Source organism: Netta rufina, assembly GCF_964035555.1.
Source record: "Netta rufina genome assembly, chromosome: 3".
Classification (NCBI taxonomy): domain Eukaryota; kingdom Metazoa; phylum Chordata; class Aves; order Anseriformes; family Anatidae; genus Netta; species Netta rufina.
Window position 1 is genome coordinate 39,103,508 of NC_140125.1, and position 123,902 is coordinate 39,227,409.

The following is a 123,902-nucleotide window of genomic DNA, read 5'->3' on the forward strand; positions in this document are numbered from 1 at the left end:
ACTAGACTTCATAATTTCAGCTTTGTGAAGGAGGGGCCCTCTTCCATACTACCTGTTCTATACCAGCCCTACAGAACACCTGCATGACCAGAAAAATAAATAAAAAAAAAATTATTTATTTATTTATTTATTTATTTTCTTAGAGAGTAGGTCTGCTGGCTTTCTGCAGCTCAGATTTCTGTAGGCAGGGGATCCCCTGGTGCTTTGCCTTTAGGTGTGATCCAGTGCATTTCACACCCTTACTATTGATGTGCTTACTGATTGAAGCTGCAATGTGCATGGCACCATTTCACACTTATCTTTGATTTTATTTAATTATTTCCAGTCATAGCTTCTAGATGATATAAATTGACTCATGGCTCATGTCGTCTTGCCATTGTATGTAATTTTGAATCATCAAAACACATTCGTGGAGCATTTGGAAACATAGAACAGCTTGGAGCAGCATGGAACAGTCCTTTTCTTTTTTTTTTTTTTTTTTTTCCCCCCCCCCCCTTCTGTTTGAAATCTACTTCCTATGAGTCAAATCCCAGCTTCTCTGGAATCTCCACGCACTACATGTTATTTTTTCACTTGAAGTTGTAAATCCCCCATCCAGATTTCCCAACCCCTGTGCAATTAAAAATACATATAATCAGCCGTAGGAGAAACTGTAGAGAAGGGGGCAGAAGAGTGACTTGGTGCTATGACTACAGCTTGCTTTGCTGTAGTCTCTCATCACAAGTCTATTACCGTATTTGACCAGAGAAAGTATTCCAGAAGATCTGGGCTCTATGTTTCAGTAAGGACAGAAAGAAACAGTATTTTGTGCCAGATTTATAACAACAATGGCAGATTTTTATATGTAGTGACTTTTGTTAGTAGAAAATAAGGGTGGAAATAGAGTTATCAGAATGTAATGTCACAAGCTGGAAACAGGGAAGATCCAGGCAAATGAGATGTGGGAAAAGAGTATTTGCATTGCAAAAGGACTCACAGTTCTATGCTACTCTGTGCATTACTGAAAAAAAGCCACAACAGATGCAGCAATATCAAATCTGTACCCCGTAGAAGAGGAAGCCACCTTCTATAGTTTGTAACAATGCTTGTAGGTAGCTAAAATTTCATTTGTCTGTATTTCAACATCCTCTTTTATTTTCTGATAACTGCTTTAAAATGGCTTCCTTCAGGAGAGAATTAGGAGACTAAGTAGACACTACCATTACTCTTTTTACATAGCCTCGTGTTATTCCTCACGTATGTGAGGAAACAGATGGCCTTCTCAAGAGTTTTATCAGTGACACTTTCCTACTGAAGTAGTCCTGTGCTCCAGTCTACATGCTGTGGTGGTCCCCGCTGCTTGTGTCCTGACTCAGGTTTGGATCAAGCTGGGTGACTGTTCTACCAGGGCAATAACATCAGGAGAGGAAAGATGGGCATGGTATTAAATTCTGCCCAAAGAGGCATACTGCTTTGTCCACTACAGCTACTTATCTATATATAGGATAGAGTTTGAATATCGAGCACCTCTTCTGGAACTGTTGTAGATACATTGGTAGCAGGGCTGATACATCCTAGACATGCAGAGTCCTTGTCAACAGCTTGATGGAAGTTTTGAAGCTGGCTAGAACAGAAGACGCATGGAGGTTGAAGATTGTGTGCCTCAGCTGCAGAGGACTGAACTAGAGCCTTTCATTTCTAAATACACATTCTTCTTCTGAGGATTCACAGGAAGCTTGTGCAGAGCATTTTTTTGCTAAGCCAGCCAATCTGTGCTGTATTTTCTTGAAAGCACTTTTGTAGCCTTTTTCATGTCTTTGACCATCTCTCCTCTCCTGTACAGGTCTCTATCAAGTGCCTTACCTAATAGAGACTTCTGGAGTTTGCATGCGGGTTGCCAGCAAGCATAATAGAAATCCAGGATTCAAGTGACTGAAAGAAATAGGATTTTATTTTTGTTGTAGGATTGGAGTATGCCCAAGTGACGTAGCAGGCCCTGGCACTCCTTTTCACTTGCCATATTCTCCTTTATCTTCTCTCCTCCCCTACTATACCTCAATCTGTCAATCCTGCTCTTCTCACCAAGCAACTTTTGCAAAAGACAGTCAGAACACTGAGCAGTGTTTTCTGAAAATACAGCTTCTGTACCTCCACTGTTCCCACTTAGGTCATTCCAGCAGTGGTGTCAGTCATTGTCCTTGAGAAAAGATAGTCCTTGGAGGCTGGAGAAGGGACGGATGCAGCTGTGCTTCTGTCCTCTGCCATCTAAACAAAAGGTGTTTGAAGATTTGCTTGTGGCTCCCTGAGATGACCGCAGCACCCTGGAGATAGATGGGAGGCTAAAAACCAGCACACCTTTCATACTCTTGCATGCCTGAATGCAGTGCAGGAAGTTTGAATCGCTCTGATCCTGTTACTCTCGCTAATAGCGGCTCCCTGGTGATGCAGAAAAATCAATACAACAGCAAAGGACTGACAGTGTATTTGGCCTCCTGTGGGAGGGAAGATATTTTGTTACAAGGTGCACAATACGGTCGGTTAGGCAATGGATATAAGACAAGAGGCCTGGGATAGGTGATCTTATAGGTGTGTGGGATACCTGGTGAGCCTGAATGTGGCCATCTGCATAGTTATGAGTCAAGTTCACCTGGTTCACTGCATGTGAATCAGGATTGAGACATGACTACTAAAAGCAACAGATGTATCATAAGATACTAAAACCAAAGCACAAAAAGTATTTGAACATTGCTATGGTTCTGTTGACACAAGAAAATACTTTTTGTGCTCTACTGAATCCATGCTGTTCCACAATTAGAGGCAGAATTGAAAGCTGTAGATTTCAGAGATCCTTATCTTATGTCCTAGGTCCTGTTGAGCTGCTATTTTGTTGCCATTGCCTGGTAAAATATTTATCTTCTGGAGCCTGTGGGGTTTTGTTTTCTTTTGTTCTTTTTATATAATTTCATTCCTTGTCTAAAGTACTGAACATCCATGAGATGGGCTATATGTCTGGAAATAATTAGAAAAACACTGAATAGATAAGGAGAAGGAAGTCCTGACAGACAGGGCACAGTGAAATACCTTACCTAGAAAGAGGTTACAGGAGTTCCTTTGTGATCTGGTATCTGAGTGTGGTTCTCACATCCCCATTGCTTTTGTGTCTAAAGCAATAACAGATCACAGAGGTATTCACTTGAGTCCTGTAAATATACATTAAAGAATAATAATAATAAAGACACCATAAAACAACTTGAAGTATTTTTCTTCTTCCATCCTGACAGCTGCATTCAAGAGTAAAATTTAACAAAGTGCTCTTCAACTTTGTTGCTTTTAAATGTTCACAGTGAATGTGAAAGAACATTTGTACACATCATACTAGGGAATATTACATAAAACATCTTAGTCTCCAAATACTTAAGTATTGGTCACTGTTCAGTATGACCATTTTCACTTTATTCCCAGAGAAAATAAAGCAAAAAAAAGCCTGTGTAATTTCTTCTCTGAGCTACAGTGGGACTTCATGTCAGTGTAAGGGATAAATTTAACTTCAGTCTCACAAGCAGAAGTCTACATTACTACATTTTATATTTAAACCTACATAGTTCAGAATTTAAAATAATTAAAAAAATCTTGTGTGCTTCTCTGACCACATATGAATAATTCTTTTCTCGATTTTTATTTTATCTGATTTTGCTTACTCCTCCACCCCCATGCTTATGGTGAAGCAGGTATGATTACTAACAAAATCTCAACAATGTTTTGGCACCATTTATGCTTATAAAGAAATGTCACATACTCAGCCTTCTAGGATCAGTTAAACCAAGGAAAAATACTGACACTAATTCAAGTGGCTTATAGAGGTGAAATACCTGGTAATATATGAGAATCCTCAGAGGGCAAAGAAGTGAATGACAGCACTCACACACGTGCTCTCCCCATATCCCCAGCAAACCATGGTTATAATTCATGAACTCAAGCCTGAAAATCTTGAACAGAACCAAAAAAAAACAAGAGGTGAATGCTTCAACTTTGCAAGAACATCTAAATGAACAGTAAAGAGGAGGATAATGCATACTTGATAGGAGAGAGTGTAGTTTTAAATCTGGGCCAGTAGGTCTCACCTCTGTGTTAGAGCTCATTTTCCCCATTTTCCACAAGATGTGTGGGAGAGAGTTGATGGGGAGTGGGGAGGTAAAGGAAAAGCTCCAGCAGTGCCTTTAAATCCTGTTGTCCCTCAGTGACAAGGCTACGTAGATGACCCAATGAATAAAAACCAACAGCTCAGGGAGACAAGGTACCTGTGATTTTAGTACAAGACAGGTGTGCCTTTGGCTATGAACAGTGACTGACATCTGAGAGTAGGCTGTGTGATTACTTTTAAAAAAGAAAATCTCAAGCTCAGTAAAGATGTGAAGAACTTGGATGGAAACCTGCTTACTGGGCAGCAAGCCATGTGAAAGAGAATAATTTCCAGCTTGCTTGTTTGCCTGTGAATGTTAAACTGCATAACATGAGGTTACTGCCCGTCCAGCAGTTCCTTAGCAGTATTAGGAGTTTACTTCACCCTGCCCCTTTTGGGGCTCTTTCTCAGTTATAAACTTGCTTTCATCTGAGTAGATGATCTACGCTGTGTCAGGTGTTGCATGGGGAACAGTTCACACTCATATTCCAGAGAGAAGAAACCCCAATCCTGATTTTAGGAGAAATACCAGTCCTAGCATGCTGTCAAAAGCCATGGGGCTATCAAAGTCAATCCTGTGTGGGGCATGCAAAATTTGAGGTATCAGGGATGCCAAGTCTATGTTTTGTCTGGCGTGCGAAGGGTGAGGGTGTGAAACCTAATAGACAAAATTAACAATGCATTAGCTAGTCCATAGATTTCTTTCATCTTCTTTCAGTGAGCCTGCGTGTGTCTAATGAGGCCTTTCTATGTTACACCAAGATCAAGGGCAGCCCCATCCTCAGGGCAGTTTGGTGGTGGCTCTGAGAAGCCCTGTGCAATCATATACTTGACCTTGCCAACAGAGTGAACAAGGAGAAAGATGGGCTCTCACAAGCTGAAGATTTATCTTCATGAATACTCTGCCCAAAGTGCACACGAGGTCGTATCTTGAGAAGACAGCTCTAACCACTTAGAGAAGAAAGGTATTTTTCTTGTCTCTGATTTCTCTGAGATTTGCTGTCCATTGCATGGATTAAAAAGAAGAAAAAAAAAAAAAGCAGCAGCATACCAGAAATAGCGACTCTTGCCAGCATCTCAGGCAGTTGAGTATTATAAGTGATAATTATGCTTCTGGCAACAGGTTAAGCCAGATGTTCAGGAGCAGCAGCTGTTGGCAAAGTTAGCTGTTTCATGGTGTGATGGAGCGATTCTTGGCATCTTTTGGGGGAAAGAGGGCATGAAAATGGGGGAAAGTTACGTAGACTAGAAGGTGCAACAATATACTATGATGATGGAAATGTGTATCAGTAGTGGAGAATGGAGAAACGTGAAAATGGTGGCAGCTCTGAAGAGGATAGAAAAATACCTCCTGGGCATTTTTAGTCAGTGATTTATGCTTATCAAAAAGAGCCATTAGGAGTGGCAGCTGGATCTATTTCAAATAGTCTAGCTCTGGATTGTGGGAATATGGCCTGGAGGCTTTTCTTCCATCTTAGGTACTCAAAATTCAGGCACTTGGGATTTCTTTACTAGCAAATTTTGTGAGGAAAGGAAATAAAAGGTTACAGTGGAAGGTCACAGATACTTTACCACTGGTGCGGTGGAGGGGAAATGTATGATTATCTTGGGTCTAAGATTTCTTGAGCCCTCATGTACTTGTGTAATTCTTCTGACTCTCCTTCATAAGCAGCACGGGAGGCAAGTCAGCAATGGTGGGAGCAGTTGCAATGAAAGCTACTCACGATCACAGTGAAGATTTTATGAGCTTCCCATAGATGATCGGATCGTGCAGGGAAAACTTTTGAAGCAGCTTTAATCTTGAGGGCTCTCTGTTGGATTCAGAAGCCAGTTTTTAACATTTGTCTCTATGGACAAGACAATGCAATGAGTTTTTGGGTTTATTTGCATTTTGTGCCATGCTTGAAAATGTTCCGAATGAGATAGTTTTGCATCTATAAGTATGTCTAGACTGTCCATATTGCCTCGACTCTATATTTGCATAAATAATTAAGTCTCCAGACCAGAGTTATTTTGAGTCTTGTCATCCCTGAGAAGGGCAAACAATTTTCTCTCTCCATTAAATGCATTTTCTGCAGAGTCTGTAAGGAAACTGAGTAGTGTTTTTTTCCAACTACAAAAGTTTAAGTGGATGAGGTTTACATACTGTGTGGTGTGGCTGTAACTAAAAGTGATATAATTCAGCTTTATTTATAATTCAGTCTGAGATTTAGGTTATGTTTACATAACTGAATTGTCGGCATTTACATATGTGAAACACTTGGTACCAGGCATCTGCCTTCAGAAGCCCAGTGTGGATCACAAGGGTGTGTAATCGCGACCAGTTTCTCACCAGGGAAGCTTTAAATTCCAGCACCCAGGGCCTCTCATTTTAAGATCTGCTTTGCACTAAGTCATAACGTTTTCACGTAAAGTACCTTCAAACGAGATCTGAGGTCTCAGTCTTTGGTATTCATGCACATGTTTGCACATGAATGAGCTTACATAAACAGGCATTTGTGTGCTTCATTACTTCACTTTTCTTAGGTAAATGCTTACGAGAAAATATGCACACATCTAAGAAAAGCCCATTAAAAACTTTTTTTCACTGGTGAGCTGTTTCAGGAATCCTAGAGGGACGATAGAGTTCATTTGCACATGCTTTCTTGTCCTTCAGAAGGATATTGCGAAGGGGAAGATATGTAGGAAAAGTACAGTTATTTTACCCATTGCTTAGTAAAGAAACAAAGTTCAGTTTTTCAACTTAGTATTGCATACATATTTATTTATTTTAAATGAAGAAACATATGGCACAATACTTGTGCGGGTTGGGATGTTCTGTTCAGATTACTCATCCAAAAGGCTTAGTACGTTATGTTTTTTTATAAGCATAAACACTGTCTAACCATTGCAGAGACTGTGTCTGTGATCAGATCTACTGCTGCCGATGTTTCCTTTACGATCTAATGAGAACACCTCAAGAATGAATGTTTCTTAAACTGAGGAAATACTGTAAATATTGCAGAGCAAAATACACACAAATTAATGCTGCATGTTTCCCTGGAATAAGTGGGAAGGGTAAATAGGTAAGAACACGTAACGTAACACACCAAGACTAATTTGGGCAATATTTTGGCGGTCCTTTTTTATTGTTTTGTTAAACTATATCATTCTGTTTCATAACACCTTTAACTTAAATTCTACTCTACAAAAAAAACATCCTTGGGATGTGAAAATCCTCCTTTAGTTCTGAAATATTGATTGAAATGTGCGTGGTGGAAAACTTATATTCCACCACCACCACCAATTGCCCCAAATTATATCTATAAACTGTATACGTCTGTATATTTCGCATTTCACAAATATCCTGCTTTTAAGTCCATTCTTTTAAAACTGAAGTGATTGAGGAGGGAAACGGTAGTTTGCGAGTTTTGGTGTCTGCTTTTTCTGAGATTTTTAAGTGCATGCCCTTTATGATACACCGTCGTATTTCTTGACCGTTGCTCTGCAGAAAATTTTGAAAAGTCTGTGGAATTAATTTTAAAATGTTTATTTAACAGCAGCTGTACCTCAAAATCCTAGAGTAACACAGTACTCTTACTTTTTGTTTTCCTAAGGCTATTAAAAACCAGAACACTTACATGGAAGTAAATGTAAAATGGACAATTTTAAGGTTCTGGTCCTGTGTTTAGATCACTGAAATTCCTCCTGCTCTTTCACCCGTTCCTGTTGAATTTGGAAAGTCCCCACGCTGAAATCAGTGTGTACTATCTGGGGACAGAGAAGAGAGGAGCCAGTGAAATAGGAAGGGTTAAGCGTGAAAACTAACCATAACAGCAATGTTGCCTTTCTTGTTGGTGGGCTGTCTACTATCATTTGTTCTGTAAATGGTTTTGCTTGTCCAAGCAGTGTATGATTGTTAGTTTTGAAATGGAATTGAGGCACATTACTTAGTTGTGTTTGTCTTTGCTCACTTTGTGTAGCTGAATTTCCTTCAGAACGGTGGGGGTTTCTTGAGAGTATTTAAAACCTACAAGGATAGCAGCTGGGCTGGGAGATGGTAAAGGAACATCTGCAAGAGCCAGAGCTCTAGCTGGAATTCAGAGTTTTAGCTTCACGGGGGCAGCTCTGTTGGCTTGCTATGAGCAGGCTCCACTAACTGCCCTGGATCTCGTTGTGTCTCATTTGTGTTGTTTAAATTAATATGTCTTAAGTGATGCTCATGGAAATCCTGCCACTACTTAGTATTAGAATTTGGAAAAGAAGCTATCGGTGATTGCTTAGCTACAGTAGCATAAATGACAAGGACAAAGTGTGTCTCCATCAAATAGGGAGAGCACTACGCTCTTGGGAATGCAGGGAAAAGGATAGTTATGGTACTGTGATGCTTTTGACTCTAGTTAGGATGTGCTCCAGTCAGCAGGTGTGTTGATTATTTTGTGTGAAATGCTGCTTTGGTTGGTACAAGGAAGATGGGATGGACAGAAAGAGATGACCACAAAATTGCTAGAGGATTAGTTCACCCGTTGAGCAGATGCAGTGTGTTGTTAAGCCAAACAAGTCCACAGCAGTCGTGTGAAAGCGTTACTGGTGAGTGGTAAGTGCTTAGAGGTAGAGGCTGATTTAAACACCTTCTCCACATTGTCATCCTGTGAGTAAAATTTGTCTTTCTTGCTTCGCATTGTTTATGTTAATGGAAATTTCTGTAGAGCCACAAATGGCTTCAAGGTTCCCATCATCAAAGGTACCTCGAAAACCAGCACAGAGAGAAAATTCCTGCCCCAGAGAGCTTCAAATCTCCAATGAGACCAACGAGGCAGGGAAGAGTGGGGATACTGCCCCCATTCTCCATGTTGATGGCTCCTTCCACACCTTCGGTTCCTGCCCTCATGGCTGTAGAGCCTCCTTCCTTCCCATGTTCAGTGGCTGCAGACCTGCTGTTAGTCTGCAACACACAACCCTCAGTTATGAATTGTAGCATCAGGACCTTTCAGGGCCTTTCTGAGGAACCTCAGAAGGTCTGCAGACCTCCAGCCCTAAAACAAGGGAAAAGCTGCCATTTGTGGTTGGTTGGTATGGTCTCCATTTCTTAGTCCTCCTGGTGAAATGGAGGCTGCTGACTCTCAACCCGATGCCCTTTGGGGTGGGAGCTTGGTTCGGAGATGCTGCACCCAGCAGGCTCTCCCAGCCATGGAGGGGAAAAAACAAGTCCCCGAGGCTTCCTTGCATGTGGGCTTTCCAAGAAAAGGTGTAGTGTATTGGGGAGGCTGTTGTTCATTTCTCTGCTATCTCCATGCTGCCTTTTGGCCCCCTGCTGTGCCCTCCCCGCCGTGCCAGCGTGTGCCGGTCCCAGGAGTGCCCAGCTGGGCCGTGCAGCTGGGGTGGCGAGGGCAGCCCCCACACCAGCTGTGCCCTCACACTGGAGGGCCTCTGGAGGCTGTGTCCACATCTGCCAGAGAAGCGACGTGTCTGCCCATTTGCCAGTCACGTGTGGCTTGCTGCTCCTACAGCTGTGCGAAAGATGTGGGACTCCATCCCATAACCCCGCTAGCCCCCCCAGTGGAAGATGAACCAGTATGGGAGATGTTTGTGAGGTGGCAAATGCTCTCGCCTCCTCCCCAGCACGGGGGCCATAGCTGGCAGCACAGAGGAGGCATTCTTCAGGTTGGGTCATGCACTTCTGGAGGGGCCAAAAACAAATGGCACCTGAAACGAGAGAAATCAGGAGGTGTAGTGGTAAGGAAAAGGCTGTGCTTCCTCGCTTTGAGGAACACAGACATCCTTGTCCATTACTCCTCCCAAATCTCTGAAAAGTAGTATTTCATCTTGCACCTTTGAACTCGCTTGAGTGGGCATTGCACTGTCACCTGCTCTTCACCCATGTGCTGCAGTTTGTGAGCTTCCTGTGGCAGTCCTCCCAGCAATCTGCCCTACCTCTTTTTCGGCAGGAGATAGTTTCACTTCGGGGGTTATTTGTTAAATGAGATACAGTCTTGAATTAACATCTTACATAAGCATTACTGAAAGAAAATGGATCCCACCTATTGTGCAGCAGGTATAATGGGGCTTCTTACACAGCACGGCTTGGGAATAACCCAATTCCTTAATTAACTCTCTCTTTCTATGCCAAAACCAAGCTGCTCAGGCAGTTTTATTCTTTTCCCATGTCTGGGAGGCAGTGCAGTGTTTGAAGACTTCAGTCAAGCTGCTTGTTGATTTTAATAACACCTGTGTCTTGAGGCTGATTGTGGGGGATTGCTGTCTGTCATTATTCAGTCACTTTGTTTAAGCTTACTAATCAGTTTGTTGGCTTCAGCATCTTTTGTCAAAAACATCTCTGTTTTGGAAGAAATCTGATACGTCTTTGCTTTATTTCTTTAACAGATTAGTTTGCTTTTCCTCAGCTCCTACGTGAAGGGAATCTGCCACTCTGGAACCAAGCTCCTGTTTAAAATAACTAGTGTATGCCTATGAAGTATTCATTAAAGGATCAGGCTTTTTGTTTGTTCTTTAGTTACTCCTGATTATTAGAGGATCACTGAGATAGTTAAAACTTACTTCCACGCACAACTCTTCAGATCCCCCAGTTCTCATGTCCATGGTCAGGCCACCTCCAGCTGGTTCAGCAGGTGCTGCTGCATGGTGGCGTGTCTTCACTTCAGGAGTGGGAAGAGCAGAATGGGAACAGCCTTTCTGTCTTCTCACCAGTGATGCTCATCCTTTTCCGTAGGAAAGTGATGAAGCTTAACCACCAGGCAGAGCTGATGCACAGGTAGGCTTGGCTCCTGCTGTGCCACAATAAATCTGCACCCTATCTCCATGGGCTGGTTGGAGACAGGAGGTTTAGTGTCTTGGTACGTCTAAGCCTCTAAAGCTCTTCTGACTTTCAGCTCAATACCCTATAGGTGCTGTGTAAAGGTCTAAACTTCTGTCATAGTCTAAAATGTACTGTAGCAGAAGCATACTTCTTATGCTTGGCTTATGGCTTTAGGAGGAAATATGTTGCCTGAATTTTCTCTGTAGATTCATTATGCTTTGAATGGGAGCCATCCTTCTCCTGGATTTTAGCCATGGCACTACTTGTTGAGAGATCATCACGCTACAGGCTAAAAATATAACCTCACTCCCCTCCCATCTCCATACCCTTGTAGGAGTGTATCTAGCATCTTTCAGGCAACTCCAAACCATGTTTGAATCTTATATATTCACTCTGAGCAGCTCTGGTGACACCCATAGCAATCTTGACGCTAGGGGTGGAGTGCTCTGTAGCCCCCTGCCTCTACAGTGTACTTGTCACTTGTTCAACAGATGTTCTGGGCTGCTATTTTAGGTGTTTAGAGGATCAGAAGCAAACTTTTCTCTGGTTGCTATTATACACTGACCACTATTTAGCTTTCCAAAGCAGAGTTGGGGTAGAGATTTGTAAGTGATATATTTAAAAATGCTTGCAAAAACGAGCAAATTCAAGCCGAGAATGTTTTGCAGTCATGATTTCAAGTTTATCGGAGTTGTGTGGCAGTTGACAGCGCTGTCTTTTGTGGCACAGTCTCATAGTGGTGTGTACTCCTTTGTAAGTCTCTTTGTAGTCCTATTGACTCGTGACAAAAAGATCCGAGGAGCATTGGCATATTGGTATTACAGCTTGCAACAGCTCTGTAATGAATCCCAGAGTGGGAATTTTCATCTCCTCTTCTAACTTCTGCCTCTTATAGTGGATTATCTACATATATGTGGCTCATGTTTTAGATGGGTTAATGAACCAGGAAGGTCCCAGGTCATGTCCAGGTCCTAGAAATATCATATATGGGCACGGGGGGAACTGAGTCCTTCATGTGGGAGTTGGGTCAGCGTGGCACAAGCTCCCCACTGCCTGCAGACAGGCATTTGCTCACTGGACCATTTTATGGCACTGATACGGGACATAAGGAACATATTTTTAGCCCTATCAAAGCAGTTAATAAGATTTTATTTTTTCACTTAAACGTGTTCACAGAATGGAAGGCACCGTGACTCTCTTACATAAGTATGCAAACCCATCTCCTGTGAGTTACAGGGGATGTTGCAGTAAAATGGCTTTCTTTAGAGTTTGGAAGAAAAATTCTGTAATGCCATTTTTTGCTATTGCTTGCAAATGGGATTTGAATAAGCAGGGAAAGACCATTATAAATGTGGTTTCAGAGGCTGTTCATCTTGAAACAAAGAGATTTCTTCACATTCAACCTCATTACTCTGATTAGTGGGTTGTAAAGTGAAGCATGAAAATGAAACATGACATAGACATGAATTGTTTGTACTAAAATCTATACAAACTGCTTCTTGGAAATGAAAGTATGACAGCCATCTTCTCTGAACTGTTTAAAAAGTTAAGTTTTTAAAAAAAAAGAGTAGCTCATTTTTAGGGCCTGTAAATTACATTGCTGTAGCTGTTGGGGGAGACAGCAAGAAGCTAAAAGAAAAAAAAAACGAATCAGTAGAATGCTTTTTGTTTCTTTAGCAGCATTGAAAAATGTGAAGAAGTGACAAAGTTTCAGAAGAAAGAAATGTTGAGCACGAATGTGTTTTGATTGGTTGAAAATGGATGAAAGTCTACTTGTTTTCACTTTTAAAATGGAGAGAATAGTCTGCATTATTCTCAAAAAGGCCTCTTTGTATCCTGCTTACATCCGACTTCAAATGCACTCTGTTCCGTTTGCTTGGCTGTTATAAAAATACCTGTTTGGATCTTCGTGGAGATCCTGGAAGAGGGCAAGTTTAATCTGTCGACGTTATTGGGGTTACGGGCACCGTATGGTGCAGGTGCAACAGAGCTGTAGCTGTAGAGCTGCGACGTACTGTCTGTTAGAATTAGTTTTTGAATACTGAGTTTTCTTAATAGAGCTCGGACCTGCAAGACTGTGTCTTTTCTGGTGTGGACGGGTTTAATGCTACAGACATCTCAAACTACCAACCGGCTTTGTGTGCCGCATGTGACCATGGACTGTCCAATTTCTTTGTGTTTTGTAGCTCACTTTAAAAAGAGCAAATAATTTCAATGCAAATTCTGGTGCTGCTGCAATACTGTTTCTAGAGATGACTCACAGTGGTACAAATAAGATCCCAGAACTCCTTTTGCAATCACATTGCCTTCATTTCCAATAAGTGCATCTGGAAAAGGATTTCTAAATGATACTAGGTGTCATGAGAAAGCAAATTGATGATACAATAGGCAGGAGGAAAATTCAGCATCTTGGTATTTAGGAAATGAGGGGAAAGGCTGTGGGTTGCAGTAATGAGTGTAAGTGTGTGTCTGCTGTGAAATTAGCTGATGTGAGAAAATAAGAAGTCTGGCTTCAAAGCAAGGGCTGCTGAGCAGGAGTGTACTTGGGGGACCCTGTGATACTCACTGCTTTTGGTCCTACCAAGCTGCTGCCATTGTGGTTTGGTTCTGTGGGAGGATGCGATCTGTAGTACCCTGGTAGGATGCGATCTGTAGCACCCTGGGTGGGCTGTGCAGTGAGGCTTGGGGTCTAGTGTGAAAGTGGAAAGTATGAGTTTTGGAGAGCTTTCTGGGAAATTTTCCTATTAAGCAGCTTTTCCCATGCTTTAGTGTCGCTCTGTGGTGCAGGTCCACAGAGTAACTCCATGACCCGTGGAAGCAGCACATCACCAGGCTCATTCACCTCCTTCTTCCATACAGATGAGGGTTGTGCGTTATCTGTGCTAAACCTTAGTAAATGGGTTTTGGGAGTGAAAAGAAATGAGCAGCTCATTCAGCCCCTGTACTTCAGGCCCGTGCCATGAGGAAGAGCCGTGCTGGCTGGCATGGCCACCCTGCAGCAAGTCCAAATGCCCGCCTCGGGTCGGGAATGCCCCACGGACAGCGTGGCTTTCTGCCACAGCCTGCAAGAGAGCTGCCTTGCAGGGGCTTGCAAATGGTCACCCCTCAGCAATCGGTCTGTGGCGTAGGCTGTGCAAACATGTGGGATTTGTTCCCTTCCTTGGCATGAGTCAGCACAGCACTTCGCCTATAGGACTCAAAATACGCTTTGAGGGATTTCTGTGGAAGGGAGGCACAGGAAAAGGGATGGGGAGGAAGGAGGATCCCTTCTGCCTCTGTTTTCTTGGAAGTAGCCTTGGGAATGGCTCAGCAGCAAAAGGCAGGAGCACTTGCTGCACTCTGAGATGGCTTGTTTGGGATCTGCTCCATGTGTACCCACCAGGGAAAGTGTTCTCCTGGTAGGTTTTGTAGAGGACCTGCTCTGAGCAGGTTTCAGGACACACGTTTCAGGTATGCACAGGACGGCAGCCTGCTGTTGAAATCAGTTCTGGTTCTTGAGCACGGAGCACAGACGCTTCTCACTCTGTTTATTTCCAGCACACGTTAGTGGAATTTATGCTCTGAGCAGGACAGAAGAAATCCTGGATTAACAAATTCTTATTTAGCAGTGTGTGTGTTTCTAATACAAAACCTCAGTACAAATAAACTCTGACCAGCAGGGCCTACGATCCAAAAAGGAGAATGACAACACTGTTGACCTGACTGTTCCCTGTCTTTCAATGAACTTAAGGGAGTTCCAGGTATTCATTGGTTCTTGGTTCCTCTGCTGGTTACCCAGACGAGTATTTTAGTGACTCTGTTTTTCTAAAGATGCTTTCTTCATGGTTTCGCAGGGGGGAGGGAGAGCTTGTAAGGGCTGAGGTTGGAGAACTCACTCTAAAAATGAAAGTACAAGTTAAAGTGTTTATTCAGTATATTAAGATATAATTGATGGTTGCAAAAGCCACGTTTTTGCCCACTTGTCAGAATATCTGGGTGGCTTTGTACAGACTGAGGTACTGGTCACCATGGATCTGGGGAAGGCAGTGTGATGCTAGATAAGAGCAAAACCAGTGCAGAGTTGTTCAAGGTGTTGGCTATCATTAAACAGAATCTTTTCTGCAGAAGAGAGGTTTTGGTCATAGAGGGGGAGGTTGAGCAAAAATTGAATTATTCAGTGTTGGCCCCTCCTTTATCTTGGAGGTGTCTGCAGTGATCAGATTGACCCTGAAGACTATGATACCAAAATCTTACTGAAGTAGAAGGAAATTGAAGTTGTGAACAACAAGCTGTGATAAAAGGTGTAAACAGGCTAATTAACAGGAGCAGTTATGTAGCTGAGCAAAGTACAGGAAAGCTCGTCTTGATGTTTGCTGTTGCAGTTACAATAATAGAGAGCAACCTGTTTTCCCAGCAAACTTCTGTTGCTTTGCTTTCTGTTAACTCCAAGGTGTTTTTGGGGTTGCAGATAGCATCAGCGCTGCCTGTGCTAGCGGTAAGGTGAGACACCAGTCGTACTTGCGTGCTCTTCCAGGAAAAAGGCCAGTAGATGTCATGCGACGTATCCAAAAGTGAATGGTGCCAACATCCATTTGTCAGCAGTCGTGGAGCTGCTGTGTGGAGGAGGGGTGAATTTAAAAAAAAAAAAAAGGGAGAAAAAAAAAAGCATACATGGATCACAAGGCTCATTGTATGATGCAACCTTTGTGGTTTGCAACTTAGAAGTCCGTGTAAATTCTGCTTCAAAATAAAGCCAGGGAGCCATGGGTTTCAGTCTGGGTTTTGGCAACTGCAAATGGGATTTGTGCTTTCTCCTTCTACCTCAGATTTGGCTTTTGTGAAAATCCTGGGGAAAAAGAGTACAAGACTTAAGCTACTGTTTTTTTGTTGTTTGTTTTTTTTTAACTGGATATTCCTAAATAAAATCCAGTTGCATAAACAGTTCTAACTGGGAAATGCATTTGTGTTGTTAGAAAAAGCTTTATTCTGACAAGCTCTACTGAACTGGCATTGCGATCATGCTCTCTGGCTGATGTATGAGTGGGCTTTAGTTTGCATGTGGGAGTTGTAATCTTCCATTTTTCTGAGTTATGGGTTTATACTGAGCCAGAGAGATCCTTGTTGGGTCACCTTCCTCCAGGACACCCTGGAGTTCTCCGAGTTCCGCATGGCCCAAATCAGGGATGAGCATGTAATCAGGGCTGGAAGCGTGAGGGGGTACAGCTGGACTCAGAAATCACACCCCAGGTATGGTTGTTGGTGTCCATCACGCACGTAACAGGATCTTAGAGTGCTCTAACTCGTGTGCACGCTCCTCTCTTTATCTGAGGCTTAATTTTTGTCCTGAATGCAAACTACTTGTCTGGGGAGCAGGTTTGGGGAACCACAAATCCAGGTTCTCCTCCTGCTAATTACAGCTCTATAGTGCTAAGATAGGAGCAAAAGAAGTAAAACCATACTGCACCTCTTACAGCTAAGAAATTCTTCTGGCTTTATAGACAGAGTTCAGGCACCTGGGGAAAATACTCAATTCTGCTCATTTTCAAAACTGTAAAAGAAACTCTATGTACTTCTGATATTTGTTAGGATTTTGCTCTAAGCAAAGTGTCAAGGGGGTGATGAAAGAGTCTGTCTGTAAGCCAGAAGAACCTTTATCATCTGTACTACCACTCTCGCTTGCCCGAGTAGCGAATGAGAACAGCCATCTAATAGCTGAAGAAAATGTTTGGCATGAACGGGCAGCTCTCAGGGACACGCACACCTCCTGTGACCCACAGCATTAAATCTGCTTTCATCTCAGGGCAAGAACTGAGGTCTGTCGTGCCCAACGGCTGGAGTGGGAATGGGGTTTGGATGTTTCCAACATGAGCTCTGATAGAGAACTACCGAAGCTGATGGTTTTCTGAGGACTTTGGGAATCTAGCTGGACAGCTCTGTCTATAATTCCAAGACCTAAACACAGACCTTTTGACTGAAGCGTTTGTGGGGCTTCTTATCTTTCTTTTTCCTTTTCCTTTTTTGATTAATGAAGCTACATGGAGTTGGATTTTTAAGATGCAACCCAACTCTGAGTGGCCATTCCAGCCCCTGTTGCTGAGATGCTGAGATAGAGCACTTTCTACAGCAAACAGCAGAGAAGTGAAGCAGCTTTGGTTGCACCCAGCTGCCTGTTACTGCCCTGTGCCAAGGGCACAAAGGTAGAGATTGCAATCCAGGCTCACGCCTCTGCTTCTGTTCCTTAATGAGACATCTTAACCATGTGTCACCGCATCGTTAATTGAGAGGTATGGTTGAAGAGAATTACGGAAGACCTTGAGTCTAGGAATGTAGGGCTTCAAGAAAAATGTTCCATGTGAGACCTGTGGCAAATCACACACTGCCAAAACTGTGGGCTGGCTTTCAGACAGAAGTAGGTGATGCTTCCAAACTGAGCAGATGAAGTCATTTTATTTATTTGAATCCATTTTTAGTCTGAACACCTCAAAAATGGGGTTCATACCAATCGCCAGAGCTTCCAATGCTGCTTTTGTTGCTTCAGTTGACCAGGGCAAAGCAACAACACTGAGCGGAGGCTGGGGAGTGGGACCCCCTGCCTGGCTTCCTCCAGTGAGAGTGGTGGCATGGGGCTAATGCACAGCCCCAGGTAACCAGGAGGTGGCTGGTGTGCTGCTGGGGCAGCAGAGCTGTGGGAGGGTGACAGGTTTGGTTGTCCTAAGAAAACATTGTGGAGAATTGTCTTTTTTTTGTCTTTTTTTTTTTCTCTTTGATATTTTTTCCTTGTCTCTTGGGAAGCCTACTATAAGAAAGTTGCAGGGAAAAAAAATAAATTAATGCTGTTTATTTAAATGTAGGTGAATATTCCTACTTCTCCCTATAACTTTAAAAAAAAAAAACTGGCATGTATGTTAATAGTTCTGTAAAGCTCTTCAGGAAGAATAACCATCACCACGTAGACCAAGAGCAGGTGCAAGTTAGACTGCCTGTTGTTATCCTGTGCTCTCACCACTGTGGCAAACAAATGTGATGAATAACCTGCTGTCCACAGATCTCAGTATTGCTTAGGAATTGGCTTGAAAGGATAGGTGGACTTTGCTCCAAGTTATCTATCTGGGCTTTTTTGCATTTTGTTAGTAAATCACAAAATACACTGGGATGTTGAGGCCTGAGTATTTTGTTGTAACCATTTGCTTAGAAAAGAGTATGACTCTCACCTGCTTGAAATCTGTGTTGCAGGCATTGGCTCGATCATTTTAAAAAGATGATAGACTAGAAAATCAGCCTGAGCTTGAGACCAACCCAAATCATGAGTTTCACAGAACTGCCTGATTTTCAGCAGAAAATGGTGAGCGTTGAACAACAGAATTGCTCAGTTCTGGCTATGCTGTTAGAAATGTAAGCTTGGATGCCAAGAAATGGTGCATTTACACAGTGACAGCTGATGTACGTTTGATTTTAAGCACTTCTATTGGCATACAGGAGAAAATAAAGGTTTAAAAAAGCTGTATTAAACCTCTGTTCAGCAGAACAAAGCTCAGCTATTGATGCAATGTATTAAGTTTTGGGTGGGAGGTTGGGTCTTTTGGGTATATAAATTGCAGTGTCAGAGCTTTGCTAGCTAGATGCTAGCCATCCAGCTGTGTCCTAAACATAAGGGGAAAAAACACTGAAGCTCACTAACCTGAGATGTGTAGGTGTGCTAGATAAAAGGAGGGTGTTCAGACACCCTGAGAAAGTAGTGTCTGGCAGCACTAGCTGAGGACAGTGTTAGCTGTTAGTGATTGCAACCTTTAAAAGAGAACTTTATGTTCACTTGATGTGAACAGGTAGTTCCTGTTCTCTATTTCAGTGATTTATTTATTTTTTTTCCCCCACCCCTTAGTTGGTGAAGGCTGTGACATGCTGAGCTGGTCTCTGTCAAAGTGCCCTGAAGACTAGTGGGATGCTGTAAAAGGGAGGCAACATACACACCCCCATTACCTCATCACTGCCACCCTGGCATCCCATCTGGAAAACAAGGTGATGATAGCCCACTTACATTATTCCAAAGAGTCACTGTTGTTTGAAAAACTCAGCAGTACTTACCAGAGGGGTTAAGCACCAACAGCTTCCATACAGTCCATCAGCATTTAAGTGCATGTTTGAAAGTGACAGTTTTAATGTGTTTGTTCTACAGCATGATGGTTACTGTGCTGGCAGAAATGGTAATTTCTGCAAGGAAAAGGATCAGAGTGTTCAGCAGCAGCATTGCAACACTGGACTGGGTGAAGCAGCTTGGCCTGGGGACAGCCATATTCATGGATGCGCCAGGACTGCCAGAATACGATGGCCACAAAAACTGCAGTGGGATACTGCAGCAGTTCAGCCCCTGAAATCCAAGACCATGTCTCTAGGCAAGTACTTGTTTTGACAAATTATTGTTATTGCTGTTTTTCACAGTAGCATTATGACAGGCATCTTCAGCTCCTAGGTAGACATACACTTTTGAAATTGAAGCAGAAGTACAAGTAATAAGAAAGGTTCTAGAAGTGTGGTCTACAGGGTGTTAATACTCTGTATGAGGAAAACTGGGCAAACTCTAAAAAAAAAAAAAAAAAAAAAGCTGGACAGTACAGGCCCTTGTCAGCTTACTTCTCAGGTCTCAGATATAGGCAACCTTAGATTGTTCTTTTGTTCTGTAAAGATCAATGCAAACCTTTATTTTCTATAAATAATTTAATAAATACTTTTGTTTTACAATGATACAACAAATGACAAATTCATAGCAAATGAGTCACAAAGAATTTAGGATCAGTATACTTTAATAAGGTATCAGTGTCAAAATACATTTCCTTATCAAGTTAAAGTTCCCATACAGTTATAATATTGTCAATAAGAATTCAGCAATATAGATTATGAAATAATTATGATAAAAAGTATGATTAATATTAAGACATGGAATATTTTTCAGAGTGTTTTAGTAAACTGTTAGGGTATAACATTTTTAATGCTGAAACTACACAAATAAGAAACAGAAAAGAGCAGTATTCAAGTGTCTTTAATCCTTGAAGCCTTTAAGTCCTTGCCACTGAAGGTTTGTCAAATCTGGCTTGTCAATTTTCATTACTTTTTGATGCTTAAAATATGTTGGTTTTTTTTTTTCCCACATAGAAATAAGATCACTTTAGGAGTAGCTTATTTTTGGTAATAAACTCTTGAAAGATCTAGCTGCAATAGGGGCTATATCTTTTTTTTTTTTTTTTAATGTTATGTACCAATAATAACAACAACAAAAGATATGCTTTTCTAAGAGTGCACAGTGTGTATGATTAAGACTCACTTAACACAGCGATCTCCGAAGTGCTCAATGAACCCAAGGCTCCCTCTCTGCAAGCTTCAGTGCATGATAGAAAGCAAATTTATAAAACACATTATTTTTAGACTTCCAGTTCCACTGAAGCCTATCTTTGTTCTAAGTTTCTGGGCCAGATTTTTTACCTGTTGTATATTGCCACTGTTCCATTTTTTTCAGCAAAACTACAATGATCTATACCAGTGGAGGAAACAAGATGGACGTATTCCAATACATTACCCTGGTTTGTATGCATTTCAGAGTCAGAACTGCTCACCTGCCTTTTATTAGCTTAATATTTTTGCTGTTTAAGTACACTCTAATTTCAACCTTAGCCTTTGAAAGCATTCAAAGCCTTACTTTTTAAAATATGTGCATGACAATAAATGATAGTTGAAGTTCTGAAAATGTCTGGCTGAATTTAATGACATTTCAGATCTTGACTAATATAAGGTAAATTAAAATGAGAGAGACCTGTCTGCCAGTAATTCATCTCACTACACAATCCTTAATTATTTTTGTCTACTTATAACTGAGTTAGCCTAATATACTGGGAAATACTACTTTTAGTTTTAATGATTCAATATTGAAATTATATTGCTAGCTAGCATATAACATGAAAAAGGCTAGCATTATTCAGAGATGTTAGTACTGGCCATTGGTGAGATTCCTGAAGTGTCAGCAACATCCTAAGAAATACTACTAGTTCTAGCAGAAACAGCTCTTATAGTTGTTGTGTCCTAGATACAGCAAAAGTACCAAGAGATGATTAACAACTGACCCAGAGAGTTATTATAATAATAAAAAAATCTGTTTTGTGTAAAAATAGAGAGAACAACAAAGCACAAAACAAGAAATCCCAACACAAACAACAATCCTCCACTGGGGTAAATCTGTAGGACTCCCTTGTCTGTAGAGCTAAGCCAGGTTAAGTCAGCTGAGAATGTGGCTTGCTTCGGAGGAAAAAAGCTTACAACGTGCAACCTTCACAGATACCCACAAACATTGTAGTTCACCATTCACATTTCTTTCAACAAAGTGTATAAAAATGAAGGGAAGGGGAGGGAGTCAGAAGGCTGGGAATTTTTTCTTTAGTATGCTTTCCCAAAAGTTATTAAAGTTACAATACAATAAATGCTGGAAAACAGAAAGACTCAAAGGATATCAATTTGGCAGATCAACAAAAAACTGTGGTTGGAGATCAAATTTGTTTCATTCGTCTTTGGCAATAAAAATAAATCTTTGCAGTACTGCAGCCAAAGTATCACAAGATGAGGCATTTATACCACAGCTTTTTACTAGCATGAAAACTGAAGAAAATCTGAGAGTATAAATTACAGGTAATGAGATAAGGGGAGGGTAATCAAACTCTCTAAACAACACATTAATTGCAATAGAGAAAATACAGTAGATGTATTTCTTTAACATGAATAATAAAGTGAGTAACTTCAAAAGGCCACTATTTGGTAATGTGGACAGGTTCAATATCTAAGTAAAATCCTGTAAAAGTGTATTGGTATTAGAAATTGTCTACTTGCAAAAATATATTTAAAAACTGAAGCTGTTTTGAACAGTATAGGCCAAGGAATATTGCAGGATCGCTCAGGTTGCCTGGTCCAGGGCTCTGAGCAGTTCACTGCCCTGCAGAAGCGTGGAACTGCCCAAAACAGGGACGTTAACCTCACAGTCATATCTTGTCAACTCAGGCAACAAATATGGTTCAAAGGAGGGTCCCAGCAGACGACTTGTCACACCTGAAAGAGAGTAAAGTGAGTCATGGCACTGAGACCAGAGACAGAGAATGAGAGAGCGAGAATTTCTTTCCTCTCCTCCCTCTTCTGTTTATATTAGTTACAATTTAATTTTCTACTTATGTCAGTGTGCCTCAGAACACCACCAGTTACAGTTTTTAGAGCAAACCTATGCCTCTCAGCCATAACAGCTTACAAGCATGAAGTTTTCCACCTCTATCCCCAATTTAGATTGCTCTGAGGAAAATGATACTGGTGCAAGTGAGGAAAGCTATAGTAAACAACAGTTTCTAAATTGACACCTGCACTCCCTCTACATAAACCTCCCTTCATTACTGATTGTCGTTTGTAGAAGGCATATGTTAGACTGTAACCTAATTCAAGCATCAATGCTGCACTGCAGTTGTTTAGTATAGTTTAATCAATTCCATCACAAGGCAACAATACGTAAGAGGATGGCTAGACCACCAAGGCACAAAGGCGTTAAGTTCAATTGAAATGAAGAGCAAAACTATTTTTCCCTCATATATCACAAATGTAAACGTTAACGTTTCATACTAAACAGCACTTAACTTTGCATTTTGTGAAACAAAATTGTGGTTCTCAGTTTATCATCCTCTGTTGTTGTTAAAGTTTTTACTTCATGTAATCAGCTATTTCCAATTGCTGTATTTGAAGTCTCTTACCTGATACTTTATGAGTTGGCTGGGCAGGATAGTCCTGATAATGGGAACTGTAAAACTGAGGGGGAAACGCTCCTGCTTTCAAATTCTCACCAGGACTGCCACAGGTGGGTTGCTGTTGCTGCTGTTGCTGCTGTTGCTGCTGTTGCTGTTGCAGTTGATTCATTGGTTGGCTCAGGCCTCTCGAGTTACAGACAAACTCATCTAATTTACATAGAAGGAAAAAGAGAAGTTAAATTAAGCTATTGTAATAGTTATAGTAGCTAATACTAATTCAAAGCAAAGCAATCATCAGCGTGATGATCACACAGTGTAGACATCCCTACATATTGTAGCAAAGCATGTCCAAAACCAGTGCTATCTCTGGGAGTAGTATTGTACTCAAGACAGTCAAATAAATACGCACAATATTGCAGAGAGGAAGTATCAGTTCTATCTCTGAGGTGTCTGCACATTACATCAGCATTAGCTAAACCCACCTCCATTAAATTGATCCCTATTGCCTCCAAAGCAAGGGCATGAACATACAGGAAACAATCTACTTGGTAGCTATCAACTGTACCATAAATCATTTAGCTCTTACTGATACAAACTGATCTCTAATTTTAGCTTACTGATTTTTTGACAGTGCTTATTAACATTTCCTCTTGAAAGAGTTTTTATTTCTATTCAAATTTTCTTAACATTTTGTTTCAGCACTTAACATTGCAAAATCAATTTCTTTTCTCTTACCAGTAAGAACACTTGTGCTGAGAGACTTCTTTTCTGAAACCAAGGAACAATTTTCCCCTTTGAGAAATTTCATTCTCTTCCACATTAAGTGAGATGGGTTAGTGACAGATGGATCTCCCTACAATTTGGAGAAAAACAAAACATGATCACACTGATGATCTTGGTATGTTCATAGTTTTGAAGGGGATGCATTTTCTCATAATTACCCCACTCAGTTGTTGCAATGCTTGTTCTTCATAATCCAGTTGTCGCTTCAGTTTCAAACTATTAGACAGAGCAATTCTTGCTGGGTTTATATCTATGCCTCGTTGCCCAAAAGCATCCAGTGGCCTGTTGAGAAAGGATCTTTGGGTGAGCAGGGAGGCAAATCTAAACAACCTAGTTCCATTTAAGCTGCCTTTGATGCATGACGCTGGACATCACGTGTTTTTGTTTCCTTTTGTCAGTCATCCTACAAGCTTTGGAAACATTTGACTTTTGGGATCAAAGACTAATGAAAGATTAGCATAAACAGCCTCTAGAAATCTCCAGACAGGCATAAAAATACTGTGGAAAAGAGTCATGAGATTTTTTTAAGTTTAGGATTTTGAGAGCCATGCCTATCCCCTTGCTTTGCATAGTAACACACAAGTTGCTGTTTGGAGACAAACCTTCTGTTTCCAAGTGTATGTTCAGATGCTGACATTTCTGCCCGCAACAAGAAAAACCCTGAAAGCAAACTTCAGGTAAACTGCACAACTCCGTATTTTAAAAGGACTGTGCCTATTTTATGCACTTCTTGACTGTTTCTCATGGCAAGCTTTGAAAACCCACACTCTGCTTGCTACCCAAGAGCTACAGACAAAATGATAGGAAACTGCCAGGACCGTCACTTCTGAGCTACACCTCATCCCATACTGTTTGTGTGTACCAGAAAGTAACAGAGATGAGGAAGAGCTGGAGAGAGAAAAAAAAAAAAAAAAACACAAAAAGTTATTTTAAATTTTAGTTGTAGTACCTATACATGCCAGCAATAAGTGTACTGTCATCCCTGTCTCTCCTTTGTCTTCTGTTGTGCAAAAAACATGTGCAAAATCAGAAAGTAAGCATGTGTCCCAACTTACCAGTAAGCCTTTTCAGAACTTTTCTAAACTGCATAAAGTAAAGCAGGCTTGGCAAAATCACTTTGCGTAATTTTTACTTGACAACTATGAAACACAGTCACGCGTCTTTACAAGCAACAGAAAGATAGCCCACTTGGGCTTCTACGACTGACTGCCACTGGGAGAGGACCACAACAATTTCCCCGGAATTGCAATCTGATGCCTTTCAAAACAAGTTATTTCAGCTGAACTGAGGAAAAGAATTTTTCAAGATTATGACCTCCCTCCCCCAGATATTTCCTGAGTAAGACAATTATAATACAGAAGCTCTTACCTTTTTTTATATATGGGCATGCCGGGAGAATGTATTGGGGGCCCTGAGGGTGAACTTGATAAGGTTCCTGAGTATTTATCCATGAGTCTCCATTTAGCTGGAACATATTCTAATGGGGGATCAGGTGGCCATTGGGTGTTTGGTCTTCCTCCCATCGAAGACAGGGGAGTGCTGGCTTGGTCGTGGTATGGCGGCAGCGATGACCTACTCATATTGTTGAAGAACACAGATGACAGTGACCCATGACCAGGGTTAATGTTTTTATTTGATAGCTGTGGGCAATATTTCTCTGGGAGGAACTGATTCTGTGAAGCAGAAGCAAGGGGTTGGAAGATAGTACTCATGCTACTTAGACTCTGCTGGGTATTTTGTGCACTTTCAGAGAGAGGACGTTCTTCTTGGCATATCGGGCTGAGCTGGAAATCTTCTCCATCCATAGGAATGTAAGGAGCCAAGGTTTCAAGGTCCAGTTCATTGAAGTCAGTCTGCAAAAAAATGAAATAAGTAAGTTCATAAAGAACCTAAAAGTTAATAACAGTTGTGCTGATGTGATGTGAAACGCTACTAGGGAGACTGTAAAGCTAGAAAGTCACTGTATGCTGAATTTATGTAAATGAAACTCACCTGCTCCTATTTATAGAAATGTCTTGTTTCTTTCAATGGCATAAATGTTGTACTCGTTTTGAACTGAACAGAGTTAATTTTCTTCTTAGTAGCTCACACAGTGTTATGTTTTTGGACTTGTGAGCAAAACAGTGTTGATACACCATTGTTTTAGCTACTGCTGAGTAGTGCATACAGAATGAAGGCCTTCTCCGTTTTTCACCCTGCACACCCCCAAGGAGGAGGCTTGGGGTGCACAACAAGTTGTGAGGGGACACAGGCAGGACATCTGCCTCCAACTGACCACAGGGATATTCCATACCACACGACACTGTGCTCAGAAATAAAAGTTGGGGGAAAGAAGGAGGGGTAGGGAGACATTCAGAGTTATGATGTTTGTCTTCCTAAGAAACCACTACACATGATAGAGCCCCGCTTTCCTGGAAATGGCTGAATAGTTGCCTGCCAATCGGAAGTAGTGAATAAATTCCTTATTTTTGCTTTGCTTGCACATGCAGCTTTTGCTTTTGTTTATTAAGCTGTCTTTATCTCAACCCATGAATTTTCACATTTTTACCCTTCCAATTAATTCTCTCCCCCATCCCACTGTGGGGGAGAGAGCAAGTGGCGGTGAGCATCTTTGCTGCCTCTTAGGGTTAACTCAAACATTTCTCATTTTGAGGTTTTGCAGGAATTAGTCTATTTATGTTTTGTTCTAGAAAGGATGTTTACTTGCTGTTCATCAGGCCAGATTAAAAAAATATGCTGCTGCTTGTATTTCTTATCCAGTCTACAGAAACTTCCAAATTCTGAAGCTCTCTGCTGCTTCTTTCTTAGCAGTGCCACCACAGTGATACCCTAAGGCACTTACTCCATACAGTTAGGGACAGTAATATACACCTCAGCTTTTGAAAGTGTATGCCCGTGTTAATGTTGTGCATCAAAGTTTTGGTGTACGTGTGGAAATGCAATTTGCATGTTATGTCACTGTTACCTGCACATACAGCATGCATCTCTACTACCTGCTAGCATAGGACTGATTTTCATGGATTTGGAAGAGATATTAGTTCCTTACCTGGGAGTTGCACTGATTTTTTGATTCTGTGTCCATGGCAAAGAGTTTTTCAATCACCTCAATCTTCAGATCTTCATCCACAGAACTGTAATAATCTCCTGGGCTGCTTGGCTGCACAGAAATGAGAATTTGCTATAAGCAGCAAGACAACCACAGTGCTGCCTTAGCATCATGCAGCTTATACTGTGCTAGTCAGATAAACAGATCTTTGCTATGAAGAGAAAATAGCAAGATTGCATATGTACTGTCATCAAAACCTATCACATCCTCTTCTCCAACATGAGATTACTTGTCACTACAAAATTTGAGAGACATAACCAATTAGCAGAGGCACCCAATACAGGAACCTAGCTGTCTTTGGAAACTCAGACCAGTAACATGGTAGGTACACTAATAAATGATTTTGTCAAGAAAGGAAATGTTTTGCACCACCTCAATGATTTCATTTAAACTGGACATTATCTAGTAAAGATCTGGCTAAGAGAGGCTCCTGCTCTTGAGGGCAATGCCCTGAAAGTACATTCATTATTTCAGTGATGAACTGCATGGAGCTACTCTGTTGGGTAAATTTTCTCTGGAGCTTGTGTTGGATAAGGTTTCTGGATGAAGACTGTAGCTTCTAGTGAACAAACAGAAAGAGGATTGGTCTAAGGGAGATTGTGCTAGTGGCCAGACCGTTTTACATTGGCATTTCATTTAAGGCTAATTCCATGAATGGTGGTTGCAAGTTCATCTACCAGTTGGTTTATAGACTATCATAATTACTGACTGAGCTGGGACAAAATGAGGATTAAAATACAAAGGCATGATATAGTTCCCATTTGATATTTTTGCTATTGATCCTTAAGGTATACACAGTACAGCAGGGATATAGTTATGCTGGGTCTGATTACAAGCATTGAGACAGGACTGCTAGTATGAAAACATCACCTGCATATATTGATGGACCTACACAGAAAACACCGCTTTCACATTTTTTTTTAAAGCTTTTCTTACCGTGGAACAGCTACTGTTGCTGCTTGCACTTGGAGTACTGCTGCCGGGTGCAATCTGAGGCATGGTAAAGGATGGTATCGTCAGTGTTTCACCTTGAGCAGCATGGCTTTTCACTTCCACTGGCCAGGGTTTATTTGGTGTCAAAACAGTGCTGGTAAAGGCAGGGGCTTCCTCAAACTTCTGTGTCCCTGGAAAGAGTTGTAACAATATTAATGGATGCCTTTAGCTCGCGTACCCTGTTATGATATAACTACAGCTATTCATTAAAAGTGAACCCTGCTCCTAGTTGCCATAACAATAAGTTGGCAAAGATTTACTGTATCTTGTTTAGTCAGCAAGAAAAACCTGATTCTGCTCTCATTCACAGAAATTTTCTACTGATATGAGCACACAGGCTCTTATGACTGTTACTCCTAATTTCTACACAGCAAACAGAACTTGTCTATTAAGTTCTTAAATGTAGGCTCATACATGGTTCTTTGTTACACAAAAATTATTTGCACAAATACTAACCAAAATCCAGGGAAATAATGGCATCTCCAGGTGTTGGTGCCAGCTGCGCAAGTTCCTCTGGTTCTTCCTTTAGCTTAGTAAACAAGAAATCACTCTTCTCTGTCCCGGGGATCCCGTTCTCGAAGGCAGTGCTCATCGTGAGCAGGTGAGGCTTGAAGAGCGATTCCGTTTGGTCCATAGAGAACACTATATCATTCTTCTCAATTTCACTAGAAAAAAAAAAAAAAGATTTAAGGCATTTTGCTCTGTAAAGGAAAAAGATGTGGTAACACAGGTATTACAGACTCTCTAAAGATCAGCTGTAAGAGCATTTTGGTGGCTCTCGGTGGAATGCCAGGCTCTTGACAGGCGAGGCACGGTTCCAGCGTTGCTGAGCACCACAATCTCAGATGACGCAGAGAATGTGGTCAGGACTTCTGTGGGAATACTCGGGGCTTTGTTGCTCTGTTTTTTCAAGGGATGTAGTCCAGGCTATAATGACCCAGACTCAAATAAGTATTTCCTATTTTGGCCTCATCTAGGGCCAAAAATACTTGGGTTTTGCCAGACAAAGACTATTCTGTGGTCCTGATTTTTGAGGAGGAAAATGGCTTTTCCTAGCAACACAAGTTACAATTACTACTGAATTTTATCTCTCTTGTCACTGTACTAGAAAAATAAAACATATTTAGTCATTGTGTTGCAAAACAAAATCTTTACTGCAGGCTTTATTCTCTGGTCTACTAGCAGAGCAGTTGCTCTGTAGAAGAGACTATAGTGTATTTCAACAGCTTGTATGGGAACAGTGATGCCATATTCTTCATGAATGTCTAACATCAGTAAACAAGCTTGAACAAACATGACTAAACTGATTTAAGCATAGAACCAATGGATAAATAGACCCTTCAAAAACACCTCTGATTAATGCACTTCTTCCAGCAGATGGATTTAAGTGTGTTGTTTTTGTTGTTGTTCTGCACAACTTACCTCAGCACATAGTTGACACAGATGATGCACTGAGGCTGTAGGTTGCGCGTGTTGTAAATGACAGTCCCTTGAGTCTCCAGCCATACGTATCCACCATGCTTGGCAAGCATACGGTACTGGCCAGTCACCACTTGACCTTTTGTGCACACTGAGAAATGAGAGCAGAGAAATAAAAATAATGTTGCAGCACAAATTAGAATGCACTATATGTAACAGTAATTTAAATAAACCTGTTTCTGAGTTTTCATTACACAAAACCACACAAAAACATTTGTAAGTAAGGATGCTTAATTTCTGGCAAATTCAGCCATTTTTGATATAAAAGGGGCTGTTAAGCTGATGTTCCCACTCAAGGTGCATGGCATTTGAGTTCTTTGGATGGACTGAGTATTCAAATCAGGGTGTGGGACTTTTTGATTTCAATATAAGATCCTAGTTGCTCCCCAAATAAACCCCACTGCATATTTCTTTAAAGTCCCTTTTCTAGTACAATTGCTCTCAATTTAGGTTCCCAAATGGATCTGTACAAAAGGAAATTTATTTAGGAAGCTATTCAATAGTCTCCTTATTTAGGTGATGGATATTCCCAAGAATCAGATGATTTAAAAGCAATCTCCACAGAAAGTTACTGTCATGATTTCATTTCATACCAATCTCTTTTCCATGCCTTAGAGTAAGGAGCTGGAGATAACAACACAATGAAAGCGAAGATATCACCAGAACAACAGTGGTCTTAAGTGACTGAAGAAGTAATATCACTTAAAAAGGCATCGTTAAGAAAGGTAAATGGGTTTAAAGTTTCATGTAGATGTCTGAAAGGTTGAGGATCCCCCAGGTATTTTGTAATACTTGGGGAGAATGAGATTTCAGTATGGAGCTCTGGACTTCTGAGACGTGTAGTTTTATGATGTGCTGCCAGGTGCAAACCCCTTCCTAAAAGCAAGGGATATTATCATGCAATTTATAGTCATCAGTTGGGGAAAATATTGCTGATTGAAAGTGGTAAAATTAGGGCTGAGTGTTGGAGTATGCAGGCAGTACAAACAAGAGGTTGTATTTGTAAGCAGACATAGTCGCGCTGAGTGGCAAAATGGGAACTGGCACAACAAAACCTTTGAACACTTTGGCAATCTTTCCTTTTAAACAGCTTTTATGCATTAAGACAGTACGCCATCAAACTAATGCCCTAAAAATAAAGCAAATTGGCTCAGGAAGGCTGGAACTTGATTCTGCAGTCTTTATACAGAAAAATTCCTTGTGAATGTGGCCATTAACAGAAACTATTTATTGTCAGTCTCTCCTACATTGCCACTACACAAATGTACAATGCAGGCCTTGGAAACACAACTGGTTTGCAGATAATTGTTACTGTGTTTATCTTTCTATCTCTGAAGTTTGTTTGTTTGTTTTCTTCCTAGGAGTATCTAATCATCCTTTATTTAATTTATTTAGACAAAGCAGAACATTACCTTTATTGATTAAATACTTCTGGTGGAACAAAATCAAAAGCCTTTCATTTCAAAGTGTTTTAGTGACTGAACTGTTCTGCTCTGCTTGTGAAACATAATTACACTGCTTCCTAATCATCAGCTCATCAATAAGAGTCACAGTGTAGGCGCCTGCTACATTACAAAGAAGCTTTTTACTGCTTTAATCTTTTTTATTAATATTATTCAAAGCATGTCATGTTCTGATATAATAAAGTACAGCAGAATCCCTCCTTGGGGTAATCTCATAAATTACTAATACACTTGTAACTGCTGACTTTGTTATCAATGCTGCATTAAAGGTTCTGGCTTTGGAGTGGATTTCTCTTTCTTTCTTTCTTTCTCTTTTTCTCTCTCTCTCTCTCTCTCTCTCTCTCTTTCATATACATTTATATACTTACATACATACATTCCTGTGTCTTTACAGAATTAGTATCATCTCAATGAAACATGCTCACATTAGATACCTTATATTGGGGAAGAGAAGGGGGGAGGCAGAGATGAATTTAATTTAATATAAAGTTTGCTTTTTTAATTGCTGAGAAATGTTTAAGAAATATGATTCACTTGGAAGGCTTATTGAACTTCTGCTTGTACTACCAAGTGACATGCCCCAGATGGTGACAACAGCTCCCCAACAAGGTCAACAGCAAAATTCCCATTGGCTTTAACAGCAACACGACCCAACCCTACTAGAAGTGTTTATTGACTATTAATCCCTGAATGGAAAATATAGCTCTACAGTCAATCACTTGTGTAGATTTATGTAACAAAACAGAGATTTTCACCTTGCTTGCATAATATGTGAAAAACTGGGTATGCTAACTGCTGCCAAATGCTTTCTAATCTTTCTTTTGATGATGACTAATTAAGACTTTCATATTCTATATGCAACTATATTTCCAACTCAGAACACAGACTACTGTGCCTTGCTTGAATGCAAGGTTAGTATTGAAAAAGTTTGGCACTGAAAACAAAAATCACAGTATAGTAAAACTGCACAGAGCTTGATTTTCCACTAAATTGGAAGGAAGGGAAAGAGTTCTATCTCACAGACTCATTTGAGGTTTTTCTCCCTCTCTCTTCCATCTTCAGACTCCTATCTCCTACGTATCTTTACAATACTAAGCGGTTGGCACTATCAGAATTGATGCCTATATTGTTGTATGAATATATACTCTATATAAAATAATTCTAATAAAGTGCTAGTTTAATAAATACAGGAGTATTGAACACAAATACCATATTTGGTTCTGCACTCTGACTTGTGTCTCTATGTAAGCCAGGAGGTGCACACTTCCATGTGTAAATGAACATGGCCAGGAAGAACCAGTAAGCTGTGTGCCTGCTTGGTTGCCCTGTGCACTAGACAACATCTCAGCAATAATGGCACACATTAAGAAACCTAGGGGTTTCGAACTCAGAGAGGTTATGTGCTTGCTGAAGGCACAGCTTGCTAAGAACCCTGACTGTCCCAAAAGATAGAGGAAGCATTTCTCTTAGAAGGACTAAAAGCATTTAAAAGCATTTATTGGTTAATCACAGCATGGAGTGTGGTCCAGTGCTTCCAACAGTAGAGATCATCCATGTTGATCCTGTACAGTATCATATACACTGTGGAAGAGTTCAATCCTAAGTATTTACTATCTGTGTAGTGCACTGTGCTTTGAGCACTTTTGCTAGTTAACTCACCACTCTACACCTTCCTTTGGCTTCATTCAACATCTCAGTCAGTCCATGCCCAACAGCAACTATCCGCGGGATTTGTGCCTTTTCTATCGGCACAAAGGGAATCTAGGTGTAATCTTGTGCCCTCCATGAGATGAATCCAATTGCTACAGGGAGGAGAAGCCTCCATCAATGCCTGGTTAAGATGTTTAGTAGAAGCTCTCCAGAAATCCTTACATGGACTAGTCTTGATTCAATGGTCCTATCTAATTAATTAAATAGGGATAAACCAACATGAGCTCTCTCTCCTGCTACCAAAAAGATTGCCAATTCTCATTTCATTCCTTCTCTGGCATTATCCCATTCTTAGAAATGAAACTCAGCAATTCAAAACCAACTGTACAGCATAGCCACCGATTTTTCACAGGATGACTCTTGATAGCTCAGCATAGGCTATGCACATCTTATCTATGAATATCACTAATTCCTTTTCACTGTTAAAACCATGAACACACTTTCAAAGAAACAATTTTAAAAGATATATTCCCAGACATCCCTCTGTAAGGATGGTATTGTGCTTCTTTTTTTTTTTTTTTTTTTTAAAAGCAGTTCTGGAAACAGAATGATTCATAACAACACTGTTCTACAGCACACAACTTTAATCACTGCCAAACATTCTTTCAAATAACATTCAACTCAAAGCTATCCTGAATCCTTGCCATTGCAGCTAACACATATTCCCTTTTCCCCCTAAGGTCAGACAGCTATTCTTTACTGCTACTTTTCTCTGAGATGTACAGAAATACTTTCTCTGTAAGTATATTTGGTGGGTAATTCCCCACAGACATGATCTAAGTCATGGACTTTCCTGAGCCACAGAGACCTTGATCATAGTTAACTACATGTGGTTTCTGTTGTTGTTGGTTTTCTTTTCTTTTTTTTTTTTTTTAAACTCATGTGCTTCAGTCTAGCAGCTTTGCCTTGTTTTTATAAAAATAGCAGCAGCAGTTTTAGTGACTTTTTGCTGAGTACTCTCCCATGCACTACTAGTTCAGTGGCTGTAACAGCCAGAGGTGGGAAGCATTGTGTGTACAGTGGGCACCATGCTGTCTCCAGTATAAGTGCCACTTTTAAGGACAGAGACTGAAGACTTGAATTGAATAATTTTAAGACACTTTATGTGCAAGAGAGAAAGTGTAATTGTGTGGCTGGCTTGCTGAATAGAGGGAACAGACCTTGGCTCTGATCCCTGCTCCCAAAATGATTCAGGTATTTTATATTAAGAACAGCTAAGAGTGGCACTTTACAAAGGCATAAGAATAACAAGAAGAAACTGTTCCTAGAAGTATATGTTATCTGTACAATGACTATCCCTTTTAGAAAATCTTCTTGCACACCTGTTTTGGGTGGGGAAGGTAGTTTTTATTTGGTAGCAGATGAAAGACATTAAAAAATATGCTGCATTAAGCTCTTCCTATTGCCCTTTACAACTGCCCTTATTGCTGAGCCCAATGGTAGACTAATACCAGTAAACGCACTCATGCACTTCATTATCACTAGAATGGTAAAACCAAGCTAGTATTGCCTAACCCATCTTTTCAAATTTTCAGCTGATCTATGCATTATCCCTTAGAAAAAGATCCTCTTTTAGCTATAATCCAAATTTATTTTTAAGTATGGCAAAAATCAGTCCCTGTGGAAAGAGCAAGAGCAGTTTTCAGGGAGACAAACATAGTAACATGTAAGCTTTCTTGCAGAGTGTAAATTCTTTTCTCAGAGAATACACACACAAATACCCATCCTCACAATTTATTGAGGTATCTATGTGCAAACTGTGCCCAAAAAAATAAGAACATGACTTACAGTTCTGATGACTCTTGGTCATATTCTCCGAGTCCAAGGCATGGTAGAACTCGTACGCTGAACGGCCCAGCAGCTCCTCTGGGTGGTATCCAATCAGTTCTGTTATTCTAGGGTAAGAAAAAACAAACATTTAAAACTCCTATCACCTGACAGCACTTCACAGGTCTCAGTTCTAGTTCTTAAACTGAAAGAATTAAAACCACAATGTGAGAAATCCTGAACTTCCAAAGTCATTAGGATATGTAGAGAATTTCTAAGCATGTTCTTAAACATTTCCATGTTCAAAATAGGTTGTCTTTTGCTCCTACTGTAAAAAAAAAAATATTCCTACAGTAGTGATGTGTTGCAAATTTTCCCAGGCCTATTGCACAGCATCTCTTACAGAAGCTCACAATAGGGAAACCATTACTAGCAAAGTTCTCAAGCTGTCCACTACATACAGAAACTCCCACTATATCATCCAAAAATAAACGTGTGCAAGGTAGTAGTAGTTGGCACCATCAGTTTTGAAAGTTTATGTAAGTTTTTAAAATATACACGTGTTAACTCACTACTTTGGGTATTACATTTAATAAAATAATAAAGCAAGGTGAGAAATTAAGGGCTTTAAAAAAAAATCAAATCAGCTCTTCTACTTAGTGTTTCTCAATTGTATGAGAACTTTACCATGTGGATTAGGTTACTTGGGTGACTAATCCACAAACTAAGTAGGATTTTACACAAAGAAAGCTATGGTCTGAAAAACTAGACTTTTTTCAGAGCTTTTCTGAGTACTCAGGCAAGGCAGGATTTGTCACAAGTTTCTGAATAAATGAAAATAGGTCATCAAACTGTGCAGATGATTTTGTCTAATGAGGGGGTGGAGGAAAAGGGTTGTTTTCTCCTAAATTAAATTTGAATAAAATCCATCACATGCAACTTTACAGAAAATACAGTTAGTAAAAATTAACGTTCTATATGCATTCAAAAGCAAAGATACCATCATCTGGAATAATAAGGAAAAGCGTTACTGTTTTTCAAGTCAGTAGCAACTCTTAGATGCCTTTTCCTAGCTTTGGAAGTGCAATAACAGCCCAGAATGTTGCCCAGCAGTATCTCAAAGCAACTACAAACGGATTGCTACGCTGCCATAAGCCTTAAAAAGCCAGGAAGTTTGGAGAGGGATGGTCACGTCTTAGAGCACATCACTGCTGTGAATGGTAAGAGCTGAGCTTTATGCTTTACAACTAAACTCCCTTGGTAGGGTTTATCTGCCTCTACAGCTCTTTGATTAGTGGTGTTACCGCACTGCTACTTCTAAGATGCACACCCCCGGTTTGGGTTTGGGGTTTTGTGTACTTGTTGGAAGGACAGTCGTGGCCCAGCCCTCCAGACAAAAGCATGCCTTCACAAGACACACATGTAAATACTGCAAAACAAACAGAACAAGAGCATGGCAGGGATCTGGATCCCCCTCGAGCAAGGAAGACGAATAAGATGTAGCTGCGTTGTGTAGGGTTTGAAAGCCAAGGTGTTGAGTCAGCTTTTCCCTCGCCTCCACAGATGCGTGTAGCTCATACCCCCAGGACACCTTGGTTTGTCACGCTGATAACTGCTCTCTGTCCTGATCTCCACGGAATGAACCTGAGTTTGCAATGGCTCTGCTAAGCAAAGACTGTAGTTGATTTTACTGAATTCCCCCAGAAGATTTAGTCTTCTGTTTATGTTTACAGCTTTATTTACGCTTACAGCTAGACCAACAAAGGGGAAATTCTTGAATCAGATTTCAAAGAGTTGCTTTTTTTGGACTGTCTTCACTGACAAGTTTCTGATCTTTTAAATTGCAACACAGTCAAATCTATAACTTTTCTCCGAAACCACAATGCTTTTTCTTTTCAATAAAAGCAGAAGTTCTCATAACAAGTGAGTCACAAGAGCTGAACGTCAGGAGAAAACACTGAATACAGAAGGAGCCCTAATAAAACAAAGGCTCCCGAAGTACATTTGCTGCTTGCCTTTGTGCAGTTGGTGTCATACATTGGTGTAAGTGGCCAGAGGCTTTTGCCAGGACCAGTGTAAACATGCAACCTTCAAAAACAGCAAATCTGGCTTTTGGTTCGCATCATATCATAAAGCCATCAAGATTAGCTTGGAGCTCAGCACAAGGGGAAGGCTTTTAAAGTGCAGGATTTAATCTTAATCCTGTCACTTGGAGCTCAAAGACAAGTGGGGATTGCATGTGGAGAATGAAAAGGAAATAAAAGAATTGGGAAAGAAAAAAAAAAAAAAAAAAAAAAGGAAGCATCATGCACCGAGGAGCACCAATGCAAATCCCAAACCACACCACAACCATAATGGGTGTCAACAATGGAACTGAGATAGCGAGCAGAAACCATGCCTTACAGCAAGCTGAGGGACTCTTAACTCTCTTCATATATGGATTGCAATCTGTGTGCCAAAATTGTCTATTCCAATCCTGTAATTCTCCTCTCAAATTATTCATTACTGATCAGGTCATAACAAGTATCCTTACTATAAAATTACCCTTCGTGTCATTCCATGGCACAGAAAGACTCATAGTGTAATCCTGCTGTGATTATGTCAAATTTAATTACATTGAATTTGGTCTCGGATTAAAGTTAGCAAGTGGTATGCAGGTTTTTACCTCAACCAAGTAAAATGTATACAAAAAGAAAAAATTAAGATACCTACAAACCCCAAGATACTGACCAAACTCTAAACCCAGGCCAGGTAACAGTGAAATACCAGTCAAGAGTAATAGTTTTAGAATAGTTACTTAAAAAAAATAAAAGGCTTATCAGCCCCTCTGCCCTAGCTAATTGATCTGTTAATGTGCTACCACTACTCAGCTTCATTACATTTCTCTTTAAACACTCTTAGGAAGAAAATACTTATTTTTCTCTTATTTTTTCCCGTCTCTGTCACCTCTGTCCTCTTCCTTTCCAGGACATTTGTGGAAGACTGGCTGCAGCTAACAGCCTGAACAGGCTGAAGCACAGCAGGTGGTTTAGCAGCCACTCCGCTGATGTTGCCTGAGCATGGCTTTGGCTCTGGCCATTTTAGAGCATCCTCCGAGCTCTGCAAGCAGTCCACAAGAGCCTCTCTGAGAGATAAAATACCAAATGAACACACAGAGCAGTAAGTGGAAAGGAAAAAGCGTCGTACGGAGGAGCTATGAGAAGTACCAAGCTAAAAAAGTCACAGAAATTTATATGCCCCATGGGACCAACGGGTCATTTACAAAACCTGAGTCCAAAGCACAAGACTTCTACTTTTGCTTAGGCACCAGACAGAAAATTGCTCTTTGTGCAAGCTGTGGAATGACAAAATAGGAAAACAAACTGCATGGTGGGTTTGGATGGCTCTCCTGTCATGCTAGGCTTTGTGTTTTCTCTGCATGTGTAAAAGCTGCACTGTTGCTAATTAGGAGGAGAATACTAATTTCTGTTGGAGAAGACGAGCGGGTTGAGAGGCCATTTATTCTCCTGCTAACCCACCCTTCCCTGAAAGCATAAAGACCTTTGGGGGAACCTTCATTTTGCCAAACTGGCACTTCAGTTTTCTGAGCTAACCCTGTCACCATGATGCAGCAGGGTCAAAATCTCAGAGCACACATGGAAGGGATGGGCAGTAGCCCTCCAGTGCAGGTCTGTCTCAGCTACTGCTATTTAAATGCTTTTTGAGCACTATTTCAGTTTCTTTTAATGCATCCATTTCTTGGATGTGGAGTAAAGGGAAACTTTTGTGCTTAAGGTACACACAACAGAGGAACAGAATATCTGAATCCTACACCTAGGTGAATGCAACTTTGGCCTTCTTTAGCTCTGAGACACGGCAAAACATAAATAAAGCTTACTTCTTCAAAGGCGTCTCCTAAGAGATGAGCTATTTCAGGTGTTTTTATTATTTTTTTTTTAATTGGGCTTTGCTGCTTTTCTGTCTCTTTACAGGAGCACAAAGGTTTTTATTGTATACTATTACTTGAGTTAAAATAGTATGATGAGAGCTAACAGCACTGAGAAGTCAGGCTCTTTGTGAAAGCCTACTGTAATGTTTACTGCTCATAAAAAATAGCTGGGTGTGTATTTGTCAGCCCTTGTGTGGACTCTGTGTGTGAGGGTGTGTATCCCTTAACAAAGCCTTTCTGTATTCAAACTGTTACCAAGTTATTGAAGTTAAATTGGTCTTGCCGGGAACAAACAAACAAACAAAGTTATACTAAAAAAAAAAACATAATAAAAAAGCCCAAACAGCCATTGCCTCTGGGGTAAAGCTGGACAAGCACTGCGGTACAGCACTGGAGACATGTTCATGACTTCTTCCACTCTAACCCAAGCTCAAAAAATGCACAAGCCTGGGACCCCCTGGCTGCTCCTCAGAGGCAGAGCTGCTCTGCTGGGGGGCATCTGCCCTGCTGGGCAAAAAGTCTAGATGGGTGCATCAGGAACTGCAACAGGACTCTGTCTCCTACTCACTTGGTCTATCTGAACCTAAATATATTTATTAACAAAATAATAATTTTAACTAATTTAATAATTCATTTTAACAGATTGCTCCTGTTCTATGTGATATTTATGAAAACAAACAAACAAATCCAGTAACAACAAAAAGCCACCACCAGAGTCAGTTTTGCCAAATGCAAATCTTTGGTTTCAGCTATCACCACTCCCCTCTCCCTGCAGCATCTGCCCCCTGAGCAGGGCTGGAGGAGGGACAGGAAGTCCTTTCAAATGCTTATTTGCTTTCTCACCTAATTTGAAAATACTCTCCAAATATAGGTCGAATGGCAAACTGACTGAAAACCTCTTGTAAGGTCCTGTGCTTGCATATTTCTATTTTACGCAGACAGACCTGGAAATAATACAATTCAGTGTCCTCTCAGCCTGGCTCCCACATGTGCTCATATTAGAAGAAACCAGATTGGGACCAACACGACTGAACTGCACCGTCCTGCGCAGTCCTATTGTGAATCACCATCCATCCTCCATCGCTCCATTTTCTCCTTCAGCTCTCTCATTACACAGTTCCAATCAAGAAAAAGCAAAAGAGTGTAACTAATTGGGTTTCTTGTAACCAGGAGCATGCAATTCCCCAAAGCAAGCGTGCCTTCCAAGTAATGGACACCATATGCTTTCCAGCGTGTCGGTGCCAGGGAACTGGTTGCCGGCTGCCTCCAGAGTCACGGCCTGCACTGCCAGCCCTCTCCCACTGCACAGGGCAGCTTTGCTTCCTTGGCCTTCTCTCCTTTCCTCTCGGGCAGGTCCCCCACAGCCATCAGGGGCAGAGTGCTCCTGCTCCCCTCCACAACACCCCAAAGAGGCAGCGGGGATGAAGGTGGAAAGGCAACGCCACCCTCAATGCCACGTTAACTGCTCTGCTTTCCAAGCCCCAGTCCCCTCCAAGATACAGCGCATGGGTTTTCCTTTGTACCTCAGGGCACCTGATGTAGTTTTGGGGTTTTCTGCCAAATGCAGATAGTTTTCACTTTTGTTTTGTGGATTTTTTCTACACAGAAACATGCTGCAGTTTATTTACATCTACCCATCACCCCAGTGCCACCAAAGTAACAGAACTCCTCTCACGCAAAGACTTTGCCTTTTTCTGACACCCTCACCAGAGACTGTCCCCGACACAGAGCCTCGTGCAGCCGAACGAAGGCCTCACTTGGATTGTTAGATTGTGCCACTGATCAGCATTTCCGCGTTACAGCTAAAATAATCTTTCCTGTAAACCACTTAGCCAAGATAAGTGGAGCAAGGGAATGTTTTTAAGTCGATCTCCAGGAATGGCTGAAGCAGGCATTTAACAAGACAAGAATTTGAATTATGGACCAACTTTTTAATATTTATGTCTTAAAAAAGCTGTCTTTACAGGCTTATCGCCTCGCTAAAGTTGTTTCAGGAATACAAATGCCACCCACCTAGCCACAGGCAAGTCACAGACCACGTATGTAGGTGTATATATGTGTTATATGGGAGGGCAAAATATATGGGTTGGTCTCCTATATTTCAAATGAGCAAAGGCCAGCCTTATCCAACTTCATGTCTCATCTGTCACTGTGCCCTCCTGAGGAGAAGCCAAAATAATCAAGGCACTTTATATTAGCCATCCAGTTTTCGTTACAAACTGTTGAAAGGTAGTCAGCGTGTTGCTCTGCCACATATAAAAACTATGAGGTTTCCTAAGGAGATGACAGATGTGACCCTAATTTTCTGCCCAGACAAATTTCAGCTTCATGCAGCTATCTTTTGTAGGCACACTGACAGTGGATGCTTCCCTGAGGAAGGTCCAGCACAGACACCATTTATTACAATACTTCCCCAGAAATCCTGGAGTTTCCTGAGTGGTGGAAGCAGCCCTGTGAGCAGATCTGCTCACACCAGACGAACTGCAAAACTCAGACTGCGACAGAAGCCTGCTTGAGGAGGCATGCTGCCCTCAAGGATATCACCCCTGAGCTCAGAAGACACAGCCTCTTACAGAGAAATGATCTGTCAGCCCTGCCGTGTCGCTGCAGGAAGGCTGGAGCACACTGAGAGAGGTTTAGGCATCTGACTGGCACATGCTGCTTTTCCTCCCCCGCTCCTCAGCCTGGATTTACATTCCTGGCATAAACTGCTCCTTCAATACCATTTGTCTAGCAGCACTGAATTTGATAAGAACAGCTGAGTGTTTTGCATTTTTATGTGGCTACTGATGTGTCGCCTGTTGGAGAGGAACCAACATTCCTCTGGGAGGGAAGAGAGAGCCAGGAGGATCAGCTGGGAAGGACCTGAAAGGTGCGTGAAGTTTATTTGCTTCTCTGGCCTTTTTACAACTATATCATACTCTCAGTAAAACATGAATGAAACATTCAAGGAAAACTACATAGTAGAAGACATGCTGTTTTGCTGCCTGGTTTTAAAGAGAAATCTCTCAAATTCCTTGTGGGTTGAATCATCCAGAGGAGGCTGTTGCATTTCTCTGCCATATGAAAAGTATTCCCTGTAAATCCACTCCCGCTATTTAAGACGAGGCATATGACTTTATTCTTTTTAAAACAATCACATGTATCTTTAACGGAAAAGTATCAGTCCCTCAAGTTCACACTTATAACTGCTTATGCATCACATCTATTAGAGACATACAAATGCTGCAGCACAGCAAAGTTCTGTCAGTCTCCTCCAACCTACCACTGAGCAAGTTTATGGCCCCAGTAATTCTGAGGTAAGTTGCTTTTCATAGTGAGTCACTACTGTCTTGTTGGAGTTTTCCCCAGTAGCAACATCCTATTGATACCTCTATTTTCTCACCCTGAAAGTATTAAAAAAAAAAAAAAAAAAAGTGTCTTCTATTTCAGTTACATCACAGCACATTTCTAATTACAACAGACTTGGCTGCTAAATTCTCAGAGAGGTCAGAAGAAGGTCAGTCACATGTTTCACACTCTTAATCTTGCTTTCATCCACAGCTGCTAATCCAGCTAGTTTATATGGCTGCTTCACTATACTATTTAAAATAATAATCTTGCTTGGAACAGGTTTAAAAAAACCTTCAAAAGATCAAGAAAATAACCAAGATCTCAATCCTTCAAGTTTTTACATAAAATTCAAGCATATGTATAATCCCACTAACAGCCTTATGCATCTCAGTGGTTGCAGACATCTCCAGCTTTCAGGAGAGCAGTGTCATTAGACAAAGCCATCAGAAAACTTCAAATTAACTTTGGGGATTAAAGAATCAGAAAATACATTGAGTCAGAAGGAACTTGCATGGATCATAGAGTCCAACTCCTGGCTGCACACAGAACCACCCCAAAATCAGACCAGATGTCTGAGAGCGTTGTCCAAACACATCTTGAGCTCCAGCAGGCTCAGTACTGTGACCACTGCCCTGGGGAGCCTGTCCCAGTGCCCGAGCACCCTCTGGGTGCAGACCCTTTCCAAAACCCCCAGCCTGACCCTCCCCTGTCCCAGCTCCATGCCGTCCCCTCGGGTCCTGTCGCTGTCCCCAGAGAGCAGAGCTCAGCGCCTGCCCCTCCGCTCCCCTCGTGAGGGAGCTGCAGGCCGCCATGAGGCCTCCCCTCAGCCTGCTCTGCTCAGGGCTGAGCAAACCGAAGGGCCTCAGCTGCTCCTCTTACGTCTTCCCCTTCCCTTCACCATCTTTGTAGCCCTTCTTCGGATGCTTCTGTAACAATTTTACGTCCTTCTTACGTTGTGGTGCCCAAACCCGCACACAGTACTTGAGGTAATGATCTCATAAACACAAAAACCAACCAACCAAAAAAAAAAAAAAAAAAAACCCAAAATAACCCAAAGAAGTGCAGGTGGGACTTTTTGGGAAAGCAAGGAACAGGAGAAATCTTCATGGGAAGGGACTTGGGGTTCACTCAGAGGCAGGGCAGGTAGTTACCACAACATGTGAGCAGGGAGAAGAGATGGATGGTATGAAATGCCATGGAGATCCCAGGCAAACACAAGCAGGCAGAGGTTAAGAGAATCTGCATTTTTTCACTCAAGAGTGAGGGGAATGGAAGACAGTGCCCCTGAACTAAGATCTTCCTCTCCATTTCATGACAGATAAACAGTAAAGAGTAATTGCTCCTCATTGAGCAGAGGAGACTGCAACCGTATTTCAGAGCTGCAGATGCTCTGTGTGCCTTAGCAATTCTTAGTTAATGTAGAGCATAAAGTACTTTCCAGCTAACTGATAATTGTGTCCTGGGCCAAACCAACCATTAGACAGTCCTTGACCAAGGTCCATAAGGCATGTCCTTAGAGGCCTTCTCTAAAAACATAACAGAAATCCCCCATATTCTTCAGTTTAAAACCCAAGAAGCTATCGTTTACAGATCTAAATTGTCTCATCGTCTGCCAGTGAGCTTGAATTCCTCATTCAGCAAAGGGAGGAAATACAGCAGAAGTATCATTTTGTCTATACTGAGATTTGAGAGGGATTAAGTGAACCACTGAATAGCTGTCTTGGTCACAGATTGTACTTTCTTTTAGTCCTTGCTTACCAGGTCCACAGAGTAGGGCAGTTTAGAGGGACTGACTGCTTGTTTTGTTAAAGAACGTAGAAACTTCCATGAAAAGGAGAAATCAGGGGACTTTACCTGTCATCGCAGTAGGTAAATTTCATGTCCATGCTATGGCGACTCATGAAGGTCTTGCTGTCCAGGGGTATGTCAATGTTTGAAGGATGCTGAATAGGCTCACACATTATTATAAGGCAGGTGAGAAGAGGCTCTTTATACCCACACAAAGTGTGAGGAGGGCAAGTGTTATACACTTTAACTTGTCCAGTGCAGTGCAAAACCTGAAATAATGATTTATGAATGGAAAATGAACTTAGAATGTATGTTCTCCACAAGTCAAAATATCTTTTAAAGTAAAAAACAAGAACAAAAACAACAAAACAACAACAAAACCACCAAAAAACACTTCTTATGGCTAAAACAGGGTACCTTCCAGGTGGCAGATTTGAGGTTAACAGTTCTGCCTCTGTTGGTAACGGTGCATTTCATCCTCATGAAGAAGTCACGCTCAGTTGACATCTCCTTGTTTTTCTTTCCAAAGCCTGGACCTATAAAAGGAAAATGGCAAATGAGTTTTCTCAGTTTCCCTTCCTGATTTCTCCTATTTTTAATCACAAAGGATTCAAGAGAAGAAACAGACTAATTTTCAGGTAATTTAGCTGCAAATACCATCAAAGATGCATGGACTATCAAGACCAGTTTGTAGATCTTAAAATTTAAGTGGAACTTAAATGGGACTTTAAACTTATGTTTTAGCTTGTAGCACATAAATCTTTTCAGAGTGTTACATGTGAAGCCATTATCCCAGCTTTAACTTGGTGAAAGGAAAACACTAAACAAACAGTTCTGAGGGCTATTATATTTAAGCAATATTTGGCAAAACAAAACAAATCTGCAAAGCATTGAATAACAGTTAATGATTACTCTAGGAACTAAAAGTCCCTTTACCATGACTAACAGATCTTTACTATCAGCCGATTACTTCATTTGGTTACTTAAAAGGCAAAGAGTGACCCTTTTGTATTTTCACAATTACCATTTTTCAGACTCAGATTCTCTCGAATTTCTTCATGGTCACATGGGTGAGTGAAGTCAAAAATGCTGTGTCCAGTTAAATCCACCTGTTCAGAAACAAAAACTATACTTAGCTAAATAAAAGCAACTTATAATGTATTCAAAATAATACAAAGTGAATCAAATGGATCAGGAGACAATTTCTTGGGAATCATCTTTTCTTGATGAAAATTGCAGTTGCTCATTTATCTGCTTTTAAATACTACCTGTTTACAAGAAAATAGTCACTAGAATTAAGTGCATTGACAACAGCTTTGGGCTCATTTCCAGTGTCCAAAGATGCTATAGGTTTGATAGAAAGGGAGAGGGGAAAAAACAAACAACAGAAACAGTACTGGCTGGTGTTCAGGGTACCCGTCTGACAAATGCGACATTTTATTTCCATCTTTTTTGCAGTGACATACACCTGTTTTTCTGCCTTCAGGCATATGTCTAGTTTCTAGGAATTGTATTACAAACACAGGTAAGTGTTAGGGAACAAGTTACCTGGGTGAGACCCATGTATTTGTTGACATTCTCTGACAAAAAGATCATGTCTCCATCCTGTGTCACCACGGCAATAAATCCCTCCAAAGCTTTCAGGTACAAGTTGTCCATCTGCTGGTCTGCATCTAGTTCATTCTCATTGTCAGCACATACTGAGAAAAAAAAAGAAGAAAACATCATCTAAAAATCTTCAGCACCTTAGCCAGCCTTTTCAGCACAATCTCATCCAGTAACAAGGCAACAAAATATTTTTCTGTTTGAATTTCCTTTCCATAAATCCCTTCTGATGGAGTCTTTTTTTTTTTTTTTTTTTTTGAGAAGAAAGCCGTCTGCACAGCATTTAAAAAGGGTGTCCTTGCTAGTGGAAAGGCAGGAGATATTTTTCTAAACCTTTTGGCAAATGCAATAGATCCTCTATTGACCTTAATTGCTTTTCTGCAGGACGTGTTCTCAGCGCGTAACACTGGCAACACCCAGACATGAAGCGCAGGTTCTGGGTGCACATTGTTTTGGCCACATGCTGCCTTTATATCTTTTAACAGGTGCCAAGTACAGGGCAAATCTTACAGAAGGTCAGTAAATTTGTGCGTTCCTAACAAACGGTCTTACAAAAGACATTTCTATCAGGACAGTTTTTCCAAGGAGTTCAAATTTTCCTATGAAGCATGCCTGTAGACCTCCCCACTCAGAATGGAGATAGCTGTTAACACTACCTTTAGCAGAAAAGGTAGAAAAACTCTCCCTTGAAGTCCTTTCAGGAGCACCTTTCATCTAATGAACCTCAAAAGACCTGTGAAAAAGAGGTCCATCCCATCAATACCTGCTTTTTTACCTGTAGGAGTCAGAACTCCCTATGTACCAGTCCACCAACTCTGAAATGCTCTGTTACCCATCTACCTTCCTCCTGACCCACAAAAAAAAAAAAAAAAAAAAAAAAGTTTCAGAACCCACAAGCATCCCACATATTTGCCTACGTAGCGTTCACAAACCCAGTGCATCTTACCATTTCCATGGAAGATACGTGGCTGTTGTGCTAGCAGCTAGTTGGTTTGTTTGGTTTTGGTTACTCATTTTCCTGTTGCCTTTTTTTTTTTTTTTCCTGTAGAGATGGTTGATGGCACTGCTATGCCCTCAATGTGTGTGCTCCGTCTCCTGAGATGGGATGCAATACGGAGGCACGGCCACGGGCGGGAAGAGTGGGGAGACACTGTTCTTCCTAACACCTCCTCTGCTTTAGCAGGTTTAAGCCAACTCTGCCAAACTCTCAGCCACGTTCAGCCCCATGAACAAGATGCCTGCAGGAGACTATTACATGGCTTGTAGTACATGAAGTACATGACTTGTATTGAAACATTTCTGCGTAGGAGCAGACACATTCATTTCTTGACATGTTTAGTGTGAAACTTCTTTTTTTTTTTTTTTTGTTTTAGAAAACTGTTTACAGATATCACAGCCTGGCCTGTGTCCGCCTAACATGCTATGGTGAGCTTATCTTTACAGTTTTACCAGTTAGGCCGCACATTTGTGATCAGTCATTACAAATTTACATAAGGGTAAGGCTGTGAATTTGGACAAAACCCAAACCAAACCCTTCTTGCCTCAGAATACAGGATAACAAACTGTTAATACACTGCCAAAGACACAAGGCAAAGTCCCATCTAGAAACACAGAATGGTTTAGGTTGGAAGGGACCCTAAAAAGCCCATCTAATTCCACCCCGTGCCATGGGCAGGGACACCTCCCACCAGCCCAGGTTTCCCAAAGCCCCATCCAGCCTGGCCTTGAACACCTCCAGGAATGGGGCATCCACAGCTTCTCTGGGTTGCCTGTGCCAGGGCCTCACCACCCTCTGAGTGAAGTTTCTTCCGAATATCTAATCTAAACCTCCTCGCTTTTATGTTAAAGCCATTCCCCCCTTGTCCTATCACTATAGCCTGACAAAGAGTCCCTCCCCAGCTGTCCTGTAGGCTTCTTAGGTCCTAGAAAACTGCTATAAGGTCTCCCTGGAGCCTTCACTTCTGCAGGCAGCAAGACTGACCTGTGCCGAGGGGGCAGTGTCTCTGCTCCCTGGGTACACGGGAGTGCTCCAGGCTGGGCCCATCGCAGGGTTTTACCGGCCAGAGGCTCCAGCCCTCATTGCATCAGCCTGACCTGCAAGAGCAGGGAGACTCAAACCAGTTTCTTGGAGAAGTTGCTTTTGTTTGTTGGTTTAATGCTCCATTTTCAGCACACAGACACTTTTCTCCAGCGCACTTGAGAAAAGCATTTCCTTTTTCTTCTTTTCCACTCTGAAACAGCACATTCATCATTTTCCTTCAATTTTCTAGTGAAAATGTTCATTTTGGAAATAGTCTAGAAGCAAAAATCAGGTATTGCTTTGTAAAGCACGTTATTAGAAGTGTTTGTTTTTGTTTTTTAAATATAGAAGAAGTTGAGGCAAAACACTATGGCCTTTACTTTGAGGTATTACAGAATTACTGTTAAAGGATGAGTCTGATCTACGTACCTCCTGCAACTGCATCCACTAATGCCTAAGGCTAGACCAGGAGCAAATGTTGAGGGGTTGCAATGCAGAGCACACCCAGCCTCTCTTTGGAACAGAAGAGTGGTAACAAAAGTGACACCAGCTGCTGCTTCTGCAGCCTCCTGCTGCACCTCAGCACACCTCTCTGGCCCATCATCCACCGTGTAAGCACGGGAATGAACTGACCAGCCCCAGAGCCACTGGGAGCACTCAGTTTATCATCCTTCGCTTCTCAATGCAATTGTTTGGTGTCAGGGAAGAGAAGATGCTGGGGATCACCAGCACAGGCTGGGGATGCACCATTTCGTGTGCCTGCACTGCAATTTTAACTACATAAGCAGGGGCCAATTCCTCCTCGGCACAAAGCAACTGACTTCAGGAAATTACATCAGGGTTAGCGTTTAAAATACAGAAACTGCACAATAATATATTTGAATAGTACACACTTTGACCATAATGACATTTAGGAGGAAAAAAAAAAAAAAAAGGTAAGTGACCATCTGCTCCCAAGCTTGTTTCTGCTGTGTAAAGAATGTCAAGGGTCTTTTTTTATTTTTTCTTTTTTTTTTTAAACTTTTCCGGAAGCAAACAAATGGTTTATTCAGCAGGGATCATGGCTATAGCCCAAGACAATCAGCCAAGTGTGGGTTCGGAGAAAAAACTGACTTTTCAGCTCTAACCCCAGACCCTCCTTTCCAATTTTTTTCTAGCTCATTAAGTTTGCATTAACAAAACATCACCATTCAAAGGCAGGAAGGCTATTCAAAGCATTTGTATTCTTAAATGCCTCCAACAGTGAAAGACAAACACTTTACTTGTATTATCAGATGATTAAGTTTGCTTTTCCATGTATATAAATTATATTACTTGTACAAACACACAGAGAGGACATAGGATCACTCACATCAGGGCTGCAGGTTCAAACCCGTAACATCCTAGTCCAGCAAAGCACTTAAAGACATAGTCAGCTTTAAAGCACGTGCTCACAGGGATTTGCTGGATCAGAGTTTAACTTTATTATTAAAACTACCTTCGTCCAGCTGGAGGCATCTGCGATGTGGACTGGGAGGAGGGAGGGGAGAGGGTCTGTGCTGCTGTGCCCCCCTCACGTAACCTGAAAGCCCCCCTAGTGCGTTTTACCCCACTGCATCCCTCCTATCCCTCCCTGCTTAGCAGCCAGCTGCAGCAGGCAAGGGGAGCTGGCAGACAGCTCCTGGCAGCACTGGAAATGCTCACCAAGATGGATCACCTGAATCCGGGAAACTAGGGGCACTACCAGGCTCATAAAGATGGGTGACAAGTACATCCAGGGACCGTGGAGGGGAAAACGCAGCCAGGTGTGCTGCCGTGCTGCTCCTGACACCATCTCCTTGCCAGCCCCACCAGAGGAAGCCCAGGGACCTGGGCTAAACCCCTGAACTCTGCTAGCTGAGCTGGCTGAAGACCCCTAGTCTGCAGCAAAGAAATGTGCTGGGGGGCATCACTGTGGTGCCCCAGTAGGCCCTGTATCAGGTAGCTTAGCAGAATAATTATATTAATAAAAATCCCTCGTATAAAATCCCCACAGTTTAGTTACAGCATTACGGCTTGTTCCCTTTCTCCTGTGCAAATCGCAATTAATACACGAGGGTGTATATTCACACTAGGAGACTGATACATCGGAAGCAATTCAGTTACTGCCACTAGCAAGAATCTCATATTATTTTTTTTTTAATGAATCTATCTTGTAGCAGAAAAACAGATAAAGCCATTGCTATTGCAAGCTGCTCCCAGAAATCCCTGATGTCTTTCACTTTGCTTTAAATTTTCTTAATTAATTTACCTCAAGGCTGGACTGGAGCATTAGCACAAAAAAAATCCAGCTTCAGATGGAAAGCATTTGAGAAAGCCGGGACCAAATGCAAGTAGGTTAGCACGAGGAGGAGGAGGAGGCAGAACTTCAGCCTCTGGTTTCCATCAGGCCTGAGGTCACTACCTGGGTAGCAGCATCCCCTGCAGACTTGCCAGCCTTTGCCAGGATTTGAAGGAAGGTAACTGTGGATTCAATTTATTGTGATTTTTAGGCAGAAATTTAAACATCACTGCTGTTTAAACTAGCTGCTAAATAAATTTTGAAATAAGAATGCGCTTCTTGTTTTGTTTGTTTGTTTGTTTGTTTTTTCCTGTGACCTTTTCCATTTCCCCTCTAATACAGAAGCATCTCAATTCAGGCACCATAACAATATATAGAAAGGAGAGTGGACTGCAAATATTCCAGTTTAACTCTAAAAATTAATAGCACATTCAGCAGAATGAGGTATTGCAATATAATTGTTCATATTATGGTTCCATTTATGGACCCCAGCCAAGACTGTTCTCATGCAGCACTAGGAAGCCTGTAAAGGAGGGAGAATCCCTATCTGGTTGAGATGGGAAGATCTTGAAATAAGTCAGAGAGCCACAGAGAAGTGAAGCAGAAACTGTCAGAGCTACAGCAGAGCCAGGAACAGAGCCACGGTGTCCCGAGCCCCCAATCTGATGCATCACCCACTGTTCACATTGCCCCAAGGCAGTATTCCTTACTCTGTATCAAATTTTGATAAAGTATTTTTTCACTCTGCTTCTCACTCTGTGTCATTATTGAAATGTAGTTTTAATCAGCTCTATTTTGAAAAAAAAAATCTAAACAACCAGACTAGAAGAAACTTTGAACTGCAATGGCAAATGCCTATTGCAGTGTTTATGATAACCTTTTATGCTAAAAATATCTCGTGTAAACAAGCTTTGATTAATTCCCACTGTCAGGATGTGCACTGTTCCCAAGTTTAAGAACACTTTTTCCGTAGATGCTTGCTCATTTCCTTCAGTCCAACCTCTTGGAACAAGTCTGAGGGCTCAAAACCCAGGCTCTCCTTGCAAGAAATAACTGCTCAGGTATAAACAGACTCCTAGCAAACAGCCTCTGCTCCTTTGGTCTGACGCAAAGGTGCCTTTCTTGTCAGATCAGAGGTACAAAGTGTAAAAAAGGCTTTTACGAGGAGTCATGTCATCACCTTCACACAATTTTCAAGGCTTTGTCTCTTACCCTGGATTCTACAAGTACCAAAAAATTGGTTGCATATTGTGCATTACAGACACAAGGCTATAGCTGCAACTACAACAGGGTGGTGAAAACTGCCTAGTGCTGCTCAGCGGAAGTTAGGGAAGATCTAAAAGCAGCTCTATCCTGCATCAGAAAGAGCAGCCTTGAGACAGACTCAGCTTTTCCCAGTTTCTTGTCTCACATCAAAAGAAAGCAACTATTTTTTTTTTTTTTTTTTTTTCTGTCATGACAGGACACCACATCCTGTTCAAAGGGATATTTTCAATATGCCCAATAAAAGCTTTCAGTTTAGATACATCAAGACAAACCTGCTCTTAAACTCGAAGCTTCCTGAAGGGCTCTTATCTCAAAGTGCACAAGCAACCTCGATAAAGAAAACACTTCTGTTATTGTTGCTTGCAACTTTATGGCAGAGTTTGTATCTAGCCAAATCACTGAGATACTGCTCTGAGGAAGGTGCTGGAGTCATGCAGCGATGGGTGTTGAGCGGTGGGACGCAGCATCCCATCAGATTGGGCCTTCTGAGCTCACCTTCCCAGAAACGGGATGGCACTTCAGGCGGCTGAAGCACTCGGTACCCAGCCCTGCTCACTCCTAGCAGCAGGGTTGGCACAGAGCGACTTTTCCAATGTAATAAAAGCAAACAAGTAGACAAGCTATTTTTAAAGCACTGTTTTATGCCACAATGGTCTGAGATTAGATGCAGCTTGTCCAGACGTTCAAAAACAATGCCCACACCAGTTCTCCCTGCAGTTTGCGCTCTCCCTTAAAAGCGTAGAAAAAAGCTATTTTTTCCCTTCTGCTCCCCGCTGGCTTTCCGGCTCTGTTGTCTGCCTCCCTTGAAACAACTTCACACTGGCTTCCTTGTGGCCTCCCTTCTCCCAAACAACTTCCCGTCTGCTTCCCTGTTCCCTCCCCATTTCTCCTGCCGTCTGCCTGCACGGGAGCGACTCCCATCCAGTTTCCTTTGCTGGACTCTCCATGCCGAAAAGACACCCGGGTGACCGTGCAATTAGCATGGAATTGAAGAAAGCTGATAAAGTCGTGCTCGCCTGATTAGCCTAACTGAAAGGCCTGCAGCCCTGGCACACAGACCCTCGCTGATGCCAAGGAGTTCTGGTTCCAGTAATGCCTTTATCGAGAGCGTGGTCCGAACACTTTGAAATTATTGGCACCCCATACAGGCGTCCTAAAGTGGATTCTCTTCCTAATATTCAGACAATATTGTTCTTTAGCAAAAGACATATATATTCCTTTTGCCACTTATTAATACTCAAAAAAAAATAAAATTAGCTACACTAGAGAACTAGAGACAAATACCGGTATCGGTCTTTCTGACTACACTGAAGGACAACATAAGCTGATATCCACAAGCTCTGACACTGGTAAGCATCCACCAGACTATTTTCAGAAGCAACTTCCTGGGATCAAAATCTTTACTTTTAATGAACAAACATCTATTCTAAATTTATCCCAAAGATGTTAACGTAGCAATGGCAAAATGTATTATGCCAACAGAATTAGAAGGCATCTTGAAAAATATTTAAGAGGTCATAATTAAATGATATTTCTACTAACATTCCAATTATACCGTGTACTGTTGTGTGCACAACATGGAAACAGTATTATAAAGCCATTGTTTCAGTTTGCTTCCTGTGATACTAATCTCAATCAGGCCGTCAGACGAACAGCCTGCATTTCTAAATGTTAAAGGCTTCCTCTCCAACATTCCCACACAGAATTGCCTACTGTGAAAATCAAAGGGAAACGTGTTACTAAGTAAAGAAGCAACTTTTATAAAGCAAAGCCTGGTATTTTTTACCCTTTTGAACTCTGAGATATACAACCAGCTATTTCCTATTATGATAGGATACAAGGGCCAAGCCGGGACCCCGCCATGCCTGCAGGAGCGCGCCCTGCAGCCCAGGCGCCGGGGCTCCCAGAGGCGCGTCGCGGGCGAGCTCTCGGTGCTGGCTCCGGCTCCGGGCTCTGCCATTCACCTGCTGGAAGAGTATAGGCATAGATCTCTCGAGGGCTCGGCTTCCCGACTGATAAATAATAGTTATGCAGACACAGCTAGTGAAACAGCCCGAGTTACACAAGCGAAAAGCCCTATTTCGAGCCAGGGAATAGCACGATGGGGCATTAGAGGCTCAATGCCAAAGGCCTGCGGCTGGCACGCTGCCTGAGGCCATCTCTGAAATCCCATCTGGAGCGTGGGCTTGCAGTGAGATGAGGATGCAGCCCTGGGAAGGCCCTTGCTCACTTCGTTCCCAGCAAAACCGCCGTGAAATGAGGAGATGAGTCCTCGTTTGAGGATCGTGCCCACGAACAGCAGTATAAAATAAAATCTGTTGTGCCAGGAGGTTTTGATAGAATTAATAATAAATAGCAAAAATGCTAATCAAGCACAACTTTTTTTCTCTGCTAACCTTTGAAGTATTTTTCAAGCTGCACTACAGGCTTATTTTAGTGACATTGTATATATATAAATGCAGTAAATGTTATTTTAATGTCCTAATTAATGACTGAACATATACTCCCACTTAACTCCAGTTTACACTAAGTGTCTAGCCCAAATAATCAAAACGTTTTCCATGAAGACAACATAAAGCAAGGAGGAGGTCTGCAGGCTGGGGGAGACGTTTGTCTCTCATGCACGCTCCTCCAGTTCTCCACCTTCCTAGTTCACCTGTCAGAGACGACAGAGGAAGCTCCATGCTCCCCATCAGTGGGGTTAGGCTCCTCAGAGCTACACAGAGCTAACAGCCAAATTCCATCTGCTAAACGTGCCTCGGAAAAGGGGCAGTTTGGCATGGGGTTCAAAAGAGGTCTGGAGCAAAACAAGAGCAGGGGATGGACAGGCATGCACAAGCCACTTCCATTTTGCTCCATGCTCTTGTCGAAACGTGATAAGCAGCAAACCTCTTCATACAGGAGCCAAAAACTGTATCAAAACCTTGTAGCTTTTAATTAAATCAGACAGCCTTCTCGTGAAAGGCAGTATCTTTAGGAAGACTGACATTACTCGGCAGCCCACAATCAAAGACTTTGATTCTGCTCCCACAGGAAAGGATCAGAAGAACAGCACCCCTCAGACATTAGCTGCATTAAGTAACTATTGTGCAACAACAGCGTTAATCAGGCCTGAAAGGCAGTATTTTTTCAACAAATCTCACCTGCCAGAAGCCTGCTTAGAAATGTCTATATTCAATTTTCCAGTCGTGTCTCCTGAGGGGAAGAAACAGTTCTCAAACTGATAGAAATTTACTTTGGCTAGACTAGCATTGTGCATCTGCAAATCTCAGGAATCTCAGCAAGTGTACACTGTAGGACAATCAAACAAGCAAGAAATAATACTCTGAAGTCATTATCCTGATAGCGATAAAGAAAGTTCTCTCTCTTATGCCACTGTATTCCAAAGCATGATAAATTTTATCTTTCAAATATTCAGGGCTAAACAAATTTTCAGCCTTTTTGTTTAGTTTGGCTAATTTATATGTTAGCTATACCCAGAGGAATATAAGTAGCAGATGAGGCCTTTACAAGCAACCCGTGGTTTTCTGGCTTGAGTTCTTTCATTTCCATTTGTTCCCATGTCTGAAAATAACACCCAACTCTTCCAGAAAAGCAGTCCCTTTAGACTACCTTAAGCTCAATTCCTCATAACAGAAGCACTAAAGATTCTAAAATTCAGATCTACATCTTATGGACAAACCTGCATGTGACTAACAACACAAATTTTAGTGAGAGGACTTAAATTAAACTGATATTGTAACTGGGGAAGCAGATCAGATTTAAGGCGAAGTACATAACTAACTTAGAAGAAGCTCTGAATATTATTAAAACACAGCCTGTCATAACTGTGACGTTTCACTGCCAGATTGCTTTCGAACTGCTGGGTCATGAAGATACCTCAAGAAAACATAAATCAGCTACATGAGTCACATTGTTTTTCAAACACTGTCACAGAAAATAACAGAAACATACGCAAAAGTATAAATATTAAATAAATATATGTAGTTGCCATCACTATCAATTGATACGAGCTTAAGTCTTGACACTACAGAAGCACTAAAACAAATATTTTATCTGTTGATTTTTTTCCTTGTCAAGAAGTGTAAGTGTATTTGAAAAGTTCACTTTAAATTGAGCAGTTTCCAGGTCAGCAAGTATATTTTTCTCATTATGACAACATCAAACTATTTCATTTCAGCTTTCACAGACACAAACATTATTTACATTATCTGTTACAGTCCTGCAGAAGTTTGCTTTTCCTATTCTGTGCCAGTCTCTAGCTCATCTAATATAAATATTTGTAAAGCTTAAGCTGTGTTTTTATGAGAAAGCTACTAACAAATTGGCTTGGTGGACAGCATTTTTAAGAACATTTACCTATTTTATGCAACTTCAAGCATTAATTGCATGAAGAAATCAGAGATGATTTCCAAATGCTGTTCAGCAAATAAAGTTTACTTCTTACAGAAGTAAACATCAATATCAGATTCTATAAGCTAAGATTAAAAAGAAAAACACCACCACCACAAAACACAACACACATTTCATAAAATAGTCTTAGCAGAGCCCAGAAAAGCTACAAAAATTACAGACATAGAACTGATTTTGTCATATCTTTGAGACTAATAACAACAAACCAACAGCATACTTTTCCAGAGAATGAGATACTTCCTAATGGCATTTATTAAAGCAGTTGTTATGGTATGACTCAACTTTTCTAAAGAGAGGAAGTGCAATTGTGACCTTATTGGGATTTCTGCCATTAATGAAGGAAAAGATGAAATTTTGGCTTTACCTTTCGCAAATAATACAGGATTTCTTTTTTAACATATTCTTGGCACACAGAAGTCACTGTGTGAAAGTTCCCCCAGAAAAAAACAGTTGTTTTCATTGATCTTAAAGGCTACTCCAACTATAGATTTCTATCAAAGTCATTATGCAAACATAGGGGCAAAATACGAGCACTGTTCATTTTATTGGTTTTAACAGGCTATGAAAATGATGCTGGTTCATATTTCATACTACTCCAAAATAATTAAGACTGATTAAATAGAATCCATTCATGTCAAGTATTTAAAAGTTGTTTGCTTTAGCTATCTCATTCTACCATGTATTGGACAACCTACTACATATTACCAGTGGATAGCATGATCAAGCCTGTAAAATGAAGAATTGGACCTTCAGAACTTCCCAGCTGCCTTTTGAATGCACTGGCACACACATGCTTGCCATGACCAATGCAGATTTACTTCTTTCAGCATAGATGCTTATAAGGTTTATGTCTGAATTCTGTTTTAACTCCCAAAAGCTCAAAACCTTGTAACTGAGTTTAATAAAACATATCCAATAGTTTTTATAGTTCTTTTTTTCTTTTTCAAAGATGCAGAACTGCATCAATTGTTAGTTTGGTAATGAAGATCTTATGCGACCAGATTCACTCACATTTCCTATCCCAATTCAAATATACATAATTCTGATTAAAACAAAACAAAAAAAAAGGAAAAACAAACAACTTTAAGTCTATTTGTATTCTCACAACACAAGGACTTACATCCTGTTCTCACTTTAAGACCTCGTGTTCAGAGATGACCATGCACATTTTCACCAAGCTGATAGCAACCAGCATTGACAACTTCTTTCAGCCAGACATTACCTGAAGACAGAAGCTTGTGAGTGCGTAGGAAACTGATTGCCAGGCGCATTATGGATGCCTTGTCCAGGTGGGAACTGACATTGTGGGGAAGGGGCAGCTCGTGGGCCAGTTCATAGAAAACTTCGGTCTCTTTGCTTCTTCTGCATCTTGCTGCATCTCTTGATTTCTCCTTCCTCCGTTCTGAACTGCTCCTGGCAGGTAAAAGAGAGAAAGGAAAAAGCATTTCTTGAAATGCAATTCATGACTTAAGAGAGGCATTTAGAAGAGTAAGTCTCATCAGTGATGAATCCATTCTGTCAACTGATTTAAACTCAGTTGACAAGAAGCTAATATCTATTTGCTCATTTAAAAATAGGAATTAGGATGGAACTGCTGCAACGGGAAAATCAGCCTTTGGATCCCCTGAGTCCTTGCTGAATGTAACAGGTACAAGATATGTCTTAGGTCAGAGATTAAAAACAAAATAGCAAACCATTATTCCTGGGATTCAGGAAATGTTAAAAATTGCATATCTAAATTTGTTTTGTTCAGTCTGTATTTATTTACTTGAAAAATACTCCAGGACAAAATGACAATCAAAGCTGGAGACAATTAAGGCTGGAGAAATGGCGGAGTGTGTGGCTGTGTCATTGATAAAATAAGCTGCAATTGCTGTTCCCTGCATTAAAGTAAAGGTAATAATAGGGTATCCAATTGTGCTTGTATATACAGCTGTCTCAGCCCTTAGCAGTACTGTGAAAAACCAACTTTCCTCAACCACGAACAATATAAAACGGGAAAGAAAATACTATTGCACACAAGAAACCTCTCCTTAGTAAAAGCTATTCTAATGAAATCACCCTCTCTCCATTGTCTATGAGAACAGGCTTCTTCTTGAGAAATAACAAGACCAACAGAGCTAGCCTCCCTCAAACTCCACTGAGAACAGAAGAGCAGGAAATAACAAAGGGGAAGACATTTTATGAAGCAAGTATGCAAAACTAAGCCACCAAGGGATACAAAACTAAATTTAACGTGTGAGAAACACAAAGGCTACATTTGTTATGGATTTGGGATAGGTTAGTTTAAGAGCAAACTCCACTGACTAGTGTTTGATAAAGTACGATTCTTATTTCAGAGCACGAGGAGCCTGTGCTTAAATACTACCATTTCAAACCCAGGTAGCTCTGCTGATACTACAAGTTTCCTTCGCCTGCATGAGTTGATGGTTCACACCTCAGTCACTTCAATACATAATGTATTTATTTTCTAGCAGATTCCTGTAACACTGTATCAGTGTAAATATCACAGCTTGGATGCGCACAGGCTGGGGAAAAGATCAACCACATTGTTTCTGCGGATGCACATTCATTTCCAGAATCACCACCTGTGGCTCCCCACTTAACAGGCCTTCTAAATAAAAAGTTTATCATAACCTGCTATTTCCAATATTAGTATAAAGTAATGAGTCTATAAAGTTAAAAAAAAAAAAATCCCCGTCACACTAGGATATTTAACTATATTCTTTCATGTAAAGAAGATGAGGAAAACAAACAATGTGACATATTAACCACAACACTTAATCCTAGATGCCGTTTAAATTGTGGCTGGTACAATGTAACACTGCAAAAGATAGAAAAAGAACTTCAATACATACTAACGTATTTTAAAGAAGATGACTATTTCTAGAAGAGCCAGACCGACTGCAGAAGTTTCTAGCATGGAAACCTCATGTGGCTTAAAAAATGCATAGGAAAATGAAATAGCCAGGGTACACATTAAATGCTAAGATCAAAGTAACAGTCTGTTGGGGTGCATGCAAGGCTGGGCATTCAACAGCATCTTCCAAAGCAGGAATCTGCTTGCAGCACATCAGCAGGGCTCCCATGCTGCGGAACAGTTGAAGCTGGGCATAGGCTTGGGGATCAGATAGGTGGGACGGCAGGTGCTCACTAGTGGGTGTGCTAACTGAGCACAGGGCCTCATAAATGCTTACGGTATCTTCTCAAGATCCATGATCAGCCTTTGGCAAACCTCTTTCACAATTATTTTGCCCCAGGTGAATATTTTCTAACGTAGTATCTGATAGAGGAGGCATGCACAGGATGAGACTAACACACATTTCAGTATACAACAGCAGGATCCAACTTTGGTAACAACTTCAGTGGCATCATTGGAGTGAGCATCAACCCATCCAAGTCTGAATATAAAGCATCAGATATTTACAAGGTAACACTAACACCTTACTTTTCTCTTTGTCAAGTAGGAGTCAGATTGTATGCACTTTAAAAAACAAACAAACAAAAACAACCACAACTACAACAAAAACAACTTCATACACAGATGTCCTTCAAGGTACAACAGAAAATGCCTTATGTCATCCTGGAGCAGATGCAGGGAATGGGAGTACCAGGTAAATTACTTAAGACTTTCAGAGGTACTTCCTTCTCTCTAAATAAAAATGCATCTGTGCTGTGCCTATAAAGATTCCAGTCTGGGAAAAAATCTTCCCAGTTTCTAATTCTACCATTGAAATAAAAGGTTAGAAACAAAGCAAAACCAAAAAGAGCAAACTACACAGCAATATTTACGAGAATTTCCAGTTGCAGCTTGGAAAATCTAACTTGAACCACAAATGCGCGAGCTCTGCTTTAAGTCTAGAGCCCACAATTTTCACATTAGAACCAACTTGGGGAAAACATGGTCCAATTTCTCCTCATTTAAATACTAATTTTTGGGAACTAAGGCCAAAGCCATGTTGCAATTCAAGCAGGAAAAAATGGGTTGTATAAGAGGGGGTCGGGTCTCTCAAGATGCCACTCCAGCCACGAAGAAAAATATTTAGTCTTGCTAACCTCTGTAAATAGAATTGTCAAGGGTGGCTAATGAGACAACAAGCTGGTTTCATTAACCATGGGACGCCCAAGATTTCTAACAAGTAATGCTATGAGCGTGATTTTTTCCTCTGTGCTGCAGATTCTTTCCCTCACCACTGCCTCCGATGGTAGTTTGCAGCTTTTCCAAAAGAAAAAAACATTTGATAGTCTTCTTGACTTGGAAAATGAGAGGAAGAATCAGCCTGTTTGGTTGCTATCAAAAGATGTTCTTGCTTGCACATTATCATTCTGAATAAACAAACAATTTGCTTGTTAAGCATTTCCCTGTGTGGTTTCCTGCACCTCAATTTTCCTCCTCTTCTTCCCTAGCTCAGCACACCCTCAAGTTGTGTTGTTGTTTACACCAGACAAGTACAAACGCACAGAGGCACAAAACAACCCCCTGGCCCCACGCCCCATAGCATTTCCCCCAAGCAGACAGCTATGCTTGTTCTTTCCCTGTTTCAAAGACAATCATCTAGCCCACATTCATCTTGATTACACAAAGTCTCCAAAACCTGCAGTCAAGTTCTCCAGCTCTGCAAAATGCACTATTTTCATGGTTTTCCTTTGCATGCACCAGGCCATCATATCTCCCTGCAGTTGCCCCCATTTTATTCACTGGGCAAGCTTTTCTCCCTGGGCAAGGGTTGGCTACCCACAGCCAGAAAGCAAAAACTTAACTCCACAACAACCTTGTTTGAGGGCCAGGCAGAAAGGTTTACACTGAATCCTGCTCACACTTCATTAGGGCAATAGAGGAATGGCATAGGCTCCAGCTAATTCATGAATCATTCCCTCCCAGTGTATAAACCGCCCACTTATGTGGCAAAATCGAGCACATGTGTGCGTCACTGCTAGGAGAAAGTGACGCAAGCAAAGGCAGAAACCTTCCTCACCCAAACCCATGTCAGATTTTTAAAACTTCAGAAGGAAAAGAGAGGAGAAAGCCACCACAGGTCAACCCACCCCAGCCCACTGACAAGACGGGGAGGTCCTACAGGGAAGCCTCCCTCACGCCTTGTTCTCTCAGGAGTCCCTGGCACGATCAGGCCCCACTCCACAGATACTCACACTGTAATTGCAGTGTGATCACAGACTGTTCCCCTTAAAATTACACCAAGGGAATGGGAAAGCTCAGATCTCCACTGGAAATGGGGTGATGGAGCTCAGGAGCAGGCCTGGGGTCTCCAGTCAGGACCCAGGCCACTCGCTCCTGGCCACATTTGGTTTGCCTTCAGAAAACAGAAGTTAGGGGCTGTGGCCTGCAAGCAGCAACAACAACAACCAGCAAGCAGTAGCAGTTTCAGGTGAAGCTCCCAAGCTGACAGGAGCCAAAGCTCTCTGGTGTTTCTTCCACCGACCCGGACAGCAAGAAGCCCAAAGGGTACACCCACGCTCGCCCAGCACACGGCTCCGCCGATGGGGAGCACCCAAGCAGGCCCAGGAGTGCCGGCGGGGGCTGGATTCCTATCCCCTCACTCACCCCACCACCCTTGCAACACAGCTCCACTGAAATCAGCGGGAATGCCTGCAGACGAAGGCCTTGCTCGCTCGCTTGGGGTTCAGATCGTAATCTGGCTTTCAGCAGCCTCTCTGGCTGCAGTACTGGAAACTCCAGGCTCGGAAAAACCTGAAGCCCCACATAACAACTCCCATCCAAACAACCTTGCAAAACCATCCTGTGGGCTTGGGGACCCGTCCTCCTGGCGGCTTCAGACCCCCTGCAGCAGGCAGGAGCAATCCCAGCCTGCGGCTACCCGTCAAAGCCCTTGGTACCTACCCAGCCAACGATGACGCTGGATGGTCAGCTTCAGCCATCCTCCCGATGTCTAATGTGTTGGTGGCCTCCTTGAAGCTCATGGAGCAGCCTGCTCTGCGTCCCAGGCTGAGATAACAACCTTCAGCTCAGGGTTTTGTTGCTCTCATTAAGTCCACATTGGTCAATACCTCACGTATGTAAGACAAGGCAGCATAGTAACTGTGCTGAATTATTCTCCTACCTTGTAGGTCCCAGATGACAGAAGATTTTAGAGAAATCACAGCCTGCACCTTGAATAAGAATACCTTATATCTGGTAGCCTTCACTCATACCTGCACACTGTGTGACACGCACATAAAACCTTTTGAAATACATAGTTCAGATTGACTTCTCTCTATTTCCTTCACTATTTCAGTGACCCTTGGACTTTGCTTCAGACTGCCTTGTACGCAAGCTAGTAAAACAGCAAGCATATTACTTTATATCCAGTGGCTGGTTATTAAATGCTTCTAGCTCCAGCACTTTAAAGGTCAAGAATCCACAGTTAATTAAGCTGTCACATGAAATTTCTGTACTAAATTCTCATTTAAAATGCCTTAGAGTTAAAGTTTCAAAAGCTAACTTGCAGAGCAAGAAAAATACATTCTAGGGATGAAAGGATTACAAAATATAGCACAAATAAGTTTTTCCAATTCAAACCAGTAAAAACCCAATAAAAATATTTTAATGGGCAGTACTATCTTAGATAACAACAACAATTTATTTCAAACTAGCAAGTCCATTTTTTTGCTGTGTTTACATTTTGCTGTACCTTCTGCTTAGAAAATTCCTAGATAATTTATAATCTACCATACTATCGAAAAAGGAGTTTTGCTCACTGTGAGGCACTGCATAGCTATCTCAGAACCATACGGCTTGACGGCTCCAGAGATGTGCTTCCATGGGCACCAAGCAGCCAACAGTCATGCTTACTTAGCCTTAAAATTCCTTTAAAAAGTATTCACGCAGCTTTGTAACCATTCTACCCAACAAGCAGTTTATTCTGGATGACATGCTGTGCTTTTCGAAAGCCCCCTCCGTTAAAGTAATAAAAGTGACCATCAGTAAATAAAAGGTGCTACAAATAGCAATTTACTCACTCACCAGGAAATCGGGACCAAATACGAAAGCTGTCAATGAAACCCATACACAGTGCCATACAGATCCGTCCTTACACCTGAACTCTTTCCAGTGAAAATAATTATTTCTAAAATCTGAATATGCACTAGAGGAGTGAGTTCAGCACACCAGCAAGAGAGAAGGAAGGAGGACAGAGAGTTATTCTTGGACAGAGAAAAAAATGGTTTGAAATATGTGTAGTGCTCATGGCTGTTAAGTGCTAAAGCAGTGTTGCTGCACACTGGGATATGGTACTCAGTACACAGACAGAACAAATATAAACTCCAGCAAAATAGGGAATTTGTTAATAGAGGAAATGAGAGTTCGAAGGTAACAAGAAAAACTACTAACAGAAAAGGCTATTACAAAAATAAGGAAATGAAATACCTTCCACCCTTCCTTTAAAGCTGCTCTAACTTACAGCATCTCACCACCGGCTCCTTGGTTTGATCGGGGGATTTCTTATATTTTATGTACATACCCACTAAACAACAAATCACTGCTAGTTCAGTAAACATTGGCACCAACTACCATATCAACACGTGATGCCATTCTTTCCTCCAAGTTTAAAACCAAAGGGCTGATTTAATGAAAGTCAGGAAAATGAGAAATATGAACAACTCAGGGACAGATCAGGGAAGAGTTCATGTTAAGGGCAAGGAACTCATTTCTGTTCTCATTAGACATTTCCAAACAATGCTTAACATGATATGGGGATTGGCTAGTACAAGCAGGGTATCATGAGATGAAGCTTAAGAGAACATAACCGACTTCTGGTGTCTTTAAGCTGGGCATATTGATGGTTCACTAAGTCCACGTCACTCTAGGACCACCACAGCTGACAGTAACATAGCCATGAGTATGCTTTCTTGAACAGGGAACATATCAAATGTTTAGATAGGTACAAGGAAGATGCAGTGGTGCCCAGTGCAAGGACAAGAGGCAATGGGCACAAACCACGACACAAGTGGTTCCCTCTGAACACAAGGAAACACTGCTTTGCCATGCAGGTGATGGAGCACAAGTTGCCCAGAGAGGCTGTGGAGCTCCATCCTGGGAGATCTTCAAAAGCTGCCTGGACGTGGTCCTGTTCAACCTGCTGCAGGTAAACCTGCTTGAGCAGGGGTTGGACCAGGTGACCTCCAGATGTCCCTTTCCCACTTCAGCCATTCTGTGATTCTGTGAAATCCCATATGAACCTTACAACCACATGTGAGACCAACTTCCCCAATGTCTAAAGCTCTGATGCCATCTAAAATCTATATGAAAACTCTGCATTACTGGATTTGCATTTTATTTATTTCAAGGAAAATTCCTGGCATTCATTCCTGAAAAAAAAAAAAAGGAATGCTGAGACAAAAACATTTTAACTTCACATTTAAAAAACATTTTTATCATTTGCATCTTCCATTTTATGCAGCTTGTAGGATAACTCTTTGTACCTCCAATTTGAAGTACCACTTTGAATACTAGCTATCACAGCAGCTAAAAATTACTTTTGGGAGTTCAGTGATGGGAATCTTACTGATGCTGCTGGAACCCTTGTATTTTTTAAAGCATTAAGGTTTGCAATATGTCACCAAAGTATGATAAATTTAATCACAGTAAGCAAAACAATGTCCACAGGATTTATGTCCTACCATTTCTCTCTCGGGTTATGAGTACCTTGAACTGGAGAGATAAGTGTTAGGATTTCAGCAGCTATTAATCTGGTCCTCGATTATTATTTTATGATGATGGGAGCGCAGTCCGTCCATTAGTCACTATGCCAGCATAGACCTGGCACCTCTGAAGGTATGCCAAACACGTTGCTCCTGGGGCAAGATGAGCTCTTGGGAACTGTATGAGGACCATGCCATGCATAGAAGATGTAACACTGATGCTTGATCATCAGGTAGAGCAGATGTAGGCAGTGCTTTTTTGCCTTTTCAACCCATTGGAAACCCCTGGATTCAGGCGAGAGGAGCGCAGCATGCTGAGAAACATTTCTCATGGCTTAGTTTTCAGTCAGAGCAGTTTCCTTCACCAAGTCACCGTGCACTCAGCAAGCCCGAGTGCCAGCCACAGAAAGAGGGAGGATGGCTCTGGATCATCCCATAAAGCCAGAGCCAACACTTAAGCAGATCAGAGAACCAACTCCCCTGTGTTCTCAAATACTGAGGAAACTGTGAGAGAAAAAAAATGCCTAGCACATGGCCAAACCTCGACTGGAGGAGCATAATGCCTTCTAAACTCCATCTTCTCTCCCGAGACTGGTTTTGTACTGCTCTGCTCAGTCAAGATATGGGATCATGGATTCCTTCCCTGTGGCAATCAACTCCTTGATACCAGCCAAGACATAGCAAGCTGCAGAGATAACTCGTAGACTAAAAGGAAAAACAGACCCACTGAACAACACTACAGAAAAGGACTGTTTCAATATTGGCTGAAACTGAACATGCTTCCAACCAGCCATTTTGGGGGTGATAAATGTGCAACTTGACTTTTCTTCATGGTTTCCACTCACACATTCAAGAGTACCTGCAGCCCAGCTAGAGCTGGAATTGCACCGCAACAGCGGGGATAAGGTTATGACAATGCACGACCTGAGATCTCTATCAATGATTTGTGTTCTGAGAGATTACAGATTCTTATCCTGTGGCTTTACTTGTAGTAATCAGTCAATTTTGACAGCTAATCTAAAGGTCCATAGATATTGTTGCTCAGAAGCTCAGCAGGTATTGCTGAGATCTGTTTTTAGATAACCCAACTATTTACCTACTTTAAAAAACACATACCAAAGGATGTGCTTTATCTCCTCACCAGTGGGTTAAAGCTAGAGGTGAACGAAGTGCAATTCACAGGCCCAGAAGTTAAACTCAAAACCAGCCTCATTTTTCAGATGGGACACTGACCACATCCCAGCCCGTACCCAACCACAACGGGTGTTATTTATCAAGATGGTGCAAGTAAACAAGGGCAATTTTTCAATTAAGCTTTATTTCAAGACTAAGGGACAAATATTACCATCACATGACTATAATATCACCAGCACGCATACCTACCCTGGTAGCACATCAGCCTGAAACCCCTCAACTATAAACATTTGAAGGAGTCACGCTGAAGCTTGTTGACAAATCCAGAATTTTACGATCTAATGCTGCGTTGCAATGTAGGCAATACCCACCGAAATTTGTGGAGTCCGTGGTTAAAATCTCTGGCGCTTCACCAGGCTCAGACACACATCCCACAGCATTTTATCTTGTCACACTGGCACATACACTGACAGGTTCACACAAGGGGCCTTTGTGGATAGAAACAATGAGAGAGGCGCACACAGAACAGGAAAATGGGTGGTGACCACCAAGAACTGGAAAAAAGCCTCTTTCAAAAGAAGGTCTTTGAAAACATTCATTACACCCCACCCAGCTATTTTCACTACAATATTTCAGTACATAAAAAACAACACAGGGAAAACAAACAGCCCACCCTTCAATATGCTGTAGGCTCTTCAGCCCCTGAAAAAAAAAATCAGCAAGCCATAATGCTGCAGAAATCTTCACCAAACAGAGTTGTGTAACAGGTCTGCAAGCATCCACTGTAACCTTTCCCCCACCAGCAGTCTCGCATGTCTCCAGTCTCTCTATATAAGCAGTCAATTAGACATCTTTATTTTCAAAGTCATCAAAATTTCAAACTGCATTGGCTGGTAAAGAAATGACAGTGAGCATTTATAGAGATCATAAAGTAAATATATTGTGACAACTCAAAAAATTGTTAGAGAAGTGAATGGCCTTCCACAATGCATTCCAGCTGTGCATTTTGCCTTGCATTTGCTAATTTCACCAATTAGGGCAGTAGTTAGAACTAATAAAATATTTAAGATAGAATGGCTGCAAGACAGAAAAAGAGCAATAGAACTGATCCATAATGAAATAGGTCTCTGAAATCAGCACATCCTCAAAGGCTAGAGGCCAGCCTTCAAGGTAAGGAGGCCAGGCTTTCACAGAGGCTTGTGTCCTGCACAGCAGGTAAGGTTACCAGAAAAGCAAAGATTGCACAGGTGAGCTCCTCCCAGCCTTGAGAACACAAAATGATGTCCTCCTTCTCCTAAGGTTTTGGGCTGTTCTGTGATGATGCCTTCCACGGTGCTCTGACACTCAAATTCAAAGCAATCATCAACATTACTTTGCCTGTTAATAAGCTGTGTCTTGTCCTTCCCTAAGTGTCAAACCCTTTAAACGCCTCTGTTCATAAAGTTAAGAAAACAGCTCTTGCGATAAAAATCTTTATGGAATAATGTTGGCTTTCTTTTTCCCTTTTAGACCTATATCATTTAAATATGTGCCCAGTTATAATGCAATTTAACGGTTTCTCCGTCTCCCTCTCTTGGTCATTGCAGACATCCACAATAAGACGGATGTCCAGAGACCCAGAAAGATTAAACAGCCACTTCTTTGGCAAAGAAGGAATAATAATTCTTCAGAACAACAATACTGATGTTTCTAAATTTTGATTATTCCATGTAACGCTGTTTCCTCGACTTCCTGAAACAACTATCTAGTGTAAATCCTCAGAGCCAGGCTGCATTTTTTTTGCCCTTTGGGGTGCGAGTTTTGTCAGTACAAACATCCTGGGACAAACCTCCTTCTTAGTCCCTGCTTACTTTCCAGGGGGCTGTTACTTTACACAGTGGTTCTTTAATTGTCTGTCTCTTCTGAAGTAAGCCATCAGGTAAACTGAAACAGTGACAACTTCACATGGTGTGATTTCAATCTCCCATTGGTATTTAGGTCTGTCACTAGTTTAAACTGATAAAATAAAAGATTAGTGGCTTGATTTTGGTCTCCTCTTTCTGCACAGGAAAATGAGTCACCTACTGAAGGTTGAGATTGTTTCACCTATCTGGCCAAAAAAGCAGTAGTCCCTTCAGCAGTGTTAGGCAATTCTTCTAGATTTACAGCTAAATCACAAACTGGAGCCATGTACTTCAGGGGAACCCCTGTGCACACACCTCTTCACAGCTCCCCTGTAATCACCTCCTGTCTGGCTCATTAAGACAACTGCAGTGTTACACTGGGAATAATCAACTGGTGATCACGCCAGCATTTTCTGCTGCTCTGTTCCCTGTGAGCAGACGTGGCATTCCTCTGTTCCAGCCTCAGGTCAAGTGCTTTGGGCTAACACGCGCTGCAACGCCATGCTCCCACTGCCAGGGCAGCCAGACTCACTCCCTAGTGCTATCACCCTCTCCCTGCATGGCTGCACCAGAGCTGAGCATAACCAACATACGTGTCATCTGAAGAAAGTAGCACTAGTCACAGAGAAGCTATTTATCCAAACAAAACCCTCATCATTTCTCAGCAAAGCCTTTCCTTTGGCCGCTGGCAGTGCCATGACAAGTGCTCTCATGGCTACCTGCCTTGCAGGATATGGCAGAAGTGAGGGCGACTGTCGAAACTCCGGTACTTGAGGAGGAAACACTTGTGGCCTCTCCATGCTCAACTGGAGAATTTCAAGTATTTTAAAAATTAAGGCTTGGTTCTGTCAGGAAATGGCCGCCAGCTCTTCTGATGCGTAGCCTTGAATAATTAATTGCTCACTACGCAAAGACTTTCAAAGGGAACTGATAGTAATAAGGGCAGTCTGCAGTCGTATTACAAACCGTGAATAACCGGATGTAGCTGTTCTCTTTGGGCATTTCTTACTTTATCTGGGTTTCTTTTCCCACTCCTAACTACTAACTCTTTAAACTTCTGTGTATCTAGAACCAATGGGTAGCTGCTCTAGACAACTGTAAAAGATGATAATGAACGAATGAAGGCCACAAAGCTGGGAAGCATTCAGTGTATACAAAGGCATATTCACAATGCCAGATTTCTCCATTTTTTTATTTTATTTTTTTTTCCCTTCAGAAATAAGAAATAAATCAGTACTTTGCCATTATTCATGCTGGAGCTTTTATTCTCCAAATTTAAGCAAACAGGGCACATGTCCATATACTGGGCCTAATTCTCATCTTCATCACCATCCCAATACCCCAGAAGGACAGGAGAGGGGAGTTGAAGAACAGTAATAAATTATAGTTATGACAACAGTATGAGGTTGATAAAACTTTTTTTTTCCAGAAAGTAGTCTACTTTTTTGTTTAATTCATTATAATTCACAGTCACCATCTTACCATTAAAGTCCCTTGCATTCTCTTAACAGAAGGCACACTACAATCATCCAGATCTTGGACATATATCAGAACTTCTCCTTTCAGTTGTGCCTAAGTCAGCATCAGCAGGGCAATGAAACAAGCACAGGAAAAATAACCATCCTCTCTGCTCATGTCAATCAGCATGACTCCATGGGCTTAGCAGTGACGCTCCAGTTCGCATCTGTCAGGGCGTGGTACCTCCATATTTCATTATTCTGGTTCTAACTGTAAGGCAGCCAAATTTCTGACAAGACAGCCCAAGATACACATGCTGAAATGCATACAACTGTATTGGTACATGCATAAGGGGTCACAAGGATTACAGAGAACAGATGGTACTCCCCCAAGACAAGGGCGAAGGTGCTCTCGGCCTTTTTGAGCTGACAGTCTCAATAATTACCAGCACTGTTTTGGAAACATACCTTGTCTCTGCTTAGAGCAGTTCTTGGAAAATGCAACTTTTTTTCTTCTTGTCCTTTTCTAAATTAAATAACTTTATCAACCAAACTGAATGGCTGTTCCAAGAATGACTGCTTTCTCAGGAGAAGCAGAAATGAAAAAAACTGGGGGGGCAGGGAGAGAAGCTGCACTCACTGCCAAACCCGATGGTTTTGTCATTAGAAAACACAACTGGGATGGTACACGGGCCAAAGATGAGGTATGTTGAGAAACAATTGTACAAGCCCACTGAAAATGCTAGTGGAAAAGAATGATGAGGCAGGCACAGAGTGAGCAGGATGTACCTGTGTGGGTACAAGCTGAATCCAAAAGGCAACATGGCTTGCATTTGCTTGCATTAGTGTATCCTTTTGAGTTGCGTTTGTATGCCAGTGTGGTTAACTATGTTTGTACAAAACATGCTGCCATGGCCAAGAGTAGTTATAAAAGGATTCTGATCCCTTCATAGACAGAAAAAGAAAAAGAAAAAAAAAAAAAAAAGATAAAGTGCTTTCATATACAGTACAGAACATGAATAAATATTTAAATCTTTTACTGGAACAACCAGTGTGAAATGCATTTGAGATTAAGAAACCTTTACAATGCAATGCATATGGTAAACAACATCAAAAATTAGTTTTAAAGACCAAGGCATGCCACACCATTGTATGCGATTTCAAGATGATTTAGTATAGTTTTTAGCAAATAGTGTGTTTATGAAATAACAAAGCACAGAGAAACACAGATTATGTACATTGTTTTACTCCCAATTTTTTTCATCTTATTCACCATCGTACATGACAACCATGAACATCAAAATTTCCCCTAGTTCTTATTATCATTTCTTCATACATGTAATTGTCCGCCACCAATTTCTGCTGGCCTTCCCACTAGTCTCTCAAAGAAAACTTGAGAACATTTGGAATAAATCTCCAGGGACTGTAGAAGAACAAGTCATTAACAGCGCAAACCCATATTGGTTGAGCATTTCAATGACAACTTCTTCACCTTAGAGGGTCCAATATCTCAGATCACCGCCTCAGGATCAAATTGGTGATTTTTATGAACAGTACTAAATAAAGTTTTATTATCTACCAATAAATGTTTATCATAGCTGAGAAGAGGTTGTTTAGTCTTATCTTACAAAAGTAGGGAAAAGCTATGTTGGAAAGCACAGTGAGTACGGTTTGTCCACAGTGTGACAAGAAACAGGAAAGTCTATTTATCTACTGTATTTTCAATAAAGCTTCAAAACAGAGTGGAGGTAGGGCCTGTGCAGATGCATGGGTTTTATTGATTATGATTATAGAGTGTTTTATTAAAACCCTGCGTGAAGAAATGTTTCCCCAAAGCTCTGGCTTACTAACAGCTCTGTGAGAAGGACAAATGACAGTGCCAATCCTCACCAGTCCAGAGAGGATGAATGCCAACAACTTGTCTAACCTGTACATCGGAGGTTACAAGATTCACTTGAATTAATACAATCTGAACCTGAGCATTTCTTTAAAAGAACAACCTGGTCAATTTAAGCAACTTTCAGGGCTGGAGAACCAACCCACTCTAACATTTAGTATGTTGTTCTACTGGTCAGTCACCTTCACTGTCAAAATATTTGCACAGATTTTATTTTTCCTGCATAAGAATTAATTCTCACTGCCTATTTTTATAGGCCTGAAGTTATTTAGGGCACATAGGCATGCCAGGCCGATACCACTTGACTTTGAGCCTCTGTTTTATATTCTCAAAAAACTCTTCTAACTAGCAGGCCTTGCATCACTGATATGTTCTGTGCAAAAACACTGTGCAAATTCAAAACAAACATTCAAAATGAGAAAACTTCAGGCAGTAAAGAATGCAGAATTAAAAACTGGAGTCTGGCCAGAGGGGAGAGGAAAGACAGGGAAACAAGCAAGATAAGCTGCAGGGTTTGAGGAGAGAAAAAAAATAAACAGCCCACAACTCCCAGAAAATAGCGTTTGCACCTATCCTGGTGAATGTTCTGCCTGCATTACACATGTACCAGCCACAGCAAATTGTTACCTAGGTGCTTTTCGAATTACACCGTTCACTAGTACTCACCATCACACAACTCTGCCTGTTGTGAACATTTCTACAGACAAGTTGTGACTGTAAAAATCTATGCGTAGCTAGAGGTAGTGCCAGTAAGCCTGCTGCTGCCTTATGACCTCTCCCCAGTGCTTGCATGAGAAGGACTGAATTGCCAAAGAGCATACCCCTCTGGTTTAGGGTTGACTCAGGACAACTCTGCACAGCCAGCCTCCAAACATGTCTTTCTCATGTATTTTGGGATCTACTGCTACTTAAATCATAATCTTGAAATATTAAATGCTGCTCTACCTCATTTTAGCATTAAAAACAAAACAGAAACAAAACAACAGGGAAAATAATCCTCAACGTGTGGTGCAGGATGTCACAAGCATGCCCCATCAGACCCCAATCCAGAGCACACTTCTAGTATTCATGCTTATCCCCAAAATAAACAAGGAACCCAAACATGGTAGGAATCAGAAAAAAAATAATAATATCAAAAATTCCATCCAAGCAATGGTACTTGCAGTATTACAAGGGAAGAGGACACAGCAGGGACCCAGCAGAGTCTAGAATGAAGAACTAGCCTACAGTGCTGCAAAGGCAAAGTCTCCCCTCCGCAAGTGCCCCTGCGCGGGATCACACCTGTCCCTGGGACCTAGTCTGACCTCACTACATTAATGGGTAGTGGAATTATCCATCAGTAAGAGACTGGAACACACCTCTTCAAAATAGGTTTTGTTTTCTGTTTTCTTGTCTTGTGCCAATGCCAACAAGCAGAAAATACTTTGCTTTCAGATTTGCCTCTGACATGTCACACTCCTTATATCAGAGCAGCCGCTGCAAGAAGACAGTCACTGTTCGGCACGGCCAGGACCATCCAAGTTTCTGCACTGATTCTGTTACTTGGCTGCCAAGGGAGGAGCATAAAGATTTAGAAAATAAAGTACATAGAAACAACATATTGGGGGAACTTCAAACAAAACAAGAGGTCTGTATGGAAAAAATAACTATTTCTACAAGTCCATTACAAAAAGCAATGAAAATTTCATGTAATTTTATAGTCCAAGAAAGAATGAATGTTTAGGCTAGCTTATGGTACTGTATTTTCAGTACCTCAAAAATATATTATTATAGAAAAAAATGTTATATAATAAAAAAATCTGACAAATTCACTACATATTTATATTAATATATAAAAGTATTGAGGAGTATTTGAAATCGATACCTCTCTAAGTAAAGCATGCAGGATCACTAGCAGTGTTTCATTAAATGTTTTCTACCATAAAGAGGCCTGAAGCACGGAGAGAACTGGAAACCAGATTTTTATCAAACCATCTCTGGCGGAAGTAGATAACACAATTCAGAAAATGGGAGAAAGATTTGGGAGTGCCGTCAGCAGACTTAGGGAGAGGAAGGGGAAAGGAGACAACCAAAAAAAATCCCATGGGTGCAGAAAGACTTCAAGGGCATGGAAAATATTTTTAAGTGCAGACCTAGAATTAGATGGAGAGAGAAGTGGAAGAACTTTTCACCCTAAGTGTCTTGCTTCACACAGTGTGAAAGGTGCAAGTGTGGCTGAAATACAGGAACGTCTGGACTCTGTTAAGTCCCAGTTATGCAAGCAGTGATCACCTTAATTAACCAGGTCTTGAGAACAGTCAGAAGGACAAAGATAAATTCTTTCAGCACTTTTAAGATCAAAATGGTCCAGCCAGCCCAGTAGCTTCATCAGCCTGATGGACCAAAACTTAGTAAATCAGAAATGGTCTAAAGAAGGAGCCACACCTCATCCCCACAAGAAGAAAAGTTACTGGATAAAAACTTTTAGAAAAGACAAAAATATACCCTCTATTCAGTAGTACCTTCACATAAACATATGAGACTACAGCCATGCAGACACAACTTTACATCAGTAAATTTACATATTTTCTACTCACACGAGTATTTCCCTCCTCCCTATGCTGCTGCCCACCAAGTTGCTCTTTCCTCACCCATGCAGATCTCCCAAGACTGCTCAGTAAGCCTCATGCTATCACTTGCACATTCGAGACCACTCTCTGCCCTGCTCAGAAAGCTACGTGCTCTCCTAAGGACAACTTTCCCTTTCCAGTAGCAACAGTTTCATTTACTGGAAAGCCTTTGGCACTGTTTTTCCCACCTCTGGCCTGAACAAACTTCTGTCAGTCCAAACAGCTCTGGTCTTGCATGCTTTACCCTCTGGTCTGGCTGCTCACCTAAATTCCCTTAAAATAACAAATTTTCTAGCATAACTGTAACACAACTCAGCAGGCCTTGAGGTGCTGAGCACTTTGCAACCTCCTCCCAAAGAGGAATGGGATGTACATGAGTTTAGGCTGAGACCAGCCGGTCTCAGGACTCCATTCTGCAGTAGTGTGCATCTCCCCATGCATTTTACACTGACTTTTCAGCTAAGAGACCATTTTCCTAAAGCTCTCCATGTTTCAGTGCTGTTGTTTTCAGTGCTTTTGTGGTCTATTCTCCCATTTTACTACGTCATCAGGGAATAGGGGACTATTTTCTGCAGTGAAGTAGCTTTGTCCAACAGCCATTCATAACTACAAGATGACAAATACATATGTAGATAAAACCAACCGTGGAGCTACTCCTGTTTCTGCTTGTGCACTGGAGTTCATTCACCTTCAGGCCTTTGTTTCTAAATGAACATCAATTTTGCTGCTCCATTTTGTTCTCTGATGTGTTTGTTAACCAGCACTTGAATATAGCGCTGATGTGTTAGACTGCTTTGCTATCCAGCTATGGTGATACAACTTTGATGTTACTCAAAGTTTTACTTCAATGAAGTTGTGTTTAACACACTGTGAAAAGAATCAGCTTGTGCATCACATCCTGCCTGCCTGTTAACAGCCAGCTATTCGGAACAGAAGAACTGCTACTGGCAAGCAGACCTCTGCCATCGTGGTTTCAGGTTGAACAGAACTTTCATAATTTTGTTTTATATCAGTAAAGTAAGATATAGGTTTTCTTCCATTCTGGTATTGTGATTATTCTAGTACATTGATATGTAATTATTATGCCACAAAAGCATCTCTGAAGGCCACTAAGTGAAATACAGCTGGTGTTTGTCTATCTGAACTGTATTACAAAATAAGAACCTAATGATCTATACTGACATATTAATGTATTTTAACAGAACTTTTTTTTTCCCTTACACTTTGAAGCTGCAGAGGGAACACAAGAAAAACACAAAACAGGCATAATATAGAAGCAAAGCTGGAAGTAGCATAACACTATACTTATAACAGTAGCGTTCAGCCACAATAAATAGTAAAGCAGTTTAGAATAACACAGACCCATATTTGTCAGATAAAAGTACTTCATAAGGAAGTTCTTACACGTGGTATTTTCTCCTACATTAGTCACGAAAATCAGGACGTTCTTGCACAAGAAAACATTAGAATAGTAGCTTTGTACCTCATACGAGCCTGTACCTATGAGAATTTGTCTGACCAGCAGCAGCAGAACTGTGTGCTGCAGCCCATACCCTGCACAGACACACAGATGGTGAGAGTTTCCCTAACCTCCAAGGTGCCCTTGTCTTACTTTTTTGGGGCAGGGAAAGCGAGTTGCTATGCTTTCACAGACTGCCTGGCCCAGCAAGGCCCCAGCCCAGCAAGGCCCCTGGCTTCCTGAGGAGCGCAGGCAGTGCAGCGATAGAGCAAAATAGCAATTGGCAGCAGTAGGTGCAGAAGGAGCACTGGAGAAAGGGCAGGTTTTTTGAAGGATGGTCAGAGGCAAGCCATTCAGGAATGTGACAGTGTAACTGTCCTTGACATTTTCAAACTGGCAAGCACTGTACAGCAGTATCCAGGCTGCAAACACAGAATACTTTTAGGTACTGCAGTTAGAGTTTAGCAGTTGTTCCCTATGTAGCCATTCACAACTGAATGTCTTTAAATAAATACTTCTACAGACTACAAATGTAACAATCAGCATGTCCTCAAGAAATCAATCCTCTTAAAAATTCGTGGCTAACATTTTACCCTGGACACCAGCTTTCTGTCATAAAAGTAGTTTGAATTCCAACCATTTAAAAAATGACTCAATTTCAACTGAGATAAATCTGGTTTAAAAGTAAATTATAAGATTTAAGAATACATGAATGTTTATGTTTCTTTAAACACACACATTGGAATCACAAAACGTACACAAAACCACCAGGCTCAGCAGTCTGTGCACCTGCCTTCCCATTTCTGAGTTCTGTGAGTGACTGGGACATGGCTTCAAACTTATTTCTATCTTAGAATCAAAAAAAAAACAACAACAACAACAACAAAAAACACCAGACAGACAGAAAAGGGAAGTATGAGCCTTACCTAAACATGGCTCTAAGACCTAAGGCTTTCACAACCTTAGTTCATAATTCACAGCCTCACATAATTCAGGATAAGTTTACAAGAGATACCAGTGCTGCAATGAGATAAACCACTTTTTCAGTATTCATCATTAGCAGATACATTCCTAAAGTTAGGGTGGATAAAATTATACTGATACAGCACTTCAAAGCACTATAAATATGCTTGGACTTGGCAATATTGTTGTAAAGAAAAAGATTATATATATACGCACACAAACGTATATATATATGTACACACACATATTTATTATATTTAATAGTTACAGCCAACCCCCCCACCACCAAAAAAAAAAAAAAAAAAAAAAAGATACCCTTGCTGGGATTTAGTATACCCATAATTTTAAAGGCCCTTGCCAGCATGGGAAGGAGGAGAAGACAACAAAAAACAGAGGACAAAAGTAGGTTAGAAGCACTAGCAAACATTATCCATTTAAACTGCTAATGGCAAGCTCTGTTGTTATATTTTTATCATTGCTTTTCTGCAAATTACTTTTATCAGTGATAATTTAGCTTTTATTTCATTATGTAGCACAGCAGACAAAAGGAAAACAGATTTGTTTTACAGCAGCTCCAGCACTTGCTCTGTCCATTAACATTGACAGATGAAGGTAAATTAAAGCTCTTAGACCATATTTTCAGCATGCATGGTAATGAAACTTCTGTATCTAACCAATACATGTTTCTAAAGGAGAACAGAGTGCATGCTAATGATTTTATTTTCTCCACACAGTGAATAGAACTTCTCATATTTTAGAGAAAATGGCATAACACATTCTCACATTTTTCTCTGTTCTGCTTCCAGATACATCTAAATGAAAACAGGGAGAATCGATGTCTTAAACAAGGACATTATTGCATCTCAGTCAGCTGAACAGTGAAATAGCACTTTCCTTCCTTCCAGTTTTCTGAAGACCACAAAACCACAGAGTTGTGTTTGATTAAATTATTATATATGCATACAGAACCCTTGAAGGATGTTATGTTGTTCCAGTACTGTTCTTTATCCTCTTTTTTTAGGCATGTTTTAAGCAGTTCTATTTACCTCAATAGAGGTAGACAGATCGCTTTATAACTTTCATCTAAAATAATAAACTTATTTATAGAAGCTAATGTGAGTTCACAGCTGTTCTGGGCAAACGTTGGCCTTTCCATTTAAGTGATAGTATAATGGCTTTGATTACAGTTTTGCAAGAAAACCAACAAAATATTATCAACTCCTCTAAAAACGCAACTAATATTTCATTAGTAGTAGCCGTTCTCCTAAGCAATAAAGTCAATTATTTTCTTCCATCAAATATCCTTTCACCTTACCCTGACAAAAAAGCCTTATCAGCAAAACAGAATTTCTGAAGTCTGTGAACTCGCAGCCAGATGTTTTGACTTTTGTTGAAGACCACATAGGCTAATATTTCAAGAAAAGAATAATAATAAGTTCTTAATTCTAGATATTTGGGGTAGTTTTAACTTGTGACATACAAACCGTGTAAAAAGGTTCTCAAAGGCAATAAATGTTATTATAGTTTGTTCACTTTGAAATTGCCACCACAATCCAAACATAAACACTTATTAACATATAATGCAAAATTAAAAGCTAGTGACAAAGTATTTCAAAGAAAAAAATATTCCATGTCGTAAAAGCAAAATGAGAGTTCTGCTACCATAATTTCTTTAATGACTGTTCAGTTGTGTGACAAATTACCCACTGATACTTGTTAAACTCCGTTTCATTTTCTAATAAAAATTTTATTTTTCCTAGAATACATTTTTTAGTCTGAGATAAATTTAGTTTATTTTTTATGTCCCTTCAGCAATCATTACATGACCAATTACAAACAAATTTTACTGCTGGGGCAAGGCTCACTGATGAAAATAGATTAATATTAAAGAGCATGGAAATTTGGAAGAGAAAAAAAAAAAGCTTCTTGGACTTCCACCAAGGCAGTTTCAAAGCACAAACATGAATATAATTTAATCATTTCCTTACAAGCAGGCTTGGGTACAGGGCTCCCAAAGCAATGATAAAAATTAAGTCACAGAGCATGTATTTTAAGAGGACCTTTACTGAGCAGGGGGAGGAGGAAGAACATGTTAGTTGAATATTTTTAACCAGCTTTCCACAGATGGGTCTAAATCCAGCTCTTATGATTCTTCGCTGTCATAACCCACTACAGAGGTCAAAGGTTGAAGCTTTCCCAGAGGTTCACTGTGCATAACAAACACTAAGAATTCCCCAAATTTAGTTTACATATAACAGCCCAAGTGCTGTGGCCATTTACGTGCCATACAGTCCCCTTAGTATTGAACAGGGCATAAATAAAGGCAGACAAAGGCACGAGATCCTCCACATTTTCATTTTGCTTTGTTACTCGTTGTCATAAAAAGTTAGTGCTTCTTATGCTCTTTAAAACATACTATGAGAGGATGACGGTAACACAAGTTTCATCGTAAGCAGTGTATTTTTTTTTTCCTAACGTATTAAAACTATTAGTGATCAATTATGAAGCATTACAAAGATACTTGGGGGTGCTCAGATTTTCTCTTTTCATTAGAAGTCCAATGAATAATCTGAGATCATGAGCTCTCCAAGCTGGACTGAAGGAGTAGGATCATACCCTACAGCTAACCTGGAGAAATCCTGGAGACATGTGGTCTGTGGGAGCTTGGACACTGCCAAAGATGAAATCTTTGGCTCTTATGCCAGGCTTCTGACCTGCATGCTATTCCAGATCTATCATTTATCTTAAAACCAACAGCAGGGACGGACATTGGTAGGAGAGGGAGGGCTGTTGTATAAGTACACTAAACTGTCTAGGAAATTGTCATTCCAACTGCAGTTAGGACTGCTCATTCTAAAACTTTCTCCAATCAACTAATAAAGCCAAATTTTTTTTCCTTGAACTTTCTAAAACACTTCAAGAAATGTAAGAGCCAATATACTGGGGATTGTTCCAAAAGAAGCTACCAGAATGATCACAGCAGGAAAGAAAAACTAGAGTGTTTCAAAAGACGTTGTCATTGGCAGCAAACTCAGTTTAAGGAAAATTTTCTGCCCCAAGCTGTTTGTACAGCACTGGAGAAGAACAAAGGGACCTTAATGATGCTGCTGCACATACGACACAGCCCAAACCAGCACCAGGTAAAAGTCAAAGGACTGCTCCAGCTGCTCCTTTCTCCAGCCATCCACCGCCTGCTGCATTTGCTGGGACACGTGGGCTGGGCAAGCAGGTGCTGCAGAAGCCATAGACAAACACTTGAAGGTTAACATCTTCACAACACAATGTGAATGAGAATTTAGCTTTTGTTGTTTTTGTGAATATGGCAGGTACCTGTAAACCAATCCTCTTCACACTCAGTCGATCTTTGACATTATTGTGCCCTACAAATATCCAGAACTTGTTTGGCACATGATGATGTTCCAAAAACAAGAACAGCATTGTAATTATGGTTTTGCTTTGTATATAAGTAGTGGTAACCACAAAATGTATTTCAGGCTATTTGCTGCATATGCAATTCTATCTAGCATATAAACATCCCTCTCTCAAACAGAACCCCACATTAGCTATACTGATGCCCCCCAAGCTTTCTGGAGTGCTCATCACCATTTCCTCTCCTCACCACTCCCTGCCTACACCAGCACTCTCAAGCCTGTCTGTGCAACATCTTACAAGTCTCCACCACAGGTTTTACACTTTCCAAGTACAACATGCATAAAATAGACTCTGCATTTGCACATGCTAAATGCCCTCTGTTCCTCATTGAAGTCATCCTACAGGAAGCAAATGCAAATTACTGCCTTCCATATATAAGGCACGGTCCCGGGGACCTTGTTATTAAACCATTAACCTTCACCTTTCATTTTACCTGTTTCCAGTATTCAAATTCTGCTTGAAACAGACTATGCTACTATTTCCATATGCTGTAATTTATTACCAAGTAATTCACTTCATTCATTTAACAGTAACAAACAACTGAGAGCACCAACTTTTAAGCAACAAGAAACGAGTTTAATGATTATTGCAAAAGTTAACAACAGCATCCCCATAATCCTTGCAAAAATCTGTTTGCTCATGACTCTTATTCAAACCTTAAAGAAGAGTTCCAAATGCTATTTCTCTGCTTTCCAAGGCTATAACTCTGCACCCTAATGATACTCCAGTTTATCAGGAGATTACGCTAGCCCTGGCTAGTATCTTATCTAAGTAATCCCCCAGCGTTAGACCAAGGCTAAAGTTGTGCTAAGGGTATGTAAAATGTGCTTTGCTAAGGAAAAGAAAACAACATACCATTTGGAGAAAAGGAGCAATAACTGCTAAGGAATAATTATGGTTGCTAGTAGCAAATGTTTGTTTTTCTGCAAAACAAAGCAAAGCAGAAGCAACAAACATACATACTTCATAACAGCTCTTATTACCCATAAGATTGAAAGCTGATTACACACATATTAATAACAGACACAGTGATGAGAATGTCTGCTCAAAAAACATATACAGCTGCTGAAATCAGCAGGAGGGATTTTTGCAGAGAATTTAGATAAAGTGAAAGTAAAGCTCATTTGCCTGTTTAGGTAATTTGTGTCCCTATTTCTTCAATCTTTTCTGCCCTCTTGGGGTATTCTTGTCTGTAGAGGAATGCAGAGGAATAGCCCTGGTGGGCCAGGTGAGGGGTAGATCTAGCCCAGCGTCCTGCCATCTGACTGTTTCAATCAGTGGACACCCAAAAAATGGCACAGAAAGCAGAGTAGTGCTTCTCCAAAAACTCCATCTGTGCATTGTGGGGACGGAATATTGTCCCCAAGACGTTTGGTTCAGTCAAACCTCTAGTAGCTACCGATGCTTTTGATGACTAGCATATACCTAATCCTCAGCAAAAACCTTTCAAATTACATGCAGTGGTAGGCCAGCATGGCACTCACAGGTAAAACTGCTCATGGTACTGTCCTGCCAGCCCTGCCATGCAGCAGGCACCATACAGCAGCCACATCAGGAGAGACCCATGCTGGGGAAGAGGGCTCTGCAGAAAGGCCAAGTCTCAACGAGCACTAGGATCAGGAAAAGGAAAGTGTACCTCTTGTCCTCTGCAACACTCACAGTGCAGAGTGCTACGCTTTTCTTTGCCTTTGTTTCAACAATGTCCCTCATTAAAGGAAACAGAAATTTCCTTATTAAAGGAAACAGAAATTTCCTTATTTTTGCTGTTTAGAGAAACTTAAGTATGCAAAATTTGTAAGATGTCATTGTTCTTTCTGTGAGTTTTTTGCTGACATTTCAAAAGGTGCATTTTCCTAACTTGATTCCAGACCTCCTGCATGATTCCTTAATGCTTTTAAAAACACAAACAAAAACCAATGCACCACAAGCAACAGTAATGTTTACTATTCACTTCTGCTTCATTTGGCAGATCTGACAACCAGAGAGCTTTTCAGATCTCTATTTTCTGTAGTATAGCTAAGACTAGACTTCCTCACCATAGCATGCACTGGTTTTCACTGTTAATTTTACAGTTCCTTCACTTCACTTTTTCAAACCACATCCATTTAAGCTTTTCAAGCATAGACACACAAATGTACTAATTGTTGCTATTAAGACCTGTCCTCTACAGGGCTAAGTACACTGTGTTACTCCTTCAGACAGTAGGAGAAGTTGTTCCAAAACTCCCGAGGTCTTAAGGAGACTGGATTTTATGGCATACAAGAAAATTGTCATTACACACCTACAACATTCCTTCATGTGCACAGATCACTAATTACAGCATACAAGTTATAACACTGCATGAGACATGGCGTACTCTGCAGTGGCATCACAAGTTTGGCTTTCTTTAGGGATGGACTACAGCCTACAGGCAAGTTTCATAAAGAAATTTACAATTACAATATGAAAATTTTAAAAATACATATAAAAAAATACATATATATGCATATTTATCACCAACTCTCTCTTCATAAGGAGTATCTAAACAACGTCACAAGTATTTCTCTGCGTGATACGTATGAAGAGGTTTATAGATGTTGCCTACTTTGTCAGCTGCAAAATGCAGTTCACAAAAAGCACTCTAATGCTCTTTGGCACCACAAGCACAACCCCATTTCTAATGTTTCCAGTTAGTCTGAACACAGCCTCTTCCTTAGATAAGAAGGTTAGTCTTGCTCCTGTAAAAGTTCAGCCTGAGGAGCAAGGAGCAAGATCTTTGGCTTCACGAACTGACGGGCATTTAGGACTGAAAACATCCAGCGTTAAGCAAGCTGCTCCCTTCTCCCTTTATCTGTGAGCACAGGCATTTTGAAAGCGTGTATCTGCCCCGACATGTCCTTCAAAGGCGAGCAGTATCTCCCTGCACCAAAAGGCAAGTGACGGAGGCTGCTACCCCAAAAAGATAGCTATCGCTCCTCTCCTGTGGTGAGACGCGTGTGGACTCGCGATCACCGTCCTCAGCCCCAGCCTGCTCCGAGCTCAAGATGTAGACATGCATACAGCTACGCAAGTGACACAGGGTGTTCCCCCGCTCCAAAAGTAGATTACTGTGCAGGGCTACATGCTTGTTTACTTGACTGAGATCCATATTTAGACATGTATACAAGTGCACAACCCTGAGCTGTTTATTCAGATGAAACCCTGCCGAATGCAGTGGGCATTTGTCTGCAGACGCAGCTGGGGAGTAAACCCTTAAACGCTCTGCAGCAATCACTTGCACCTTTCTATATCATCAAAGAAAAAGAAAGGAAAAGAAAAGAAAATAAAAGGAGGGAGAGCATCACCGCGTGACTGTGGGCCTCTCAGACATTCAGCCACATTTTGACTCACATTTTGACTCAAGAGAGCATTTACAGTGTTCTAGTACTGCCACTCAGATCTAACGCTCATGTAGAAATCGAGGCTTGTAATTCTTTACTGTGGTTGCAGTGATCTATTTTGAAGGAGACCTTCTGAAACTCTTTATTCTGCAGCCCTGTGACTTGATAAGCCATTTTTTCTGAAATCTTTTAAAACTGTTCAGATGTTTTGCACAGTAGGCACAAATATTTTTTGCAAAGACAGACTGCTGTGTACATCTCTAACTACTTCATTTAGAGGGGAAATCGTTCTTCGTTGGCTGTGGCCTGTGTTCTACAGCTGGCTACGTTATGATCAGCCCAGTATCTTTTCTAATTCTTACACTTCTTCCGTAATCTTAGAGCCAACCCATCATTGGTCCATGTACTTTGTACAATGTGATTTCTATTTGAATGGCTTATCCAGGACCCCAAAACCATCTGTGAGAAGCTAGCTTTGTACTGACACATAGTGGCTTCCCCATCACCTGAAAAAATATATAAAAAAAAAAAAGCTCAGATGAACCTGGCTTATCAGGCAGCCATCTTCCAAAAACACAGTATATTTATACAATCCTCCCGGAAATGGTGGTATTCACAATACTGTAAAATGGTCTGCTAGTTGTCAGTAGTATTGACATTACGTTACTTGGAAAGTTCTCCAACTGCCCTATCAGCTAGACTATCACACAGTCATTAAAGTTCGGATCCTAAGAACACAAAGTAATAAACCGTTCTTAACTGACCAGAAAAGCGACCTCATAATACACATTAACTGATAAAGAATATTTTCCATTAAATTAATCAGATTAATAAACAGTGCTGCAAGAAGTCATGTGTAGGCAGCATGAACTTTTGCATGTCAAAGTTACTATGGCAACTGGATAACCTGGATTTGTGGAAGAGATGACAGTATGAGCTGATTTAAACAAAGTCTCACATAGCTGGGATGACTAAGCCACTTCAGATGTTTTCCCTAAAATGATTCTTCTATTTCTTCACAGCAGATAACATTTAACTGAAAGACCATTCCAGATCTGAGAACTGTAATGCACAAATCAGGAAAGTCTATTGAGGAAATTTACAAGTGTACTGAAACAACTATTTCGTAATCTTTACTCTTCAGCTTTTCAAACTTATGCCAGGAATGGGGTTGCCAAAGAACAGGATTAACAGCTTGAAAGCTGCATTTAGAAAGGGGACTGTTGAAGGTGTCATGTCAGACGGCTGTCTTTTTGAAAATGAGTTACGGACAAAGCTCTGTAATTACATGCAGTGGTGTACGTGTAAATACACATAAAAACAAATATTTAAAAAATGATTGGTATAAAGGCAGTTATATCACACAAGCTGCTATAAAAGTCACTTCTAAAACATATATAAAAATAATCCAGGCTAAAACGCAGTAAACTTTGAAATATGCATTAATTTTGCATTATTTTATTAACACAGACAACTGCAGAAACAACTTGTGCAGAAGCGTTGCAAATCAGCAGAATTAGAAGACTGCTTTCTTCAATACCTTGGTTTTGCTATCTGTGTCTCAAAATTAGTACTCAAGATACCTGGAGCACATTTGCAAGGCACATGTGAGGACTCCTAACCGAGTGACGACAAGCCATAATGAGAATTGCATACTACTCTGGAAACGTGCTCGTTCATTGATAACGCTGCCTGTGGCATTGTCTCCCCCTTGTTAATTGACGTCTCTATCTGTTACAGAAATCAGAGTAACAGCAGCACATGTTTCAAAGGTGTACTCAGCCTGACGTTTTGTCCGGCACTTGTCTCGTCATGAGGTCGAGGCAGGGAGCCTCACTGCTCCTGGCCGTGGCTGCATGGCCGCACGCCCACGCCGTGCTCCCGGCTCCCCGTGGAAGGACGTTTCCGTCAGCATCACTACTGGGACGGCTCCCGTGGCCGAGGCTACTCGCCCGCACGTTTGCAGGGCTGGCCTTTTAAAAGTCAGCCGTCTGACGGGGCAGTGACCAGATCAAGTCGCAGTTATACAAGGAGCAAGGAAATATTATGCAAGACCACAGGAAGTCAGAGGAGACAGTATTCTGGGCAGGCCTGGCAAGGAGTCTGTGTGAACTCCAGCTAACAAGCAAAGCTCGGTCGTTGGCGCCAAATTCAGCAGAGAACATTCCCAGTGCTGCAAAGGATAACACTCCCCATGTTTTTGCCAGTGGGCTGCGGTCCAGGACGCCATGTACCTGATGAGATGCAGATAAACCCAGGTCTTATTTTTCGCCAAGTCTTCATTTATTTTTAAAATTTGGAGCATATTTTTGTCCGACATTTGTTAGAAGTGGCAAATGGTTTGTTTTCATGGCTTTGCTAATAGACCGCTTGTTCTTACGCTCCCTATAATTTTAACTACAATAAGTGACCTACAAAGAAAATGTGTGGCAGAAGCCTCATTTTTTCCATGCATTTTGCCCATCTCCACCTCAAGATACTCTGCGAATAGGATATGTGAAGGTCCTGGATTCTTCTTCCCTTGGCATTTCGGAATGACTGCTGCAAGTGGAGTTGGCGCAAATAAAACGACACCCACCTCTCGCTCAATGGCGCTATTTTAATCTGCTTTCATACATAAAGTTGGTGGTGGGTTTTTTGTTTGTTTCTTTTTTCATTTTCAAGGACTATATTATCCAGGTCTTACTTGAAGAAGACATCAATTCAAGTGCAGCAAAGTTTGTCTCCAAATGGCTGAAAAATGTGGCCTCTGTCTGGCTTCTGTTTGTATCTACAAACACTTGAGCATGGAGAATTTTCATGCTTCGTTCAAGGACCCACCTTAAAAACATCAATGGTTTGAGGTGGAAATCCATTTTGAGATTCACACACATGCCCCCAAATAAGAAGTGCGGCATGTAACGTATTACACAACACAAAACAATTACCAATTGTGATGAGTGTAGACAAAGCATTCTCAAGAGAATCTATTTTATGTTTGTAATCAACCTCCTAAAAAACAATAGGGCTCTCCTTCCAGCAAACACACAATACAAACAAAAACTAAACAGTCCTACTGCCTTGATAGGGGGAAAAGATTCTGAGAAGTATAATAGATCTTTAGTTGATATGGACTGCCAACAGCAATGAAATGATTTGAAGTTTCCCTTATTACCACTTACGGGAACAACAAACACACTTAACTTTTAATAAGAGATTCCCGTCTTCCTCGTGGTTCACTCATGAAAAGGTTCCCATAACCTAGCACTTTTGCAAAAATAATTAAATGACCACTGCAGCAACACAGGAAAGTGAAAATGTTACTGGTGACAATGCCTTCATTGTTACGCTAGTATAACAATGACCAAAATTAATCATGAATCTGACAATAAATACCAAATGCATACACAATTGGACCTCCAACCAAAACAGACCTTTCTACATCTGGATCCAAAGCTATTGCTGGTTCAGAAGTTTATTTGTTTCTCCAGTTGAAGACAGCAATTCCTTTCCAGAACAAAGAACTCCAACAGCTCTACTCAGGTTTTGAGTCAAACTCACACTGAAGGTTTTAATCTGGCCAGTGTAAAATATCTTGTAATATCAAGCATTAATGTTAATCATTTTCCACTTTTGTCTAAAACTGTTCAGGTTTAAGCATTCTGAATTACCCTGAAATACCAAGAGTAAGGAAAAACATTTTATATGCCTCCATTTCAACCATATATCAAGGCAAATATTTCATAACAAGTTTTGAAATGCCACAGGAGTTAAATTAGTAAATCATTCTACAAAGGCAACGAGTTGTTCTGCAAACTACTGTGCGAGCAAAACCTCGCTTCTCAGTGCTCCACAAACACTTGCTAGACTCTGGTATCTGTAGCTGTGAGCTGCAAGCATGGGGCTGGCTGGAGTTGCTACCACAAGGCTTATTTAGGACTGAAAGAGGATAGCTCTTCTAGTCACTGCCTGATTTCTATTAAACTACATCTCTTACTGAAATTTATTTTGATGACTGCCGTAGTTTAAAGGCAATTCACAATGACCCAAAATGATTCCTTGAACTTTACATATCCAATTCATATGCAGCCACAACAAACTAAAATACACCTACCAGCACAAGAAATAAAGCATTTACTGTTTTTGAGTGGAGTGGGAGATGTTTTGACTCTCACCAGCTAGTATAGCTATTACTATAGGACCCGAGGGAATGGCACAAAGCTGTGACATGGGAGGTTAAGGATGGATATTAGTGAAAGGTTCTTCTCTGAGAGGGTGGTTAGACACTGGAACAGGTTCCCCAGGGCAGTGGGTCACAACACCAGTCCTGCTGGAGTGTTTGAACAACACTCTCAGACGCATGGTTTGATTTTAGGGCCGTCCTGTGTGGAGCCAGGAGCTGGACTCAGTGGTCTTTGTGGGTCCCTTCCAACTTGGAATATTCTATGATTCTGTGATATCTCTAACTTCAGGCCTTCCCTTTATATTCCTTTGGTACCGTAATTTCATACTAAAGAGCTTCTCTGTAAGTCCTATACCAATGCATGGTACGTGAGCAAGCTAAATACTTTTAGAACAGCGTATTAAAATAGACTTGCCCACTAAATATTTTCTTCTATAACTTGGTAAATCAGAAGCTACTTCACACACAAATAAGTACATAAGAATAGATTGTTAGCCTGCTTTTCTTATAACTTTTTGAGTGTTTGACCACATTATCTGCTTGATCTACCACTAGAAGGTAGAATCCGAACTTCCATTTGATTTTCAATTTTTTCATTTGATTGTGAAGTTTCCTTTTAAGACGGATAAAGGTTCACACATTACCCAGCTTAACTTATTTTCTTCAAATGTATATTCACAAAGCAGTTTGCAGAGACTTCAGACAAGGACTGAACCTTATTTTGCAAGAAGGTCTACATATATATTATCAGACTTCAAAGATTTCGGAATGGGAGTTATTTTGGTACAAAAGCCAGAGCACTCAATCTGCTAAATTAGGCACAAATGCAAACTAAGAAACCCAAAAAACAGCAGAACACATCCTAGCACACAAATGACTCAGTAGATTCTCTCCATGGCTGTAACTTACTCAAAATGCAGTACAACATGAAATCATTTTGTGCTTGCACTATATCCATTACACTGACTCCCTCCATGGGAGCGCTTTACATTGACTTCATATTGGCATGATTTGCTTTTAAAGCTTTTAACACATCAGGCTCCAGACACCTTTCCTCTTTCAGGTTTCTCTAGCTGAACTTATGCTCCACATCAGTCATCATAAAACCTGAAACCTTTACTGCAACCTGCAATGCTGACTTTGCTCCCTGCAGCATTCTGCTCATTTTACTTCCCAGGTTTGAAAAGTATTGAAAAGTCAATACTGTTAGAATAGACACTATCTCCTGTCACCCTTTAAAAAAAAAAAAAAAAAAAAGTAAAAATACTGTTTACTGTGGTTCATTACTTCATTTTTGAGAAGCTGCAATTGTCTCACACTGTGTTTATGGTAAAGTTTAGCTTTGGGGGTTGGGGGGTGGAGGTTGTTCTAAGATTTGGCAGGCTAAAAGACAGGAGTGTTGCTGTACAGATAATGTGGCTTCTTGCTTTATCTTCTTCAGGGCCTGCTTATACAGTATGCAAAACTGCCAATAAAAGCCCGTATAAAATGTTATGCTTTTCTCACTCTCCTCTTCAGCCTGAAGAACATGCCTGCTCCCTCTCCAGGCCTGCCTGCCAAGCACAGGCAGGAGAACCTTTATCCTGATGGAAGACCCGTGGCCAAGGGAAGGAGCTTGTGCATGCTCACCTCTCTAAAACCACTCCAGGTTAGCCCTGTAATTTGGCAGTGTTCTCCTCCATTGCAGCTCTTAGTTCAGAGAAATGGAGACAAAACAATTGCCACTTGAAACACAGTCGAGCTCCCTGTGCGCAGAAAGCTCTAGATAGGTGTGACAGACAGATCCTCCTTTTTGTTCCTGTCACACCTTTGAGTTGCTTGCCTGTCCATGTCTTGAGGAAATCTGAAGGAATAAGGGGGTTTATCATCTCTCAGACATGTTCAGGGTGGTAAAACTCCCTGTGTCCCCCACCACTGCATCTCCCAAACTGCACGTTGATCTCATACGAGAGGAGGGCCCAATTCAAAGGTGACGCAAATAAGGGCTTAGGCCACGTGTCAGCATGTGGGTGTAACCAACATATTGAGGGATAAAATGGAGTGGTGCAGTAAAGAAAGCAAATAGCCACGGGAGCATGAGATAACCTAGCCCCTTGCATTTGAAAACCTCCTGCTTGAGCATTTTCGAGTGAGGCTTATCAAACGAGCTTCTTGCCAACACTGCTACAGCATTGTGTGAGGCATGGAAGTAGAAAGTCCCCACTTCAAGAAGTTTACAGTCTAAATAAATAAGATGCACAAAGGGGGAAAGGAAGGATATACTGCCATCCCAGCTTTCCAGACTAGGGAGCGAGGATTAATGACGGAGATCTGCTGCCCCAGACGAGCTGTGTTACCAATCCAAGAGCCACCCCATGCCCCAGCAAGACAGGGAGCCTGGCCAGGCAGCAGGACCTTCAGTGAGCATGGTGGAGGAAAGGCAAAGCAGAAGAAGCAGCAGAGATGTGAGCTGCTCACTGGAGTGGCTGTTCAGCAGCCAGATGCCATTTTAACAGCCAGCTCTGCAAAGCACGGCAAACCAGCTCAAGAGACAGAATCAAGAAAATGGTTTTGTTCAGCTTAGCCACACATTGTGCTGTGCTTTGGCCTTGGTCCCCCATTCCAGAAAGGCTTTGTCCGGGCCAGCCATGTGGTTAACAAACAAAAGTAGGGTTGGGGGGTTTGTTTTTCCTTAAGCTGGAAATAATGGGCATTTCGAAACACCAGCATTAAGTTTCCCTCAAGTTACCTGCACTTGCTTCTATTTTGCTTTCAGGTCAGCACATGCCTAAGTGAATAGCATAGTCCCTCTCGTGAATCACTTGGAAGGCAAATACAGCTTCACTGTTACGTAAAAGCCAGTAGCAGTGTTAAGACAATTTGAGCGTGGAAAGGATGTTCTCATAAAAATGTCCCTCTGATTAGTAATGGCAGTAACACATCCTTCAAATCAGGGAAAAAAAAAGCAAAAAACAAAACAAAACAAAACACAACACAACACAAAAACAAGAACTGAAGTTATTAAATGTGACTGATAACCTTACAGCTTTAGCACATAAACAGCCCACCCTCAGCTGAACCAAACCACCAGAAAGACTATCCATCAGTCCAATACATGTTCCTCCAAATCAACACTTGTACAAGTGTAGCAGTAACCTGCTGAAAACAATAAAAGGGGTCAAATCCCTCCAGATGTCTACACATTTCCTTGAAAATGTAAGCGATGCTGCTTTGTTAAGACCAGACATAGTCTTCTTGACTGGATAGGGTAGGAAGGCAGAGGCACTCCTCTGTAAGTGAAGGTCACCCATCTCACAGGCAAAAGTTGGCCAATTCCAACCCTCCATGTTCCCTAAAGTACAAGAGTCAGCTTAAAAGGACAATGGGACATGGATCAGACAGGTTACCATGGGGATACACTAGAAGTAAACCTCCAAACCTAGAGTTTGAGATTTCCTTTGCAACAAAGATTCCCTTTAAGGAGGGATGTGAAAAGTCAGGGTCAGCTAGAGCAAGCAGTGAGAGAAGTCTGACTGGTCCTTCAAAGAAAGATCTCCCTTCCTGGTGAAAGTTACATGCAGAGGCCGTTCCTAAAAGCTCACCCTCTGGGGAAGTGGGCAAATGCACCCTTGTCATGATAATCACTTGGCAAGCCGTCTACAGGAATTCCACCAATATCCTCCTTTGTCAGGTTATCAAATGCAAAAGAGGCACCATACTAGTCCTCTGTTAAAATCTTGGAGTGGAATATAGCTCTTGTTGGTCAATGAACTTGTATTCCAGAGAAATACCACTTAAAAAGTCATGGCACAATAAAGAAACCTGATGTGAGAATTTCTTTTCACACTTGTTTGTAAGCTTCTGGTATTCCACGTGTGTTCCCAGCAAAGTTCATACCAGCTTCAAAGTCAATACTTTCCATAATTACCTACATCTGATAATACTGTCATTGACATCACCTGAAAAGTGCCTTATTTTGTCATAACGGGATATGAAAATCTAACCAAGAACAACAACATGTAGTATCAGAAGACATTCTGGTATTTGCAACAAGTCTTGGATACAAAGTCCATGACAGTTAAAGTTTGGTACATTCATAGCAACATTTCCCATTTAAAAATGTAAAAATTCAGAGGTTTTTTCTCCCCCTTAGTGTTTGTTAATGTCACAAAGACCTTTGAAGTATTGTGACAACAAGTAGCCAGTAACACCAAGAATTTACTCACAGAGAGGGCAATACAATGGTGAATGGACATAGCTAAAGGACCAACAACTGCCTCTACAATGTTCTGAAAACAATGACTGAATGGGGCTGCTTTGTAGTTTATCATTCAAATGCAAGTGCGAAGACAACAGCGATACCCAGAGTTTAAGGACCATTTTATGGCATTAAAGACTTTAGATATGTTAAGGGCCGAAACAAAATACAAGGAATGTTCTTTAAGTATACTTCCACCACCTTTAAAAAAGGTCCTTCATAAGCACAAGACTTCATGCTTCCTTCAGTTTATTTTCTAACTAATATTTATCTTACATATTTTCGAGGAAAAACACTATACGGTTACTTTTGGACACTATGAGATGACTTGGAGCAAAATTCTCAGCTCCTAAAGGATTTTTCCAGTACTGTGATTTTAAGAAGTTAATAAAGACTCTGACACTGTAAATTAGCAAAAACTTTCCCTTTCAAGAAAAGGAGGGCAATAGGGCACATTTTTTAGATATCACTCAACTAAATCAGGTCATTGCATTAGCTTCTTAAAATGCAGTAATTCAGCAAGCCACCTTCTGTACATAAAATAGTACATATTAAGGGACTCAGAACCTGACTACCTAAAGAAAATGTATGTACTAGGCCAAAGGTGGATGTCACCTAGGATCTGTGTATTTCAAGATATTATTGTATCTGTTACTTAAAGCAACAGCTTTTGTGGGAAAGACAAACATTTCTATCTCTCACCATACGTAGGCAGGTTTTCAAAAACGCGACTCCAAAATTATCAGTCCTTTGAGAACAACCAAGTCAGAAATTTGGCAACATGCTTTTTTCATCTCTTCCGCATTTTGACTTTCTCATTCGTAATATCACAAGTTGCTGATGTGGGCTGAGGGTGTACCTTTCTGCTGTGTTTTCCACTACATTAACGTTTTTAAAAATCTGTTCCCATAACCAAAGCTAGAGAAGACCTTTGTCATCAACGAGTCACTCTTCCTGCCTAAACCAATCCAAAGACAAATAAATATTTTCATCAGACCCAGCAATGTGTTTGAGCAATTGCCATTTTAAAAAGACTGTGACTGTTTTTAGTCTGAGGCCTCAAGAGACAGGCTCCATCAGAAGTGCAAAAGGAATATTTAGTATTTTGGTTTATTGGACAAACTTAAAAAGAGTCTATGCCAAAGGAAGACCGGAGCTTGATTCAGGTCAAGCCACCAAAGCAGATTTATGCATGTGTATCATGGCTTTCAGTAAAAAAAGAACATCTGAAAAAACATAGAAATTAAGTCAAATTCTAGAAAGAAATCTGTTACTGTAAAGAGATTAAACATTATCTAAAGCCTCATTCAAACTAAATTTAAATTGTCTAGTTCTAGATGAGCAATAGAGTGCAACACAGGAATTCAGAAAGCTTATTAAAATACACTAAAACTTAAAAAACATTTAAGCACTCTCCTTTTTTTTTTTTTTTTTTGAGAATTTCTCAATCCCATCCCTTCAATTTTAATCTATTCTGAGCTCTCATTTCCTCCTTAGAAAATTATTTTCCAATTAAATATTTATTTTTACAGAAAACATTCATTTGAAAAAGCACTCCATTGCACCAAGTACGTGTATAGCTCTTCCAATGTTTAGTAACCCACTGTTAAAAACTTTGTAGCTTTTATTTTGCCTTCATTTGTCTAACTCTAACCAAGTGTATTTTGATATATTAGAATATGAGTAACAAATATTTACAATAGATTAAGTTCATGTTTCAGCCATTTGAAATAGTTTCTGAATGATCCTAGTAATCTTACTGCACATATATCTCCAGACTGCTTGCTATCAAGTGCCTTACGTTACACCCACATGATTCATCCATTATCAGAGTTGCTCAGTTTTATAAAAGAAAAAAAGACCTCTCCATACTCCTACTAATTTTAGCCCCTCGTTAAATAACACAGTTTCCTGAAACACAAAAAAAAAAAAAAAAAAAAAGATGGTGAGCTTGCTCAGACTCTAGTCTTCCAAAATGTTATTTGAAAAATTTTGTACAAATACTTGAACATACACAGTGACTTATACCCAAATGCAAAAGGATGCTGCACTGCTTGAAACTTCTGTCCTGTTGGGACTGCAAAAAAAAAAGGGAAAGAAAGAAATAGGGACATAGAAATTTTTGAAAAGAAAAAAAATTCAAAAGAAGTACTGAAGTGGCCAACAGTGAATAACACCAATAGTTACTTTTCTGTGGAAGCAGCAGCAGTAGGGCAGCCCACTGGAGTAGCTCAGTAGCAGTGAGACAACGGGAATGAGATGGGGTTCATCCTAAACCCTGAAATGGATACAGGACAGCAGCCAGATGAATGACAGCCACTCCAGCACCATCAGCCTCTGCGTGCCCACCGCCGTGATGCTATGGCTTTGTCTTCCAGGGACAGCCCCCATACCAAGACCAGCAAGACATCCAGGATGTTAGAGAGGCTGTGGGCACGTGCAAGTGGCAGGTCAGGAAGGTCTCATGGGGTGTGCTGGTCAACAGAGTAGCTCCCTCTAAGCAGGGAAGCGCTAGCGGTTACACCGGTGCAAAAGGGGCCAAAAAAGTATTTTTTGAGTTCCAAGAAACTTAAGGCAGGTTTTACACCAGCCCTGATCACTAAGAAATAGCACCCTCTTCCCATCACCTATTTCATAAATGCATCCTTTAAGTTAGAGATCTGATGTGCTGAAGCAGATGCTTGTGGGGAATCATCACTCCTAACTTCACCTTTGTTTTACCACATATGCAGCTATAAAATAAGCACTGCCTTCACAGAGCAAATGGTAGGTGACCTAATCTCTGCTACACCTAGCTGGAAAAAATAGCTGAGAAGACCTATTAGTCGCTGTGAGTTATCATAAGATCTTGGTGGGGCACTAACTCTTAAGCTTACTGACAATATAGCAAGAAAACAAACAAACACAAATATCCTAGACATAGGATAGACATAAACAGCCACAGCCGGGTTGTTCTCTCCTTGATGACTCTACTTTACAGCCCGTGTGCATTCTGGCAAGGTTTTTAACTCATGTGGGTCACTGGTGAGATTGAGGGGTGGGCCTCAAGAAGAAGCACAGACAAGACATATATTTAGAGATGCATTCCCTTCTCCTGTATCTTGTTGGAAACATAAATAAATTGTTGAGATATTTATGAAAAAGTCTGTTTAGTTCCACAGATGTGTTAAATACTTGAGATTAATATATATGTTTTAAATGTTTCTTTGCTTGAAAGCAGATCGCTATCTAATGCAAACATAGCAGGAGGAAGAAATATTTTTAACTTTGTATTAAGAATGAAAAAAAATGCTAAGGGCCCTCTATTATCCTGTTTTTGTCCCACTTGGAAGCAAAAATAAAAAATATGTATATTTTTTCCTTCTGCTCGGATAACTTATTCATAACTTCTGCACATAACATTCATAAATCTGCAATAAGCCAGTATTAATTGCACACCCACAGGCTAACATAAACCATTTGTAAAGTTTCTGAATTTTTCAGACAATCTTTTTGGAGGCAACACCCTAAACATTTCCCTAATCAAAGAAAACTGCTGATTCCACATATTCATGCACAGAGGAAGGGTCAAGACCAGGGCACCTCTTTGACTGAAGATCAGACATAAAAATTCAACTAAAGCAACTTTGCTTTTGCCTGGCAAAACATTTGATGAGTTTCTATAGAATAGAATATTTAATATTTGCTGTGTCATGTAATGCACTGGACAGAGAAGCATAATGGATACTTTATCCTACTGTAAACTCCTCATAATAGCAGTAAAGTAAATTAAATTACAAGTCTAACTGTTTTAAGAGCTAAATATGCACATTTAATCAAAATATATTATGATAGATTTTGTTTCAGCTAAATTTTCTAGAGCTAAATAAAGTCACAGAGGAAAAAAACAAAATCATAATTAGATTTGAGCTCAAGAAGTAAAAAGCGTAATTAAATGAGAGTTACTTTGGAACATTACTTATTTATCAGCCAATTGGCCTACTGTACTTCATTAAACTACTTTCTAAATGCACAGTAAAATAGTTTCCTATTTAACTTACTTCAGAAAGAGACCCCATGAAAAGTAGCCCTGCAAATCCAAGAAGGCAGTTATTTCTTATATAGGCAGTCAAACTTTTACCCTGAGTAGTTAACTATTATATTGCCTTTTAAGCAAATAGAACACAAGACTGAAAAATGAGGGGAGAAAAAATAAAATAAAATTACCAGCTTCACAATAACCATACTTGCAGTTTTGCCTAATTTAAGAGAAAGGTTCTGCCACTGTTCCAGCTGCTAAGAGTAAAAGTATTTATAACTACTAGGATATATATACATGGCACTATTGGTGTAATTAAGAGAATAGGATCATTGGATTTCACATATAGCTTTAGAGGAATAAAAGCTTTCCACATATCCAAATTATTTAATTCAACCTGTTCTTTGTTTATTTGCTTACTCTAATGCTTTTTTTTTTTTTTTTTTTGCATTTAAAACTAAAGCGTATGTATCATTGCCCAAGTAGAGTAACAGATTTCACTTAATATATCCCAGTACAGTATTTAACTCTTTGTATAGAAAATACTCTTCGTACAGCACATTTAACCAGTGCTTTTTTGGAAAAGCTACTCTGAAATTTGACACAATGTCAGAATGCCAACTGTTATTGTTTTTATTAAGGCCTCTTCTTCTTTGCAAACCAGTTTACTGCCCTTGTCCTGCTGCCAATGTTGGCTGTCTCACATGCACAAGACTGCCTCCCATGATAACAAATGATTTTAAAATTCAGAATCATCAAAAAAAACAACAACAGCAACAACAAAAAACACACTCATTTTTTTTCTACAAAGCTCTTGAAGATGTGAAAGTTGACTTTTAGAGAATGTGATTCTATACTTGGCTGCAGATAGGTAAATTTTGGCAAAGATTTAAGCAATGGAATCTTTCTATCCCCACCACATCTACCTGGAGCCTGAAAACAAAAATACCTAGTGTTTATGAATCCATCATAGTAGAATACATTATAGAAAAGCAGAGAGACCCATTTTTAATACTCTTGATGGAACTCTTAAATTAGCAACATAATTCCAAAACTTCTATCAGTGAAGTACCACCAATAAGCAAGGTATTCCCAATGAGTCAAACAGGATAAATGTGATACACAAAAAACATCTTAAGATGAAGTAAAAAAGAGATGACAACACAAGATGCTATATCGTATACAGCAGTCGTAGATAAACTTGTTCTTGGGACAAGCACTTTCCAGGAAAAGAACTGGCCCTTGTGGCATCAGCACAATGCACAAATCCTCAGGAGCCCAGATACCTTTGGGAGGATTGCACACACCAGGAAGCACTCACGTTGCACACCACTCTCACAGTGAAAGCCATTGAGCCCTCATTAAGCTCAAACACTTCAGCTCCATGGATGTGAAGCCACCGCAGCTGGGCAGCTCAAGTCAAGCTTTTTGAAGTAGGCCCGGGCACCCAAGTCAGAGCTCAGCCCAACCTCTGCTATGTGCCACTGCTGACAGAAGGGGATGTACCCATGTGCAGCCTATAATTCCTCACTCCTGTGCCCTTTGGCCACCCCATGGTAGAAAAGCCCTTTCTACATCTGTAGAAATACAGAAAGGGTGGTTAATGCAGAAAGCAGGAAGGACAAAATCAAATGTCATGCTCAAGACTTCTCAAAGTATTGGTGATGTCATTGCCAGTAACTTTTCTATAAAAACTTCTTCTCAAGCACTTGTAATTGTCACAGTAGGCCTACTGGAAGAATCTGCAGCTCAGGTGCCTACTACTCTTCACTTTACCTCCTTCCAGAGAGAATAATCTAAAAATCATTGAGTTTTGAATTAGACCAAGAGGAATATGCTGGTCCTTCAGACCTGGTAACTAGTCTCTGGACAGAAAATACACCAGCTGCAAATGTTTCCAGCTTCCCAAATTGTTCCACAACATAGACCAGTATTGTACAATGTCCATAGAGGCCATGTGGGTCAGAAGGTCCCATCCAGACACCGTAGCAGAAGTACAGTCACTCTGCAGTTAAACCGATGAGTATTGATTGAGTCGCCCCAGTCACTGAAAAAGACCTGTATGCTATGAAACATCTGCATTTTTGGTGCTGAAGTCCAAACTTCTTGTTAACATACCATAAATAGATTGCTCATCAGGAATTCAGGAGATGATATTTCCTTTTGGAAATTCCAATAAGAAAAATTGTTGGGCAGATGTTAATGCTGAAGCAATCAGAAGTGAATTAAATATATGGGCCATGCACGGAGAAATGTTGAGCGATAATAAAACTTGAAAAAATTTTGGATGAGGTCAAGTAATCTATGTAACAAATCTATGAGCAAAGTGTTCAAAGCACCATCATCTGAAGCACATAAAGTGAGCTTTACAGGAATATAAGGACAAAAATACAGTGGCAAGTGGGTGACCTAATCGTCATCACAACAGATAAGAGGCAATATAACTGACAATAGTGACACACCTTAAAATAGAAAGCATGCTGGGTGGCATAAAGCTCAGAGCGTACATTTCCTGAAATCTACAGTTTAACACCTTGGCATATTGAGACATTTACATATCCTGGCATCTGAATGCATCCATTAAGAGCAAGTGACTACCTGAGCTCTGGAGAGCGGTGCTGTCAGGCCCGTTTCCTCATCCTGAGGAGGAACAGCCAGGAGTGACTTCAGAATCACTCTCCTGAAGTAAAGGTAAGTGGAAATTCAGGCACAAAGTGTCTCATTGGAGGGGCTCAGCAAATAATAATGCCAAATATAAAAGAGTAACTGAAAGCAGTTAGTTATCTAGTGAATAACTGGGAGGAATCTCATTTGTTTACTCTCTGGATAAGAAGTTAAACAAATTTATATAACATTACAGCCTTTGGATCACAAAACTAGACACTTTTTTTTTTTTTTTTTTTTTTGAACTTTGGGGCCAAAACAGTACTTTGTAGTTATAAAGGAACCACTATTACAGAATCTCACTAAGCTGCAAAACTGGCTTATTTCTCATGCTACTAGAAAACAAACATAAACCCCACAAACAACACAGCTACAAAGCCCAAATGAAATTATGTATTCTATGCAGTGGTACCTGATTCACCCTGAGACTGCTTTCAAACTTCTCTCAAACATAAGCTGTTGTCTTTCCAGAACAGTCCCTTTAACAAACCATCCATTCCTAACAAAATAACAACTTCCCTCAAATAAAATTAACAAAAACACTGAATAATTGAAGAAAAAAAAAAGATATACTAGAAGGCTGTCCCCATGGGACCTATTTACAAATTGTTATTGTACTGCACATGATCATAAATACAGATTATTTTCCCCGCTTTTATTATTTTATCAAAATGAATTTTACCCTTTTATTACTCATCCATTTCTCAGTCTTTAATTACTGACATTGAAAGAAACATCAGACTTTGTTATTAAGACTATGCAGATGGTAACATTTTTGTTGACTAAAAACAATAATCACGTTAATCTCAACTCAGTACCTCCTACTAACTTTAAAAGAAAGAAATGACCATAAACGTGCTACGTTTGTTCCAGAGAAAGCAACTGCTCTTTTCCACTGACAGATAGAGCTTCAAACAAAAACCTGAGGATGCTCTTCAACTTAAATGACCGTTAAAAAAATCAAAGATTATCTTCCACAGAGCATCTGCTTAATAGTAAGAGAACTGCTCTTCCAAACATATGTTCCAGAGTTGCCTGCAAATCTGGTAAACCAGATTACCCCCACCACCTTTTCTCCCTGAAATTGATTTATAAACGCTATTAGCAAGTCAGGTTAGAGATCCCAGCTGTACATCTGGAGAGAAATCAAGCAAATAATAAAACAACTATTGAATTCAGGCAATAAATCTATTCTGTAATAGTACTGGAAAATTAAGAAAATATATACTCTTGCTTCAGTAGACTACGGAGTACTCCAGTAGCGAGGTACATGTTCGCACGGACAGGGAGGCGCTGAGCGTGCTATCTTCAATCATTCATGTGATACTCTCCCAGTTCTTTCACAAACATCAATTTACACAACAATCCCATGAGCCAGATAACAACTATTAGCCTACTTCTGTGAGAGACAGAAAACTGCCAGTGGGATGTCACAATATTACGTGAAATTGAGGACAGAGCCGTGATTAGCATTCGAACGCTCCAAGTTTCTAGTTCTGTGAAGTTTCTATGGCGTATCTTAAGAGTAGCTCTACAGGGCACTTCAGCGTGCTGTACTGAAAGATTACACTCATTCCCTTACTGTGTTTGAACATAAGAGGTTAAACCCGAAGAGATTAAGAATTTCTCATAAAATGAGGTGATAGGATAAATGCATGGAGCCATGTATTCCCTGTACATACACTATTTCATTCTTCTAGTTCCCATAAACTCCTACAACACGTTCTTAGGAGCGCATCTTACTGCACTATGATTGTTTACTCTCTCCAACAAAAGACCTCCACAAAAGAGGTAATGTACCCACGTTTTATACCCTGAGCACAAACCTGACGCCTGGAACAAAATACACTCGAAGTGTTTCTCTAACAGTGTTTGATAGACAGGGACTGGCTACATGGGAAACGTATGGGATGTACGATGATAGCTCCCCTACTCCGTGGTCACAGGGTGACTCAATAAAAAAGCAGCTATTCTACAAACCAAAGCCAGTGTTTACTGCATCATCAACTGGAAAGTACACATGACAAACAACAAGATAAAATTCTTACTCGGTAAATCACATCTTTTATGAACACAATCTCCAGTCAGAAAAGAAGAGCAACCTGAGCCAGCAACAGGGGCAGCCCTGTGCCTGCCGGTTGTACAGAGCAGCCCGAATAAACACCCTGTTGTGAGACTTCGCGGACCTTTATTCCCCTGCTTATTCCTCACCAATATCAGCGCCCTCGCTCATCCCCACGCCGTGTTTACTTTCCTAACTCTCCACCTGCACCTCCTACGGCAGGGATCGCGGCTGGAGCTCGATGTCCAGCCTCCGGGGCCGGCAGAGGGGATTCTCCGGCAGGACTCCGGTCCTCCGAGCCGCTTTTGCTCCCTTCGGGAAACCCGCTCCGGCACAAGGCATCGCCTGCCTCCCCGCTCCTCAGCCCGCACCGCACACCGGGAAAAGCGGCCGGCAGCCGGGGGGACCTCCCCGGGCACCCCGGGGGCTGCAGCCAGGAGGAGCCGGCATTTATTAGAGATTTATTCCCGTGCCCACGGTCCCCCCGCAGCCAGGCCTTCGCAGCCCCCCGGCACGCCGGGCTCGGGATGCTTCCCTCGAAACACTTCGTCCTCCGCTACGAAACTCAGCGGCAGCCCGGGAGGGGGGTCAGCCTGCCTTCAGCCCCTCCGGGTGCACCTGCCCGGGGATGGGGACGGGGACGGGACCGGGGACGGGACCGGGGACATCGCTCCGGGTGGCGGCCGGCCCCGGGGAGGTGGCAGCGGGACGGGCACCGCCGCTCCCCCTGCAGAGGAGCCCGGAGGAGCCGAGCGCCTCTCCGCCGGCCCCCAGCCCCTTTTCCAGCCCCGGGGACCCCCCCTCCCGCCGCCCCTCACCTTTTCTTCTCCTTGTCAGCTGTCATCGCGGCGGTGGCGGCCGGCTCCTGCGCCGCCTCTCGGGCCGGGGCGGGCTCAGCACCTGCCCGCGGGGCTCGGCACGGCTCGGCTCGGAGCACCGGCTCGCCCCCGAGGCGGGCGTACAGTCTCAGGACACTGCCGAGGATTGTACGGCCCGCCCGGGGGATGGGGGGGGGGGGAGGGAGAAAGCAACGACGGCGGCGGACAGCAGCGGCCGGGTGGCGGTGTCGGGGCTGCGCGGCTCGGCGCCGCCCGCAGAAAGTTCTCACTTTAAACCTTGGGCCGCCGCCGGCCGCGGGGGCAGGGGCAGGGCCGGCCCCTCCGGCACGGCCCCGGCCCGGCACGGCTCGGCCCCGCCCGCCCATGGGGCCGGCAGGGCGCTGCCGACGAGCCCCGGTCTCCCCGCCCCCGGCCCTGGGGTCAGCGGGACCCCCTCCACCCCGTCCGCCCCTCCTCCGGTCCCGGGACACCCCCTCACACACCGGTCCCGGGACCCCCCTCCCCAAAACTCTTTTACTTTCCGGCTCTTGCAGCTCGCCTTATTTCCCTGCCCATAATAAGGCGGGCTGAGCCCCGTAATTCCCAGCGCCTCCCGGCCGGCCGGGGGACGCCGCCGCCGCACCTGCGATAAAAGGGGGACTCCCACCACCCTTAAAAGAAAATAAAAAAATACACACACACACACAAAAAAAAAAAAAAAAAGGATTTTTTGGTACCGGCAAAACGCCCCCGCCAGCCCCGGGTTGCGCAGTGCCGCTGCCCGCACGGTGCGGAGCAGCCCCTGGGGGCCGGGGCACCGCATTTGGGACTCGCAGCTTGGGATTTCTGCTTCTGCCTCGCTTCTCGAGTTCGTTTTCTGGGCGGCGGGGGTGTTCTGCAGCCTAAACTTTCCAAAATCCGGCGGTTGTTGGAAACAGAGGGAGGTAGGGCTGCTCGGCAAGGAGCGCTAAAGCTAGCACTCGCTACAGGTTGCTAGAGTTAGGGCCAACAGAAAAATGAAACCACGGATTCTCTTTCCTTGCTTTACACCAGAGTAGCTACTTGCCCATCTCCAACCCAAAGGCACACCTTTGCACTGAGCTCTGCGAGGCTTCCCGTACTGCTGGGAAATGGAAGTACTACAGGCAAAATGAGCCAAACTAGATTTATTCCTCAGTTATTCAAATTTGAGCAATTTCCCCGGGCCGTATCATAGGCTGCTTTGTGTACAATGGGTCAGAGGTTTTTCTCTTTCATACCATATGAGTGTTTAAAGAAATGCATTTGGGTTTGAATTTGCATATGCTGTTCTCAGGTCTGAAAAGAGCTACACATGCTTACACAGCAACAGCCTAATTACGTGGTAACAGTTTTTTTTTTTTCTCCTTCTTGTTATACAAGAGAACCTAAACAAAAGAAACCCACAAATATTTAAATCCTAAGTAAACTTAGTTAAACAGAATTTGTGTATGCAGGACTAAATTTAACCTTCTGGGAATAAAAGAATGCAACAGGATCAAAGAGCCAAGTCACTCATTTCCTAGATTAAATAGACTTCTTCGTCCTTCATTGATCTCTGCTGATGTCAATGCTCCTTGCTGTATCTTAGAGCACTTCACTTGGATAAACAACTTGCCTTCAAAAATCAGACAAGAAAAGCATTTAAACTGGCTAAATCTAAACCACTCAGTAAATTTCAAATATTTCAGGTCCAGCCCATTGCTCTAGATCTTGTTGGCTCTGTCCACATGGATATAGTGTAGTTGATTAACAGCCTAAAACTCTTCAGACCAGTGAGGTCTGAAAGTGCTTTCACAATCATAGCATTCACCTTCGAGCACCACCTGTGCTCCTCTGTGGAGAGAGGCTGGTGGGCTTCAGGGTAGAGTTGTGTCCAGCAAAACCAGAACCTTGCTGATGAGTCACTAAAGTAAAGTGAGCGAGACCGAGCTGTTCTTGCAGCTCCATCACAATGTCAGTTCCCCAAGCTGTCTGTACTATTGTTTCTGGCAGCTGAACTCCTCGCTTTGACCACAAGGCAAACAAATGTCCTGCCTTCTGGAGCTTACTTGACTTGTTAATTCCTCCCTTTCCCAGGACTACTCAAGGAGGGAAAGATCAAATATATTAATAGCATTGTCACTCTACTCAACCCATTCTGCAACAATCCTGGCTCATGGCTCCTACAGAAAGAGGCAGGAAGCTTTTGCCTTGATGGAGAACAGCAGAGAGAATCACAAGAGTTTATTTTCAAACATAGCTCATTACTGCTTTAATCTTCTTTACTGACACTATTTATTAACAGTAGTGTCCACCATAAGGTGGACTTGCTCTGTACTTAGACTCTTGGAAGTTTCCATAGGAGCCACACTGGGAATGAAATTACTTCAGAGAGATGCCATATTTAATCTGCAGGAGATGACAACTTCCAGGAAAGCCAAGAGAAACCTCAAACAGCTTTGGTTCAAGCCAGTAAACACAACTTGCCCTCTCAATTACTATCATCATTGTATGGGCTCTTTCTGTTTCATACTCCTATATTACTCCTTAGATTTTATCTCATATTTGCTACATTTTACAGCTAACTTATAAAAAATAGGCATCACTCAGAAGAAAGTTCACAGAAGGAGAAAAAGTACTCAGAAAATATGGTTAGCTTCTGTTTTCCCCACCCTGTGAAGGTTTACAGCAGAATCAATGTAACAATTCATCTAGATGTGCTTTCTAGATCCACAGATTTCTCTGTGGTCTGTGAAAATATAAGCAGGTTTTTTTGCCACCCCCATTTTGGAAATTATAGGAAGTGCTCCACATTGCTCCCGTGTGAATTATTGTAGAAATGATATAGGAATAGAAAGTTCTTGAGTTCCTAAGAGCAATCTTCAGATGAGAGGCATTGGAAATGACTTGTTACCATCTGCCAGGATAACAGTGGCTCATTCTCTAAGTGTCCCTCAAGTCAACAGGGACCAGTTTATGTCAACTGCTTTTGGACTAGACTCTACGAAGAAAACAAATGGAAGACTTACAAAAATAAAATCATGTTGTGTTAGCAAGTTTCATGATTTACCCTCAGGTCAAACTGCACTGAGAAATTAGAAAATCTGCATACGGCAGGGACTAGGCCATTGGAGCTCGACTCATCCTTCTGGTGTACCAAGGCAGGAACACCACATCACCCAAACAAGAAGCAGGCAAGCTCCTGATTACTGCCCTTTATTCTGAAACACACCACTGATTTAGGACCAGTTATGCTACATGGCGTCTTCTCAGGATATACATATGTATGTAATCAACCATCCAAATCAGTTCGTGTGCCAATTTGAATGCGCATAGCTATCAGCCACAAAGGGAAAGCACTTCTTGGACTCTGTATTATGCATGCATGCTACTGGCACCTGTATTTACTAGAAGAGTGTTGGTAAAACATACAGACATTCAAGATTGTTCAGCAATTAATGCTCCAGGGCAGTCAAAAGAATACATGGATACTCCATTCCTTACAAGGGACGCATTATTATTAAAATTAAAAACAACTTGAGAGGTTGAAGTGTTTCAGATTCATTAGTAATCCCTGGTCATTTTCTTTCTTTTTCTGGCTCCTCAACACCACCAGAAAGTATGACAACAAAAAGTTGAGGCCTGTAATAACAAACAATTATCTTATGGGAAAGGGGAGGGGAGAAAGGAGAGTCCTGTTATTGCAACACATCTGATCCCTTGAAGAAAATAGAAGAGATTCCTCACTTACTCATACCAGAATAAGTTACAGCCACAGAACACTTACTATATGTGATAGCAAATGAGACAAAAAAAAAAAAAAAATTAATCTTCTGAAGGGGAAAAAGTGGTAATTGTAAACTGGATAAAACACAAAGGTCCATGGCAGAAGGCAGAGACTACTAAGATGGAGATGTAACAAAAATGCCTGAGCTGGGGTGCAAAGAAATAGTGTTTCTTAGTCACCAGTCACTTATGCTCATTTACACTTTCTTTCATGATTGCTGGCCCACAGCTGCATCTCTGTGTAGCTGTACTTCCTGCACGGTCAGGAGCTGGGCCCTTTCTGCACACAGCAGCACCAACCAATTATCAGTGGTGAACAGGAGCTCAGCTAGCAAACGTGGACTTTCTTAAAGATTTCTTTGCCTTTTGTGTAGTTTGATACTAGAAGGAAGATCGAGAAAAAAAAAAAATAGAACCACCAACAATTTATAACAGCATTCACCCCTGTTGCCCTACGCAGAAAGCAATGCACTATAGGCAATACCGTAACTGCTAGTGTAAAGTGCTATTTTAAGAGAACACACGCAGACGTATCTCAAAGCTTCTGAATACCAGGAGCACACCTTTGAGCAAGGCTCACTGATAAGCTCAGGGATTTTGAGGCATTGATTACTTACAGACACATTCCAGGCGTTTCAGTCATCACACTCCCATGAAGAAAAGACACGATGGCCAAAATGTAGGGAATGTACCTGTAAATATTAAAAGGCTTAAAATTACTCAGCTTATCTTTCAGAGTTTTTCAAAATTACATTCTGACGATGTCTCAAACTGATTCCAAGCAAAGGTGGTAAAACAAAGAAAGTGATGGTTTGTAATAGGACCAGCTGGAAAAGAAAACTGATGATGAACAGGAACAGAGAAACACTCCTGTCTTGGTACTGGGAATTATCATTTTGAAATTTTGGGAAAGCTCAACTAAGAAACCAATCCAGCTTGCTAAATGAAGAAAGCTTTTATTTTGGGTTTTCCCCCTGACCTTCAATAGCATATTATTTAGAAATACTGATTCACAGTTACATTTTTTGTTGGCGCTTCAGTTACATTTTCTTATTGACTTGTAAAGACTGAAGGCTAAATACGTTATTTAGAGTGCAAACAACTCCAATGCAGCCAGGGCAACAACCCCAAACCTTAAAACCTTTGGGTACATGTTAGACTCCAGCATACTAAAAAAAACAATCAGACAGAAAACTAAAACCAACCAACACCCAAAAACAAAGGAAAAAAAAAAAAACAAAAAACACAACACCAAAGAGGAGAGAGTAAAATCTGGAAATACAGAACTTTACTGCATGCTTTTTGATACATAAGGCAGTAGTAGTTCAATTTAATGAAAATAAAGTATGAGGCAGATACAGCCTTCATTTACAGAAATTCTAACCCAGTGTTTCTGGAAGATAGGCACCATATAGATGTACCAATAATCACCACCTCCTACTCGATTTTAACCCATTTACTTTGTCCCCCGCCATCCCCCACCAGCTGCCAGCCCTCATGTCAGGCAGCAGAGCTCTGCAGCCGCTTGCTGCTCCTCGACAGTAGCTCTTCGAAGGAAGCATGACTGAGGGATCACCAGAGACAAGTTTTACCCAGAGCCAACAAAAACAACAGTAACATTCAGATGGGAAGGGAAAACATTCCTCTCGCTGGATTTTAAAAGCCAAACTTTGTAGCAATGTTTTTCATACTCATTACCTCCTATGCCCGTGAAACAGCTGTCTTCACACAGGAGTTGCTCCTCCCGTGTGAGAGACAGCCTCATAAACAAGAGGCTCTCCCTCCCAAAAAGCACTGCATGCTGGATAAACGTCCAAAAAGAGATGGGAAGATGTGATTGAGAATTTTTGCAACATTGCAGCGATACCAGTGCCTAGTAGTCAACATTCAGTCACTCACCAAATATTTATTTAGAGGCAGTGTAGCGTGCTCACTGCAGAACTTTGAGTTTTAAAAAGAGCCAAGAGATTTTTCGCGCCTGCGTGTATTTTATTTTAGGAATCTAAATGCCATTGGAAATGCTGCTCTTAAATCTTTTCATCTGTGGCAGTTACTTCTAGAGATTTGGGCATTGTTTTTATTCCCCAAAGACTCTAATTTACTTTAAAGAAGACCTCAAAAAGTGCTTGTTTTACAATAGTCATTCTTAAATTACTGGTTTTCAACACAGTTACTGAACCTGTTAACCCTATGGACACTTGTCACCTAAAGAAGGTGACAAATTACTGCAAAACTGGAAAAAATGCAAAAGTTCTCCTGACACTGCTATACTAAATGATAAATCCCTGCCCTCCAAAACACCAGCTTTTCTGGGAACTGGAGAACATCATTAAAGAGATAAAGAATTTATCATTGCACACTTTGAAATTATTGCTCAAGCTCCTAGACTTCTAGACCTTTTAATTTTGTCCTAAAAAATAAAAAAAGCTATTTTTTTTTTGGTGTGTGGTGTTCTTGGTAATTGAAATTCCAGGCCCTAAGTTACTCTGTGCAGCTCCCAGATGTATCCTGGATAATTTAAACCTTAATCTACCTGAGACAGTAATGGGTAATCACAGTGGGTCTCCCCCAGCCAAACCTGCCTTAGCTCCCTCTCAGTCAACAACAAGCATAATTTTGACAACAGAGTGCCTTAGAGCAAGAGCTTGACCTGGGGCTCAGTGACAGGTGGGACTCCAAGCAGCCTCCACCTCCCTACCACAGCCGCCCCGTGCTAACAGCCAAGCTGCTCACGAGCTGCCTCCTCAGTCTTCACGAGACTACGGCACCCTGACTATTTCAAGTGCTGGTAACATTCACCTTGTTCCCCTTCACCCTGAAACTTGTTCTATTTTGGGGAACTACTCCAGGATCCATTTGGCACAGGGCCTAACACTTGCTTCTCAAGTAGGTCTGCTCCTGGAAATATTTATAGGCTCTTAAGTACTGATAACATGGGATATTGGTAACAGTGTAAGTGATTCACATACAGACAAGGAATTGGATAGCTGTCCCTCATTCCCCCACAAAAAACATCTCTGAGCTTTGCTTTTTCTTCTCCTATTTTGATGTGCTGCACCCTTTGTGTGAAGCACCTTCTATCAGTAATGACACTGAGACGTTTCTCTTCATTAATGTTGTTAGATTACAATACATGATTTATGATACTATGTACCATTTTGACAAGAAAGAAAAAAAAAGTAGAAAACTGCAACTATTGTCTCTCAAGTCATTTATTTCTGGGGGAGAAAAACAAACAAACACACAAAGAAACCCAACCAATTTCATTGTGAGTTGCTTTGGCAAGGGAGAAGAGGAAGGCTTTACTGTTCACCAAACCCTTACCTCCTGGGTTTCATTAGTCATAAGAATGAAAACAAGAACCACCATTCTGGCTTAGGTTCCCTAATGATGAACCCCAAACTGGCAGGGTGTATCGTCACAACAAATCCATTCAAATAAGAGCTCATCATCCCATTTTTGCATACACAAAATTAACATTAAACAGCAGAACTAACAGCTATATGTACTTACATTTCCACAAAACCAAAACTGGGGACCACATGAATACCTTTAGGTAGTCACTGGTTCCAAGTCACTTTTCATTTCCATTGATACAGACAACTAATCAGGATTCAAGTGTCTGAAAATCCAATTCAGTAACATGGAATCCGGAACATCATCATGTGTTGTTTTTCTTCTGTCTCTACCTCTGACAGAGGAATTAGCCCAAAGACTCATATCATACTTCAACTATCTTTAAATTAAGTTTAAAAAGTGCTAAAAGCTCTGAATCTCCATCTCCAGGACGCTTTTTTGATGCTCTACACCAAGCTTTCTTCAGACAAACCAATAAGAAAAAAAAACCCTCACATTTGATCAAGCTATGGGAGTTGTTGACTTACAGAGTTTTTCTCTAGACAGAGAGGCTTCAGGAACCCGGTTAAAACCTCCAATTACATTTTTCAAATAGCGGACGGAGCATGTTAGGCCAGTATGGCCCAAAATCTTGGCCAGCCTGACAGGCTCAGCAGGTTTTCTCCCTGAATTGTGTCACCAGCCCTGAAACAAGTATAGCAGAGCCCCAGACATGCCTTGCATCAGAAGGAAACAACAAGCAATACATGAACTCTGTGCTCAAGTTTTCAGAGAGACACAGGTATAAACTTTGCTAAAAGAGTCCCGCAGAACATCAACACAAATGATGCCACTGAAAACAGCTCCCCTCATTAACGTTAAAGGCATCTACATCAGTCAACCTAAGACATTTCCCACTGTCAGCACAAGTTGTTTTCATTACACTAAATGATCACAGGCGGGATTTTCCTAAGTCCTCACTGACACCAGTTTTCAATAAAACAGCAGGATTTTGGAATCATAACACCAATTGTTATTACAACAATTTAGCTAAAACTGCTTTGGCTATCAAGACTTTCCCCCAAACCTATATGCTTCCAGACACTGATCTGGTTATCCAGACATATGCTTTAGCAGAAGAGCCAGGAGTTGGACTCAATCATCCTTGTGGGTCCCTTCCAACTTGGGATATTCTACGATTATTAATTCTTTCAAGCCATTTCATTCAATGCATCCAGGCCTCAGAAAAGCTTTTGAAAGTCTGCACACATTGTGTTGTCAGAAAAATAAAAAGTACATTCATACTTTTTAGCAATGTCCAAAAGCAAGGTAACAACAGGGAATCGGCATCTTACTTAAATAAACCCAGATTTGTTCCAAGCACAGTAAAGAACTTAAGTTTTTAAGTCCTTCATTGACTGGATACTCATATGATTTGGCTTAACACAGGGTGCTGGCATACATCCAAAGTTACAGGCACATAAATGACTTCAGCAGTTCTCTAACAAGCTGAATTAACCCAGTGTTCACATTATTAGCACAGTTTTCAATTTGTCCCTAAATATTTTTATTTTTTATTTTTATTTTTTCCATTTAATTTTAATTTCTGTGTTCTGTAGTTTTGTCTCCTAAAAATGTTTTGAAAGGGAAACAAGAGGAACAGATGACTTTTTATGGAAACAGTGGCTTTTGTAGTCTGAATACATGCAACAGAGAAGTTTCTATTCAAATGACAAGCTAATTCACATTAAAATACTGAATATTCTTTAGACTTTTTATATATATAAAAAAAAAACACAACAAGAAAACATTTGATATCCCCTACCATACAGCCTAAAACAATGAAAAACACAAAGACAAAACTGGAATATCTATTCTGAAGGTGATTTTCAATTCTTTTCCAGCAAAACCTGGCAAATAAAAGAGAGAATTAATCTTCTGAGAGATGAATGTGTAATTTATGTCAAAACATTTAAATTTGTGGAATAAATAACAGACACAGATTACGAAGGATTCAGATGAAGGAGTTGAGACTGGAAATAGTGTTGTCATGAAGTACGTAATTATATGGTTAAGTATCAGAATAAAACCAGGACTAGTCCTGAGCTCAGAGGCTGAGAATTGCTTTACTTATGTGGGATAACTTTCACTTTCTATCTGAGATTTTTGGTCTGTAAACAACATGGATGATTAGTTCCTATTAGCTTCAAACATAAAACCCTCTGTGAAGTACCCCTTTAGTGGTAGGGAAACTTCAACCACAAAGTGAGTGTTCAAGCAGGCAGTGGACTTGGGACTATAACAGCAGGAGAAAAAAAAAAAAAAAAAGAAAAAAAAAAAAAAGAGGAAGTATTGTTGACTGACTAAAATATTCCATGCCTTGTAAATGGCTTTGTTTGATTTTCTCTTGGATTTTTTTTCCCCTGTAGAAGCTGAGCTAATTTTAATCTTCATGATTTAGAAGAGATCCATAAAATTATACTTCCAGTTCCCATATTTTGAGGAGCCTAACACATCTCTTCTGAAGAAACAGAGAAGTAAATGGGATTGTTAGCAGCTTGAGGTTGCACCCAAGATGGGAGGAAGGAAAGCACTCTTCAAGCATTGCCACAGGACTCCCCCTTCAGCCAGTCCCATGGCTTTGTCTGCCTTCTGACATTGTCAGAGCTGCCTCCTAACTAGCTTTTATCCTGCAGGAGCCTACTGGTGAGATGTCAGCTCTCTACTGTCCTTTAAATCCTCACTCTCTTTTTCCTCCTTCTCTCTTAGCAGCTGGAAGTCTCCTTCCAAACGCCCCCTTCACATATCTCTGCCCATGTCACTCTTTATCATCTTTCTCAAACTGACAGTTCACTTTTGCTCAAAATGCTCTATTTCACATACATTAAATACAGTTGTCATAAATCCATAGATAAAAGCCAGTAAAACAGCACATCCCAGATAAGTTTTCTAGTATATTTTGGATGATTGATGAGAATACATCTCAACTCTTGGTAACTGTTCTCATGTTTTATCCTCCCAGTTATAAATCTGCACTAAGCGTAAAAGGGCTTGGCTTCTACCATCATGCTATATGTTTCTAAATCAAAAATAAGTGTTTTTTGTTTGTTTGTTTGTTTTTTTCTTTTTCCTCCAACTTAATTCCCTTTTCCTGGGGAGAAGCTCATGATCTGTGACCTATTCAACTCCCGTCCTTCTGCTTGACTCCTCAAGTAAGTATGTTCTCCCTGGGTTGCACTACAAACAAAGTTTTCTACTTTTTTAATCGTCCCCTGGCAGATTTCCTGTAATATCTATACTAGCCTAACTAGAATGTGTTATAAAGGCATCTCGTGTCAAATATAGAGCAAGGGTAGGTTCTATTGATCTACCTGGAATTCTTCTACTCATAAATCTAAGGATCACATCAGTCCTTAAAAGCAAGCAGAGTTGGTAAGAACTAGACTTGACCAAACCTTTCTAGAAACACTTCCTATTCACAGTAACATTTTGAGACTATCAGTCACGTAGTTTCAATCCACTCAGTACCTGCCACTATTCTAATTTAAACCATGTATGACATCAATTGAAGTGTTTTATAGAAAGTAAAAGATATTACTAAAAGACTACTTTTATTAGCAAAACTTCCAGAAAGATTTTGTTTAGTGGGGCATACATTACACTGCAGCACTATTGCATTCCATAAAGTTTATCTGGTAATTCTTCATCACGTTTTGTGTTGCTTCTTTCATCATTTTCCCCAAAACTCATCTATAATTTATGTTTTTAAAAACATTTTTGGTCAAATCTTTTCTAAAGTTTCGAATAACTATTTGAGGAAGTTGCTGGAGAAGAAATCAGCATCTCAGAGACCCATTCAGCCATGTCTTTTAAAGCTCATTTTGCAACTCATTTGAGCCTATCAATATGCAAGTCAAGAAACTTCTGATTTGTATACTCCTTTGAGTAATATTGAAACACTTTTGATTTCTTCCTGTCATTTTTATGTCACTTGATTTCTCTCAAGTACAAAACACAAATAAACATGCTCGTGTTTTTATGTTTAAGTGAACTAATATATATATATATATATGTCATATTTTAAAATCCCTACCTTCATAGACTGTACCATTCATGGCTCTACCATTTTCATTTCCTTTTCTTGCAAATGCTCTGTCATCAATGGACTGATCTTCATTACCCTTAAATTTTATGAGCATGGACACCTTCCTTATTGCACACAAAATTCAGAAAGGTTTCAATAGCAACAACAACAACAAAAAGTAATAATCATCTGTGGTGAGAAGGACAAAACCAAGACTTAAGTTATATGGACTCTGATTTTAGTGAGAACTAATTAATAATATGAAGAGGGAGCTGTGACTAAATATTGACTTATACAAACACTTAGAAATGGTGTGATTAGCTGATGAGGAGAGACATGAAGCTGAAAGATCATCATCTCAGGTGCCTCGGTCCTGTGTTTCTTGTGGTTGGCATGGAAAACCCAGCTTCAGCAGCATGAAACTGGAAAAGAGTGTGTAGGACACAGATTACAGACCGGTGTGAGTGGAAGAGGGGAGTTAAAACATGATCAATGCAATTCCACTATTTTTTCCTTTAATTTTATAATAGAAGAGGAATTATGATAGTATATTATTTTGAAGATGCATCTTCTCTTTCCTCCTCCTTAGTGGTGGGTATCCGTTTTCTGCATTAGAAAACTTTTTTTTGTGTTTACCACTTGTTCAGAGCTTGCAGCAAGAAACAGTCATATACAAGTCTTCTGTGGAAACTTGGTACTGGTTTTGTTTTGCTGCATAGACCAGGTACCAGGTTTTACAAACCCTTCAACACAACTTCTGTTGTACACAGCAGACAAACTAGAACTATATTCCATTCCTTGTCTTCTAGAAAAGCAATCAATTACCATATAACTTTTGGTAAATCAATAGCAATTCTGCAAGATACAGTGTTCAGGCTGAAAATAACATGGAGAACTGGAGGAATAACAGCCTAAATAGCTGTGTAGCAAAAATATATGGGAAGATAATAGTTCAGATGTCACTTTATACTTTTTTTTTTTTTAAAAAGGATTTATTACATTCATATGCAATGAGAGAGATTAGTTTAGGTGAGTCAAGAAGTCAGATGAGTCAAAACATCTTGATACAGGTACTTGACAAGTTCTAGCTCTTGTTAGAGTGAGCTGGGTGGTAGCTGAGAGGACAGGGAAAGCCGTCGTGTTCTGTGTGACTGATTGACTGCACTAAGTTACCTGCTTCCATGCATTACAGAGAGGGCATGCAAGCAAACCTCAGTAGAGGACGCATGTGCACTCAAGCTTCCTGAAGTTATTCACTGCCTCACAAGAAAGCCAACAAAAGCATATGGGTGAGACCTTTTGATTTTTCTCACATGGTACAACACGGGAGTTACAAAAACAGGCATTTATCACCATTAGTGTGCAGAACTACCTTTGGGCAGAGGTTTATAACAGAGATAACTGCACAAGATAAACCAAAGTAGAAATTATGACAACTCACATGTTAATTGAGCTGAAACTGCCTGGTCAGTTTTGCCAGAGGTGTCATATGCCTTTTGTTGCTTACTCTTCTTTACTCTTCTTCTAGGACCCAATAGGGAAAAAATAGCTTCAAACAAAAGCCACAAGTGTCAAAGAACTATCATGTACCCAAGTGCAAAGTGAATACCACTGAAGCGACCTGGTGAGAGGATATCAGCCTTTGAGACTTCACAGACAGTTTCCGAGTGCCTTAGCCACAAACCTCCTAATGAAGCTCTAGACATGACTAATTCCAGTACAAGCCACCGCCGTGGGTAGCAGCCAAGTGATACATATCTCTCAATACCGTGATGATGTACCATCTTCTGTTTTTCAGTCAGATTTTCTATTAATCCTTTTAAGATAGAAAATAGATATACTTATTTGGGGCTTTTTCATATTATTAGTCTCCACAATAAACATTTCTATTCTTGAGCATAAATATTTGAATATAGTGAAGCAAGAGACCATGAAATTTTGCAGGAAGAGCAGAATTAAATCTCTGATGTAAATAGCTGTAGACCCAGACTCCACCTGGCACAAGGAGCTGAGCCAGCGGAGGGAGGAAGCCACTACAGCTGGGCTGAGAGAGTCCAAAGGAAGAAAAGACAGTACTTGTATTCCATTTAAACGTAGACTGCTTGCCAATTTCTCCAACTGCACTGCATGAGGAAGTATTTTTTGATTCAGTTAAAACAAAAAAAAAAAAAGTTTGCTTGTGTGGTTGTTAGAAATAGGGTGACTCTATTAAATGACGTTTTCCTAGAAGGATTGATCAGCTCCTGAAATCTTTTTTTTTTTAAAAAAGTTCTTTCAGCAGTAAGAAAAATTCTAAGAAGGATTTTAAAGCAGCTGTCTCACAGAAGGTTATCTCTTGTTTACAGTACATTTTGATACTGCCATTTAAGCACTAAAACAGAAACAAACAGGCATTTAAATATGTTACCCATGGTTTGCAGAAGTGATGAATTATTAACTACTTCCTGTCGTCTTTTACTTTTTTTTTCCTGTATGTTGAATGGGAGGATGTGTGACAGACATACAAGATAAAACAAATTAAAATAATGTGTTTAAACAGGGATATTCATACATACATATGGTCAATATATAAGAGACAACAGATCAAGTCTTCAGAGAAATTGCATCAGTTACTCTGCTTGAGGATCTGGTCTTCAATCTATGCAATATGTCCTATGGACCTCAGCTTCTAAAAGAAGTTTTCTTCATCGCTATCACCCTTTTAAAAATAAACAGATCATAGAATCATAGAATCATAGAATATCCTGAGTTGGAAGGGACCCTTAAGGATCATCAAGTCCAACTCTTGACACCGCACAGGTCTACCCAAAAGTTCAGACCATGTGCCTAAGTTCACAGTCCAATCTCTTCTTAAATTCAGACAGGCTCGGTGCAGTGACCACTTCCCTGGGGAGCCTGTTCCAGTGTGCAACCACCCTCTCTGTGAAGAACCCCCTCCTGACGTCCAGCCTAAATTTCCCCTGCCTCAGCTTAACCCCGTTCCCGCGGGTCCTGTCACTAGTGTTAATGGAGAAAAGGTCTCCTGCCTCTTGACACCCCCTTACGAGGAAGTTGTAGACTGTGATGAGGTCTCCCCTCAGCCTCCTCTTCTCCAGGCTGAACAGACCCAGTGACCTCAGCCGTTCCTCGTACGTCTTCCTAAGAGTAGGAAGACGTTCCTTTTCTAACTTCTAAATCTTCATTTAGAAGTCAGAAAAACAGAATAATTCACTCAAGTTGATCCTTTATCACAATAATCTTTTGATGTGTCTACATTTAGGATCATTTTCAAGTTTATTTCCCTACTCAGCCACCCAGCTAGCATGGGAACAACAAGGGATTGCAGGTTTTAACCAATTCTCGAATACCACTGTCAGAAGATTCCCACTGACTGCAGTGGGAATTAGATCAAATTAAGTACGATGCAAATTCCACAGGTGAGCAACAGCTCCAGTTTGCACACTTGATCAGACAACAAGCTTTTACACAATATTTTGATTATAATGAAAAACTCTGATAGAGATTCGTATGAATTAAATTGTAATGCTTTATTCCCAACTTCATAATCAATACCACATATTCAGACTCCATCTGAAAAACAGTGACTTCCAATAGCAATACAATAGAACAAATTTTGCACGTGGTATTAATTAACAAGAAGTCAGAAATTGTCTTAGGTGTCCAGTGAATGTGGCTACAGTATAAGAAAGCCTTTTCTTATTTATTTGCATAGGTTTCATTTGTCACTTCCTGGCAAAGGAAACCTGAATGCATGCCGACACAGTTACTGTAGATCAGAGGCACCTGATCTACAGCAACATCATGATAAATGAACTTGGTCAATTCACACTAGCTCAGGGTTTCCTGCCCTGGAAAAATAATGTATAAGTGTTCATAGCTCAGTAACTAAGACTGCAATATAAACATGCATCCCCCAACACACACATCTCCCACAAAATACCACAGTATTATGACACGTAACCTACGAAATCAGTGCAAATCCCAGAACTATGCTCCAATCAAATCACTTTCATTTTGCCTTGTGTTTTATTTCAATTTTATTTGCATTCATTAGACATGCTAACCCTGACTCACTCATAGTAATACAAGAAAAAACATTAAGATGCATCACTGCTCCATCCTTGTAAGACTCCACCTGGAGTCCTGCGCTCTGGGGCCCCCACCAAAATAAAGACATGGTCCTATTACAGCTATGCCAGAGGAGGGGCCACCAAGATGATGAGGGCTGAAGCACCTTTCCTATAAATCAAATCTGAAAGCGTTGGGGTTGTTCAGCCTGAAGAAGTCTCCAAGGAGACCTTATAATGGCCTTCCAGTGCTTAAAGGGGGCCCACTGGAAAGCTGGGGAGGGACTCTTTCAGGGAATGCAGTGGACAGTAGGGAATTTATTTAAAATAAAAGTTGGTAGGTTTAGAATAGCTATTTGGAAAAAAAAACATTTTACTCAGAGGGTGGTGAGGCACTGGACCACGCTGCCCAGAGAAGTTGTGGATGCCCCATTACTGGAAGCATTAAAGGCCAGGTTGGATGGGGCTTTGGGCAGCCTGGTTTGGTGGGAGGTGTCCCTGCCCAGGGCAGCAGTTTGGAACAGGGTGACTTTTAAGGTGTCTTTCAAACCAAGCCATACCATTATTCCAAGTATTTAAAGCCTTATTATGACTATTATTAATATTAATATTGACTAAGAGCACCCAAATATGAGTTCTTACAACTGCACTAGCTTTTAATTTTTTAAACTGTGTGACCATCTGGCAAAGACTAAAAAGATTGCACTCTTCCAAATTTCAGAAGTCCACAAATTCCCCCAATGAAACACAGTTCCTATTCATCTTCTTCATCTTGACTCCGTTCTGCAGGAGTTTTATTCACTTTATCTCCAGACCTCAATGCATGGAGAAGATTACAATTCATCTTTTCCAGTAATCTGTAATACAGACATATTGATCAAGAGTGTCCTTTAAGGGCAGTTACTCATGTTTCTTGGCTCTTTTCATCTGCTGTAAGTTACCTATTTATTTTATTTTTTTTTTTAAGTGTGCTTGCTGATGCCTTTATGACATTTAGTTATTCATCAACAAGAAACTGACTATCAGGCAGCAAAACACAAATTCTGGTCTGGGGCTCTCAGAAGAATAGGTTTGATAGTTCTGATGTGGAACTGATACGCTTATAGTTAGATAAGAGTATATGGCTGCTGTTAATGATTTGCTGTTTGCCACCACACATGCTTGTTTCTTTCATGTAGGGGTGTCTCTCACCTCTAAAAAAAGAAACCCCATTTCCTCTTTGCCAGTACTTATCATCACGCAGAGCAGAAACACAAGAACCAGGACAAACTCACAGAAGAACACAGCTTCTTTACAGTATTTTTAAGGTGGAATAGCTGCCATCAGGTTGTGTGCTTTACAGGAAGCCCCACATCTTCATCCAGCACCATGGTTTCGCTCCTCTCCAAGGGCATGCACATGCTCCATCGGCAGAGCCCCATCAGCACGAGTTGCTGTTGGGCCAGCGAGGCAGCCACAGAGGAGGGCTGTCCCCGAGCCAGAGAGCAGCAACAGTTAAGCCCCGTGCATTCCTGCGATATGGCCTCTATTTACTTTTGGCCAGATCATTAGCCAAAGACATGAGGAGATAATACCTTCTTTATCCCTTTATGAGCAGAGCAAGTAAGGAGCAGTATTAGGGGCATTTGGGGTAAAGCAGCTTACATTTTGGACGACCTATTCCTGGTTTTTAATGGGAAGATTCAGGGCCATCTGCAGCAATGAGCAAATGTATGCATCTGCATCAGCATTTATAATTGTGCTGGTTAACTCAGGTTCATGTTGTAACAATAGAAAGAAGAAAAGATCATCTTGAAGTTAGAAAGCCAACTCCCTTAGCTCTGTGACATAAAGCATATGCTTAGTTTTTAAAAGCATCAGTAAATCCCATAGCGACTGAGCACCAGTGTGCAACTACTGAAGTGTATTCAACTGGATCCTTAATTTCTAACCCAGTTGTGCAAACCTCTGGGACATTCCCTAATGAAAAGGAAGTTGCAAGAAATCACCTGCTTAGTCTCCCCAGTAATGAAAATGCAGTTGTCATTTCCCATTTATCCCTTATTAACAACAACAACATATCTCACAGTTACATGACATTCATTTAAAATGGAGCACTTTGAGGCAAAGAAAACAATATTTGGTTTAAAGAGAAAGCCAGATGAAGTGGCATGTGCTGTTCTCCTTCAAACAGGACCCAAACAGGGTGTGGTAGGCATTTACAGTATTTTAACTATGTAAGTAACAGTACTTGGGGTTTTAGCTCCTGGATTCTTTATCAGGTAACATATGCGGATGAAACTACTGTGCTCTGAATGTTTCATGACAAATCCTTTCACTGGCCAGAACAGTTTCCTTTCCTGCCAGAAAAACACATTCATGACTCATCTGGACTGGCAGTCCAGATCCAAAGCTTTCCTTGCAGACACCTGAGTGAGAGGGTTTCTTTGCTAGGAGATAGGGCATAAAGATATCTTACACATAAGAAAACCATTTCAAATTTTAGATGCATACTCTGATCACTTTCAAAAAGAACATGTAAGCTAACTGGTAGGATGAACACAGAGAAAGGTTTAGTAGATTATTCTTTTCAAAGGAAACCAAATTAAACAAAACAAAACCTCTTCCCTAAAAGGTAAGAAATTTAAGAATTAAGTTTCCAACAGCAATTAACATTTAGCTGTGAAATATCCACTACTGTTATTTTCAAAAAAATTTTCCTGAAGTATGTACTGCACTGAGAACCTATTGTGGAATCTCCCAAAGCCTCTGGGTCTTCAGATTTGCAGCAAGTGGGTGGATCAGGAATCAGCCATCAAGTCATGAACATGCCCAGGCTGTGTAATCACACAGCCATCTAAGAGTGACCCTTACACTTCCCTGTGTCTTCCCCTCTCCACCTTATATTAACTTGTTGCCAGCACTGGGCTGTAACCTCTTCAAGGATGGATCATTTCTTTCCATTTTCTTTTTCTTGCAAGATGCCCACAGCACTGCCTGGAAATATGAAGACAGCTCCCAGGCTGTTTCACTAAGTTGGATGCAGTCATTAAGCAGCAGACTCTCATGTTTCAGCATTTGCTAATTATGTGCCATAAAAATCATGTGGGTACGTCACTGCATCATTGTCTTCCAGCTGGATATCCTGCATGGGTTGACTCTGCAGTTTCCAGGTGTATAGGCTTAGCCTTGCACTACCGTAGAATGGATTTTGCATATAATGCATTTGCAATAGTAGCAGTTGAGAACTACAGAGGCTAGAATTAGAACAGCAAATTGCATTTCATGTTCCTTGAAGTATTAAAGGCACTACCCGGCATTTAACAGTAATTATTATACTACAAAGTATTTTTTGAACAGCTATCCCCTAGTTTTAGTAATGATTTTCTTACAACTATGTCAGCAATTCCTGACAAGCATGTCTTGCTTTTTTGTTGTTGTTACTTCTTCAAGAAATGTTTATCTCAGTGTATTTACTGGTAATTTTGGAAAAAGAAAAGGAATGCCTAAAAATTTTGAGTTAAGCAACTCAAAAAAAGCCTCCACCCTCTTATGCTTGCACAAGAGTTTGTGTAACACTTTCTAGTAGAGCTCCAGAGGCAGCAGGAAAGCACTTCTTTCCTATTTCAGCAGGAAGGCAACTGGAGGCCAGAGGACTACAACTGGTATTGACCAGGGGCTCCTACATCCAGCCCCTCACCCCATTCCCACAAATTCTTCAAAGTATCATGGCCTTGCTGAAGGAATAGGTCCACAGCTCCACAAGACCAAATGAGCCACCTAATGGCTCACCACAGGAGAAAAGCATTTCCACCTTCCCACACCCATGCCAGCCTTACGTTGTGCCAGACCTGATGTTAATTAGACTATTCTTATCAGCCACTTTAACTTATTAAACCAGGAGGAAAACAACCCAGCAAAAAAATAAAGTAGATGATTCAGTCTTAATACCAGGAAAAAAAAAATATAAAATCTTGTGCAGTTGGTGCAAGGAAGCGAGCCAGACCTCCTCATCTTTCCAGTGAAAAACTGATGCATCTGCTTTTCTCCTTTTGTGGGGCCAGAGACTTGCTACCCCCTTGCCTACCTGAGTAAGGCTACACAATGCCTTTGGGCAGAATGTTAGTTTTGGATCAAGATAAAAACAAAACAAAACAAACAACTGGGTAGTGATCCCAGCTGTGTCACAAGAGAAATGCCTGAAGTTCCTAATACTTGTAAGCATGCAACTGCACCTTCCTCCTCAACAGGGGGAGAAGCACACAGGCTTCCCTAAAGCCCAGTGCTGAAATCACCACTTCTGTGAATTTTCTGAAGATCTTGGCTTTCAAGCTCCCTGGGATACCTCAGGAAATGTGGGTTTCCTCATCCAAACCAGCCAATCTTGTAAATTGGTACTGTAGAAACCAGTGGCGGGTGTGGTTAGCTCATAAAACCACTGGAGAAATGCACTGCAGAGGCTCTCTAGCAATGCCATCAGTGTTCATGCGCTGCAGTAGCCACAGGCGCTGCGTTGAATTCCCTTTTCTCAGAGGGGAAAACAATACCAGCCCTGATCTCAATCTGAATTGCCTTACATCAACTGCACACCAGTCCTACAGTAGCAGGCTGCTTTTCCACAAGTTGCCTGGAATTGCTGGCACGTGGGGCCACCAGTTCATGCTCTGCCTGGCGCCTCTCCCAAAAGGGAGAGAGGAGAAGGGGGTTGAAAAGCCCTTGGCCTCACCAGGCAGCTCAGGATATGCAACATTTACTCGAATACGCTTTGAGACACCGGAACAGTGCAAAAGAAACAAGCATGTCAGTGCAGCACTACCCTGTTAGACATACTGGTATAGGAAAGGTACTTTCTTTCACACAAGCCTTGGGACTGAAAGAGGGAGGAGGTTTACAATAACCTTTTGAAATTCCAAACAGGATGAAAAAAAAAAAATAATGTTATCACAGGAAATCTGCAACTTTGTGTGATACAATAAACATTTTGTGAGTTTCCTAATGTAACCATCTGCTAATGGCTGGTATGGATGGGCTGCCTCTAGGACTACAAAAGGCTTGAGAAAGCTTGCCTCACAGTTAATGATACCTCAATGCACCATGCCAGCTGATAAGCAGTAATGCAGCACATTGCATCTTCCACAAGTCATCTACAAGTTTGTCAGTTTCTCTGCGTTGCTGTGGTTATCTCCATTGCTTAGCATTGCATTCTGACCTTGTCCTAGAGCACTTTCCTCTTTGGAGGGTCAGTTCTCACAAAAAGCAAGAGCCTGTACGTGCTTCTACAAAGAAAAGTGGCTGACTGAGTGCACTGAATGCAGAGTAGGTGAAAGACTTGAGGTACTCTAACACAGCAAGTAAAGTGTGAGACTTGACTTTTTTCAAACCACAAGTATTCACTGTTAACCATTTACTTTGGACTAGTTAACACCTGAATCCACTTTCCCTCCCTTGCTCACTGCAGTGACTATATACTTCACTTTAAACACTGATGTCACATATGTTGTGTTAGGAAGGTATTCACCTAGAATGCTGAATAGGAGAGCACAGAGCAGTTAATCAATAGTTTTGAAATTATTTCAGCATAACAGGAATACTAAGGCTTCACAGAGTCCAAATTGAGCAGAATGAAGCTGCAGGTCCTATAAAAATATATAGAGACAGGACAAACCTTGAGGCAGTGAAGTTGATGAAGCCTGAGACCTCCAATGGACAGTTCAGATGTTAAGGATCTATCCTTAACTAAACCACATGAGCTAGTTTAGGTATAAAATTGTATGAATGCGTGAACAAGATTTGCTGCTTCAGGACCCCTTCAGCCACAACAGACGGTCCTTAGAGGCTTGAATCAGCAAGCATTTCTTTGTAAGCCCAGTGACAACCTAGCAGGATTCTTCATCTTCACTTCAGAAAGATGTAAGCAATTGTGAGGGATTTAGGAGAAGATCTTCAAAACAATTATGTGTTTGTTCAAAACAATTATGTAGAATGAGGCTCCTTCATAAGAGCTAAACATACCTAGTGTGGCTGAGCAGTCTCCAGCAGCAATGGGAGACAGACCTGAATTTTTGAAAGAGTCTTCACCTGAAGCCCAAAAGCAAAGTGAAGTTTCTCACATAACTACAAAGCAAATTAGTGTCACAGGTTAAAATTAAAATATAGAAAGTTAGCTGGTAGGGAAAAGTGTACCCAAGAATGATTCTGCTGTGAAGTAAATAGGAGAGGAAAGCAGCTGTGTCAGCCCAGATTATCAGGTACTGACCAAATGTGTGGGGTGTTATTTACTGGAATTATACAGAGCCCTGGGGATTAGTACACTTAGTAAACTGATATAACAGAAAATAACACCCTATGGATGACAGACTTTTTGGTGTTTTTCAAATTCAAAGTCTAAAAGTATTCCCCTAAGTTCTTGAAATAATTGGAGTGCTGCTAATTCAAGCATGTAGCAGAATGCTTCATTTAAAAAACAAATAAAAATACTGACCTGCTATTTTATATAGAAAGCTCATCCACATAGGGCAAAAAAATTGTTACAATTGATGACAACCATTTTGCATGCATTGGTTCAGTGATAAAACAGACTACATAAAATACATTTAAGTACTGTAGAAGTCCTCAGAACGCAGCTATAACCAGAGCATTCTGATTTCATTGTCAGAAACTGAATCTTCTCAAGTCCACAGAAAAAAAGTAGAAAAATGAACAGAGCACATAATTCTGCTGTTTCTTATCCCCATGTCTATAATATTGACTGATACATTAGTTGAAAGTGTACGTTTTTAATTATTTTGGTATTTAATTACATTAGAGAACGCAGTTACATTACCAGATTGGTGTCTCACTAGGGAGTAGTGTACTGGCAGGAACAACAGGCTACTGTGACCTAATAAGTATTTTCCAACTCCTAGACCTACTATGTCTTGCTGAAAACTGGCAATATTTCCTGCATCTCCTTCCAGCTTAAAATAAGCCGTAACTGTTGTCTTGCCTAAATCTTGGCATCTGTCAGCTTTATGGCACATAGATACACAAATATAGTAACCTTTATTTTCTGCATATTATATCTTTCCATTTACGTTGGTGAGAAATGTTTTTCACCAAATCTTCCTCTAGTTCCTTCCCCTTCCCCATAGACACTTATCTGCACACAAACTTCATGTTCTTGTCTATTTTCCCCTTTAGCTCAATTCTTCTCCCCCTTGGGAGCAATAACTCAGGCAATAGAAACTTTCCAGTTACATTTGGTTTTCCCCCAGAAATTAAAATGATACACAGTGGTAGAGGAAAAGGACAGCACAGTAGCAATTACACATGTTGAGTACAGCATTTGGGCTGCATATTTTGGTTGCCTTCTGAAGGTCCTTTTATTTTAGCCCCAGGCATACTTGACTCCAGTAGGTCACTTGTTTCCGACAGCAATAAAAATAAAAAAGGAAAAAAAAAAAGAAAGAAAGAAAGAAGCAGCCCTGAAAGTAGCACTTTGGTGTATTTTTTTTTTTTCCTCCAAGGATGTTGTTTTCTAGTCTGTCTCAGTTTCCGGTTCCCATGAACCAGCTTGTCACTGTTATGTTTGGATTCACTGCACCGTAGGAAAATGTTAGAAGGCTCACTTTCTTTTAAAGACAGAGACAGATTTTAATAGAAGCCACCTTGGTTTTCATGTTCTTAAAAATAGAAACAAAATCACACACACACAAAACAAACAACAACAACAACAAAAACAGCCTGGTTTTCAAGTCTTTTTTTCTCTATTTTTCCTCTTGTTTATTCCAGAAAACCCCTTTCAGCTTTACTGAGAGCTTGAGTGGTACCAAAGGCTCAGTTTTTGCAGCTGATCTATTTCCCTATGGATAACGCCACTCTGTTGAGAGAGACAAGCAAAGATTTGCCCTCTTCTAATCAGCCTGTCAGGAAAGCTAATTCTTTTAGCCCTCAAAATGGTTTCACTTGCTACCTAAGACTGAGAGCAGGGCCTTCAAGCCTATTCAAACCCTTCTTATCTGGCACATCCCTCCCCACTCCAAAGAGAGAACTGGGGAGATACAAGCACAAGGTGTAACGAAAGCCTAAGGAACAGTCTAAGGAACAGCCCTGTTGCTCTGCAGAAATCATAGCCTGGGTAAAACGAATCACAAAATCATAATCCCAATCACAATCATCATCCCAAATTGGAAGGGACCCACACAGATCATCGAGTCCAACTCCTGGATCCCCAAAGAATCACCCAAAAAAAATAAGACAGAGTGTCGTACAAATGCTAAATGCTCCCATACATACACACACATATACAGTTATATACGTTTTGCTACACCTTGGTCTTCAGTAATTACTGCAGGATTTAGATTCAGTAGGTTTTGTTTTGATAGCCTAGTTTCATAATCTAAAATATCTGACCCTGCTTCGATAAAGTGTTTGAACTAGATGATCCATTCGAGCCTCTTCCAACCTGAAGTGTCTCATGATCCTAAAAGGTAATTAAACTCTCAGACTGCCCATCCACTTACATAGCTTCTGGACTTGACTGATGTCAATCCAGCTTGGCAAAGATATCAAAAGACAATTAAGGTCCTGGAAGGTTTTTAATTATTATTTTATTATTTTTTTTTAATTATGGGAGGATAGAGGAGAAAGATGAAAAATAAGCTTCCCCCCTCCTTTCCTGGGAAAAAGCAGACTGGTTTGGAATGCTTTTTCACAACGAGACATATTGACTGGCCTATGCTGTTCAGCCGTTTATGTCTGCAACTCAGGTAAGTCAAAGAGAAACTAATGATCACATCAAAGTCCAATGCTCCCTCCCTCAAAACGCTAACCTTTCTACAGTGGTGCTCACACTGAGAGACCAGCCTTCACGCAAAAGACACCCACAGCTCCAGTTCGATGCACTGGGGCTCTTTGGTACACCCTGAAATACACCCCATATTCCTAAACAACAGCCAAAAAAAAAAAAAAAAAAAAAAAAAGAAGAAAGAACTGGCTTAGGCAAACCATAGGAGAGCTATCACATACTTCATGTCAGTGCACAGATGTGTTGCTTTTTTCATCACAGTTTCACTCCAGAGATGGCTGCTACATGCTCTGTCAATTATCTCACAGACAGTGATCTCAAAAACTTCAGGATGCCCCCATACCTCAGAATGTTTTCATCCCCGAGGAGAAGTATGAAGCAGATTTGAAAGTGAGATTTTACCCTCA

At 41.0% G+C, this 123,902-nt stretch overlaps 1 protein-coding gene across 1 annotated transcript; it reads right to left on the reverse strand.

The window, feature by feature from the left end:
* Nucleotides 1-20,104: 20,104 nt before the first annotated feature.
* On the reverse strand, nucleotides 20,105-99,785 carry EPAS1 (endothelial PAS domain protein 1). The gene is made up of 16 exons (XM_084283686.1): nucleotides 99,459-99,785; nucleotides 55,869-56,059; nucleotides 44,592-44,743; nucleotides 44,068-44,152; nucleotides 43,461-43,579; nucleotides 43,110-43,312; nucleotides 34,016-34,122; nucleotides 28,998-29,145; nucleotides 28,032-28,240; nucleotides 27,519-27,706; nucleotides 26,523-26,633; nucleotides 24,845-25,329; nucleotides 23,635-23,758; nucleotides 23,429-23,546; nucleotides 22,700-22,900; nucleotides 20,105-22,016 (listed from the first exon to the last, which is right to left on the reverse strand). Exons 1-16 carry the CDS (start codon nucleotides 99,482-99,484, stop codon nucleotides 21,865-21,867), a joined length of 2,619 nt encoding a protein of 872 aa, XP_084139812.1. The 5' UTR covers nucleotides 99,485-99,785; the 3' UTR covers nucleotides 20,105-21,864.
* Nucleotides 99,786-123,902: the final 24,117 nt, after the last annotated feature.

Coding starts and splice junctions, on each gene's coding strand:
- EPAS1 (XM_084283686.1), bottom strand. CDS start 99,484: ATGACAGCTGACAAGGAGAAGAAAAG. Junction 29,146..34,015: donor GACCAAGAGTCATCAGAACT/GTAAGTCATGTT, acceptor CTCATTTCTCAG/TGTGCACAAAAGGTCAAGTG. Junction 27,707..28,031: donor CATTATTTCCCTGGATTTTG/GTTAGTATTTGT, acceptor AACTCTTTCCAG/GGACACAGAAGTTTGAGGAA.